The 126,355-nt window shown below is 39.9% G+C and overlaps 1 protein-coding gene across 3 annotated transcripts; it reads right to left on the reverse strand.

Annotated features, from left to right (window-relative positions):
* Positions 1 to 40,242: 40,242 nt before the first annotated feature.
* On the reverse strand, positions 40,243 to 116,769 carry NETO2 (neuropilin and tolloid like 2). 3 transcript variants are annotated; one of them, XM_036832128.1, is made up of 9 exons: positions 116,419 to 116,769; positions 105,372 to 105,428; positions 102,440 to 102,580; positions 101,530 to 101,778; positions 96,253 to 96,276; positions 96,021 to 96,148; positions 72,218 to 72,446; positions 43,518 to 43,631; positions 40,243 to 42,376 (listed from the first exon to the last, which is right to left on the reverse strand). In XM_036832128.1, exons 1-9 carry the CDS (start codon positions 116,450 to 116,452, stop codon positions 41,796 to 41,798), a joined length of 1,557 nt encoding a protein of 518 aa, XP_036688023.1. In that variant the 5' UTR covers positions 116,453 to 116,769; the 3' UTR covers positions 40,243 to 41,795. The 3 variants fall into 3 exon arrangements, with proteins under 3 accessions (XP_036688023.1, XP_036688021.1, XP_036688024.1); XM_036832126.1 differs by having other exon boundaries at positions 96,232 to 96,276; XM_036832129.1 differs by lacking the exon at positions 96,253 to 96,276.
* Between the last annotated feature and the right edge of the window lie 9,586 nt (positions 116,770 to 126,355).

Below are 126,355 nucleotides of genomic sequence, written 5' to 3' on the forward strand. Positions count from 1 at the left end.
GGCTTCTGATTCACTGAGCCACATTGCTTCTCTTGGGTCCCCCAAGCATGCAGTAATCACGCTTCATGCCTGTAGGCCCTCGATATCTTTAAGGTTCATTTGATTCTCACCATAACAAGTGGAGGGTAGACAGCAACTGGCTGGCTTAGGATCTTCTTGAGGTACAGACACCGAGGGAACTCAGAATAAACATGACCAGGCTTCCTGGATTGTCAGTTTTATTCAAATCCTGGAGGAAGCAGTGTTATTTTTTTTTTAATATAGATTTATTTATTTATTTATTTATTTTTGGCTGCGTTGGGTCTTTGTTGCTGTGCGTGGGCTTTCTCTAGTTGTAGCGAGCGGGGGTTACTCTTTGTTGCCATGCTCGGGCTTCTCATTGCAGTGGCTTCTCTTGTTGTGGAGCGCGGGCTCTAGGCGTGCAGGCTCAGTAGCTGTGGCACGTGGGCTCTAGAGCGCAGGCTCAGTAGTTGTGGCACACTGGCTTCATTGCTTTGTGGCATGTGGGATTGAACCCGTGTCCCCTGCATTGGCAGGCGGATTCTTAACCACTGTGCCACCAGGGAAGCCCAGCAGTGTTATATTTACAGTATCAATAGCTGGTGTTCTTTGAGTGTTTGCTTTGTGCCAGGCACTTTTATCCTAATAACAATCCTATGAGAAAACACTGTGTAGTAGGTACTAGTATCATCTTTGTTTTACAGATGAGGAAAAACTGAGAAACAGAGAGATTAAGTTGGGAGGGAGTAAGAGTATGAGAGAAGGCATTCCTGGCAGAGGGCACAACATGTGCAGCGGCCCTGAGGCCAAAAGGAGCACAGTGCATCTAAGGAAAAGAAAGACCATTATAGCTAATGTGCAGACAGCAAAAAAACAAGGGCCGCCAGCTCCTGCATAGGCCAGCTCCTGCATGGTCTCATGGGCCACCGTGATTCTGTCTGTTCTCATAATAGCTTTGGGAAGTGACTGAGACTTTGTTTTTAATTTAGCTTTTATTATAGAATTTTAAAAATATATGCAGAAGTAGAAAGAAAAAGATCACAGATCCCTACATACCATCACCCAACTTCAATAATTAACCCTTGAAATGTTTCAAGCAGGAAAGTGACATGATTATCTTTATATTCAAACCAACCAACCAACCAGCCCTCTGGCTACTGTGGAGAAGGAATTGGAGGGAACAAAGTGGACATGCAAATAACAGTTGGGAGACCACTGCAGTCGTCCAGGAGAGAGAGTGTCATGGTGAGGTGAGGGTAAACCAGGGGCAGTGGACAGGTTCTGGAGAAATGGATATGTTGGGGTCATGGGTCAGCTTCCCCCAGAAGCAGACCCTGAAACGAGGATTTGAGTTCAAGTAGTTTATTCGGGGTCAGGAAATACCAGCAGGCGAGTGGAGAAGAGAGACAGGGAAGGAAGGAGGGAAGGCAGCCAGTGTCTTCTCAAACCAGCTACCCCTTGGGCAGGACCAGCTGTGCAATTTGCAGGGTTGGTACAAAATGAAAATGTGAGGCCTTGTGCTTATAAATTATTGAGAAATTCAGAATGACAACAGCAGAGTATTCAGACAAGCACAGGGCCCTTTAAGCAATGGGGCCCCATGCAGCTGTACACATCGCAAGCCTATGTAGCCCATCTTGCCTTGGGCAAATGGAGCTTAATCCTGCAGGAAACTTGGTGAAATGAGATAACACACGCATCTCAGAGGAATGAGGGAGTCATCAGTCACTGGTCAAAGGCTGCTCCTGGAGAATTCTAGCTTCCTGGCATTTCCAGACTGCCTTGCCTAGAAGAACGGCTTCCCCTGACTTCTTCAGGCAGATCCTGGAGGTTGGAAGTATGCCAGTGCCACTGACGGACGTGGGTCAGACAAGGATAACTCCAAGGGGACACAGGTGCCTTCTAGGTTTCTGGCTTATGCATCGGAAGGTCAGAGTGCCCTTCCTGGAGACGGGAGCACTGGAACGGGAGTAGGTAGGGGAAGCACCGGAGTTTGGTTTGAATGTGTTGAGCTTGACTCACCCATGTGGAGATGTCAAGAAGGCAGTAGGAGTTTTGGCTCTTAGGCTCAGAGGAAATGTCTGGCTGTGGGTGGGGATGGAAGTACCAGGGAGGGAGACCAGAGGGCCCTAGGATGCCAGGCACCCACCCACTGCACAGCTGGGGCCAGGGCACAGGCCAGCACTGAGGGTGCTTAGCTAACTAAGGCAGAAAGCTGCTCCCTCAGCCCCCGCTCCTCAGAACCCGGCCTCTAGACCTGGGCAGTCAGGTGGACACCTGCCTCCAGGTTTGTGTTCTCTCTCTGGAGGGAAGCTGGAATCATTACCCTTCCCGGGCTCCTGTAAATGGCTTCCTGTCCCAGCCTTAGTAGAAGCAGAGAGCAGATGGCCTAAAACCATCAGTGTCTGATGGTCCCGTGCGCATCCCCCCAGCCAGGGCAGAGGCAGAAAGAGAGGGAGAGGGAAGTTCTAAAGTCACCTGCACAAACACTGAAGTAGTTTTCCCATCCTATCTTCAGTTTCTGTTTCATGGGTTTTCTCTGTGCAAATAAAACCCTAAGTTTACCAGTGGATATTAAAACAATGAATTCCCCACCCCCACCCCCACCCCCGCCGCCAGATGGAGACAGAAGTGGCTGGAGTTTTACAGAATCCAATTACCAAGAGCAGTTGAAATGTCCAAAACTTGGTCCGTGGGCATTCAGATGACACAGGTGTTCTTGCATATTTCAATGTCTATTTAAAGAAAGGGTTCCCAGGCTCCATTAGTGTCGAGAGAGCCTCCTGAAAGCCGCTTTATTTCTCGTCATTAAAGTCAATCCAAGTTTCCCAACAAAGAGGAGGATAAATGAATCAGACCTGCCAGGCCCAGGCAGCCCTGGGCTCCTCAGCCCAGTAATTGCTCCCTTATTGTTCTTTCTCATTAAAACGAGGGTCAGACAAGTCACATGGCACCTGCTGTTCTTGCTTTTAGAGAGAGACATCTTCCCAGGGGGCCCTGGAAACAGTGGGGGAGTCAGGAAAGCAGCAGTGGCTGTGGGTCAATCTTGCACTTTCATGGCCTTACTTCAGTTCTTCCTGAGCAGACTCTACTTTTCCCTTGCTTATAAAAATGTACATATATGAAACCATCTCCTAGGTGTTGGTGTGGGCAGGTTGCAGTGATCTGAAAAAAAGCCAGAGTATATATATCTACATGAAACCATTTAGATGGATTGTCTTCTATTTGTCATTGTGGAAAATTAAACATCTGGCCTGTTGATGAATTTTTTACTTTTTAATCCAGCTATTCTGGCATGACACAGTCACAGCTTGAGAGATTCTTATTTATTATAATTCCATGACTGTTCTACTCAGGAGTGACACTCAAACCCTGAACATCAGGTCTGGCATGAATGCCGGCACTGGTGTGTGCTGGCCTGAGCAGTCCTGGCTAGCCTTTTCACTCTGTGAGTGAAGCGAAGAGGAGGGCACGCTGAGGCAACACACTAGATGGTGTTTCCATTTGTCCTAGGATCTTGCTGCAAGCAGGAGGTGGAATGATGCCGGTGAAAAAGCTGAGTGTTAGGTGACCCAGCGTCCCCTGGGAATTCAGTTCCTAGGGCTGGTGCCAGTCTGGCTGTCCTCCTGATACCAGAGCAGGAGAACACAGATCCTAAGGACTTGGAATCCGAAGATGGATAATCTGTGATATCAAAAATGACATTCTAAATTGGTTCCAAACACAAGGATGCTTCGTGATGGTGCTGGCACTGATTGTCTCACGCAGCTTCACGCTTCAAATGTTTTTCAACCAAATAAAGAGGCCTAATAGCCATCAAACTCCTGTCCAGTGTAATTACCATAAATCATTATAAATGGGTTCCAGTATTGCTAGAAACATAGATGCACAGCTATCGTCACCGGGAAATGAGGCCAAGAGATAGTTTCTCTGAGGGAATGTGATATCACATCGCGCTCTCGACACCCACCTGAAAGCAAAGGAAATCTCCCCAAAATGTCTTGTGATTGTCAAGGGTGCCATCACACGTGGGAAAGAACTGGAATGCAATACCGTTCCAGGAGAAAAATCAGTGGCGACACGTCCCAGGAAGCAGTGTTTCAGCAGCTGTCACGAAGGAAAGCGCTGACATTCACAGAGCCCTGACACTGTTGCTAGGCCTCATTCTAGGGACTTTACACCAATTAACTACCTTGTAAGTTAGGCTTGGAGGCAGCCGCTCCCAAGTTAGACTTTTCCTCTTTATTTATTTATTTTTAAAGATTTTTTTTTTTTTTTTTTTTTTTTTGATGTGGGCCATCAAAAAGTCTGGGAAGTCCCAGACTTTCCCTCTTTAAATCCATTCGTTTCACACCAATTATTGATACCTTCTAGGTGCCTTGGGGGAAACATGGAGGAGGCCAACTTCCACCCTTAAGGGTGTGGTATATGCTGGTATGTCCTGCAGACTCAAGTTTGAAGACATTGGAGGGAGGGCCACGGGTAGGAGGGGACAGGAAGGAGGGGAAACACTTCTGGAAGAGAGAGGAATGGCGAGAGTGGTACCACGGCTTTCAAACGTGGTGTGTGACTTTACAGGCATTGTATAACTTGTTTTTAGGCCTCAGTTTCCACATCTGTAAAATGTATTTGTATTTAGCCTTGTAACAATGTTGCTAATGGATGTATGGTTGCAGCCCTAGGGAAGGGGGGGTGGGGGGGAGTTGGGTGGGGTGGGATCAGCATTTGAGCAGAGCCTTGAAGACAGGCAAGGTTCTCCTTGTTTTCACCCTCACCTCACCACCATGATGTGGATGTAAATTCCAGGTAAAAATGCTTTGAATTTTGCATTACTGTTCTCTTCTCTGTGGCCCCAAGCTGGATTTAGACCCAGACCCCCTGCCCTTCCCCAGCCTCTCTGGGGACCTGCCTGCCCAACCTCCCTCCAGCCCACCCCCACCTTGTCCAGATGGGCTCCTATGGCCATTACTCCACTCAGTAGGGTTGCCAGATTTAGCAAATAAAATACAGGACATCAGTTAAATTCAAATTTCAGAGAAACAACAAAAACATTTTTTAGCTTAAGTATGTATGCACCCTGCAGTATTTGGGACATACTTATACCAAAAAAAAAAGAAAATGTGTTTTTTCATTTATTGTATATCTGAAGTTAAAATTTAACTGGAACATCCTATGTTTCATCTGACAAACTAAGTCATACGCAGCCCCTGGGAGACCTCCCTCAGCACCCGCAGGCCCTCGGTCCAGGCCCTCCCCGTGATTCCGGGTTTATCTGGAATTCATTGATCCAGGCTTCAGAAATGGCCTGAGCGTCCCCCGTGAAGAGAGCCCTGTGCCAGACTCTCCGGGGGTGGGGTGACCTGGCAAAGTGTGCCCCGAGAACCCCCGGTCCCGGTTCCGGTTCCGTAGCGGAGCAACAGTGTTACAAGGTGGGAAGTGCCGAGTACCGCCGGCGACCTCGCGTTCAGGTGGGCTGGGGCGGAAGGTTGCAGGAGCAGGTGGTCTCGGAGGGGGACTCAGAGGGAGGGTTGCACCAGGTGGCCGGGAGAGCGAGGGGGCAGCGAGGGCCGAGCGACGCCGCGGGGGTCCCAGCCTCCCGAGCACGTCGGGGTAACGCAGACACGGCCGGTCCCCGACTCTGGCCGCCAGAGGGCGGACTGGCTTGTGAAATGATTTTCCTCCACCACCAGGAGGAAAACAACCCGCGTTTCCCTCCGGTTGGAGGTTCTCTTTCTTTGCTTTGAAACTAAATCAAAGAGGAGAGAAAGCCGAGGGCACATCCCCTCCTCTGTGACAGCGAGGGTCTTTCTGAAAGCCCCGTGAGAGCAAGGAGGTCAGAGGTGTGTCCCGAGCACCGAGAGGGAGGCCTGCTCAGACGGTGGGCAGGGAGTATGGGGGAGGGGGGAGGGAGGAAAGCAGGAAGGCCGGGTGGAGGAGAGAGGGGAGGCCGCCATCCTTGCTGGCCCGGGACCCACGGGACCCACACGGTGACCTCAGTGCATCCAGCCCAGGGCTTGACACACAAAAGACCCGACGAAATACTGGTTGAAAGAGAGAATGAATGGCCCCCAGGAAGGGAAGCCCTGAGAGGCTTTTCCTTCCAGACATTCAGGGTACTGATGGTTGGTCTAGAGGGGAATCTGGGAAGGAGAAGGGGTAGGAGGGCACAGGAAGGAAGGGAAACACTTCAGGAAGAGAGGGGGATGGTGCACGTGGTGGAGGAATATCACAGCTTTCACGCTTAGAGAGATTGTGTAACTTCCTTTTTAGGCCTCAGTTTCCACATCATGGATGTACTTCCTACCTTGTAACAGTGTTGCTCTGCTACGGGACCGGAACTGGGGGTTCTCCTGCCAGGTCATCTCACCCCCAGAGAGTCTGGCACAGGACTCTCTGCACGGGGCGGGTGGGACGGACGCTCAGGTCATTTCTGAAGCCTGGATCAATGAATTCCAGATAAACCAGGAACCAGGCGTCCCTGGGAGGGCCTGGGCCGAGGGCCTGCGGGTGCTGAGGGAGGTCTCCCAGGGACTGCGTATTAGGTTGCCAGACGAAACACAGGACGGCCTAGTTAAATTTGAATTTCAGTGATCAAAAGAGAAAACAGATGTGATCATGTGACAGCGCTTTGTAAACTGTCAGGTGTGTGCAAAAATGAGGAGCTGCCAAAGAAGATATACAGATTGCCAACAAACACATGAAAGGATGCTCAACATCATTAATCATTAGAGAAATGCAAATCAAAACTCCAATGAGATATCATCTCACACCGGTCAGAATGGCCATCATCAAAAAATCTACAAACAATGAATGCTGGAGAGGGTGTGGAGAAAAGGGAACCCTCTTGCACTGTCGGTGGGAATGTAAATTGATACAGTCACTGTGGAGAACAGTACGGAGGTTCCTTAAAAAACTAAAAATAGAACTACCATATGACCCAGCAATCCCACTACTGGGCATATACCCTGAGAAAACCATAATTCAAAAAGAGTCATGTACCAAAATGTCCATTGCAGCTCTATTTACAATAGCCAGGACATGGAAGCAGCCTAAGTGTCCATCAACAGATGAATGGATAAAGAAGATGTGCCACATATATACAATGGAATATTTATTACTCAGCCATAAAAAGAAACGAAATTGATTTATTTGTAGTGAGGTGGATGGACCTAGAGTCTGTCATACAGAGTGAAGTAAGTCAGAAAGAGAAAAACAAATACCGTATGCTAACGCATATATATGGAATCTAAGAAGAAAAAAAAAAGGTCATGAAGAACCTAGGGGCAAGATGGGAATAAAGACGCAGACCTACTAGAGAATGGACTTGAGGCCATGGGGAGGAGGAAGGGCAAGCTGGGACAAAGTGAGAGAGTGGCATGGACATATATACACTACCAAATGTAAAATAGATAGCTAGTGGGAAGCAGCTGCATAGCACAGGGAGATCAGCTCGGTGCTTTGTGACCACCTAGAGGGGTGGGAGAGGGAGGGTGGGAGGGAGGGAGATGCAAGAGGGAAGAGATATGGGAACATACGTATATGTATAACTGATTCACTGTGTTATAAAGCAGAAACTAACACACCATTGTAAAGCAATTGTACTCCAATAAAGATGTTTAAAAAAAAAAGAAATGAGGAGCTGTTGTCAGTGTCACTCTCTCCTCCCCCTAAAAAGTCAGGAGAGGGAATGAATGTGTATTGAATCAAAGGAAAAGGAAGGGAGGGAAGGAGAGAGAGGAGAGAAGACAGGAGACACACTCTGGGTGTGGTCAGCATTTCCTCTTCCCTCCTGTCCCCTTGCTGAGCATTCTAGGGACCCAGGGCTTTAATTTTCTTATTTCAGGTGAAAAGATTCATTCATTATCCAGCCAGCATTTACTGAGCCCATGTTTCCGCCCTCAAAGGAGGGAACCTTCTAGTGGGGCACCACCTGTACCCCACACAATTCCCTCGAGGGTCTACAGCACCTTGCTTTACAAAGCACTTCTACAGGAAGTTTCTCGTTTGTCCTCTAGGCAGCCGAGGGATGGGATTGATTTTTCTCCATTTTAGAGACAGGAGGCAGGTCCAGAGACCCCAGGCGTTGCTCCAGGTGACCACAGTGAGTGGTCAGACTAACGGCCTCTTTTCAGACTAAAACTGTATAAATGTAGTGATTTGATAAACAAAGCAGGAGAAAGTGGTCTTGTTTGTGGAATAAATGAGAGAAATGTGGAAAACTGAAGAGGCTCTGTGCCTCCAGCCCATGGGAGGCTGAATTCCTGCTCCCCTTGCTTGTCTGTTTTTGAGGTGATCATCGTGGCTTCCACAACTGTGGGCCCTTTGTGCTCTGCCAAGCCTCCCACACGGATGACCTCTTACTCCCCACAACAGCACGACAGGCAAGCGCTCAGGGAGGTTGAGACACCTCCCCAGGGCCACAAAGCTGGGGGGGGGGTGAGGGCTCTGAGGCAAGCGCTCAGGGAGGTTGAGACACCTCCCCAGGGCCACACAGCTGGGGGGGTGAGGGCTCTGGGCGCAGGTCTCTCTGACTCTTGCTCAGGCTGTGAACAGTGCTCAGTGCCTGTGGGTGTTCACGGTGTTTGTGGAAAGGCCGACAGGTTCTCACCCTGCCGGGTCCTGACTGGTTCTCTCCGGGCAGCCCTCCCAACTGCGAGGCAGCTCAGTGTGTACTGACCTGGCAAAATGCCCACGAGGCCTTGATGAGTGAGTGCAGAAGGAAGTCGTGGAACTCTGCAGACCAGTGCGCTAAGAACAAAATGTGTGGGCTCATATTTTTGTTCATATGAGGGATAACTCTGAGAGGATACCAACCACCAACTCCAGTGGTCACCTGCAGGGAGCAGAATTGGAGTAGGGGAGGTAGGGAGAATATCTATTATTCTATGATATTGGCTGCTGTCTGAGTTTCTTGTAACAAGCCTTATCCTTTAAAAACCTTGGAAATGTAATGTCCGTAACAGTAAAAATGTAGAAACAGCCCAAATGCCCCCCCCAACCCTGTAGGTCTTCCCAGTCCACCTAGTCAGGCTGCCCTCCAGCCCAGCCTGGGATGGGGCCGGAGGCTGAGGCACATCCAAGAATGGGAATCAGTCCAGAGCTGAGTCAAAGGAAAGAGAGCTGTGCGGCCGTGTCAGCGCCCCCAGTGGCTGCTGTGTGAGTGCGCGCGCACGCGTACCAGCCGTGTTACCTTCCTGCCCGACACACACACCCTCTAATCTGGCCGCTGCTCAGGGCTGGGGCTGCCCAGGTAGTCTCTGCCCCAGGCCCCGTCCCCAAGGACCCTCACTGCCAAGGCCTGACTTGCCTGACTTTGCCCCTCTGCCTCACCCTGCTGACAGGAATGGGCTAGGAGAGGGGACTCAGGATCGTCTGGGTCCTGGAAGTTCAAGGCCCTGGGCAGCCAGCAGTGGTCCTGGCCTCCTTCTCGTTCCTTTTCTCAAGGGGAAGAAAGTCTTCCTCCAGGCCCCCTCCACAGGCCTCCCTGTCTCTGGAGTAGCTGGGAAGCGTGAGCTTTGTCTACGTAGGATCCCAATTTGGTGGGAAGCGTGCTGATATGTGTGGACATGTGTGCGTATAAAACTCCGGGGATGTTGTTTACGGTGGTTATCTCTGGGTGGGGGACGGTGGGTGGGCCTCACTTGCTTGTTTCCTCACATTTGTGGTTCGTATTTGTTTAATTTGTTATTTAAAGTTTGTCCACAGCCCCTGAGATAAAATCATCAAGAGAGGAAGCAAGAGAAGGAAAGTAGGAGAGATACACGAACGACAAGAAGGAGGAAAGGAGAAGAAGCAATGAAGAGAGGATAGAGTACAGGGAGACAGAGAGGGTCCAGGGGAGCAGAGGTGAAGGAGGAGGAGGCAAAGGGCAGAGAGAGATGGAGGTGAGCCCTGTGGGGCCTGGGCTGAGGCCTTTGTGTGACCCCCAGGGTGGTAGCAGCTGGTGTCCTCAGAGCCCACAGCAAGGCCGGCCCAGATTGGCCCCGCCACTGCTCAGAGGCTGCCACCAGATGGCACCGCAGTCCCCCTACCAGGCCAGCCTCCCAGGCCCTCTTCAGCCCCAGCACCTCTGCTGGTGATGGAGGTGAGAGAGGCCACAGGTGGCCAGAGCCCAGTCTCCAGGCCGAGTAGCTGGATGTTAGGAGACGATCCTCTAGGGTCTCTCGCACTTTTGCACCTTTTGTGAGCAGAGGTACTGACTGCCTTTATTCCAGATGACCATTTCTAGGATGTTTGAATAGCAAACAACCTTAGAAGTGAGTGATAGCATTTCCTTCTGGAGTGAAGAACAGACGTGCCCACTGTACATTATAGAATGATGTTCTGTTCCCCTAAGTTCCAGGTTCCTCTTTTGGAGGTTTACATTGCAAAATACACACAACTTTCTATTGTATACTAGAGTCTTTGTTCTCAGAAACACAGGAAAGCTGTGTTGCCTAGTGGTTAGGAGGTCAGACTCTGAGCATAGGCTCAAATCCCAGCACTGCTGTGTAGCGTGTTCCATAGGCATGTGACTCGCAGAATGTGATCTGAGAGTAGACACTCAGAAGAGACAGTGGGAAGAAAAACATTTGGCAATTTCTATTTTAAATGAACACACAAATACCTTATGAACCAGCAATTTTACTCTGAGGTAGATACCCAACAGGAATACATCCATATGTGTGCTGAAAACATCTACTAGGATGTCCAAAGAAGTGGAAACTATCCAAATGTTCATCAACAGTAGATACTGCACACGATAGAGTTCTATGCAGCAATGGGGACACGCAATAATATGCATGAATCTCACAGACGTACGTGGGGAAGGAGCCAGACACATCAGAGTGTACATGGTAAGACTCTGTGCGCATAAAGGACAGAAGCAGGCACAGCCGATGTAGCTGGTGGAGGTCAGGATGGCTGGTGGTCACCCTTTGGGGGCAGTGACTGAAGGAAACGCAGGGGATGCTTCCGGAAGTTGGTCATGCTCTGCGTCTTGAGCTGAGGGCTGGTGATGCAGGTGTGAAAATTGATATGTCCTTCCCTATGTAAATTATTTTCCAATAAAAAGTTTTAAAACTGGGAAGGGAAAGTTAGAGATAGATTTGTTTAATGTCAGGGGACTGAGTTCCTTCTGAGCCTGAAAAGGACTGTTTCAGAAAAATTAATAGAATCTTATACAACAGCAGCAATGGGAAGAAATGGATGTCAGTAACATGAGCAAAGAGAAGCTTAGATACCTCCAAGGAAGCTTTGTGCACAATGGGTTACTTGTAGAAACAGGTAGATGACCCTTCATTTGTGGGCTGTATTTTGTGGTTTTCAAAGCACTTTCACATTTACCTGCTCTTCATGCATTGAATAGGAAAAAATTATTTTGATGGCTGGCACTGCTAAAGAGGGACATTAGGGAATTCCCTGGCAGTCCAGTGGTTAGGACTCCAGCTTCCAATGCAGGGGGCATGGGTTTGATCCCTGGTTGGGGAACTAGGGTCCTGCAAGCAACGTGGCACAGCCAAGAACAATTCAGAGGTGGAAGGTAATATCCTAGTTTGGAAGATGACAGTGAAGCAAAGAGGTCACCCAATTGCTCCACATAAGAAATGCAAGGAGACTTTGGGTGGGGCTGGGGCAGAGGAGAAGAGAGGAGGGGGGCGGGCAGTGCGGGGCAAGATGGCAGGAGGCTGATTTCTCTTTGTCTGTTTGTTTGTGATTGGCAGTGCAACCCTCCTCTCCCCCCGCCCCATTTTCAGTAAAGACTCTTCCACATAAATGTCTCCCAGGAGCCTCTAGGGAGGGCTGTGTTGCATGTTGGGATCAGCACTGAGCAGACGCCACAGCAGCCCCGGGGGTGAGACACAGGTGAGCTGGAGACACCAGCAGGGGCAGGAGGTGGCCCTGAGCGCAGCCATCCCCAGGGAGTCACAGAAATCTTGGGGGAAAATGTTGGATTTCCTGTTCACAAGGGATGGAGGTCCCAGCCAATTTAATTTAAATTTCAAAGAAGAGCATGACTGCAGCTGGCATCTGGGTTACACACACAGCAACTGTGAGAGATGGGGAGGAAGGCTCTGCGAGCCCCATTTCACAGAATAAATTAGCCCCGGAGAGATTCAGAAACTTGTCCAAGATCACACAGTGGGTTGGTACTGAGAGATTTGAACCACCTTGGCTTAGAACACCTGGAGAGGATTTGTGCCCCAAAAATACAGTTCCTGTCACCTGGGTCCCCGGGCTGCCCCAGCTCCTGCCCTTTCCAAGGCTGGAAAAGTTCACTCAGGTCTTTCTCTTCATCTGTGAACTGCCTACATGCTTCTGGTAAACTACCTTCTTTGGCCTAAATAAGTCCCTTAGCTTGCCGTGACTTACCCAATTAACAGATGGATATGAGGCCGGCCCTGTGCCCAGCTTCAGCCTGGCCCTGGGCATGCAGACCCAGCCCCTCTCCTGGAGGAGCTCCTTGCCAGGAGGGAAGCTTCAGCTGAGCTGCCCCAATGACCATCACCCTCAGGGAGCTGGGATGGCAGCAGTAGGGGCTGGGGGAGGAGGAAAACGTCCCTCATTTGCAGTGACGGGACTCAGATCTATAAATAGTCATCAGAAATAGAGCAGAGAAAGAGAAGTCATTCGTGGGCTTACATTTAATTCAAAGGTGTCCTTTTTCTTCCTTCTGAGATGAGCTATTTGATTTTCTTCAAACTGAAAAAATCAAAAACCATCTTGAATTAAGATTAATCAAAAACCAAAGAATCTATTCAGCCCCCTCAAGGCCTCTTGGGCTAGGGAGCCCCATCTTCGGAGGCCCTCATCTGGGGGTGTGCACAGGCGGACGGCTGCTGGGTATGGAAGAGGGCCAGTGAGTACCGGGCCCCTTCCCCACTTCTCCCTCCAACAATGCACCCCAAACTAATCAGCACCAGCAGCCAGAGGGGAGAGATTCATTAGCAGATCTGGTTTTGCATAATTTAGTAGTTGGCATTAGCAAATTAAGTCTGCTTGGCTTCCCTCGTTGTAATGGCCATTAGAGGAAACGTGAGGAAAACACAGGCTCATAATCCCAGCAGTTTTCTGGAGATGATAAGTAATAACAACAGCAATAAAGTGCTAAGAAGACTTTGCAGTTCTCTTCTTCTCACGTTTTCTTGCATGTTCCTCCCAACTGTAGCAAAGGATTATCGTCCATTTGAAACCGAGATGGGGGTGGGGTGGGGTGCAGCTAGGGAGGGAGCCCTTCCTCTCTGCTGCCTTGGCATGTTCATGGGCCAGTGAGCGACCTTAGGAGGACCAGGGCTCAGGCAGGACCAATAGCTGAGGCCCTGCTCCATCCACAGCCTTCTCAGTGGGAACCTCAGTCCTCACTTGGCTAAAGCAAATCTTATTAACAACAACAGCAACGATAATAAAGCTAATATTTGTGGATTACTTCCAGGCACCAAACGATTTACTTATGCACTGTCTCATCAATAACTCACAGCCACCCATGGATTGGTCACCAACATCAGCATCAATTCACTGGTGAGGAAATTGTCTCACAGAGGTGTAACAGACACCAACTGGATTGGCTTCCTGGCCCTCAGTGAGTCTCCTTCTCTGGGAATGATCTGGACACACAGGTGGCCAATGGCTCTGCCTTTGTCATGTTGCCCTGCCCCTTTGGCAAGCCTGACTGGGCTAGGAATGGGCTACTGACACAAGCTTGGCCAATCAAGGCCCCTCTCTGGGACTTGACAAGCTGGAAGTAAGGCAAGGGAGCAGTCCTCCTCCGGTGATGGCTGGAGCCATGGCAGCCCTGTTCTTCCCATGTGGAGGGAGTCAAGAAGGCAGATGTAGTGACAGGGCAGGGAGGGGTGGGCAGCACCCTGTGGTATTTGAGTCCTTTATTCTAGCTGTCCCTGAGGAACATGGGTGATGAGAAGGCCCAGTATCCTCCTGATAACCCCGTTTTTCTGGAGCTGGTTGGATTCAGGTTTCTGTCTCTTGAAACCACAAGTCCTAAGCTTGCCCAGGGTCCCCCAGGAAGCGTGTGTGTGGCAGGGACTGAAGTCACGTTCCCTCTGCACCAGAGTGTCCAGGGCCTCCTGGGCTTCTCCTCTCAGGACATGTCTAGGGGGATGGGGACAGCCCGGGCAGGCCACTAGTTCTTGGTGTCCCCCGGCAGTGGGGCTTGTGGGTCCCCTGCCTGCAGAGGAGCCCCAGGGAAGGGCTAGTGAGCTGAGGCTGAGTCCTCGGCTGAAGTCCCAAATCACTGCTCTAGGGTGGCACAGGGCTCATTCACACCAGCCCCGTGCTTGGGCAGCTGGCAGAGCTGGCCTTTTGGGGCTTTGAGATTTTGAGAGAGAGGAGGCCACGGCCATCTTGGGATGAGGGGTGTGGGAGGTGAAGTTGTCCATGAAGCAGCCTCTGTCTGGCCCTTGCTCTGGGCCCAGCCTGTGTTGCCTCTGAAAGCCCCTGGGGGCGCTCACTCCACCAATCAGCCTGGAGGGTCCTCTGCCTTCCCCTGCCCACTCCTGGGCCTCCCTGAATGAATCCAGCAAGTGCTTTTCAGGCTCTGTCCTCCCCATCCCCCAAGTCCCTTGTGAAAAGAAGGCCCTGGGCTCCTGCTGGGCTGAAGGATCCCCTTTCTGGCCTCCTGAGTGGGCAGCCCAGGGGTGTGGGAGTTGCACTTAGACTGCTCAAACCTTGGCTCTAACACCCGTTGGTCTTGTGCCCTGTAGGGCTGTCCTTTGACCTCTCCATGCCTCAGGTGTCTTAATTTGCAACAAAAAAAGAGGACAATGACAAAGTAAGTACCTGCCTTAAGGAATGAGTGTTAGGACTCAAAAACATTACAAATAAAGTGCATTTACAAGTAAAGCCCAGTGAATTCAATCAATGCTGATTAGTAAAGATGGGGAAACTGAGGTAAAGAGAGGCAAAGCAATTTGCCCAAGGTCGCATTGCAGCCAGGACAGGCTGGGACCAGAAGCCAGGCGCCTCTGACCAGCAGTTACCTCCTAGAAAGACCCAGAGACAATGCACTCACCTCCCACCCCCACCCCCATGGCCAGAGCCCTGCCATGCCCCTGAGAAATGGAATATTGCCTGCCATATCAGTAAACAAAGGATGTCACAGTCATCAGCGATTGTAGCCACCACAATCACAATGGTGAGCTGGTGAGCCCTGAGGGAACTCAGGAAGGAAACAAAGAATACCTGCCATTTAGCAGCCATCAGACCGCAGCCACTCCCCACGGTGAACCCTGGGGAAACTCAGGGTGTGAAAACACAGGATACCGGCCCCAGATAGCTGAGGTGCATATCAAAGGAATGATTTCAGTGAGCCCAGACTCTTGCATCTTCCCAGACACAGAAAAGCGCTAAATTCCTTAACTTGAGATGTCTGGTTTTCTTTAATTAACAGTAATCCTTTGTTCCTACTACCTGCCCTTTGTTGCAAAACTTCTATAAATCCTAGCTGCCCCCCTCGCCTCCTGGGAGGAGTTCTCTCATGATCACTTGAGATGCTGTGTGTAGGGCTTGAAGTCCTCAGTATGTCCCCCGAGTAAAACATAACTCTCAACTTTTAGGTTGTGCATATATTTTTTTAGTCAACACCCCCAACCGAGGTCTTATATTTGTCAACTGCCATGGGACGATAATGACACTGGGAAGGGGGTGATGCGCTTCTGAGGATTAGAGTTTATAAAGCGATTGAATCTATCCTGGTGAGTCAGACAGAGATTGGTTGGTGATTTACTGGCATTTCAGAAAAAGCTGTCAGCGCACCCCAGTCAGCAGCTCCCTCACAGGCACGGCACCAGGAGCCCCCCACCTACATCCCCCGGTGGAGGGGTGTGAACAGCAGCCTCAGGCGCCCAGCAAATGCCGGTCACCTTGCTGCCCAGAGATGACCAAGGGGGCTCAGAATTCCATGCTGAGGGGGTTGTGGTATGCTCTCCACCCCTCCCTTCCCCACCAACATCCGCTGAGTGTGCGTGTGCAAGGCGACTTCGGGGAGTGGGGCAGGATGGGGGTTTGGAGCAGAGGACGATTTATTGCAGGGCCCTGCAAGGAGGCAGCTGGCTCACGCCCTAAGAAGCCCCGAGCTCCCTGAAGGGTTGTGGCAAAGTATTTTTAAAAGCCAGGTGTGGGAGGCGGGTTGCAGTGTGTGTGATCAGCTCGTGCACAAGTCTGTGATTGGCTGTTGGTGAGGGAACAGGGTGGTGTCACAGGGGTTAACATTATCAGTCCTTAAGCTCCAGGAGGCCTGGGGCTATGTGCTCATGGTCATCAAATAGTTAACACCTTCCATTTGGTGAGGGGGTTTCACACCTGTAAAACAACTCAGGAAATATGCATCAAATACTATTATCTAGTTACTTCAGAGAGGGGCTAAAGCAGAGGATATGGGGGAAGACCTGTCCCAGGGAAGGCCCCATACAGTCCTGCTCTGTTACACTGGCCCACTAGGAGGCCAGGGCAGGGCCACAGGGGAGCCTTGGAGGAGGGCCAACATCTTCATGGCTCACAAAGCACTATTAGGTCCCATGTGTCACTGACCCACGCCTGCCAAGTGGGCAGAACAAGTATCACTACTACCCCCAATTTACAGGTATGAAAACCAAGGCCTGGAGGAGATGCCATGACTTTCCTAAGCTCACACAGCTGAGTAATGGCAGGGCCTTGACTGGGGCCCCCGTACTAGCCCATATGGCACTGAAGCTGAAGCCAGCCTCTGTACCCTGACACCAAACTAATTCTCAGAGTTTTCGGTGAAGCAGAAAAGAATAACGTAATTGCTTTGCCAGGCAAAGGGGGCCACAGCAGACTAATGCCCTCAAAACTGTGTGTCCCAGACTTCCCTGGTGGTCCAGTGGTTAAGACTCCACACTCCCAAGGCCGGGGGGGCTGGGTTCGATCCCTGGTCAGGGAACTAGATCCCGCATGCCACAACGAAGATCCCACATGCCACAACTAAGACCCAGCGCAGCCAAATAAATAAATTTTTTTTAAAAAAACAAAAAACCAACAAAACTGTGTGTCCCTACTTGGAGGGTGTAGTGAGGGGTTTCACAGTAATGGTTCAAAGAGGGCGTGGTCAGCTCGCGGACATTGTTCTGACTCTTTTGTGGTGAGGTGAGAGTCCGCACCATCAACCTTCTTATTCCAGCCGGTCTGGAGTCTACGTGCTTGTGGGCAACATACCCTTAACTTCTCCCACCTGGTAGGGGTTTCAGTATCTTCAAAACAGCTCAAAGATATTGTTAAGTGTATCCCTTGAGGCGGAACCAGGACCCTGCCCCAAGGCTGCACTATTGTTTCATTTGACTGTCCCTCCCTTGTCTTGGCAGCCCCGCCCTTCCCTGATTAGCAACTGTTTGAACCTGCTCTTTGGAGCCCAGGGAAGGTCCTGGAGGCTGAATGAAGCCTATTTCCTGTAATCAAGAAATGGCAGACACAGAAAGGCTTTTGTGCCCAGGAGCCCCACAGGGCCCTGCTCGGTATCAGCACCTCTGGGTGAACTCAGTCCTGTAGGCACACAGCTGGCAGCAGAACTCCATCTACCAGTTATCTTGGTGTACAAGTCATACAACTGTACTCACAGCCCTGGCTGGACTGGAACGATGGTCTCTGAACTCGAAAAGCCCACTTCCTTCCACCCCTAGAGCAGCCCAGGAACAATGAAGCGGCAGTGGGGAGGGTCAGAACATCATGATAAGCATGAAGGTGAACGTGGTTTGAGAAGTTTGATCTTCTGCCCTCTGGTCCTGGGGGTGCCTGGTTCTGCTCTGGGGGAGGTGCTGTCAGGTACACACTGAGCCCTGCCCTGGGGAGGAAACACTTCTCAGCTGTTTGCCCACCCTGACTGCTCAGCCAATGTCCAGAGCTTGGTGGAGACCTTTTTATGCTGTTTACTAAAACAAACAAACTCTAAAACACTCCCATCTCCTGTGTCACAAGCCACAGACGGCCCCAGAAGATGGCTGTCCATGGAATGTGGCACTGTCTTGAGGAACGGGTCCTGCATCCCACCCCCTCCTACTTTCTAGAGCTGGCAGGGGTGAGGAAGGGTCCCCCAGTGAGGAGGACAGGACCGCCTCCTCCACTGCATGAAGCTCACTGGCCCCATCCCTGCTGCTGGACTCCAGATCAAATGGTTAGCGGGAGCTTGGGCCAGGCACGCCTGGGAGAGGAAAGAACAAATATACAGCCAAAGAGATGTCCATCATGGGGAGCAAGGCTCAGCTCTCAAGGCCAGGAGATTAGGGTTAATCTTGCAGTAACTCTTCTGTTACCTGTGTGTCAATCTGTCCCTCTGTAACAGGGAAGAACAAAATCTGACTCCATGTCGGATCTGTTTCTTTTACTTTAACCTTAGCTCTCCATTACTTTTTGTTACTATAATCACTAAAAGGACGTTGTCTGTAGCTATTGACATATATAATGGCCTCCCTTGGGGAACCCTGCCTCTCTGCCTAAATGTTAAAGTGCCTTTGTTCAGCTCACAGGGAAGCATTCTGAACCTGCCCAACTGTGAACAGCTACAAGAAAAAAAGAAATTAACACATCCCCTCCCCAAGGCTGGCCAAACCAGGAGATGTTTTGCAGGACTTATGGCCTTTTTACTTTACTTCCTCACCTCCTCACCCTCTCTGCTCTATAAAAGAAACTAGCATCAAGACCCCGATAAGATGGTACTCTAGGAAATCTTCTCGGACACCTGGCTTTATGAATAAAGTTGCTATTCCTTGCCTCAACACCTCGTCTCCCGATTTACTGGCCTGTTGAGTGGCGAGCAGAGTGAGTGAGCTTGGACTCGGTCACACCTCATCCATCTAAAACCAAGTACCCACTTTGGGTAGAGAAAGTGCATGCAGATACTGGGAGACAGGCTGAATTCGTAAGGCAGTTCTTAGTCTGCACCTGGTCAGTATCTTCAAGCCCATGGGACTCAGGGAAGCCAACCCACACCTCCAAAGACATGGAAGACTGAGGCAGAATCATACATCCATTGGTGAATTGCCAGTGAGAATTCTAACTGCTGGGCAGAGGTTTGTGTGGCCTGACCAGTGCCTTCCCTCCTGATGGCCAGTCATGTGGCAGGCCTGGTTATCAGAAGGGGTCTTGGTGTAACCAAGCAGAACCCTATGGTGCCTTCCTGGGACAGGCCTTCCCCCATATCCTCTGCTTTAGCTCCTCTCTGAAGTACCTAGATAATAGTATTTGATGTACATTTCCTGAGCTGTTTGCAGATGTGAAAACCCTCCCACCAAATGCAATATGTTAACTACTTGATGACCATGAGCACATAATCCCAGGTCTCCTGGAGCCTAAGGACTGAAAATGTTCATTGTTGTGACACTGCCCTGTTACCTCACCATCAGCCAATCAGAGAACTGTGCATGAGCCGATCACATACCCTGCGACCCCGTCCCTCACCTGGCTTTTTAACATGCTTTGCTGAAATGCTTCGAGGAGCTCAGGGCATTTTAGGGCATGAGCCACCTCGTCTCCTTGCATGGCCTTGAAATAAACCTTTCTCTGCTCCAAACTCCGACATTTTGGTTTGTTTGGCCTCACTGTGCGTCAGGCACGTGAACTTGCGTTAACAATGGTGGGCACACAGTGATGATTTGTGCATTGGGAAATGGTGGTCTGAGGCAACTTCCATTCCTAATGTGGCCCTGTCTTCCTCCAAAAGGCATTTCTTTCTTTGATCAGCTGAAATGGGGCCACCATTTCCCTTGGACACTGCTCAGGAGGGCCTGGTCTGTCTGTTGGTGATTCCCCTTTCCTATGCTTTCAGAGCTGGCCAACCCCTGTGACAGAGACAGTCTGTCTTTAGACAGGTTATTAGTACTTGTAACCAGGCTATGGTTGGTCTTGTGGACTGAGGGTCCATCTATCTCTCTAGGGTGACAATGCATAGTTCTGCTTTGCTCTGAGCTAATTTCATAGTTTAAGTCTCAGAAAGTGACCTTCCTCCTTGCTTTCAGGTCTTTAGGGGCACCCTACTTCACCCACAGTTCACCCCCCTGCCCCACTTGGCGTAGAAACGAATAGCACGCGGTCCCTGCCTTCCTGCAGTTGGGAGGGAATGGGGAGCACACTTGTGACTGATGGGGTCTCTCCCTACTCCCTCCCTGTGCACAGCAGGCATATTGCTTGCTTGCAGGGATGCAGGCAGCCAGCTGAAGCTGTGACTGGGCCTGGTGGGGGAGACTCGGGCCATGCTGCTGGGAGACAGGTGAGGCCACAGCTATGGCATCCTGGGGTGTGGGGGCCTTTGGCTGGCCTTCCCTTTGGGAGCCCCACAGCCCTCCTTGATGTCCCTGTCTCAGGCTGCCCTCCTTAGGCAACATGAAGTCCAGGGATCATGTGTTGTTGAAACAGGAGGGAAGGGTGCAGAGCACAACTTTTGAAAGAATGACATAGCCCGAGGACATGGCATAAGCTGATTAGAACCAAATGGGTCCAATATGGCAGACAAATCAACTTCCACTAGACCTTGAGCCTCAGTATACGCTCACATCAGCAAGCTAAATGACACACCCACAGGCACCATGACAGTTCCCAGGCCGACCATAAGGATCAAAAAGTGGGCGGTGGCCCAATTCTTGGAAATCCCCGCCCCTTCCCAAAATAGCTGGATTACTCCTCCCACTCATTAACCTGTGAAATTACCCACCCCTATAAAAACTGAGAACCCCATACCCTGGTGCCTTTCTCACCTTCTGAGATGGCCCACACTCTGTGGAGTGTGTTTCTCTCTAAATAAATCCACTTCTTATCCATCACTTTGTCTCTCACTGAATTCTTCCTGCGATGAGACATCAAGAACCTGAGCTTCATTAAGTCCTGAAACCAGGTGTGTGATCTCAGTTAAAAGACCGTGGGTTCAAGTCCCAATCTGAGTTGCATGGTTTCATTTCTGCCTCTGTCTTTCTGTCCCTCTGTCTGTCTTTCATTCTCCCCCCTCCCTAACCCCGGCCATGGGAGCACAACTCTCCCTTCCTTCCAGAAAGTAAGTGCCTGCAAAGGGCTCTGGGAATCTCACTGTTTGTGCCACACTGGGATTGGTTTGAGCCCAGAGAAGTCTCCACTTTATTCTTTTAATTAACTGACATCTCTGCCTCCTGATGAGTTCTTATCAAGAAAATTGCTCTCAATCATTTATAGCTATTTTCCTTTTCAAGGAGTGCCTAATTCCCAGAATGCTGCCCTAATTTATTGCAGCTGCTGAGAAGTGATGATGGCAGGGGCTGGTGTGTATACTTGCATGCGTGTGTGTGCGTGTGTGCTTGCATGTGTGCGTGCATGCATGTGTGTGTGTGCGTCTTTGCTGACTGGGGTCCCAGGACTGGGAGTGGGGAGCTCTTGGTGACTCCTTCCGGGCCAGGCACAAGGCAGAGATGGGCCCTTCCTGTACCCTCACTCCACCTCAGCCTCTGTGCTGGGTCTGAAGTGGTGCCTGAGAGACCTGGCTGTCCTCCTGAGCCACATCAGCTGAGTCTTTGAGCTCAGGCCTGCCTGTCACTGAAGGGAGGGCGAGTTGGGCAGGGGTGGCAGAAGCAGACTGGTTGTGTGAACTTCTCTGAGAGTTGGCTTAATCTGGGCAGGGCAAGGAGTGTTGTATTTGTGTGTTCGGTAAGAGGAGAGGTCAAGGGGCATTACCTGAAGTCACACAGGAAGGTGAGGACAGAGTCAGGGTGGGAACACAGGCTCTGCCCCCAGTGCTGGCCTTGCTGCCCTCCTCCCTCATTCCCGCTCTGACGCTCCCCGCTGGGAGCACGGGTGTGACAGCACATCCACTTCTATAAGTACCTGAAGGAGGACAGGGAGCTGTGAAAACAGGAGAGGGGAGAGTGAGCACTGGCCACTCGGTGAGAGACCCATGTCTCAAGACTCAGAGTGCATATTGATCAGCTAATACACGTTCCACAAAGTATACATAACCACCTATGATGAATTATAGCCCAATGTGATTACCTGGAAGTCATCAAGTAGAGCACCCACACGAAAGCTGTCAGAGAGCTCAGAGCCCAGGGTCTGCAAGACAAGTGGTCTGGTCCCTCCACCAAGTTTACTCACGTGACAAGGATACTGTGTTAGATGGAAAGAGACCTAAGGAACGTAACTACCAGATGCAATTTGTGGTCCAGGATTGGACACTGATTGGATGAAGTGGCTGATCAGTTGGGAAATTTTGATTGTTGTTTGGGTATTACACAACATGAAATTTATTAAAATGGAAGGGAGACTATTGGCTGAACAAAGGAGGTTGGGAAACTCTGTATCAGACAAATCCAACTTGAAGGACATTCCACAAAACAACTGACTGGGCCATTCAAAGTGTTAATATCCTAAAGGACAAAAAAAAAGCAGGGGAAATATTACCATTTGAAGGACATTTAAGAGACATGACAACTTAGTGCATCCAGTGACCCTTGATTGGATCCAGAATTTGAAGGGCACTACAAGTCTATCTCCGGAAGATCAGGAGGCGTGCCTCGCAGACCCCCTAACCCTAACCCCTCATGCTGCGCAACCATAGAGAGTGGCCAGCAGCCAGTGCCTTCAGATCTGCCCCATCGAGAGAGCTGCCTCACCCCAGGTCAGGCCCTTCCCAGGGCAGCCCCGTGGAGTGACTGACCCAGGAGGGGCCGTGGAGCCATCTTGGCTTCATACAGGATACTCTGACGGGCAATTCTCCTTCCAGAGCTTCCCCACTGGGTAGACCAAGGCTTTGCCAGGCCTGTGTGGTTCAGCTTCTTCCTCTGCCCAATCCTGCTTCCACCTGCTCCCTTTTACAGGCGTAGATGCCTGATAAGCATCTTGCACCCCAAACTCCATGTTGATATGTGTTGGCTTCCAAAGAACACAACCTGAGACACTAACTATAAAGGTCAGTATTGGGCGATTAGGGAACTATGGGCTGTATATTAGTTAATAGCATTGTATCAGCGTTAAATTTTTTGAGTGTGGTAGTTGTATGGTGGTGGTATCCTTGTTCTTAGGAGAAATGCTAAGGAATTCAGGGGGGAAGGGCCATGCTATGTGCAACTTACTCCACATGCTTAACATGTATTTATATATCTATATTGCTATATTTATCTATATAGATATCTGGATATAGATATATACATATCTATATCTGGATAGAGATATATAGAAATTTATATATTTGGGGACAGAGGGAGACAGAGACAAAACAAATGTGACAAAATGGTACCAACTTATGATTCTAGGGAAAATGTTTATGGACACTCATTATACTAGTTCTTCAAGTTACTGTAGGTTTAAAGATTTTCAAAATAAAAGTTGAGAGAAAAAAAAAATCAATGTGCAATATGACTTCATTTTGGTAAAAACAATACATGTACAAATTTGTACATGGAAAAAATCTGGAAAGCTATATACTAAAGAGCTAGAATGGTAATCTCTGAGTGGTTGGAAATGTGTTCTTTTCATTTTTGCTTGTCAGGATTTTTTCATTTTCTAAAACTCACATGTTTGGCTTCTATAATAAAAGATTATTAAAACAATTCATAAAGGCCTATGGTAGAGGTAAAGGTGGGCCTCCCCCTGGTCCAGGAGGGCAGTGGCCTGGAGAAGGGGTCTAACTCTTCCACACCCCACCCCCAGCAAGTGAGATTAAAATCTCAATAGTGTCCCTTCCTCCACTGGCTGTTTCAGCCTCAGGCTGAAATGATATTGGCTTGAGAAATGAGATCATTTGATGGGAGATGACCAGTGGGTACCAGATGGGGCTGGCCTACTTGTGGATGTGCTGGCCTGGTTGCTGGTTCAGGGCAGCCAGAGTCTGTCTCTGGCCACCAGCCACATGCTATTTTCATTTTCCAGCGCTGTGTTGGCATGGGGGAAACTTACGAGTATTACTCTGAGTTACATCTCACATTGAAGTTTCCATTCCTCTTGAGTGTCATTGTGCAAATATCAGTTCTGATATTTTTGTAACCTTTAAAAAAAAAAAAAAACGTTTTCCCTCTCGTCACATTGCTTTTGGTCTGAACAAGTTTTCTCAGCAATACAAGTTTACAGGGAAGATTACATTTAAATGCTTCCCGTGGAAGACTTGACACTGCCTCAGAACCCCTCTCCTTGTGGCCCAAGGCTCTCCTGGAGGGCTCAGGTGAGCATGGAGGTGGCACCACCCTTAAGGGAAGGACTCGGGGAGAGCCTAGGGCTGGGTCTCTCTTCTAGGGAGCCAGGAGGATGCGGGATCAACATCCTTATAAAGAGAAAAGACTGGGCCCTGAGGGGAGAGGGGCGGAAAGAAACAGGAGACAAATTGGCTAATGGAAGTTAAAAGCAGGCCAGGGGAAGAGAGGGAGGTGGATGAACGTCTAAGCAGAGTTCACATGCCAGGGTGGCCCCTCGAGTTCCGCCTTCTCAGTCTGGGCATCTCACCCCTTTCTTTGACCCAGTGCTCCTTGAGGGCTGGCCGGCTCGGGTGAAGCCTGGCATAGTCAAGATACCGTCTATTTTTGTGGCCCAGCTCTAGGAACAATCATCAATCAACAAACATTTACCGCTCCCCCCCCACCCCCGCCTTCTTGTTTGCTAGGTGCTGGATGAAGCTTTCTTTGACAACTCATCTGACCCTTCTCTAACACCTTGAGGCACCACCAAGCAAAGCACGAGACTATCAGCCCCCAGGAAGCTTCTCTTGTTCCGCAGGGGCCACACTCACCTCTCCAGCTGGCTTGGGACATCCTGGATGATAGGCCTGAATGTGCCTGTTTCACATTCAAGGGAATGTAACGAGGACGGGCCCCTGGGGCTGGGGTTACGGGATCCTGGGCACTGGGTTGGGTCTGGCCGGGAGGGTGTTTGCACAGAGCAGCAGGAGCCCCCACGACCCAAAGTGCAAGATGCCATCCAGGTCCGCACCTCAACAGGTTATCCAAACAAAGAGAGTTGCATCTATTAGGGCTGTCTGGTGACAAGCGAGAGAAACTGACTTTGGCAAACTTAAGCAAACACTTAACTGAAGGAAAAGTGGAAGAAGCAATCTTGGGAATCAGCACAGCTCTGGGGATGCGACATCAGAAACAGGGAGGTGTCCCCACGAGGCAGCATGTGCTTCATCTGTCCTCAGTCCTTCTAGCACTCTGCTCAGGAGGGACAGGCCCCATCGAGACTGCATGCAGTGGGCAAAGGGTGGTTCCGCAGAGGAAAGGGTGCAGAGAGAGGGAAGGCAGTATCCACGGATGTTTGCCCTCTCAGCCTCAGCTGGGCTGAGTGCGAGCCTCTCCCGCACCGGCTGGGCTGTCTCACCTGGTCCCTGTCAGCCCTTCCTTCACACCAGCTGGTTACCCTTTCCCCGTGCCTTGGACTCCATGCCTGGAACTTTTGGGTTTCCTGGGCCACCCTGACCTGGTTCCTCTTTGTTTTGCATTTTGCATCCATGGGTCCAGGCTTCTCACCTAACTTAGTTCCAGAAACCGGTCCCCTTGCTTGCCTGGGAGGGGAGATCAGACAAGGATCTCAGGAAATCTGAGCTGTCAGCAGCCAGAGATATGATCTAGAACTCAGAGGCCCAGAGTGGGGGGGAAAGAAAGGTTGTTAGGGATGGGGAGTGAGTTAAGAGCAGATTCACAGCTATAGCCCAGGTTTCTCTGTTTTCTGTGCAAGGTATTTTTGTTTTTAATTATAGAAGTAATATACATTCATGAAAAGAAATCTAGAAAATATATGAAAGTAAAAAGCACTCACCCCAATACCCAACCCGTTTATAGTTTAAACCCCAGTCTTTTGACATCTAGTTCACCTGGGGAGGCAATACGGAAAACTGATTGAGAGAATGGGCTCTGGAATTCTTGCACGGCCAGTTAGGAGCTGTGTGACTTTTGAATATTGATTAACCTCTCTAAGCTTCAGTTATATCACCTGTAAAATAGAGGTGTTGTGAAGAAAAGGCAGAGCAAAGTTTATAATACAGTAAGTACTTAATAAATCTTAGTAAGTTCTCAATAAATATTAAAGTTTGTTAATATCTTATGCCCTTTCCATGCTGCCATCTGTCTGTCCCAACTCTTCCCCTGAATTCCTTAGGCAACTCCTCATCTCAATTCTGGGCTTCTGGGATACCATCCATTTATCATGGGAATAATTTTTTTACCCACTGCATGCCCTAAAAAGTAAATCAAACATCCAGGACGTTATATTGAGCAATTTGGGTGGGAAGTGTGGGGAGGATAAAAGACAAAACGCACGTAAGAGCAGATAGAGTGTCATGTTGGACCACAGCCACTCAGCTGTGTCTGCTCTCCTCTCCCAGTAATAGCACCCTCACCCCCTTTTCCTTTGGGAAAGACTTCTCCTACTCCAGGTGATTTAAATGGGGCTGTCCATCAAAGCCAAGGGGGAGGCAAGTGACCCAGGCCTAGCCCATCATAATATGCCAACCCACTGTCCTCAGGAAGTGGCATGGTAATCAGCCCATGTGATTTCTTCCTTGAATATTTTTGATCTTTGGAACAATGATGCTTGGAGAATGTAAGCATGTACTTGCCATGTGCAAGAAGCCTGCTTGCAGGGAGAGAGAATGAGTTCAACACTGAGAAGCAGATGTGTGCAGAGATGAACCTGGAAGTGTCATGTCCCAAGTTGCAGCCTCTGAAGCCCTGGTTCCTGCAGAACTTCTGTATTATGTGAGTTTTTCCAGTATTCTTCCCATCTATGTGAGCCATATGAATTTCCATTTTTCACTTAACTGAATTGTATTAGGCTGTTGTTATTTCCAAGTCAGAGTCCTGACTAATACAAACACTTTGTTTGTAAAGGTGGGAAGGTGGTTGTGTGATCATTCGTAACTTTGTCCACTCGGACTCTGATGAGAAGGAACGTTCTCCCCAAGTGGGTAGCATTCCCATCATACTGACCAAGATCATGGGAACCCCAATCTTTTGGGGCTAGGGCTCATTGATTTCCTATTCAAAGCGCTCTGGAGATATACTTGGTCTTACTGATTGCTGATGTGATCTGCAGCATTCACTCCATCAAGCAGAATTTGAGTCTCTCAAGTCTTTGGAGTTATTTGAAGAAATATAGAAATCTCTTCTGGTTTCTTTGGCGCTTGTTCTACTCCCTTTCATCTCCAGCTCAGCACTATGAAAAGGTGTGATAGTGTGCGATCCTGGACTCTGGATGTGTTTGAAAGTATACAGGCATATTCTGAGCAATCAGGATTAACAATGTGACACCCACACTCTACTCCCTTCATCATCATACAATTTTTTAAAAAAGCATGCCCGGGTGGGTGAAACCTTCCAGGGAGGCCCATGCAGTCCTCTCTGCCTGGTGGGGGTGCAAGAAGACAGCTGCTCACAGTTACTCAGACACACAACAGGCTCCCAGTTTACTGCCAGCTTCAGGAGTGCTCCTGCAATCTGAGTCTTCCCTTTGTTTGGGAAGTCTGCCCACCTTCTCATCAGGTTGTCCCTCTCCTCCTTCCGAAAAGTGCCAAGAACCCTTCAGGAGGTCTTCTGGCTTAATTCCTTTCAGTGCCAGTAAATCCAGCATTTGTTGTTTCTTACATGTGCCCTTTTATTTCTTTGAGTTCTCAGTATAGTACTTGGGGAAAAGAACAGTGTATGCTGAGATTTCCTTTAAGAACATCATAGAAAAAACAAGGAATAAGGGGCTCAAGGGCAGTTTAAAGATGCTGGGGCATGTCTAGCATTTCATCATCAAGTTGAGGAAATAGAACTGGAAGGAATATACTTTGTGGTGTGTACTTTCTAGGATAGAAAGACTGAGAGAGGGGTGACCAATTTAAGGTTTTTAGTTTCACAAAATTCATAAGAAGAAATAAAAGAGGATTTTTCCCTACTATTTCATTTACCTTTGCTCTAATCTTCATTATTAACTTCTTTCTGCTACCTTTGGGTTTCGTTTGTTCTTCTTTTTCTAGCTCCTTGAGGTATAAAGTTAGATAGTTGATTTGAGATCTTCTTTTTTAATGTAAGCTTTTATGGCTATAAACTTCCCTCTTAGCACCACTTCTGCTGCATCCCATAAGTTTTGGTAGGTTATATTCTCATTTTCATTTGTCTCAAGATATTTTATAATTTCTCCTGTGATTTCTTCTTTGACCCATTGGTTGTTTAACAGTGTATTATTTAATTTGCCTATTTCTGTGGATTTTCCAGTTTTCCTTCAGCTATTGATTTTTAGTTTCATTCTATTGCAGTTGGAAAAGATTGTATGATTTCAATCTTCTTAAATTTGTTAAGAATTGTTTTGTGGCCTAGCACGTGGTCTATCCTGGAGAGAGTTCTGTGTGCACTTGAGGAGATGTGTATCTGCTCTTGTTGGTGACAGAGGCTCCTTCCTCAACTAAACTTTACTCAGTCTCCTCTAAGATCTCTAGGCCCTGACCTTGGCATCTGTCCTTGTTGGGCCTGCATCACCCAGTTGTAGCAAGAATTGCTCTCAGCTAGTTTAGAGAGAATTCCTCCATCCTTGATATCTGATCACCCTCAATCTCTGATCAAATTCCTCACATCCCCACCATTCCCCAGGCGATGTCCGATCACCTTGCCCTGCCCTCACCAAGAATACTGTTTAAGTCTGTTGAATAGGACTTCCCCTTCCCCTTGATGTTTCCTTTTAGTAATTTTTCATCCACTGAACCCCAACCTGCTCCTTTGTTATAAATCTCCACTATTCCATGCTGTACTTGGAGTTGAGCCCAGTTCTACACTGAAGTCTCTTTTCCTCTATTGCAATAGTCCCTGAATAAAATGTGTGTTTACTGCTTTAACTATTGTCAGACTCTGTGTTTCTTTAACATTGGGCAGAGGATTTTTTTAATATTCACATAGATAAACAATAATGTGCAGGTGCCCACACAGACTTTTGGCTTGATTTGTTGGCATTTGCAAATGTAAATGATACTGTGACAACTTTACTACAGATGAGTCAATTAGTCATATTTAAACAGAAAAGTAACCAAGACTTCCAAATGATGCTCTGCTGGGCCTCTCTAGAGTTCCATGGGGTCAGCAGAGCTGGTGGACCCCACCAGAATGCAATGATAAAGTGATAAAGAGAAAAATCTTAAAAGCAGTCAGAAAAAGAGGCTCATTATATAACAGAAACAATGAATGACCACAGACTTCCTGTCAGAAACAATGCAAGCCAGAAGAAAATAATAATCCATCTTTAAAATGCTAAAAGACAAGGAAAATCTGTCAACTTGGAATTATTACATAGCCAGCAAACATGTTTTCCAAAAATACTTTTTTTAGACAAACAAATGCCATAAGACCTGTAGTACAAATGGCACAGGAAATTCTTCAGGCAGAAGGAAAATGATATCAAACAGACATTTGGATCTTTAAAAAGGAAGAAAGGGTGCAGGAAATAGTAAATATGTGGGTAAATATAAGAGATTTCCCTTCACTGAAAAATTTTTTAAAAGATAATTGATTTCTTAAAGTGAAAGTGATAACAATGTATTGTGGGCTTTATGGCCTAAGTAGAGTTAAAATGTATAACAATAATAGTAGACAAGATGAAACCTACTGGTGTAAGGTTCTAACATTACATCTGAAGTGAAATAAAATTATTTGAAGATAGACTGTATAAGTTAAGGATGTATATTGAAAACCTTAGAGCAAACCACTTAAAAAAGAAGCAAAGCTGTAATAGCTAATAAGCCATTAAATCAAGATAAAAATGGAATAATGGGGGAAAAAAGCCTAATACAGAAGAAGTCAGGAAAAGAGAAAAGTAATAAAGAGCATATGGGACAGATGGGCCGCACAGGAAACTAGCAAGATGGTAAATTAAAACCTAACCACAAAAATAACTACATTAAATGTAAATGGTCAACATTGTCAGGGTTACAATGTACAGGTCTATAGTGGTTATGCTGTCAGGCACAAAGTGGGTAGTTTTATAATGACTCAACAAGAAGACCATCTTAAATGAGTATGCTTACAACAGAACTTCAAACTACATGAAGCAAAAACCGACAGAAGTGAATGGAGAAATAGGTAAGTCTAAAGTTATAGTGTGAGATTTCAAAACACTTGTCTTATTAATTGACTGAAAAGCAATAGATATGTAGAAGATTTAAATAATGTAATGAAGATTATAACCATTTAATGATATTTGTTTAGAACATTACACATATATGTATAAAATCTGCCTCTTTTTCTGATTGTTTTTAAGATTTAAAATACTACACACAACTTCAGAACATATATTCTTTTAAATATCACATGAAATGTTTACCAAGAGAGACCATATGCTGGGTCATAAAATGAGTTTTAATAAATTAAAATGACAGAGATCATATAGGATGTGTTTTTTAACCACAGAAGAATTAAATTAGAAATCAGTGATAGAAACATTGCTAATAACAGAAAAGTCTAAAGCCAATGATAAAACTTCCACCTTAAGAAGCTAGAAAGATAACAATAAACCCAAATTAAGTAGAAAGAAGAAAACAAAACGACAGAAGTAGAAATCAATAAAATTTTTAAAATGGACAAATAATAGAGAAAATCAAATAAACCAAAGGCTGGACCTTGGTAAAGATCAGTAAAGTTGTAAATTTTAGCTGGACTGATTTTAAAAAAAGGAGAAAAGATGCAGATTACTATTATCAAGAATGAAGGTGGAGACATCACAGCAGATTCTACAGATATTTAAAGAATAATAAGAAAATATTATGCCAATAAAATCAACAACCTAGGGCTTCCCTGGTGGAGCAGTGGTTAAGAATCCACCTGCCAAAGCAGGGGACATGGCTTCAATCCCTGGTCCAGGAAGGTCCCACATGCCGCAGAGCCACTAAGCCCATGTGCCACAACTACTGAGCCCATGTGCCTAGAGCCCGTGCTCTGCAACGAGAGAAGCCACCAAAATGAGAAGCCTGTGCGCCACAATGAAGAGTAGCCCCCACTCGCCGCAACTAGAGAAAGCCCATGCACAGCAACGAAGACCCAATGCAGCCAAAAATTAAATAATTAATTAATTAATTAAATTTTAAAAAAATCAACAACCTAAATGAAGTGCCCAAATTCCTTGCATTCCAGAATGGACTCAAGAAGAAACAGAAAACTAAACAGCCTTATCTCAATTTTAAAAAATAAATTTCCCATTAAAAATCTTCAGACAAATAAGATATCAGGCTTAGATGGCTCCACTGGTGAATTCTATCAAACATTTAAGGATGAAATACCAATTCTATGCAAAATTAGGAAATTCAGGAGAAAGTAAATTACCTCCTAACTCATATCATGAGGCTTACAAACAAATATTCCTCATAAATGTAGATGCAAAAAACTCTTAGTGAGTATTAGAAATTAAATCTAGCAGTATATACAAAGTGTAATACATTGCAACCAAGTAAATTTATCCAGGGATGCAAGGTTGATTTAACATTTGAAAAATCAATCAATGTCATTTATCATATAAAAAAGAGGAAAACCATATGATTACGTCAATAGATGCTGAGAGAGTACTTGATAAAATTCAACACCTATACAAAAAAAAATCTCTTAGCAAACTAGGTATAACAGGGAATTTCCTCAACTTGATAAAAAGCATCTATGAAAAATGTGTACCTAAATAATACTAAATGGTGAAAGACTAAGTGTGTTCTCCCCTGAGATAAAAAACAATAAAATAACAATAAAAAAACAATAAACAATAAAAGGATATCCACTCTCACCATTTCTATTTAACATCATACTGACGGTCCTAGCCAGTGTAACAAGGCAAGAAAAAGAAATAAAATGCATACATAATGTAAAACTGCTTTTATTCACAGATGTTATGTTTGCATATATAAAAAATCTAGAGGAATCTATAAAATGCCACTAGAATAAGTGAGTTTAGCAAGCTTGTGTATAAAGTTAATACACAAAAATCAACTGCATTTACTTAGTTGCGGCAGCCAGTCTCCTTAGTTGTGGCTCGCTGGCTCTTTAGTTGCGGCAGGAGGGCTCCTTAGTTGCAGCATGTATGTGGGATCTAGTTCCCTGACCAGGGATCGAACCTGGGCCCCCTGCATTGGGAGTGTGGAGTCTTAACCACTGTGCCACCAGGGAAGTCCCTCTTTATTTTAAATTGAAGCACAGTGGATTTACAATATTATATTAGTTTCATGTGTACATAGTGATTCAAAATTTTTATAGATTATACTCCATTTAAAGTTATTATAAAATATTGGCTATATTCCCTATACTATACAATATATTCTTGTAGCTTATTTATTTTATACATAGTAGTTTGTACCTCTTAATCCCCTACCCCTGTTATGCCCCTCCCTCATCCCTCTCCCCACAGGTAACCACTAGTTTGCTCTCTATATCTGTGGTTCTGTTTCTGTTTTGTTATATTCAGTAGTTTTTATTTATTTATCTATTTTTGGCTGCGTTGGGTCTTCGTTGCTGTGCATGGGCTTTCTCTAATTGTGGCGAGCTGGGGTTACTCTTCGTTGGGGTGCACAAGCTTCTCATTGTGGTGGCTTCTCTTGTTGCAGAGCCTGGGCTCTAGGTGTGCAGGCTTCAGTAGTTGTGGCACATGGGCTCAGTAGTTGTGGCGCATGGGCTTAGTTGTTCCACGGCATGTGGGATCTTCCCAGACCAGGGATCAAACCCGTGTCCCCTGCATTGGCAGGCGGATTCCTAACCACTGTGCCACTAGGGAAGTCCCTATTCAGTAGTTTTATTTTTTAGATTCCACATATAAGTGATAACAGAGTATTTGTCTTTCTCTGTATGACTTATTTCACTAATCATAATACCTTCCAGGTCCATCTGTGTTATTGCAAATGGCAAAATTTAATATTTTTTATGGCTGAGTAGCTGAAGTATTTCTTTAAAATAGACTTCAACAGCTTTTGGTTGTTTTTTTTTTTTGAAACCCTTTAATCTCGTTATAGCAGTGGTTCTCACCTGGGCTGATTCTGGCCCCTCCCTCCAGGGGACATTTGGCCATATCTGGAGACACTGTTGGTTGTCATAAATGGGGGTGGTGCTGCTGGAGTCTAGGTCAGGGACACTGCTAAACATCCTACAATACACAAAGTTGTCTCCCTGTAACGAAGTATCATGCAGCCCAAAATGTTAACAGTGCTGAGTTTGAGAAATCCCATTCTTTAGGATAAGAAAATTCATTTTTTCAAAATTAGATTTTCTCACTCTCCCCTCTAATTAAAAGGAAATGGAACTCCATTTTGTAAGTCATGAGAAGCAGAAATGATGTTATCACATGGTGATGCCATTCACAATACTTCTGATGTCCATAATTATTTTCAGAAAGTAAAAGTGCTTGATAACATTTTCAGGAAAAACACAAACTTCATAAATAGGCAGTATAATTAACATTGTAAAGTATTAAAAATGAACTTACCTTTGGTTCATTGATAAAGTTCCCCGAACATAGCGACTACCATGGGTTGCTTTTGACTGGAGTTTCTTTATGAGATTGAAGTTTCCACCAAATTGTTAATTGCTATCAGCTTCCCCATCTCCAAGAAAGACAAAAAAGGTACCTGAGAAAGAAGCTGTTTCTGTTCTTGTTTTCTTGCTACTGGCACATTAGTATTCGACAGTGGTACTGTACTAAATTCTGGGGCTGCTACTGAAATGTCATTAAATTCCAACTTTACACATCTGGCATGCCGCCAAATGCAGCTCAGTGTGTTAAAGTGTAGATTACGGCCCAAAAAATCAATGCTCTAGAATTGTGCGTTTATGTAAACCTACAATTAAAAAGTGGGCAATCACTTTCTTTGCCTATCTGATGAGGGGAAGAGAAGCAAGCTGTTTTTCTAGGGTGGAGAGGTGAAAGTGTCAGCTTAAAACAGAAGCATTCCCTGGCACATCCTTTAAGACATGGCTTTTGATAAAGACAGTTTCTCTGTACACCTCTCAGCCTAGCACTGACCGCACCGGTCAGGGAAGGTCCCTCATTTTCACGGACAAACTTTGGGAGTTTCTTCAGAGAACCTGGTTTGGTGTTGTAGAATTTCCTTTAAAAATGTGTGAGCATTTGTGGGTAATGGGAAAACAAAACAAAACACTGGATCCTCATGAAAGAAGGTAGCAATAGCACGAGAGGACAGTTTTTGGACAGTGCATGTGTGGGTATGCTTATTTTAAATGACAGAGAGGATATCCACAAGGCTCCTAGTGGAAAGGCAGGTACTTCTCCCAATCCCGCAGAAAAACAACGTAAAGCTTCAAGCAGTACAGTCACTGCCTGCCATCTAGCAATTAAAAATGGCAGGATGGGGCTTCCCTGGTGGCGCAGTGGTTGAGAATCTGCCTGCCAATGCAGGAGACACGGGTTCGTGCCCTGGTCTGGGAGGATCCCACATGCCGCGGAGCGACTGGGCCCGTGAGCCGCAACTGCTGAGCCTGCGCGTCTGGAGCCTGTGCTCCGCAACAAGAGAGGCCGCGATAGTGAGAGGCCCGCGCACCGCGATGAAGAGTGGCCCCCGCTTGCCACAACTAGAGAAAGCCCTCGCACAGAAACGAAGACCCAACACAGCCATAAATAAAAATTATTTAAAAAAAAAAAAAAAAAAAAAATGGCAGGATGGGAAGACTAGAGATTCATTCGGCGCCTCTCTTGCAGAGATCAGGGTATAAGGTGGAGCTGCCAAAGCAACAGGTACTATCCTACTTCTAGAGGCTAAGGTTTGATGCATTCATATTAGAAAGGCATTTAGGACACAATTCTACCCACAGGGCAAAACAATGTCAGCAATAGCAGCTTCAGATTCAAAGGAAATATTTATACACAGATACAATGAAAGATACAGTTTATCCTTGTAGCAGGTAGCTGTGGCTGTCAGCCAGCTGTTGAAAACAATTTCAGAAAATAAAAACTTTGCAGAGTTGGTCTTTTGATCATTTTGACCAAAGCAAAGCAAAGCAAAGCAAGGCAAGGCAAAGCAAAGCAAAGCAAAACAAAACAAAACAAAACAAAACAAAAAGGAAAAAAGAGCATTCTCTTCCAGGAAATCTATTTATTTTTCATCACAACAGAAAAATCTCTGTATTGAAATGTTTTGGCTACATTTCTCATTTTGGGGGTAGAGTGGTTCTGGACATGAAAGATTTGTATTTCTCAGTGCAGTTCCCTCAACCTTTTGCGGGTGGGGGGGGTGCTCCATTGCTTTCTTAATCAGTTTTCCCAAGAATCACCTTTTCAAGTGGAGTAATGAAAGAGCTATAACTAGCTCTGCAGTCTAGGAAACTGAGTGTTAATGTGATTGGAAATATGAAAGATTTTGACTGAATTATGGGAATACTATATAGAATTTGAATAGAATTTTATCCTTTATTCATTTTAAGATAATTTCATCTTACTCAAAGGAGACTTGACGAGTGATTTAAAAGGGGCACTATTCGAGAGTTAGGATTTAATTGTAATCTTATTTACATTTCAAATGCAGAATCAAATTTCAGTATCTTTTGCCATACTTGAGAGAGAATGGATTTAGTTAAGTGTTTTTATTTGTGGCTGGGGAGGCTAAAATAGCTGACAGGTACTCATGTAAGGGGACGACCAGCTCTCCTCATTCCATGCTGCCAGGTTCAAGATGTGCCCACTGCACTGATAGTTCTGCAAACATAAAACATCATGTTAGATTCCGTCAATACTTTTACCCCAGGAGTGAAATTGGGACATGCCATTGTCTTTTCTAGCTCCGTATTATCTATGGCTGCGTAACAAATTACCCCTAAGTTTAGCAGCTTAATACAACATATACTATCTTGGGTTTCTGAGTCAGTAATCTGGGTGTGGCTCAAGGTCCCTCACAAGCTATAATCAAGGTGTTGTCTGTGGTCATCTCAAGGCTCCAGTTGGGGGAGGAACCTCTTCCAGAGCCAATCATGTGCTGCTGGCAGGATTCACTTCTTTGCAGGTGGTTGGACTGGGGCCCTCTGTGCTGTTGCCTGGAAACCCTGGTTTCCTGTCACATAGGCCTCTCCATAGGGCATCTCAGAACATGGCAACTGGCTTCCATCAGAGCAGGAAAGCACAAGAGTAATAGTGAGCAAGATAGAAGACAGAGTCTTTCTGTCACCTAATCTCAGGAGAGACGTGTCCTTTTTGCCATATTCTGTTCATTAGAAGCAGGTCACTAGGTCCAGCTCACATTCAAGGACAGGGGATGATAGAGGATTGTGAATACCGGGAGGTAGGAATTGCTGGGAGCTATCTTGGAAGCCTCCTACCACTTATTTAAAGCTTTATTATTTTTTTTATATTAAAAACTAATGACTGAGAAAGTAAGGTTACCTTCAGACTATGAATGTGAAAGGCAGAGGCCACATATTTGAGTCAGTTTCAGCAAGTTACTTGTGCACATTTTCAGAGCTAAATTGTCTTCTGAGGCGTTACACGTAACAGACTGATAGAGTTACTCAAAGGTAGAGAAAACTCCCCTACGATTCACATGACTATTTTTGGGTTCAAAATTTGTGAATGCTTCTCTGAAGCATTATTAAGTACCACTGTCGAATACTAATGTGCCTGAAGCAAGCTTAATACAAAGCTTAATACAAATCCTAGACAATGTCATCAATGGAAGAATAGAACAAGATTTGAAAAGCATGTTCAAAACCTAGATTTTTGGTGGAAATTCCAAATTCCTTCTAGCAATCAGCAGGTACTCAAAATGTTTCAGTAAAGAAGGTACCGGCTCAAGTGGCCTGCTAGCACCAGATGTTACAGAGTATGACAAAGCTTGGAGGGTGAGACCACTTTTAGATAAAAGCTGTTTCTTGATCCTAAATAACACAAAAAGTAAAATTGCTCTGTAACTATTTGCGGAGACAGACCAGTGGTAGCTACCTTTCTTCTCCTTTTGCTCCTTGATCTGTGTGACTGAAAGACTCAAGAGTTTTTGGCTTCCTTTGCTTTCTCCTCAGGGTACACCTTTCATGAGGTCTACTCACCCACCCTTACTAAGCTTGGCTGTGTACCTCAAAAGGACATGTTCTGACAGCCCACTCTGTGGAAGATCTCAGGGCCACTTCAGTGACCAGAGGCAGCGGCCTGGATACTGCAGGCAACTTAAGACCATCTTGTTCTTTTTTTTTTTTTTTAAGTTCCTCACTTGAAGATTTATTTGCAAACTTAAAATGGTGAAATAGCCTGAGGATGCTTTTATTTTTTATCGTAACTATGATTATTTTAGTTTGGAAGTGACCGGACAGGAAATGCCAACTTTGCCTGGGAAGGAATTTAGGATTCTTTGCGACTTCTAGAGACTTTGGAAATTGAGGCAAGCAAGGAAATCAAAACACAAGTTTTATTCCCAGTTCAAAGGTCAAATTCTTTACTGTGATGTATCAAATCGAGTATTAAGCATATGAGAAGTCTTATATGGTCTGGAAGTTCACCTCTAAAAGAAAAATCATTGCTTCAAAAGGATATACTCAAGACAGTACATACTAAACATGCACCCCAGTCATTAGCTTCCTGGGCTTTTGTAGTCATTAAACCAATCACAGAAATATATGGAAAAGTTGCTTTAAAAAAAGCAAATTCAGAATTATGAGTTTGTTATTAGTAGAGGTATATAAAACATGGACAACTGATTTTGCAGAAAGCTAAAAAAAGATATCCGAGGTCAACTTGTCATATTATTTAGCTCAGAACTCAAATCATTCTCCAAACTCAAGAGATACAGCACACACAAGTGTTTTAATTTCTAGAGTATACGTTTTTTCCTTTAGATTTAAAAAAGATCACAAAAGCAAAACACTGAAAGCTCTTTCTGTCCAATGTCAAGGATATAAATTGTTAACAAACATTGTTTATTAAGAATTCACAGTAATTGTCTTGTAGAGTTTGCAGGTGCCAAGAAATCATGGCAACAAAATTGTAGAATAACAAAGTGTTACATAAGGAAAAAAAAAAGTAAAATATAATGCTTTGAAAGAAATTGTTGTAGAATAAATTACATTTTAAATCAGAGTAATTGACAACCTTACATGAAACATCTGGGCTGCTTTTTAGAGTGGCTTTTAAAACATATAGTCAGCTAAAGCAGGGAGAGGGCAGAAAGCAAGGAAAGGGCGCTGGACTAGCTCTGAGATGTGGGCACTGCCTTCTATTCTCTGGGCTTCAGTCTTCTCATTAATAAAGTTGGAGCAGATAATCTTTCTTGGATCTTAAAAAAACCAAAATCTCAAGGTTCTTTCTGATCATGAACGATACAGCAGACACCATTTTGTAAGACAGCTTACTATTCTCTGATTGAGAATTATTCCTGTAGTCACAACTAGGCTTTCCCTATCCTGTTCATCAGTTGACACACCTCTGAAACAAGGAAGCATCCTCACCAGACAACAGCAGAACTATAAAATTGTTCAGGCATTTAGGAAGTTCTTTTAATGCTTAATAATCATATGAAACATGACAGACACTGACACAAGCTGTTAACAAGTCAAAATAAAAGGAGTGTTTCTTATCTCTTTTGTGCTTTGAAATGTGGAAAATCCTCTGCTTTTTGTTAAACCTTTGGGGTGAACATTTCCCCTCACAAAAGGTACATCATACTTTATTCCTACATACTTCAGATGTTGGGATTAGTAGGTTTCCTGAAATTTGAGGGCACTTGGGGATTGGATACCTTGTGTTAAATTTGGGATCAACGGTGTCACAAATGACAGTGCTGTACAAGTGCACCTAATGCTGCTTCTGAATTGAAGATATTCTCTCCTCCAGATTTGCCTTTTTTGTTCTATGTTTAACACTGGGTATTATATTCTCTCTGAAGGGTGTTAATAACTTCCACAAGATGGCTAAATTTCTTCTTAAATTACTAAAATTTATGGCTTTCACATTAGTAAACAATTTGCAAAGTTTTCTCATTGACCTCAAAGATGAAAGACTCTATATACAGCAATTAGCATTATTCTGGTAATAACGCCTAAAATTTATTAGTTTCATTCTCTTCTCTTCATATCATATACTGCCAAATGTTTGACTAAGAAATAAATGAGATCTAATACCCACCCATAGTTCAATGAATAATAATAAGCCAGTCTCACAGATGTAGAGAAGTAACGTATGGACACCAACGGGGAAAGTGGCGGGCGTGGTGGTGGTGGCGTGATGAATCAGGAGATTGGGATTGACATGTATACACTGATGTGCATAAAACAGATAACTGATAAGAACCTGCTGTATAAAAAAATAAAATAAAATTCAAAATAAAATAAAATAAAATAATAAGCCAGTCTCAGGCTAGCTTAGCTATTGATCGTCTGGTTCTTTAGTTCCTAGACCACACTGAGATGTGCCTTCACTGGGTTAAGATTTACCATTATGGCCTCTCTCTGTTTTTTGCATTTTCTTTAAATTATGAGGAAATGTCGTTCAATATGAAGACCCTCCTTTCTTTAGTTTAAGAGAAAACTAGCCTCTTGCAGATAAGTTTGAGTTTTCTACTATGAAAAACAAAGATATCATTTGTTTTAGCAGCAAGAAAATTTAGAATCAAATTTGTTGTCCAAGCTTTGCTGAGTTGCCTGAAATCATGTACTTCTGTGCTTTTTTAACGTTAAATGTCTTCTTTAAAGGCTTTGTATTTTGTAGGCCTCTTCATACCCTTTTAAGAGACAGCAAGGTACAAATTTCAAAAATAAAAATACAGTTACAAGTGACTAGTTAAGCATATTGTATTATTTTCTACTATAGATGTTAAAGACGATTTAATATTTTTTTAAATGGATATAATTTTACATAGAAAATATGATAATTTTCCTTTCATTATCATTAAGAATGAGATCACAGTTATTATTTTATTAAGGATTTACTAAATACTGTGTGGTGTGTTACCTACTAAAATGCCTATTCAAACAGCTACTGAAAGAATTTAGCTACCTAATCTGGCTCTGGTTCATTAGTTCATTGAATACTACATTCGTTAAGTCTTTTTACCTTCCCAAGTTATATTTTTAAAACAGGAAATTATGCTGACTTTAAAAAAACTTAAATCAAGACAATACTATTTGTAGGCTTTCCTATCTTCTGGATAGTATATACTTTTTAAAAAATAAAAAATGTGATATAATAAGCATTTTGAAGGAGTATTATACATGTATCATGTTTAAGGTCACAGTTTTCATTAATCTGAGAAAACATACAGATGTGATATTTTTAAAAAATCAATGAAATCCAGTGAAACTTTAATTTCTCATTTCATTGAGAATTTAACTACAAAAAATATCAAAAATGAGAATTTATCTTTTAGTTATAATTCAATAAATGGATTCCTTTCCATATATATCTTAAGATCGAAAATCTCAGTGCCATAAATAACATGATTGAAGAATCATGTAACAATGTATATTTTAATATCAGATTTGTGTAGTGATTTAGAACAATAAATATCACACAGTGAAAAATTTATCATAAACTAAATGCAATAACAAGAGGAAACAAACGCTTATGTACACATTACCAAGGTCTTTACAATAAATTATAGTGTACAGTTCCATCACAGCATATTTGTATACAAAGTCGCTAATGCAAACACTGAAAGAAATCTGTCATGTAGCTCTTTAATCTTGATTTAATAAAGTTTGTACAGTATCAAATAATATCAAAAGTCTAAAAAAACACAATGAGTTTTTATATCATGTTTATAAATTATTGTTTATACACCATTAAAAAAAATAAGGTCAAAAGTGCAGTTTAAAAAAAAGTGGAAATTGTTATTCTTGGTAAGAACTAGAAAAACGTATTGTCCCAAGTTAAGAAGCAATCTAAAGGCTTATACAGTTTCTTAGGCATTTTCCTTTAACTCTCATACAACCTTGGTTACCATATCCTACAAGATAAACCAATACAAAGGGAGTGAAATAATCTTTTTATAAAAATAATAAAAAACACAGATCTAGTAATGAGAAACAGTGGAAATAAATATAATGATAGGCCTCCCCCAAAATGCATTAAATGACTTTTTGCTCACAGGAATGAATGGGCTATCACTGAATGTGATAAAACTTGGGAAATTTCAAAGCATTTCTAAAAATTTTAATCTTTGTCAAGTTTTTAGGTATAACTGGCAATGGTGCATACATCCCAGGATTATGAAACTTTTTCATATAATATAACTAAGGCAAAATATGACTTAAAGGTGCTAAATCATATCACAGAAAATAAAGACTAAGGATCCAGTAATTAAAAGGCAGCAGTATAGAAACTAGTCAAGAAGAAACAGATGGACGAAACACAACTCTGTGTCTTAATTGGCACTTATCACAGTAACTAGTTATATTTTGACAAATTCTAGAACAAATGCCTATATTGAAATACGTGTGATACATGAACCATTTATATAAGGAACGGTAAAATTACTGGCTTATAAAACAAATTAAATTTAGAGAAAAGAAAAAAATAAAAGGAATGTGAAGAAAAATCTCACTTTTAAACTTATTGTGGGATCAAAACATTGACAGAGCTGTATCAATCCGGAGCAGTCTTCCTGCTGCTAAGACCGGCAGGCCCGCTGAGCCTGGTGCAACACCTTCATCTCTCCAAACGCTACTATGTAACTGGTGCTTTGTTTGTAGGACACTGAGCAATAGAGGCTTATTTTTTTGTTTTTTACTGAATGGAATAAGTTCCTAGGTTGGGTTAACATACATAGACTGCCTGAGATAATAAAAACTTCACCATTACATTGGGTTGACGGGAAATGAAGACCTTCCTGGCTCTGACAGGAGAAAAGGGTTGGCTGCTGAAAACAGGATGGGTGTTCTGTAGGCTACATACGTACATACTTAATAATTAACGTCACCTTCAGTAGAAGATTAAAAATCGATGGATATGGATGCTTGTGCAGAATCTTCCCGCCCTCTGACATAAATTTCACAGGGAATCTCTTCCATTACTCTGTCTTCTAGGGCCTGTTCAGGGCACTCATGTGCCTGCTTGAAAGTGTAGCTACTCTTTTTGAAGGTGCTGTTAAATGTTTTCATTGGCTGCGGTTGTGCAAAATCATTTCGGAAGGGAAGTTCCATGGAACTGAGGTTGGTCCTGCTTTGTTTGATGCTGGGCGCCTGCGATCCACAGTGATGGTCGTGGATGCACCGCGACGCCGTGGACGAGCACCGCGCCTTCTGGTAGCTGTCCAGTTCCTCCGACAGGTCGGCCAGGTCCGCAGACATCTCCTTGTCTCTCAGTGAAAACAGTTCGTAATGAGGAGGATCAAACACTTCTTGGAATCCAGTTTTATTAAAAGCAGTTTTGCAAGCCATGACCTTTTTTCGAGGCTGTTTCACTTGTACTAAAATAGAAATAATGAGAAGGACCAAGACAATCCCTGACGTAATGCCAATAATTGTTCCGTGAGTTTTAGTGATTTGTTCAAATAGTCCTGCTTTTTTCTTTTCTGCAGAAAAGAGAAAGAAAAACGATGAGGCTTTTAAAATTCGTTCACGAGTCCTGTCACAAATTGGTAAAGTATTTTTAAGTAAAGCAGAACACTTCTGTATTTTTTTTCAAATACAACACAGAAAATGCAATTTAAAATTAGGTTTTTAAACAAAATAATCCCATTACGACTTCTGGTTAAACTAACCAATCATAACGCAGCTAGACAGACTATGAAAAAGGAAAAGGACTTGTTTACTCAGAAGGTACGTGAATACATAGCTTGCAAATCAAAGTAATACATGAATACAGAAAACGCCAAAACAAAATACCCTTGTTCTATCAAGTTTAGCTTTCTGCTCTATGGTAGGTTTGAGTATACCCATAGTATTTCTACTGATGGTCATAAGCAAGAGAGAATGAAAATGATCTGACTAACCCACTCAGGTATGTTATCATGGTGTACTGTTTTTGAATGATTACCTGAAAATACTTTCTCTCAAGTACTTAAGATAGCCATATCAGATTACATTAACTTTCTATAGTAAGATATTTATTGAACTCTTGGGAGAATAAAAGGGAGATAAACTTTAGTACTGAAACAGTGATTTGATAACCAGTTTGTAGACATTCAACTAGTATTACCACAAGCCATATTTATCTTCCAGGGAGTATATACTGGAAATATAGCATAGGAAATTCATGGAATAAAAAAAGCAGTCCTTATAATGAGTCTGTTTTTACATTGTAAGACTGAATCCATCAGTTGATTTTTATTAAATAGTATTTCCATTTAATTTAAAAAGTAAGAATACTCTAGGTTACAATCTAAATTATTATGAGAATAAGGTATCTTTACAATAGAAATGACCAAGAAAATAAGGGGAGGAAATACCATGATTGACTTTTGAACAACTTTAAGGTAAAAAAACATAGTCTATAAAAAAAATGCTTTTGTTGAGAATAAATATTTTTCTTCACTTTTACCACATCCCAGAGGTCTATGATCCATTCAGGAGAACATTTATTTTATATGTGTTTATTCCAGCCGAAGCAGTTATGCCAAGCACAGTTGTAGAAAAGGACATTTTAATTTTTTCTTAATGAACGGCAATGGACACTCCTCTCTCAAAAAGGCTGGCCTCTGCCAGTAGACTCACCTTTACAGTGATTTTCGTCCCAAGGGTATGCACAGTTTTGAACCCCATTACAGACTAAAGAATTATTGATGCACATGTTGCTATGGCAAAAGAAAGTGCTGCCTGTGCAGGGAGCTGTGGGAAAAAAGGAGACTTTGTTGCTAAGAACTGAAAGCATACAGATTACAACTCATCCTGATTTATTTTACATTTACTCTTATAAAGTCAGTATCTTACCTCAAAGGCTTTTTTGTGAACACACTCTGTACTACACAAACAATAAGACAAAGGCCAATATTCTCTGTTGCTGACTCATGTAAACTTGCACTTAGGTTGGGCCCTAAAAGACTGTTTTTAGTGTAATGACGATATGAATATATGGTCATCCCTTGGTATCTGAGGGGGATTGGTTCCAGGACCCGCTGCAGACACCAAAACGTGCAGATGCTCGTGTCCCATAGTAGGCCTCTCCATAGCCAGTTCCTCATCTGTGGATTCAACCAACCACGGATCATGTAATACTGTAGTATTTGCTACTGAAAAAAATCCATGTATAAGTGGACCTGCACAGTTCTAACCTCTGTTACTCAGGGGTCAACTGTATTTCCCATGGTTCTTATGAAACTAGTATATAGCCTGGTATATATATATATTTTTGTGGCTGTGTTGGGTCTTTGTTGCTGTGCACGGGCTTTCTCTAGTTGCGGCGAGCGGGGGCTACTCTTCTTTGCGGTGTGCGGGCTTCTCATTGCGGTGGCTTCTCTTGTTGCATAGCACGGGCTCTAGGCACTCAGGCTTCAGTAGTTGCGGCACGTGGGCTCAGTAGTTGTGGCTTGCGGGCTCTAGAGCGCAGGCTCAGTAGTTGTGGCGCACGGGCTTAGTTGCTCCATGGCATGTGGGATCTTCCCGGACCAGGGCTCGAACCCATGTCCCCTGTACTGGCAGGTGGATTCTCAACCACTGGGCCATAGCCTGGTACATTTTTTCAAAATGTCAAAAGAAAATGTTAGCAAAGACGTGGAGACACTGAACCCTTGTGCATTGCTGGTAGAAATGTAAAATGGTGCAGCTGCTGTGGTAAATACTATGGCAGTTCCTCAAAAAATTCATATAGGTTACCATAAGCTCTAGCAATTCTCCTTTTAGGTATATACTCTTAAGAATTGAAGGCAGAGACTCGAACAGATACTTGCTGTTCATAGCAGCATTATGCACATGAGCCAAAAGGTGAAAGCAACCCAAATGTCTGTTGATGGATGAATGGATTACCACAGGCAAAAAGGGAAAAAAAGCACTCTTTGGAATTTCAAAAAAAATGTTTTAAACAGTAAAGATATATGGAATATATGCCATTGAATTTCATATTTGATATAATTCTTTAAAAAACCTTAATGGTCTCAAAGCTCATCATAAGGACAGTAAGTATTAGTTACATACATAAGCTGTTAGATTAAGGATAGAAAAGCCAATGAAGATGTATGGTGGTGTTTTATTCAAGCACAAAATTAGCTAGTGTACCCACTTCTGTTGTGTCATATTTATCATAAAATCATATTACACAAATGTGTGTACTTTAAAATATAACAAGTGTCCTAGAGAACATATAGCGTTTTTGAATTCCTCATTTCTAAAAACTGGAGTTTTCTGTTTTTTGTTTATATATCATACCATAATTCTATTATATACTATATCATATTACATGTTGAATTCTTATTTTACCTATTTTATCCAGTTCACAAATGCGGATACAGGGACGAGAAGCTATTTTCAAGACAGGGTGAGTGAAGTTATAAACAGCACTGTGGCTTCTAGGTATTCTGATTTTCTGAGTCAAACTATCATCAGCTTTTAAAGTTTATCAACAGAACATTATGTGACAGTACTTTGATGGCTCTTCATAGTTCCAAAAGTGTCAAAAAAGACAGGTTTTCTGCAGTGTTTCTTATTGATTGAACAGTGAATGGAAAATACCCTTAGTTTTTTATCATAGAGTTCTTTATAACTGTTCTCAACATTATTTAAAGCAATTAGAAAGCAGCACTGATATTGTCAGATTTCATTTTGTAGAAATGTGAAGTATATTTAAAATTACAAATGTATTAAGCTTTATGGATTTTCAAAGGACAAGCATAGCTGTTTATAATGAGAATCAAAGTATCAGTTATTGACATGGGTTGCTAATGACATGCTTCAGTTCAGAACTATATAAAATGGCTGAATTATAAGTCTTTATAAATAAGGGACAAAGATAACAGCAAAAATACTGCCAGTTATGAACTACTCTCTACTTACAGCCTGAGAACTTTCTCCTTTCCCCTTTACTCACTATGGGTCATGGTGTGGGAGAGAAGAGGGGGTTAGGATTTTAGCTTCCCTCTACTTCTGATGAGATGTGGCAATGATGGTGAAAGATGGTTCTCTCCTTCAGTTAAGCCTGCAGGGGACCCGTAGGGCAGTATGTCACTGAAAATCACACTATGGATTTATTCTAACAAAAATATCTTCTGCTGCTTTCACAGTTCTAGTCCTGGAAATTACTTTCCTAAAACCATTCCCTTTCTTAAAGAGTGAGGTACATATTAGTATTCAGTGCTTGGGAAGAAGTCAAACATATCCTGGTTGCTATTCTATATCACTCATTTTAGCCAAGTTATACTATTTTAGTCACATCTGCAATCTACAATGAGTAGAAATGAAGTGAATCTCTCACGCAGAATTAGTCCATTTATACAAACCTCCTCAGAAATATTTTCATGGATGGATTAATAATAATTACAAATCATTAACATTTTAGAGAAGAACAAAAGAGTTTAACAATTTGAATTAATGATAAGCATGTAAAAATGTACTGTTTGGAGCTCTCAAATGTGCTTACAAATGGACATTCTTAAACTGGGACTTCTGTTTTATAAAAATTCATAACATCCTTTATTTTGATCACACACTTTTTTTGGAGGGGAGGTTTTCTTTTTCTTCTTGGGTAATAAAGCTACATTTAGGATATGGAGCTAAGTCTACTGCAGCCTTCAATTAGTCTGACCTTTAGTGATTAGTGTAAAGATATCACTTGAAGGAGGCTTGTCACCTGTTTACTTATCAGATTTGTATTAAAGAGAAATCATTAGTGTTTATAGAGAAAACAGCTAAAACACGTTAGAGAAGAATTTTACATATAAGTTTAGACCACTGCCAAAATAAATATAATGTGAGTCAAGAATGTGAACAAGTAGCCATATTTAAAAGTCTTTAAAAATAAACTGGTGGAATTAATTCTACTGATAGTTTATTTAACCTAATATATCTGTGCAAAAAGTTAATGCAGCAGGACCAAGGCTGCTACCTTTAGAAGGGTCTGTGTGCAAGGTTGGCCCTTAGCTGGCATCTGGGAACTTGGCTTTCCTCCATTCCCTGACTGATAAGGTGGTTTACGGTGCCTAGAGTTTGTTAACAATGTCATCTATGCCAAATACTTGCTTTCCTTCTGTGAATCTAGAATTTCAGTATACGCAAGGCAGACAGTGCCTATGTGAACAGCTCCCAATATAAAACCTTGGGTGCTGAATCTCTAAACGGGCTTTTCTGGGCAGAAACATTGTACATATTACTGCATTTTCTGGTTGCTGGAGAAATGAACATACTCAGTGTGCCCCACTTGGGAAGGAGAGCATAATGAAGCCTGTGAAAGGACTTCTCCAGATTCAGACAATCTTTTTCCCTTACTGATCCTTTCACTGTAATAATCTTAGCTGTTAGGATGAATGTATGTTGGTCCTAGCAAATCACCTAACATGTGGGTGGTGTTGGGGAGCCCTGAAACAATATCCAAAATGTTATCATTTTAACATGTAATCAATATAAAACATTATTAATGAGATATTTTACATTCTTTATTTCATACCAAGTCTTTGAAATCTGGGATCTATTTTTGTAATTATAGCACATTTTAATGTAGACTGGCTGCATTGTAAGTGCTCACCAGCTACACGTGGCTGATGGACCCTGTACTGGACAGCATGGGTACAGATGTTGGGAGTAAATGTACTGAGGAAAAAGTAAGAAGGCTAAAAGGCTTTCTTGCTAACTGCATCTTTGTATCAAGCGTTGATTTGAATTATTTAAAAGAGTGAAACAGCCTTTGTACGGTTGTTTTTTATTTTTCAAGTTTGAAAAGTTTTCAAAATAAAACAGTTTTTAGAAACAAACTGAGGTTATATCTATAGATAGATAAAAAGCAACAGCATAGTCTACTTGTGGCAAATACCACTGCTGAACTCTTGACATTTCCCAATGCTTGAGGAATTCACTACACCCCAAATAACTCAACACTTTCTCCTTTTATCCATTCAGTTTTCATTTTCCAAGTCAGTCAGGCCCCAAAGAGTGACTCTGTCACTTTGCATCCTTGTGGAGTCTGTCTCCACAACTCTTCTTTCTCCTCACTGTCACTTCTTTGGTTCAGACCTTCCTGGTTTCCCACCTCAATCATGGAATTAACCTCCTAAGTAGTCTCCATGCCCCAATAAAAGTACAGCTCTGATTATATCCTTTTGTAGTATATATAACATGATTCAAAACTCCCCAATGCCTGTCTAAATAAAGCCTTTAGTTTAAAGGTCTTCAAGTTCTAGCTTTAATCTACCTTTCCTGGTTCATTTCTCTCTGTTCTCCTTTCCACTACTTCTTGTGGGCCAAATTAGCTCTGATTCTATACCTTTTTCATTATAGTACCTCTGTTGGAATAATAACCTCAATTAACATTTCTACCTTCTAAAATCTACGTACCCTCCAGGATAAACCCAAAGGACCTTCCTTCAAGGACTACTTGCTTCATAAACAATGCTGCCCACTAGAAGTAACTTTGATATTTAATAAGAAAGCACTTTGTTTTCTGTCTTAAATGGTCTTTGTCATCGTCAATCCTGTATTTACTTCATTTGCATATATGTCACTTCACTTAAGTGACTGTAAGATCCTTTAGGACAGGGACTGTATCATCCATTTTTGTATCTTCATAGCAAACACTTCATATTGTAAAAGTTAAATAAATGAATGGAAGGCAGGTAGGAAGACTGGTTGGCTAAAATTAACTTCATAACCCAACTGACCATCTGGCAATTCAAAAAGATCTTTAAAATTAAAAATAGAAGAGTTCAGCTACAATAAAGACTGTATATGGTCACACACAATCATGATTTTAATATAGAATCCAAGGAATAATACTATAATACTTTGAAATTATAAGTAAAGGGTAAAATTAGTAATTCCCAAATTTCTCAAGAAAAATATCTGATAATATCTTACTGTTATACTGAAATATTTACTAACTTTGGATTTGCAAAAATCATATAGCTTACCATTATACCATACTCATCAGTCAGGACATAAAAGCTAAAACATTTGTCTCATGAGGACAATAGATAATATATACCACTTATTTTTTAAAATATATGTGATGGGAACATACACATGCAAGTGTATCCAGGAAGTCTGGGTGAGTCTTTAAATGGTAGTTTTCTTCATATAGGAGATGACTGTGAGGAAAGGAACCCATTAAACAGGCTAATCAGCTCTGCCCAAATGTAGATTAAAGTTAAGGGCCATTCAAAACCAAGTCAAAAACATGATGGTGTAAAAGCAGTTTTTTGTCAAGCTAATGCAATATGATCTGCACTTACAATAAGCAAAATCAACAAAATAATTATTAGGAAATACTGATAAGTCACTTGTACTTTTATAGGAGATACAAAAGCAGCAAACCATTTTGCCTTGTGAGGATTTGTTCACTTGAATTACCAAGAGTTTAAGGGAAGAATTCTAAAATCTGTTCTCAAAGTTTCTCCACTTGTAAGCTGGGTCAGTGTATCTACACATGAGCTACAACATCCTTTAATATGAAAAAGTTCCCACATGCTCATAAAACAGTAAAGATACCTTTAAAGACTTAGGCAATCAGAAAAAGACAAAATCCCCATTGTAACCACAAGGAAGATGTCTAAAGGATATGCACAGAAGGAAATCTAAATGTGTCACTACAAAAATCAACCAAGCACAAAAGAAGGCTGTGATGAAGGAAATAAGGGATAACAAAGCTGTTAAGACATACAGAAATCAAACAGCAAAATCGCAGAAGTCCTTCCTTATTCGTAATTACTTTAAATGTAAATGGATTAAACTCTCCATTCAAAAGGCAGAGATTAGCAGAAAAGATTAAAAAAACCAAGATCCGAGGCTTTAAGAGCAAAGACAGGTTTCCTGGAGAAGGAATTCTACCTCAAGACTATAACACTGAGAGGATTAACCAAGATGGCGGAGTAGAAGGACGTGCTCTCACTCCCTCTTGCAAGAGCACCAGAATCACCACTGGCTGCTGGACAATCATTGACAGGAAGACCCTGGACTTCACCAAGGAGGATACCCCACATCCAAGGACAGAGGAGAAGCCACAGTGAGACGGTAGGAGGGGCGCAATCAGAGTAAAATCAAATCCCATAACTGCTGGGTGGGTGACTCACAGACTGGCGAACACTTATACCACAGAATTCCACCCACTGGAGTGAAGGTTCTGAGCCCCACGTCAGGCTTCCCAACCTGGGGGTCCGGCAACGGGAGGAGGAATTCCTAGAGAATCAGACTTTGAAGCCTAGTGGGAATTGATTGCAGGACTTTGACAGGACTGGGGGAAACAGAGACCCCACTCTTGGAGGGCACACACAAAGTAATGTGGGCATCGGGACCCAGGGGAAGGAGCAGTGACCCTGGGGGAGACTGAACCAGACCTACCTGCTGGTGTTTGGGGGTCTCCTGCAGAGGCGAGTAGTGGCTCTGTTTCACCGTGGGGATAAGGACACTGGCAGCAGAGGTTCTGGGAAGTTCTCCTTGGCGTGAGCCCTCCCAGAGTCTGCCATTAACCCCACCAAAGAGCACCGGTAGGCTCCAGTGTTGGGTTGCCTCAGGCAAAACAACCAACAGGGAGGGAACCCAGCCCCACCCATCAACAGTCAAGTGGATTAAGGTTTTACTGAGCTCTGACCGCCACAGCAACAGGGAGGGAACCCAGCCCCACCCATCAACAGTCAAGTGGATTAAGGTTTTACTGAGCTCTGACCGCCACAGCAACAGTCAGCTCTACCCACCACCAGAGCCTCCCATCAAGCCTCTTAGATAGCCTCAACCACCAGAGGGCAGACAACAGAAGCAAGAAAAACTACGATCCTGCAGCCTGTGGACCAAAAACCACAGTTACAGAAAGATAGAGAAGATGAAAAGGCAGAGGGCTATGTACCAGATGAAGGAACAAGAAAAAACCCCAGAAAAACAACTAAATGAAGTGGAGATAGGCAACCTTCCAGAAAAAGAATTCAGAATAATGATAGTGAAGATGATCCAGGACCTCGGAATAAGAATGGAGGCAAAGATTGAGAAGATGCAAGAAATGATTAACAAAGACCTAGAAGAATTAAAGAACAAACAAACAGAGATCACCAATACAATAACTGAAATGAAAACTACACTAGAAGGAATCAATAGCAGAATAACTGAGGCAGAAGAACGGATAAGTGACCTGGAAGACAGAATGGTGGAATTCACTGCTGCAGAACAGACTAAAGAAAAAAGAATGAAAAGAAATGAAGACAGCCTAAGAGACCTCTGGGACAACATTAAACGCAACAACATTCGCATTATAGGGGTCCCAGAAGGAGAAGAGAGAGAGACAGGACCAGAGAAAATATTTGAAGAGATTATAGTTGAAAACTTCCCTAACATGGGAAAGGAAATAGCCACCCAAGTCCAGGAAGCGCAGAGAGTCCCATACAGAATAAACCCAAGGAGAAACACGCCGAGACACATAGTAATCAAAGTGGCAAAAATTAAAGACAAAGAAAAATTATTGAAAGCAGCAAGGGAAAAACGACAAATAACATACAAGGGAACTCCCATAAGGTTAACAGCTGATTTCTCAGCAGAAACTCTGCAAGCCAGAAGGGAGTGGCATGATATACTTAAAGTGATGAAAGGGAAGAACCTACAACCAAGATTACTCTACCCAGCAAGGATCTCATTTAGATTTGATGGAGAAATCAAAAGCTTTGCAGACAAGCAAAAGCTAAGAGAATTCAGCACCACCAAACCAGCTCTACAACAAATGCTAAAGGAACTTCTCTAAGTGGGAAACACAAGAGAAGAAAAGGACCTACAAAAACAAACCCAAAACAATTAAGAAAATGGTCATAGGAACATACATATCGATAATTACCTTAAACGTGAATGGATTAAATGCCCCAACCAAAAGACATAGACTGGCTGAATGGATACAAAAACAAGACCCATATATATGCTGTCTACAAGAGACCCACTTTAGACCTAGGGACACATACAGACTGAAAGTGAGGGGATGGAAAAAGATATTCCATGCAAATGGAAATCAAAAGAAAGCTGGAGTAGCTATACTCATATCAGATAAAATAGACTTTAAAATAAAGAAGGTTACAAGAGACAAGGAAGGACACTACATAATGATCCAGGGATCAATCCAAGAAGAAGATATAACAATTATAAATATATATGCACCCAACATAGGAGCACCTCAATACATAAGGCAACTGCTAACAGCTATAAAAGAGGAAATCGACAGTAACACAATAATAGTGGGGGACTTTAACACCTCACTTACACCAATGGACAGATCATCCAAAATGAAAATAAATAAGGAAACAGAAGCTTTAAATGACACAATAGACCAGATAGATTTAATTGATATATATAGGACATTCCATCCAAAAACAGCAGATTACACGTTCTTCTCAAGTGCGCACGGAACATTCTCCAGGATAGATCACATCTTGGGTCACAAATCAAGCCTCAGTAAATTTAAGAAAATTGAAATCATATCAAGCATCTTTTCTGACCACAACGCTATGAGATTAGAAATGAATTACAGGGAAAAAAACGTAAAAAGGACAAACACATGGAGGCTAAACAATACGTTACTAAATAACCAAGAGATCACTGAAGAAATCAAAGAGGAAATCAAAAAATACCTAGAGACAAATGACAATGAAAACACCACGATCCAAAACCTATGGGATGCAGCAAAAGCGGTTCTAAGAGGGAAGTTTATAGCTATACAAGCCTACCTAAAGAAACAAGAAAAATCTCAAGTAAACAATCTAACCTTACACCTAAAGAAACTAGAGAAAGAAGAACAAACAAAACCCAAAGTTAGCAGAAGGAAAGAAATCATAAAGATCAGAGCAGAAATAAATGAAATAGAAACAAAGAAAACAATAGCAAAGATCAATAAAACTAAAAGTTGGTTCTTTGAGAAGATAAACAAAATTGATAAGCCATTAGCCAGACTCATCAAGAAAAAGAGGGAGAGGACTCAAATCAATAAAATCAGAAATGAAAAAGGAGAAGTTATAACAGACACCGCAGAAATACAAAGCATCCTAAGAGACTACTACAAGCAACTTTATGCCAATAAAATGGACAACCTGGAAGAAATGGACAAATTCTTAGAAAGGTATAACCTTCCCAGACTGAATCAGGAAGAAACAGAAAATATGAACAGACCAATCACAAGTAATGAAATTGAAACTGTGATTAAAAATCTTCCAACAAACAAAAGTCCAGGACCAGATGGCTTCACAGGTGAATTCTATCAAACATTTAGAGAAGAGCTAACACCCATCCTTCTCAAACTCTTCCAAAAAATTGCAGAGGAAGGAACACTCCCAAACTCATTCTATGAGGCCACCATCACCCTGATACCAAAACCAGACAAAGACACTACAAAAAAAGAAAATTACAGACCAATATCACTGATGAATATAGATGCAAAAATCCTCAACAAAATACTAGCAAACAGAATCCAGCAACACATTAAAAGGATCATACACCACGATCAAGTGGGATTTATCCCAGGGATGCAAGGATTCTTCAATATACGCAAATCAATCAATGTGATACACCATATTAACAAATCGAAGAATAAAAACCATATGATCATCTCAATAGATGCAGAAAAAGCTTTTGACAAAATTCAACACCCATTTCTGATAAAAACTCTCCAGAAAGTGGGCATAGAGGGAACCTACCTCAACATAATAAAGGCCATATATGACAAACCCACAGCAAACATCATTCTCAATGGTGAAAAACTGAAAGCATTTCCTCTAAGATCAGGAACGAGACAAGGATGTCCACTCTCACCACTATTATTCAACATAGTTCTGGAAGTCCTAGCCACGGCAATCAGAGAAGAAAAAGAAATAAAAGGAATACAAATTGGAAAAGAAGAAGTAAAACTGTCACTGTTTGCGGATGACATGATACTATACATAGAGAATCCTAAAACTGCCACCAGAAAACTGCTAGAGCTAATTAATGAATATGGTAAAGTTGCAGGATACAAAATTAATGCACAGAAATCTCTTGCATTCCTATACACTAATGATGAAAAATCTGAAAGAGAAATTATGGAAACACTCCCATTTACCATTGCAACAAAAAGAATAAAATACCTAGGAATAAACCTACCTAGGGAGACGAAAGACCTGTATGCAGAAAACTATGAGACACTGATGAAAGAAATTAAAGATGATACCAACAGATGGAGAGATATACCATGTTCTTGGATTGGAAGAATCAACATTGTGAAAATGAGTATACTACCCAAAGCAATCTACAGATTCAATGCAATCCCTATCAAATTACCAATGGCATTTTTTACGGAGCTAGAACAAATCATCTTAAAATTTGTATGGAGACACAAAAGACCCCGAATAGCCAAAGCAGTCTTGAGGGAAAAAAATGGAGCTGGAGGAATCAGACTCCCTGACTTCAGACTATACTACAAAGCTACAGTAATCAAGACAGTATGGTACTGGCACAAAAACAGAAACATAGATCAATGGAACAAGATAGAAAGCCCAGAGATTAACCCACGCACCTATGGTCAACTAATCTATGACAAAGGAGGCAAAGATATACAATGGAGAAAAGACAGTCTCTTCAATAAGTGGTGCTGGGAAAACTGGACAGCTACACGTAAAAGAATGAAATTAGAATACTCCCTAACACCATACACAAAAATAAACTCAAAATGGATTAGAGACCTAAATATAAGACTGGACACTATAAAACTCTTAGAGGAAAACATAGGAAGAACACTCTTTGACATAAATCACAGCAAGATCTTTTTTGATCCACCTCCTAGAGTAATGGAAATAAAAACAAAAATAAACAAGTGGGACCTAATGAAACTTCAAAGCTTTTGCACAGCAAAGGAAACCATAAACAAGACGAAAAGACAACCCTCAGAATGGGAGAAAATATTTGCAAATGAATCAACGGACAAAGGATTAATCTCCAAAATATATAAACAGCTCATTCAGCTCAATATCAAAGAAACAAACACCCCAATCCAAAAATGGGCAGAAGACCTAAATAGACATTTCTCCAAAGAAGACATACAGACGGCCACGAAGCACATGAAAAGATGCTCAACATCACTAATTATTAGAGAAATGCAAATCAAAACTACAATGAGGTATCACCTCACTCCTGTTAGAATGGGCATCATCAGAAAATCTACAAACAACAAATGCTGGAGAGGGTGTGGAGAAAAGGGAACCCTCTTGCACTGTTGGTGGGAATGTAAATTGATACAGCCACTATGGAGAACAATATGGAGGTTCCTTAAAAAACTAAAAATAGAATTACCATATGACCCAGCAATCCCACTACTGGGCATATACCCAGAGAAAACCGTAACTCAAAAAGACACATGCACCCGAATGTTCATTGCAGCACTATTTACAATAGCCAGGTCATGGAAGCAACCTAAATGCCCATCAACAGACGAATGGATAAAGAAGATGTGGTACATATATACAATGGAATATTACTCAGCCATAAAAAGGAACGAAATTGAGTCATTTGTTGAGACATGGATGGATCTAGAGACTGTCATACAGAGTGAAGTAAGTCAGAAAGAGAAAAACAAATATCGTATATTAATGCATGTATGCGGAACCTAGAAAAATGGTACAGATGAGCCAGTTTGCAGGGCAGAAGTTGAGATACAAATGTAGAGAATGGTCATATGGACACCAAGGGGGGAAAACTGCGGTGAGGTGGGGATGGTGGTGTGCTGAATTGGGCAATTGGGATTGACATGTATACACTGATGTGTATAAAACTGATGCCTAATAAGAACCTGCAGTATAAAAAAACAAACAAAACAACTAATACTAAACTTTCATTGGGTTATTTGTATGGAAATATGTTAATATAAATGTTTCAGACATTACATGAAATTTCTAAAAATCTTATATTTGTATTTGTATGGAAATATGTATGGAAATATGTTAATATAAATGTTTCAGACATTACATGAAATTTCTAAAAATCTTATATTTGTATTTGTATGGAAATATGTATGGAAATATGTTAATATAAATGTTTCAGACATTACATGAAATTTCTAAAAATCTTATATTTGTATTTGTATGGAAATATGTATGGAAATATGTTAATATAAATGTTTCAGACATTAAAAAAAAAAAAAAAAAAAAAAAAACCAAGATCCAACTATATGATATTCTATAAGAGATTCACTTTAGATCCAGAGACATAATTAAGTTGAAAGTAAAGGGATGGAGAAAGATATTCCATACATATAGTTACCAAAAGAGAGCTGGCCTGGTGATACAAATACAGGCACATGTTGGAGATATTGCTGGTTTGGTTACAGGCTACTACAATGAAGCAGGTATTGAAGTACTCACATGAATTTTTTGGTTTCCCAGTGCATATAAAAGTTACATTTACATTTTACTGTAGTCTGTTAAGTGCACAAGTAGCATTATATCTAAAAAACACAATGTACATACCTTAATTAAAAAACACTTTATTGCTAAAAAATGCTAACCACCATCTGAGCAAGTCTTTTTGCAATAGTAACATCAAAGATCACTGATGACCATAACAAATGTAATAATAATGAAAATGTTTGAAATATTGTGAGAAGTATCAAAACGTGACAGAGAGAAACAAAGTGAGCAAATGTTAGAAAAATGGTGCCAATAGACTTGTTTAACTCAGGGTTGCCACAAACCTTTGATTTGTGAAAAATGCAGTACCTATAAAGCACAATAAAGTGCAGTGCAATAAAACAAGGTATGCCTATATCAGACAAAAACAGACTTTAAGTCAAAACTGTTACAAGTGACAGAGGACACTGTACATTGATAAAAGGGTCAATTCACCAAGATATAATAATTATAAATGTATATGGACCAAAAATCAGAGCCCCAAAATATAAGAAGCAAACATTGTTAGAATTTAAGGGAAAATTAGACAGTTCTATGATAACAGTTGGAGACATCAATACTCCACTTTCAATAATGAATAAAACCACATAGGAGATCAATAAGGAGGGAATTCCCTGGTGGTCCAGTGGTTAGGACTCCACACTCTCACTGCCAAGGGCCTGGGTTCAATCCCTGGTCGGGGAACTAAGATCACACAAGCCGAGCAGGATGGCAAAAAAAAAAGACCAGTAAGGAAATAAAGGACTTGAACAATACTATAAACCAATTGGACCTAACAGACATGTATAGAAAACCCCACCCAACAACAACAGAATATATTTTTCTCAAGTGTGCATCGAACATTCTCCAGGACAGACCATATGTTAGGCCAAAAAAAAATCTTAATTTTAAAAGATGGACATAATACAAAATATCTTTTCCAATCACAATGAAATGAAACTAGAAATCAATAACAGAAGGAAAACTGGAAAATTCACAAATATGTGGAAAATAAACTACACCCTCTTAACCAACCAATAGGTCAAAGAATATATCACAAGGGAAATTAGAAAACACCTTGAGACAAATGAAAATGAAAACACAACATACCAAAACTTACGGGAAGCAGTGAAAGCAGTGCTAAGAAGGAAATTTATAGCTATAAATGCCTACGTTAAAAAAAGAAGACAAAAAAGGGAGAAAGATCTCAAATCAATAACTTAAAGAACTAGAAAAAGAAGAGCAAACTAAACTAAAAGTTCCATGCCTTTGTCAGAAGCATTAAAATAATAAAGATTAGAGCAGAGATAAATAAAACAGAGGAAAAAAGAAACTACAGAAAATAAAAACCACCAAACTTGGTTCTTTGAAAAGATCAACAAAATAGGCAGATACAATGACTAAGAAAAAGAGAAAAAGAGATTAAAAAGACTCAAATTACTAAAATCAGAAATGTAAGTTGGGACATTAGTGTACATTTTACACATATACAAAGGATTAGAAAAGAATACTAAGAACAATTTGTATACCAAAAAAAAGGCTAACCTAGATGAAACAGACAAATTCCTAGAAACACAAAAACTACCAAAACTGAACAAAAAGAAAAAAATCTCAATAGATCTCTAACTAGCAAGGAGACTGAATCAGTAATCAAAAACCTTTCAACAAAGAAAAGCCCTGGACCAGATGGCTTCTCTGGTGAATTCTAACAAACACATAAGAAAAATTAACACCAATCCTCAAACTCTTCCAAAAAGTTGAAGAGGAGAGATCACTTCTTACTCATTTATTGGCCAGCATTACTCTGATATCAAAGCCAGACAAAGATACTAGAAGAAAATAAAACTATAGACCAATATCCCTTATGAATACCAATGCAGAAATACTCAACAAAATACTGGCACTGAATTCAGCAACATTTTAATATGATAACCAACTGGGACATAAAGATGGTTCAACATACAAAAATCAATCAATGTAATACACCGCAATAACAGAATGAAGGGGAAAAATCCACATGATCATCTCAAGTGAAACAGAAAAAGCATTTGACAAAACTGAACACCATTTCATGATAAAAACACTCAATAAAGTAGGAGTAGAAGAACACTTCTTCAACATGATAAAGGCTATATATGAAAACCCTACAGCTAGTATCATACTCAATGGTGAAAGGTTGAAAGCTTTCTCCCTAAGATTAGGAACAAGACAAAAATGTCCACTTTCACTTCTATTCAATATAGTGTACTAGAAGTGCTAGCCAGAACAATTAGGCAAGAAAAGGAAATAAAAAGCATCCAAATTGGAAGGGAAATGATGAAGTTATCTCCATTTGCAGATGATATGATCTTACAAGTAGAAAACCCTAAAAGACCACACACACACACACACACACACATACACACACACAGATTCAGAGCACATAAACTAATTTAGCAAAGTTGTAGGATACAAAATCAATAAAAATTAGTTACATCTCTACACACTAACAAGGAACAAATGGAACATTTACAACACATTGAAAAGAAGAAAATTCTTAGGAATAAATCTAACCAGGGAGATATAAGATGTACAATGAAAAGTACAAAATGTTGCTAAAAGAAATTAAAGAAGACAAATAAATGGGAAGACATCCTGGGTTCATGGATTGAAGACTTAACATTGTTAAGATGACAGTACTACTCAAAGCAATCCACAGATTTATTGTGATTCCCATCAAAATTCCAAAAGTATTTTTTGCAGAATAGAAAAACTTATTCTAAGATTCATGGAATCTCAAGGGACCCTGAATAGTCAAAACAATCTTGAAAAAGAAGAACAAAGTTGGAAGACTCTTCCTAATTTCAAAACTTACTACAAAGCTACAGTAATCAAAAGAGGTGGTATTGGCATTAGAATAGACAAATAGACCAATGGAATAGAGTAAAGAGCCCCTCAAATAAACCCTCACATATATACAGTCAATTGATTTTTGACAAGGATAACAAGACTATTAAAGAGGAAAGAACAGTCTTTTCAAGAAATGGTCCTGGGAAAACTGTATATTCACATGCAAAAGAATGAAGCTGGGCCCTTATCTTATACCATATTAAAAAATTAACATGAAATGGATCAAAGTCCTAAATGTAAGAGTGAAAACTATAAAGCTTTTAAAAGAAAACAGAGAAAAGGAGTGATGTCAGCAAGATGATGGTGCCAAGTGCTACCTTTGTCTCTCCCTTTCAGTCTACAACCAGTAAAACATCCATAACTCAACTCTGCCCAACAGACCAGGATGCTGGAGAATTGCAGACATCTGTATATCTAAAGGTGGGTGGACTGGAACACAAATAGAAGGCAGCACTCAGGGAACAGCAGAGTCACTGCCTGTGCTCTCTGCCACTTTGCTTCTATGGCTGAGCCTGCAACCCCAGAGAACCTGGTAGCAGCAGGGGAGGTGGCCATACAACACCAGCTTCCTGGCTGCAGTGGCACCTGCAGCCACAGGGAACCAACGTTACTGGAACCTGCAACCCCAGCTACCCTCTTCCCCTCCCCCTACTCCCATGGTAGCAGAGCCTGCAACTCAGTAGACCCTGGACATGGTGGAGGTGCCTGCAATCCCAGTGCCCCAGGTGGCAATGCCAACAGCAGCAAGGCACCAACAACCCTGGAGGCACAAGCGATGACAATAAAGAAGATGACAATGAACAAAGTGCCGATCCTCAAATGTTATATAACCAGAGGCAGCTCCAATAAGAGAAACCAAAAACTCGTGCTATAGTGCCACCTACTGGAAAACTAAAGAAAGGCCTCAAATTACTAACCTGTTGAATCCTTAGAATCAAGTGGTGGTGGGGGGCGGGGTCCAGTGGGTAAGGCTCCGTGCTCTCAATGTAGGAGGCCCGGGTTTGATCCCTGGTCAGGGAGCTGGATCCTGCATGCACGCTGCAACTTGGAGTCCGCATGCCTCAACTAAGAAGCCCACAAGAAAGCCTGCATGCCGCAACTAAAAGATCCCGCACGCAGCAACGAGGGTCCTGCATGCTGCAACTAAGACCCGGTGCAGCCTAAATAAATAAATATTATGCAGGGGACACGGGTTCGAGCCCTGGTCTGGGAAGATCCCACATGCCGCGGAGCAACTAAGCCCGTGCACCACAACTACTGAGCCTGTGCGTCTGGAGCCTGTGCCCCACAACGAGAGGCCGTGACAGTGAAAGGCCCGTGCACCGCGATGAAGAGTGGCCCCCGCTTGCCGCAACTAGAGAAAGCCCTCGCACAGAAACAAAGACCCAACACAGCCAAAATAAATAATAAATAAATAATTTTTTAAAAAAAAGAATCAAGTTGGGGGGAAAAAAGCTTTGCTACTTCAAATGTGTGATCAGAGGAACAACTCATCAAGCACAATGAGGAACCACGGTAACACCGTATCACAAAAAGAAAATGAAAGTCCTCCAGAAACCAAACTTAAAGTATCAAAATAATGTGATCTGACAGAGGATCCAAATTAGCCGTCACAAAGAAACTCAACCAGCTACAAGAAAACTCAGAAAGGCAGCTCAATGTACTCAGGAATAAACTTAATGAACAGAGGTAATACTGTATCAAAGTGACTGAAACTCTAAAAAAAACCAAACAGAAATTCTGGAGCTGAAGAACTTAATAAATCAGATGAAGAAAGCACTGGAAAGAGAGCAGACCATATGGAAGCTCAAAGATAGAAATCTAGAAATGAAACAGGTAGAAAAGGAGAGAATTAAGACCAAAAAATGAGGAAATTCTATGAGAACTATCTAACTCTATTAGGAAGGGCAACGTTAAGATAATGGGTATCCCAGAAGGAGAAGAGAGGGAGAAGGGGTCAGAGAGTTTATTTAAAGAAATAATAGCTGAGAACTTCCCAAACCTGGGGAAGGAACTGTACATACAAGTCCATGAAGCTAGAAGAACATCTTATTACCTCAATACAGAAAGATCTTCTCCAAGACACATTATATTAAAACTGTTGAAACTCAGTGACAAAGAAAGAATTTTAAAGGCATCCAAGGAGAAAAAAAGATGGTAACCTACAAAGGAACCCCCATTAAGCAAGCTATCAGCAGATTTCTCAGTAGAAACTCTACAGGCCAGGAGGGTGTTATGACCCACTCAAAATATTGAAAGACAAAAACTGTCAGTCAAGAATACTCTTTCCAGGGCTTCCCTGGTGGCACAGTGGTTGAGAATCTGCCTGCCGATGCAGGGGACACGGGTTCGAGCCCTGGTCTGGGAAGATCCCACATGCCACGGAGCAGCTGGGCCCGTGAGTCACAATTACTGAGCCTGTGCGTCTGGAGCCTGTGCTCCGCAACAGGAGAGGCCGTGATAGTGAGAGGCCCATGCACTGCGATGAAGAGTGGCCCCCGCTTGCCACAACTAGAGAAAGCCCTTGCACAGAAACGAAGACCCGACACAGCCATAAATAAATAAATAAATAAATAAATTAATTAATTTAAAAAAAAAGAATACTCTTTCCAACAAAATTATCATTCAGATATGAAGGAGAAATATAGGCTTTTCCCCAGACAAACAAAACCTAAGGGAGTTGATCAACACTAGACCTGCTTTACAAAAATGTTGGAAGGAGCTCTTCTACCTGAAATGAAAAGGCAAAAGTATACAAAACTTTGAGTAAGGTGATAGATAGACAGAATCAGAAAATTGCAACTCTATATCAGAATAGGTTGTTAAACACTTGATCATAGCATAAGGCTTAAAGGAAAAAAAATGTAAAAAAAACTATAGCTACTTCAATTTGGTAACAAACTCACAACATAAAAAGGAATAATTGGGACATCTAAAACACAAAAGGGGAGAAGGAAAAGGTCAGGACTCATATAGACAAATGAAAACAAGATGTTATCAACAGAAAAAAAGAGTATTTTAACTATGAGATGTTTTATACAAACCTTATGGGAACAACAAAACATAAAAACAGAGGAAACTGAGAAAACATACTACAAAATCACCAAACTAAAATGGCAGACAGAAACACAAGGAAAAAACCACAATGGAGATATAGACCAACCAGAAAACACAACATAAAATGGCAGTACTATGTCCTCATTTATCAATAATCACCCTAAATGTAAATGGACTGAATTCACCAATCAAAAGGCACAGAGTGGCTGGACGAATTAAAAAGCAAGACCCATCTATATGCTGCCTCCAGAAGACTCACTCAGCATTAAAGACAAACATAGGCTCAAGGTGAAGGGATAGAAGATGATACTCCAAGCAAATGACAGCCATGGAAATCAGGTGTAGCCATACTCATATCAGATAAAACAGACTTCAAACCAAAAAAGGTAACAAGAGACAAAAATGGACATTATATAATGATAAAGGGGACAATTCATCAAGAAGATGTAAGTTATTCATATATATGCTAACATAGGAGCACCAAATTATATAAAGCAATTATTAACAGACCTAAAGGGAGAAATTGACAGCAACACCAAAATAGGGGATTTTAACACCCCACATACATCAAAGGATAGATCATCCAGACAAAAAGTCAACAAGGAAAAGTACACTTAAATGAAAAGTTAGACCAGAAGGACTTGATAGATTTGTAAAAAACATTCTATCCAAATGCATTCTTCTCAAGTGCACATGAAATACTCTCAAGGATAGACCATATGTTGGGACACAAACAAATCTCAGCAAGTTTAAGAATGAAATCATATCAAGTATCTTTTCTGAGCACAACACTATGAAATTAGATATCAACTACAAGAAGAAAGCTGGAAAAATCACAAATTTGTGAAGACTAAACAAATGCTACTGAACAAGAATTAGATCAGCAAAAAAAATCAAAGGAAAAATTTAAAAATACCTGAAAATAAATGAAAATGAAAATATGACATACCAAATCTATGGGGATGCAGCAAAAGCAATACTAAGAGGGAAGGTTATAGTGATACAGGCCTACCCTGAGAAACATGAAAAATCTCAAATAAATCTAAACTTACATCTAAAGGAATTAGAAAAAGAAGAATGACCGAAGCCCAAAGTCAGTAGAAGGAAAGAACTAATGAAGATCAAAGCAGAAATAAGTGAAAGAGACCAAAAAGACAATAGAAAAGATCAATGAAACTAAGAGCTTTTCCCTTGAAAAGATAAAATTGACAAACTGTTTGCTAGACTACGAAAAAAAGAGAGAAGGCTCTGATAAAAGGAGAAATAACAAGGATACCACAGAAATATAAAGGATTATAAGAGAATATTATGAATAGCTGTATGACAACAAGTTGGACAACCTAGAAGAAATGGACAAATTCTTAGACTATCCAACCTTCCAAGACTGAACCATAAAGAAATAGAAAATTTTAAGAGACTCATCTCTAGTGAAGTGGTTGAAACAGTAAACAAAAATTCCCCCCAAATCAGAAGTCCAGGACCAGACAGCTTTACAATGTGAATTCTACCAGTCATTCAAAGATTTAATACCTATCTCTCAATTTCTTCTAACAAATTAAAGAAGAGGGAATACTTCCTACTCATTCTACTAGGTCAGCATTACCCTGATATCAAAACCAGGCAAGGACACCACAAAAAAATTATAGGTTCATCTCTGATGAAAAAATACTCAATAAAATATTAGCAAGCCATACATTAAAAGGATCATATACCATGATATATATATACCATGATCAAGTGGGATTTACCCTAGGGATGCAAGGGTGGTTCAACATCCATAAATTAATAAATGTGATACACCTCATGAACAAAATGAAGGATAAAAACCATATGATTATCTCAATAGGTGAAGAAGCACCTGACAAGATTTAATACCCATTTATGACAAAAAACTCTCAATAAAATAGGTATAGAAGGAATGTACTGAAAACATAATAAAGGCCATATATGACAAACGCACATCTAACATCATACTCAACGATGAAAACTTAAAGCTATTCCTCTAATATCAGGAACAAGGCAAGGATGCCCAATCTCGCTACTCTTATTCAACATAGTATTGGAAGTCCTAGCCAGAGCAATTAGTCAAGAAAAAAATAAAAGGTATCCATATTGGAAAAGAAGAGGTAAAACTGTAACTATTTGTGGATGACATGATTTTATATATAGAATACTCTAAAAAATTCACCAGGGACTTCCCTGGTGGCACAGTGGTTAAGAATCCACCTGCCAATGCAGGGGACATGGGTTCGAGCCCTGGTCTGGGAAGATCCCACATGCCGTGGAGCAACTAAGCCCGTGCACCACAACTACTGAGCCTGCACTCTAGAGCCCACAAGCCACAACTACTGAGCCCACGCACCACAACTACTGAAACCCGTGTGCCCTAGAGCCCACGCACTGCAACAACTGAGGCCCATGCACTCTAGAGCCCATAAGTCACAACTACTGAGCCTGTGTGCCACAACTACTGAAGGCCGCATGCCCTAGAGCCCGCACACCACAACTACTGAAGCCCACACACTCTAGGGCCCATGTGCCACAACTACTGAGCCCACGTGCTGCAACTACTGAAGCCTGCATGCCTAGAGTCCATGCTCCGCAACAAGGGAAGCCACCGCAATAAGTCCACATACCTCAACGAAGAGTAGCCCCCGCTCACCACAACTAGAGAAAGCCCGCATACAGCAATGAAGACCCAATGCAGCCAAATAAATAAATAAATAAAAATAAATAAAATTCAGGGACTTCCCTGGTGGCACAGGGGTTAAGACTCTGCACTCCCAAGCATGGGGCCTGGGTTCAATCCCTGGTCAGGGAACTAGATCCCACATGCATGCTGCAACTAAGGAGCCGGCAAGCCACAACTAAGACCCAGTGCAGCCAAATAAATAAATAAGTATTTTTTAAAAAATTCACCAAAAAACTTTTTGAAATAATAAATGAATATAGTAAAGTTGCAGGGTATAAAATTAATATTCAACAATCTGGTGCATTTCTATACACTAATAACAAACTAACAGAAAGAGCAGTTAAGAAAAGAATCCCATTTACAATCACAACAAAAAGAATATAATACTTAAGCGTAAACTTAACTCAGGAGGTGTAAGACCTCTACACTGAAAACCATGAGACTTGTTGAAAGAAACTGAAGACACAAATTAATGGAAATATATTCTGTGTTCATGGACTGGAAGAATTAATATTGTTAAAATGCCCATATTACATAAAGTGAACTACAGATTCAATGCAATCCCTATCAAATGTCCCAAGGACATTTTCACAGAAACAGAACAAAAAATTCTAAAATTTATATGGAAACATAGAAGACCCCAAATAGTCAAAGCTATGCTGAGAAATAAGAACAAAGCTGGAGGTATCACACTCCCTGATTTCAAATTATATTACAAAGCTACAGTATTCAAAATAGCATGTTATTTGTAGAAAACAGACACAGAGATTAATGGAACAGAACTGAGAGCACAGAAATAAACCCACACATATATGAACAAGTAATTTATAACAAAGAAGCAAAGAACACACAATGGAGAAAGAATAGTCTCTTCAATAAATGGCACCAGGAAAACTGGACTGCTACATGCAAAAGAATGAAACTAGACCACTAACTCACACCACACACACAAATCAACTTCAACTGGATTAAATACTTGAATGTAAGACCTGAAACCATAAAACTCCTTGACAAAAATAAGCAGTACACTCTTTGATCTTGGTCTTAGCAACATTTTTCTGGATATGTCTCCTCAGGCAAGGGAAATAAAAGCAAAAATATAAAGTGAGACTAAATCAAACTAAAAAGCTTTTGTACAGGAGAGAAAACCATTAACAACATGAAAATACAACCTACTGAATAGAAGATATTTGCAAATCATATATCCAAGAAGGGGTTAATATCCAAAATAATAGAAATAACTCATACAACTCAACAACAAAAAACAAACAACTGGATTAAAAAAATGGGCAGAGGTATTAAACAGACATTTTCCCAAAGAAGATATACAAATGGCCAACAGGCACATGAAAAAATGCTCAGCATTACTAATTATTAGGGAAATGCAAATCAAAACAATGAGATATCACCTCACACCAATCAGAATGGCTATTATCAAAAAGACAAGAGATAATAAATGTTAGAGAGGATGTGAAGAAAAGGGAACCCTCATACAGTGTTGAAAGAAATGTAAATTGTTGCAGCCATTATGGAAAATAGTACGGAGATTTGTCAAAAAATTAAGAACCAGAACTACCATATGATCCAGCTATCCCACTTCTGGGTATTTATCCAAAGAATAAGACTAATTTGAAAAGATTTATGCACCTGTGTTCATCAAGTCATTATTTACAATAGCCAAGATATGGAAAGAACCAAAGCCCTACTGATGGATGAATGGATAAAGAAGATGTGGCATATATATATATATATATATATATGTATATATTCAATTGAATACTACTCAACCATAAGAAAAGATGAAATCTTACCATTTGCAACAACATGGATAGATCTTGAGGGTATTACGCTAAGTGAAATAAGTCAGATGAAGAAAGACAAATACAAATATGATTTCACTCATATGTGGATTATAAACAAAGAAACAAACAAACAAACAAAGAACAGATCAAACCAAACCATACCAAAACCACAGATACAGAGAACAGGTTAGTAGTTATGGGGGGTGGGGAGGGCAAATGGGTAAAGGGGGTCAACTGTATGGTGACAGATGGAAACTAAACTTTGGTGGTGAGCATGTTGTAGGGTATACAGAAATCAAAATATAACACTGTACACATGAAACATATGTTATAAATCAATAAAAAAACTTGTTACCAAATTAAAAAACATAGAGGAAAAGCTTCGTAACGTTGTCTTTGGCAATGATTTCTGGATTATGACACCCAAAGCACAGACAAAAAAAAGAAAAAATAGACAAATTGAACTACATCAAACTTTTGTATCTCAAAGTACACAATCAAGACAGTGAAAAGATAATGCAAAGAATGTGAAAAAATACTTGCTAATCATGTATCTGATGAGAGATTAATATTCAGAATACATAAAGAACTTCTACAACTTAACAAAAAACCAACAACCAAGTCAAAAACTGAGTAAAGCACTAAATACAGGCATACCACACTTCCAGACCACCACAATAAAGCAAATATTGCAATAAAGCAAGTTATATAAAGTTTTTGGTTTCCCACTGCATATAAAAGTTATTTTTACACTATGCTGTATTATATTAAGTATGTAATAGCATTATGTCTAAGAAAACAATGTACATACCTTAATGAGAAATATTTTATTGCTAAAAAATGCTAACCACCATCTGAGCCTTTAGCAAGTCATAACCTTTTTGCAACAGTAACATCAAAGATCACTGATCACAGATCACCATAATAAACATAATAATGAAAAAGTTTGTAATGTTATGAGAATTACTAAAATGTTAACACAGAAACATGAAGTGAGAAAATGCTGTTGAAAAAATGGCGTTGATAGACTTGCTCAACGCAGGGTAGCCACAAACCTTCAACGTGTAGAAAACGCAGTATCTGTGAAGTGCAATTAAGTGAAGTGCAAAATGAGGTATGCCTTTAGACATTTCACCAAAGAAGGTATACAAATGGCCAAGAAGCATGAAAAGATGCTCAACATCACTCATCATTAGGGAAATACAAATCGGAATCACAATGAAAAAAAAATCACACTTTATAGCCATTAGGATGGCTATTAACAAAAAAACAAAAAATAAGAAGTTTTGGTGAGGATGGGGACCAACCCTGCTGCATTGCTGGAGGGAATGTAAAATGGCACAGCTGTGAAAACAGTTGGTGGTCCTTAAAAATTTAAACATAGAATATCCATATGATCTAGCAATTCTACTTCTAGGCATAGTATATACTGCAAAGAACTGAAAGCAGAGACTCAAAGAGATAACTGTATACTAACGTTCATAGCAGCTTTATTCATAATAGCCTAAAAGTAGAAACAACTCAATTGTTCATCAACAGATGAAAGGATAAATAAAAATGTGGTATTATATGCATATGGAATATTATTCAGCCTTAAAAAGGATTGAAATTCTTAGAAACGTTATGCTAAGTAAAATAACTCAGATACAAAAGGACAAATATTCCATTTATATGAGGTACCTAGAACAGGGAAATTCATGGAGATAGAAAGCAGAATAGAGGTTACCTGGGGTTGGGGGAATAGGGGCATGGGAATTATTATTTAATGGGTATGGAGTTTCAATTTGGGATATTACATAAGTTCCAGAAATGGATAGTGGTGATGGTTGTACAATGTTGTGAATGTACTTAGTGCCACTGAATTGTACACTTAAAAATGGCTGAGGGTGCATTTTATCATAATTTAAAAAAATATACAACCATTCTGGAAGGGTATTTGGCAAACTATGAAAGATTTACATCCTTTTACATCAGTAATCCCACTTCTAGGAATCTATCCAGAGGATATACCTCCAAGAATATGAAAATACATGTGCATAACATTATTCATTGTTAACAGTATGCTTGTAATTGCAAAATACTGTAAATAACCCATATGCCCATAAACTGAATGACTGAATAAAGTATGTACACACAGTGTACTACTGGGTTGGCAAAAAGGTTCATTTTTTTCTGTAAGATGGCTCTAGTAGCACTTAGTTGTCTTTAACTTCATTTGAAACAATTTTGTTAGACTGTGACAGCTGTCATATCAGTGTGCATTTAAAAAAAGACTTAACAAAATTGGTGAATTTTTGTGTAGCCATTTTAATATTGAAGATGAAAGAAAAAAAGCAACATTTTCGGCATATTATGCTTTATTATTTCAAGAAAGGTAAAAACGCAACTGAAATGCAAAAAAAGATTTGTGCCAGTGTATGGAGAAGGTGCTGTGACTGATCGAACATGTCAAAAGCAGTTTGTGAAGTTTTGTGCTGGAGCTTTCTCGCTGGACAATGCTCCACAGTCGGTAGACCAGTTGCAGTGATCAAATTGAGAGATTAATTGAGAACAATCAATGTTATACAACGCGGGAGATAGCCAACATACTCAAAATATCCAAATCAAGCACTGAAAATCATTTGCACCAGCCTGGTTATGTTAATCACTTTGACATTTGGGTTCCACATAAGCTAAGCGAAAAAAACCTTCTTGACTGTATTTCCACATGTGATTCTGTACTTGAACGTAATGAAAACGTTCCGTTTTTAAAACAAATTGTGATGGGCGATGAAAAGTGGATACTGTACAATAATGTGGAAGAGAAGAGATCGTGGGGCAAGCGAAATGAACCACTACCAACCACAGCAAAGGCTGGTCTTCATCCAAAGAAGGTGGTGTTGTGTATACGGTAGGATTGGAAGGGAGTCCTCTATTATGAGCTCCTTCCAGAAAACCAAACGATTAATTCCAACAAGTACTGCTCCCAATTAGACCAAATGAAAGTGGCACTCGACGAAAAGCATCCAGAATTAGTCAACAGAAAATGCATAATCTTCCATCAGGATAACGCCAAGACCGCGTGTTTCTTTGATGACCAGGCAAAAACTGTTACAGCCTGGCTGGGAAGTTCTGATTCATCCACCGCATTCATCAGACATTGCACCTTCGGATTTCCATTTATTTAGGTCTTTACAAAATTCTCCGAATAGAAAAACTTTCAATTCCCTGGAAGACTGTAAAAGGCACCAGGAACAGTTCTTTGCTCAAAAAGATAAAAAGTTTTGGGAAGATGGAATTATGAAGTTGCCTGAAAAATGGCAGAAGGTAGTGGAACAAAAGGATGAATATGTTGTTCAATAAAGCTCTTGGTGAAAATGAAAAATGTGTCTTTTATTTTTACTTAAAAAGCAAAGGCACTTTTTGGCCAACCCAATAACTATGGAGTTGTAAATAATAAAGATGATCTCTATGAACTGATATGGAGTGATTTCCAGGATATACTGTTAAGTGAAAGAAGCAAAGTGCAAAGAGTATAATATGCTTCTCCTCATGTAAGAAAAAAGAAGCTATGAGAAAATACACATGTATCAGCTCTTTTGTGTAAAAAGAAATGCATGATGGATACACCAGGGACTAATGTGATTAGTTACCAGCAGAGAGTTGGTAGGAATGGAGTGCAGAGAATTGGGGGGTGGGACTGGCACAGGAGAGGTGAGAAAGGAACAATATTTGAGTGTATCTTTTTGTAGAGCTCTCTTTGAATAATGGCAATATTCTAGGTACTCTGAAAATAAAAACAATTTAAAGTAACCATGATGAGGGCGGGGGGACACAAAACAAAATATAAACAGTCACAACAGTCACAAATGAACCTAAGTGTACTACAGATGAACCACACGGAAAGGAGAGAGGAAGACAACCAACGTAAGTAAATGAAACACCATATTTTGACAGCATGGCTCAAGATAAAAAGAACTGCACATAAATAGTGAACTCTGTTAGGAAATTTCTAACAGGGATATGGGTTAGCAATCCTAAAATTACTTTATGTGTATCCTAGGATTGAACAAATAAATACACCATGGATAATTAGAGCCAGATTTCTCACTAGAAGAGAAGGAAAGGGCTTTTTGGAAACATGGTTGGTTCTAAGGCTCGGGCAAGGAAAACACAAGTTGAGCCTGGTTCAGCCTGCGGAACAGAAAGTAAGGAAGTGATTTAAAAAAATAATGGGCTTATCCAACGAGTACAGGAGGCAACCTGAAGGAGCTCCCAATGGCCAAAGCTGGGACTGAGCAATAAAGTAACTTTTATTATAGAGTAACATATATATATATTATATATAAAATAATAGAGTAAAATAAATGTTCATGAGCTCATACTGACACAAATAACTGAATAAATCAATGAAGGAAAAAGAACAGCTCTTCTTCACAGAATTATAATTAAGTGTAGAAGGAATGATGGAAACAGAAAACCACCATTAGGTAAATACTGCAGCAATAACTATTACAGGCAGAAACCATTAACAGATGCTAAAATTAGTGAGCAAAAGGATATTTGCATAGTCTCAAAGAAACTTATTAATTAGAAAGGAAAAATTATTGTTTATAGCAGAGAAATGTGGCAGACAGTATCTTAAGGAAGTGATCCAAGTTAGTGTAAGGCAAACCATATTACGTACCCTACCTCACTGGTATGATGTACTGAGACAGGTGGAATGTGATTTCTATGGTATTCTTGACAGAAATACATAACCTCAATTGAATCCATGAGAGAACATCGGACAAATCTAAATCAATGGGCATTCTACTAAGTAGCTGGCCAGTGCTCTTCAAATGCATCCAGGTCATTGAAGACTGAGGAAGTGTCACAAATGGAAGAGACTAAAGGAGACATGACAATTAAAGGCAATGTGGGATCCTGGATCAGAAAAGGACATTAATGGAAAACTACTGATTTCTCAGTAAGGTCTCTATATCGGTTAATAATATTCCATCAGTGTTAATATTCAGTTTTACTACGGTTTTGTAAGATGTTAACATTAAGGGAATCTGAGTGAAGGGCACAGGAGAACTCTACTATTTTTACAACTTTCTATAAGCTTAAAATTACTTTAAAAGTTTTAAAAAAAACAGTCAATCTAAATCTTTGGGGAACATGGTTTGGTGGATTCACAATTATTCACCAAGCTGAATTCATACTACTGATAATTATTTTTAATTTTGAAAATCTTGAGAGAAGTCTCTATTTTTTGCACTCCCTATCATATGTTTATATCTTTATAATAGGTAGTGTTTCAACTTATGCATTACCATGTCTTTTTTCACACATGACAGTCAGTTCCTTAAGAATACATACTAAGACCTAGTTACTTCTACATTCTATGACTAGCAGTCTTTGTCTAAAGGAAATGCTCCATAATTGTATTCTGAATAAATGATTAAGTAAAAGATCTCAAGGCTATAGGAATTATTTACTTACGCTCCACAAAGGAAGTAAAGAGCATTCTGAACCTGCTAAGCCGACTACCTTCATCAGCCCACATCCGTATCACCCCAACTCCTGTTTTAAGCATTACATCATTGGCCACAGTGCTGCAAAACTTGGCCTTCAGATTTTCAATAGAACTGCTCCCATCGTAGACTGCAACGAAGTTTCTCTTGCATTCATTTGAGTGCTCCATTTGATAATCTAGGAACCTCAAATAAATCTGTAACATTAAAACAAAGAAAAACAGTGTTTTTAAAAAGATACATTAAATTTTCTAGTTCTATTATCCAATTAATATGTAAGTTAAGACTGCATTGAGTTATAACACCTGACAGAAAAACAGTAGCTAAAAGGATGATGCCTAAGTAGGTAAAAGAACTAAGACTAATGGTCTGTTTCTTTGGTTGTCTTAATAATGAAACCAAGCATTAAGGAACCTAAAGTTTGTGTTTTGTCTGTAAAGAGAAGAAATTTTTTGCTCCACAAAAGCATGACTATCTTACATATTTTCTTTGTTATAAAAGCAAACTCGTGGTACTGACAAACTGGGAAAATAAAAGAACCATAATTCTATTACTCTAACAATTATCATGATAAACTTTTTTCAGTTTTTCTTCACATTTTAAAAAAAATTTATTTTATTTATTTATTTATTTTTGGCTGTGTTGGGTCTTCGTTGCTGCGTGCACAGGCTACTCTCGTTGCAGGGCCCGTGCTTCTCATTGTGGTGGCTTCTCTTGTTGCGGAGCATGGGCTCTAGGCGTGCGGGCTTCAGTAGTTGTGATGCACGGGCTTAGTTGCTCCACAGCATGTGGGATCTTCCCAGATCAGGGATCGAACCCATGTCCCCTGCATTGGCAGGTGGATTCTTAACCACTGCACCACCAGGGAAGTCGCTCTTCACATTTTCAAAACCTAAGTATAATTGTAAGATACACACATCCTGCTTTTGCTGTAACACATCAAAACTTATCTGTACTCTTCATAACTGTAATCATTCCCATGATGTCTTGTCATTTATTTACCCACTATCTCACTGTTGCACATTTAAGTGGTTTTAAGATTTTACTCCATAAATTAACAATTTCTACATTTTCAGTCAGAATGATTTAAACTGGAGTTCCAAAATAAGCACTATTATAGTTTTCTATTTTGCTTAGTATCCCCCTGCCTCAAATTTTATAGGCAGCTTGCTGCCTGGCACTAAGTTATTCTTAAAATGTGCCTGACCCATTCTCATTTGAAGAGTTCCATTAGATTGTAGGCTTAGAAAGACCTTGAGTATAATCTCCAAAAGAACAGAATGAAATAGGTATTATTCTTTATGGGCTGGGAGGAAATTAAGGCTCACAGGGATTACGGAACTTGCCCAAGGTTACTTAGGGCGAGGATTTGAACCTAGGTTGCTCTGACTCTTAAAGTGTATGTTCTTCCCATTCCCTGGGATGCCTTCTATGTGTGCACACACACACACACACATACTCTCTCATACACAGTTCACCTTTTGGCTCTAGTTGTTCACAGGTGACTCTACAATTAAAATAATATTTTAGTGAATGAAGAATAAAGACTTCTTTGATTGCCATTGGAGACATCTAGTGGGTATTCACCTGCTGGTTGCTATCTCGGAGGTAGCAGTATGATGCCACACCCATTCTTTATTGTAAAGGGCTTCATAAAACAAAAATGTCAGATATTTTCCCCCCTAAAATACCTTGATGACATAAAACTAAGAACAAAAACTCAAAAATACAGCTCAGAGTTAAGTTTTGACTAGTAACTTTGGCTTATTTGAAATGACCAATTAGCCACTTTCAAGAGACTGGTGGAAAATCACCGGTAATGGATTTCCATTTCAAAATTTCATAAAACCTCCAAAAATATATTTTAACACAGAAGCAATATGTTTGCTTAAAATATATCATTTGTTTTCAATACTTTCTTCATCATTCATATAACCAAAACATACTGCCCATGGTTCTCTGGCAGTATCACTACTACTGTAATTATTTGTCTTCTCCATTAGATTGTACCGTCTTCTAATGAGCGTATCACATGCTAATTCTATCCAGTACAATTCTTGATGAGAGCAATTAATGAAAAAGTGACTAGTGACTATAAAACCTAGTTTGGTAGAGCTAAATACCAGGAAAATAATCAAGAAGTCTGAAGTATTTACTTTTTTTTTTTTAGACTGAAGAAACATGGTACTTGTATAAGGCCATACTAAATGCTCTTTAAATATATAACTTTTAAAAGTCAAGGTTTTAAGGCAAGTCATATGACAAGAATGACATTCTTTTCTATTGTGAATACAGTTAAATACTGAAGTTAATAGTTTAATTCAACTAATCTTCAGAAAATATTTCTAACAATATGAGGCTGACAAATTGCAATGGGTGGAGGGGGACACAAACCACTCTTCTCACCTAGATTGCAGAAGACGAGATCTTTTACTAAACATAAATACTCCTGGCCTCTTACCCACTCCTATACCCTCCCCAGGGAAGTGGAGAGAGTCACTTGGATGGGGGGGAATTTGGTCCCTTTTTCCTTCCCTCTTTCCCTGGACCAGCGAGTACGAGAAACAGTGACCTGGGTAAGTGGGTCTCTTCTGCAGATGCACTTTCCCTGGATGGGACGGTCCAGTCTAGACTGAGGTAGGAGGTGGACCTAGTGGGTAGGGAATTAGCAAGTCTAGTTTGATTCTCTCACTAAGCTGTTTCCCCTAGCATTTAGTGTAATAAAGGGGCTAGTCTGAATCTCCATGTTCTCAACTGGTTCATAACTCCAGTGGGGAAAAAAATGCTTTTTATTAGAGCCTCCAAAGGCCCCAAAAGAAATCCTCAGAAAGCTGTTTTTATGGAAAGGCCACTGATAAAAATAGACTAAAACACTGCTTACATACTCAAACACCAATGACTTCATTGGTATATATAAGTGAATATTTCTTCAACATCACCCATTAACTAGTTTACCCCATTTTGAGTACTCAAGGGTTATGGTGGTCTTTCATATTTTTTCTTTTAAAGTACTTAAAATCATCTGCTTACTTTCTTATTTAACACAATTTAAAAAATTTGACCCACTTTTTACAAAATAAATTTATTTTTGGCTGCATTGGGTCTTCGTTGCGGCACATGGGCATTCTCTAGTTGCAGTGAACGGGGGCTACTCTTCGTTGTGGTGCGAGGGCTTCTCACTGCAGTGGCTTCTCTTGTTGCAGAGCACAGGCTCTAGGCGTGTGGACTTCAGTAGTTATGGCACGCAGCCTCAGCAGTTGTGGCTCACGGGCCCTAGAGCATGCGGCCTCAGTAGTTGTGGCTTGTGGGCTCTAGAGCGCAGGCTCAGTAGTTGTGGCACACGGGCTTAGTTGCTCCATGGCATGTGGGATCTTCCCAGACCAGGGCTTGAACCTGTGTCCGCTGCACTGGCAGGCAGATTCTTAACCACTGCGCCACCGGGGAAGTACCTTGATCCACTTTCCATGTCAACTGTGAACAGTATTTTTTATGTTAACTTTAAAAAATCGACTTACTTTTATTAATAAAAAGTAACATTCTTCACTATTCAACATCCTAGGTCACACTCCTAAAAAATTTATGAATATAGAATCATTTCTTCACGAAGTATTTCAAGAAAGAGCAAGATCTAAAGTATTAATTTCACTTAAGCATTTAAATACTTAACTATTATATATGGTCAAAAAACCCCACCTCTGTACATTCATCCCTCAGTATCCATGGGGAACTGGTCCTAGAAAGGACCAGATCTGGATACCAAAATCTGCAGATGCTCAAGTCCCATATTCAGCCCTCTGTATTTGTGCTTCTGCATCTATAGATCCAACCTACTGCAGATTGTGTAGTACTGTAATATTTATTGAAAAAATCTCTATATAAGTGAACCTGTGCCGTTCAATTCTGTGTACAATTGACCCTTGAACAATGTGGGTTTGAATTGTGCAAGTCCACTTATATGGGTTTTATTCAATAAATATATACTACAGTACTACACAGTCTGTAGTTGGTTAAATCTGAGGATGCGGAACCTCAGATACAGAGGGCTGACTATAAAGTTATACTCAGAATTTCAACTGCAAGCAGGTTGGTAGCCCTATCCCGTGTTGTTCAAGTGTCAACTGTACAGCTAAAGCCTTCTATGTTCCCATTATCTTTCCTACACATCCCATCCTAAGTATAATTTTTATAATTCCTATGTACATTTTTAGATTTTTTAATTTATGTATCTAAAAATATATAGTATTTTTTGTATACTTTATTTACTTTTTTTGTATATTTTAAAATCTTGGATCAACTGTAGAAATGAGTCACTATCCATTTTCCTTTTGGACATTTAGCTTGCTTCCACTTTTTAAAATATTAAATACTGCTGTAAACATTCTTGTACTCTTGTTATGCTCTCATACGATGAGTATCTGGGTATTTATCTAGAAGCAGGGTTGCTGTATTGTAGGACATAACAATTTTCAGCTTTACCAGAGCATGCCAAATGACTTTCCAAAGTGGCTGTAGCAATTTATTCTTCCAAAGTAAGTTAAGAGAATTTCAGTTCCTCAATCCTTGCTGACACTTGGTCACAACAAGACATTCAGTCACGTCTCAAGTAATATATAATAAAATCCTCTGACAAATGCAAGTCAAGCGACAGCCACCATAATCAAGAAGTTCCATCACCCCCCAAATTCTCTCCTGCTGCTCCTCAGCAGTCGAAATCCATCTCCAATCTTGTTTCCTGGTGACCAATGGCCTTTTGCTGTCGTTCCACCTTTCCCATATAAATAAAATTTTTGGGGGGCTGTGCTGGGTCTTCATTGCTGCACATGGGCTTTTCTCTAGTTGCGGTGAGCAGGGGCTACTCTTCGTTGCGATGCATGGGCTTCTCATTGCGATGGCTTCTCTTGTTGCGGACCCCAGAGTGCACAGGCTTCAGTAGTTGTGGCGCGTGGGCTCAGTAGTTGCGGCTCATGGGCTCTAGAGCACAGGCTCAGTAGTTGTGGCACACGGGCTTAGTTGCCCTGCGGCATGTGGGATCTTCCTGGACCAGGGATTGAACCCATGTCCCCTGCATTGGCAGGCGGATTCTTAACCACTGGACCACCAGGGAAGTCCTAAGTAAAAATTTTATACAAATAAAATCACAGTATTCTGAGTCTGGATTCTTTGATTAGCACAATGCATTTGAGATTCTTCCATGCTACTGCATCACCAATAGTTCGTCTCTTTTTATTCCTGAATACTTTTCACTACATAGATGTACCAAACTTTATTAACAACTGAGGAACACTTAAACTGTTCCCAGTTTTTGTTCATTATGGATAAAGCTACCATGAACATTCACATCCATGTTCTTTGTGTGTAAACATATTTTTCTTTCTCCTGGGTACCCAGCCAGGAGACTGCTGAATCACATGGTAACTTTATAAGAAACCATCAAGCTGTTTTCCAAAATGGCTATATTATTTTGCATTCCTACCAGGAGTGTTATTAGATTCTCAGTTGCTCTACATAGTTCCCAGCACCTGGTATTGTCGTTTTTAAAAATTAGTTATTTTAATAGAGGTATAGAGCTATCCCATTGTTGTTTTAATTTGCAGTTTTGAAATGTCTAAATCTTCTTTGATGAGGTGTCTGTTCCAATCTTCTGCCCATTTTTAAATTGGGTACTTTTCTTATTGTTGCGTTTTGAGTTCTGGGTTAAAGAAGTCTTTTGACAAACGATTTACAAATATTTCCTCTTAGTGCCTTTTCTTTTCACTCAACAATGTCTTTCACAGAGAAAAAGCTTTAATTTTAATGAAGTCCAATTTATAAGATTTTCTTTTATGGATTCTCCTTTGATGTCATATCGAAGAACTCTTTCTCTAACCCAAAGTCAGAGATTTTGCCTATGTTTTCTTCTAAAAGTTTTGCAATATAGTTGTTTTTATATAAGATATTAAGATATAGGTATAGGTCAAATTTTTTTTCTTTTTGAAATATGGGTAATCCAATTGTTCTAGCACCATTTGTTAAAGACTAGACTATGCTTTCTCCATTGAACTGACTTTGTATCTCTGTAAAAAACATCAATTAACTGTATTTGAATGAATCCTTTTCTGGGCTCTATTCTGTTCCACTGATCTATGTGTCTGTCCTTTTGTTAGTACCACACTGTCTTGATTACTGAAGATTTAAAGTCCCGAAATCAGGTAGTGAGTCTTCCATCTTTGTACTTTTTCAAAATTGTTCTGGCTCTTGTAATTCCTTGCCTTTTCATTATACTCTAGAAACAGTCTGTCGACATTTGCAAAAATATAGTGGGGGTTTTAATTTCAACTGTGTTCATTTACATAGATCTATTTTAGAAGAACTGATGTTAACAGTACTGAGTCCATCAACAGGTATACATAGTATATATCTCCATTTATTTAGGTCTTCTTTGAATTCTTTCATCAGGGTTCTGCAGGTTTTCAGTTTACAGATGCTGTGCCTATTTTTGGGGGAGGGGAAGTGCTACTTTAAATGGTACTGCTGCTTTCTTAATTTTGAACTCCAATTGTTCATTCTTCAAATGTTGAACTAGATAGTATAGTTGACCCTTGAACAACATGGGAGTTAGGGGCACTGACCCTCCTTGCAGTCAAAAATCCATGCATAACTTTATAGTCAGCCCACCATATCCTTGGTTTTGCACCTGTGGATTCAACCAACCATGGATGGTGTAGTAGTAGGTATTTACCCTAAAAAAAAAAATCCATGTATCAGTGGATCTGTGCACTTCAAACTCGTGTTGTTCAAGGATCAACTGTATATATAAAAAATATAATTGATATTTGTCTGTTGGTCTTTTATCCTACAACCTTGCTAAACCGATTTGTTCCAGGAGTTTTTTGAGAGTATATTTCCTGTTAATTTCTTTACATAATCATGTCATCTGCAAAAATAGTTTTCAATCTGTATGCCATTATGCACTGTCTACAACTTCCAATATGGTGTTAAATGAGAGTTACCTTGTTGCTGATTTTGAGGGAGAAAGCATTCAGCTTTTCACCATTAAGTATGGTGTCATCTGTAGATTTTGGTAGACACCCTTTATCAGGTTACAGAAGTTCCACTCTATTTTTATTTCTGATTTTTTTTTATCATGAATGAGTGTTGATTTTTTAACAGATTGAGATAATCGTGTAGCTTTCCTTCTTAATTTATATAATGAATTACATTGATTTTTCAAATGTTGAATTGGCCTTGCATTCCTGGGATAAACCACACTTGGCTGTGATTACTTAAGTGTATTATACTTTTTATATATTGCTGGATTAGATTGGCTAATACTTTAAGGATTTTTGCATCTATTTTCTTTTTTTAATCAAAAATTTTTTTTGACGTGGACCATTTTAAAAGTCTTTATTGGATTTGTTACAATACTGCTTCTGCTTTAAGATTTGTTTTTTTGGCTGCAAGGCACACGGGATCTTAGCTCTCTGACCAGGGATCAAACCCACACCCCCTGCATTGGAAGGCAAAGTCTTAACCACTGGACCACCAGGGAAGTTCCCTGCATCTATTTTCTGGAATAACAATTATGATACCAATTCCAACATGTGGGTCTTTTTTTCCCCCCACACCACCAGCAATTCTCAAACATCACCTGGGTGTCCTACAATTCAACTCAATTATGACACCATCTACCCAGAGACAGCATCCGATTCTGAAGGTTGAGGGCTTACTCCCAGGGGACTGGCCTCCACTTCAGACGCCAAACACGAGTCCAGGTTGTCACATGATTCTGACTGACTGGATATAAATCTGAGGTTCCTAAGATCTCATTCTTGGGTTCCTTTAATTTGCTAGGGTGGCTTACAGGACTCAGAAAACCAGTTTACTTACTAGATTATTTGTTACCCTGGTAATAAGCCTCCATCTTTTGGGGATTTCCAGAAGTCACCTCATTAACATAAACTCACTTGTGGTTGAAAGGGCTTGTTATGAATAACAAGACATCCATTTCAACTTTATGGCTCTGAAACATTTTCAGGAACTGGGGACAAGAGACCAAATATTGTAACAATAGATGCTCTCATCGCTCTTATCACTCGGGAAATTCCAAGGGTTTTGTGAGCTCTGAGCCAGAAATGTGCATGAAGACCAAATACATATATTCCTTATTACGGAGCAAAACCTCACAGGGGGAATATTGATCAGTAGTTTCCTTATAATGTCTTTGGTGGTATCAGGGTGATGCTTGTCTTGAGTTTAGAAGTGTTCCTCCCTTTGTACTTCCTGGAAGAGATTGCAAAGAACTGGCATTATTTCCCCTTTAAATGTTTATAATTTGTCAGTGTATCCATTTAGGAGCTTTCTTTGTAAGGTTTTTAACTATGAATTCAATTTATTTCATAAATATATGGCCATTCAGGTTACATATTTCTTCTTAGATGTGTTTGGGCAGCTTGTGGTTTTTAAGGAACCTGTCCATTTCGTTTAAGTCATCTGATTTGGGGGCACAGAAAGGTCCATTGTTTTATTGGAGGATCTATAGCGAAGTCCTCTCTTTTGTTCCTGATGTTGTAAAATGGTTTATATTCATCCAGATATTTACCATTTCTGTACCCTTTCATGAAATTCCAAGATTCTTTCTAGTGCCATTTCTCTTTTATCTAAAGAACTTCCTTTAGCACTTCTTTTATAGCAGGTCTGCAGGCAATGAATTCTTTAAGTTTGTCTTCATTAGGGTATGTACTTACTTTGTGCTCATTCCTGAAAGGATATTTTTGCTGGATATAAAATTCTTAAGTTCACAGTTCCTTTTTTCAGCACTTAAAGGTTTTGACGCTTGGCTTTGATGATTTCTGAAGAGAAATCCAGTCATTCAAATTGTCGTTCCTTTATACAAAATACATCATTTTTCTGCATCACATTTCAAAGCTTTCAATCTTAGGTTTCAAGTAGCTTGATTTGATATGAGTAAGCTTTGTTTTACGTTTGTTTTTATCCTGTTTGGTGTTTGCTATGCTTCTTGAATCTGTAAATTTGTCTTTCACCAATTTTTTTGCAGTTATTTCTTCAAATATTTTTTCTACAACAATCTTTTCTCTTTCTGGTACTTAAGTGACATAAATTTTAGGCCTTTTGAAACTGTTCCACAGGTCCCTGAGGCTTTAGTATAATTTGTTTGCAATCTTTTTTTCTCAGTACTTCAGATTAGGTAGTTTCTACTGAGTCACCTTCAAGTTTACTGACTTTCCTCTATAATCTCCACTCTCCTATTGGCCAATACAGTGAATATTTTTTAGAAGTTTAAGATATACTTTTTCCATTCTTAAATTTTCACTTGGTTCTTTTTTATAGTTTCTATTTCTCTGCTAAGATCTATCTTTTCACTCATTTCAGGAATGTTTACCTTTACCTCATGGAACATGGTTATATTGTTGCTTTAAAATCTACAATTCATCTGAGTCCTGTTAGGGTTGGGATCTGCTGCTTTCTCCTTTCAGAATTAATCACATTTCCCTGGTTCTTTACATTGTGAGTAATTTTTAAATTATATCCTGCACATTTTGGATGTAACACTGAAACTCTGGGTCCTCTTAAAAATCTGTGGAAAATGTTGAGTTCTGTTGCTTGTTTTATCAGGCAACCTACCCAGAAACATTCAGATTGCATGTACTGCCTCTTTTTGTGGGTGTTGGTTCTGTTTTCAAGGCCTTTGCTGTGCTATGTAGACTTGCCCAGGGCATGCCCTACTCAGGCACTTGGACAGTGTTTATAATGTAATTTGGTCCTCAACACCTTTGCCATGTTTCTGTGGGCCTGTTCCATGCATATGCAGCTCAGGAGTAAGCCAGAATTAGCGCCTGTCTCTCTAGCTCCCTGTTCTCCAAGAATTCTCATTCTCTGGGTAATACGATTTCCTCTTCTCAGTTCCTCTGGTGGCCAGAAAGATAAGTTTTCCTCACAGTTTTTAGTCTCCTAACCTGTTATGAGTTCTGAGTGACTAAGAACAAAGAGAAAAAAAAAACAATGGGGATTCCCTCCATAACTCTGCAGACATCACCATATCCTTTTCCAAGTTCCACTGGTTAAGGAGATCAGGTTTCAGTTGCTGCTGTAGCTGCTGTGACTGGTGCTGACCTTGGGCAGAGCTAGTAAAGGGGAAAAAACAAACCAGGGACGCCCCTCCACCTTCAGTTTGTAAGGGCCCCTTTCTCAGTCTTCTGGCTAGAGCACTTTCTTCTGTCTGTACCTGCTTTCAGTTCCACAAACCAGCCCAAAAGACAAAGGAGAAAGAAAAAAACCTGTGATTCTTACCCTTCTGGGGTCATTATTCAAGTTTTCACTTCCTTCCCAAACCCACCTTCTAATGGTTACTTTTCAGAATCCTTATGCAGTTGCTTTTTGTATTCTATCCAGAGATCTCAGATATAATAAGTTAAGAGCAATAAGCTGCAGTGGGCTTACTCTATCTTAGCTGGTTCTGGAAGTCATTTATTTTAATGTAGTATAATTGATAAATTTTATCTTTATGGTTTGTACTTTGTGTCTTCTTTGTTTTTAATAAAATGCTTCCTAACCAAAGGTTATATTTAGAACTATACTCCTGTATTTTCTTCTAAAAGTTTTGGTTTTAACATTTAGGAATGAATTTTATGTCAAGTACAAGACAGGGATCTCACATCAATAGTCAACTGTTGTAACATCAATTATCAAGTGTCTCCTTTTGATCTGGCGTGCTATACATTATATACCAAGCTTCCATACATGTGTAGTCCTACTTTTAGAAACTTTACTCGGTTTTATCAGTTTGCATACCCCAGTGATAAATGCATTCTGTCCAACTACCCCAACTTTATCTCAAAGGGTAAGTACTCCACTTTGTTTTTATTCAAAATTGTCATGGTTCTTCTGGACCCTTTCCTCTTCTATGTGAATTTTAGAATTAGCTTGCCAAGTTCCCCAGAAAGCCGTGCTGGGATCTGGATTGGAATTTTAAACTGATAGATTAATTAGGGAACAATAAACATTTCCATCTTCCCATCCATGAAAATGGTGCATGTCTCTCTCTTCCCCCATTTCTGTAGGCCTTCTTCTGTGTATTTCAATATAATTTAAAAATTTACTTCCTGGTACCTTATGATTTGTTCTTTTCAAAGTTTTTTTTTTAAAGTTTTACTTTCAAACTGCTTTTGGCTGTAGTACAGAAAACCAATTTATTTTTATAATTCATGAACATTTTTTCTTTCTCTCATCTTGTTGCATTGATCACCACCAATAAAATACTAGCAAGAGACATAAGTTTAAAGAAAATGATTTTAAGGTTTCACCATCAATTATGATGTTTGCTTTAAGGATTTTAGTAGATATTCTTCAACATGCTGAAGATACATCCTATGTTGGAATTACATATGTGGTAAACTACATCATTTGATTTTCTCATATTAAACTGTCCAAAAATTTCTAAGATAAGCCCATCTTTGGTTATGATTTCTAAAAAAAAATGTTAGGTTTAGTTTGTTACTGTTTAGTCTTTGGGGTCTTATTTTTTCCCTCCTTCATTTTACAAATAATTCTCTGCCTTAAAATTCTCTCATGCTATTTATTTAGTTTTGATAAAACAGGCTGGGGAAAGTTCTTTCTTCTTCAGTTTTCTAAAACAGTTTCTACAACATGTTCCTTGAGTATTTGGTAAAATCTAATTTGGCCAGTTTTTCTGTTAACATACTTCAAGTACAAAATCAATTTCATCAATTTGGTAAGAGTTTATTTAGGTTTTCTATTTCTTTGATTTAATTTTGATAAATTGTATATATGTATATATATATACACATACATTATATATTTCAGGAAATTGTCCACTTAGACTGTTTACAAATATATTAACAAAGAACAGTCTGAAGCACTTTGATTATGGAAAATTTCAAACATGCATAAGCAGACAAAAGAGTATCATAAACCCACTTCCCATCCCCTAACTTTAGCTTTATCTATACCTCTCCCCACTTCTGCCTCTCATGTATTATTTTGAGACAAATTCCAGAGATATCATTTCACATGTAAATAGTTCCATATGTATTATTAAAGACGACTTTAAAAAATAACCTATTATCACACCAAACAAATGAATAATTTCCTAACATAAAATACCAGTGTTCACACTTCTAATTGTCTCTTAATGTTCCCACCCGTTTGTAGTTTGAGTCCAAACTCACTCATTTGACTTAACATTTTTTAATCTGTAGGTTCCCCTGCTGGTTTTCTTTTTCCCTTTGTAATTTATTTTTTGAGGAAATGCTCATTTTTTTTTCTTTTGTTCAGTAGGTCTTCTTCATAGTTTGTCTTATAATGGTTTCTAATCTCAGCTGTAGTTGATTTATGACCTTTTCCACTTCTAACATAATTTATGTCTTTTTTTTCTAGGTCGATCTTGCCAGAGGTATGTCTATTGTTATTATTTTTTTTAAACAAAGGGCCAGTTTTTGCTTTTGTTGACACTTTTTGTGAATTTTTAATTTCCCTTATTTCTGCTCTTTTATTATTACCCGTTCTTTGGATTTTTTGGTCATTCTTTTAGCTTCTTGAGTTGAATTTTAGCTCATTAAGTTTAAATCTTCTTCTTCTCCTAAAAGAAGCATTTATGATCATAAATTCCCTAAAGTACTTTTAGGAGTATCCCACAAGTTTTGATATGTAGTATTCTCACTATTGCTAAGTTTTTTATAAATGTGTACAAATTTCCATCCTGATTTTTTTCTGTGACCTATAAATTACAAGGTGGTATATTATTAAATTTCTAAACATATGGGTTTTTTAAAGTTGAAGTTTAGTTGATTTATAATGTTAATTTCTGCTGTAGAGCAAAGTGATTCAGTTATATGTGTGTGTGTATACACATACACACACACACATTTAAAAATATTCTTTTCCAGTGGTTCTGAAGAACCTAGGGGCAGGACAGGAATAAAGACGCAGAAGTAGAGAATGGACGTGAGGACATGGGATAGGGGAGGGTAAGCTGGGACGAAGTGAGAAAGTGGCATGGACATATATACACTACCGAATGTAAAGTAGCTAGCTAGCGGGAAGCAGCTGCATAACACAGGGAGATCACCTTGGTGCTTTGTGTCCACCTAGAGGGGTGGGATAAGGAGGGTGGGAGGGAGATGCAAGAGGGAGGAGATATGGGGATATATATATATGTGTAGCTGATTCACTTTGTTATACAGCAGAAACTAACACACCATTGTAAAGCAGTTATACTCCAATAAAGATGTTAAAAAATCTTTTTAAAATAAAAAATAAAATGTTTAAAACGGTTTTAAATTGTAAAATATTTAGATATCAACAACAATGAAGACACTACATATCAAAACTCATGAAACATCTAAGGAAATACTTAGTAGCATACTGATAGCCCTAAATAACTGTTACGAGAAAGAAGAACATTTGAAAATTAATTACCAAAGAATTCAACACAAGAAGCTGCAAAAAGAATCACAAGGTAAATCCGAAGAAAGCAAAGAAATAAAAGCACAAACTGAGAAAATGGGAAGCAAAGAAACTACAGTTGATTTTTTAAAAAAACAGTTCTTGAAAACAAACCTTTGGCAAACTGATAAAGAAAAAGAAAAGAGCAAAGGCACAAATTTAAAATGGCAAATAGAATTGAGGTTTTAAAAATTGTAAAAGAATACCATGTAAAGTATTATACCAATAAATGTGGAACCAGAAAGCATGAGCAATATTCTAGAAAAATAACTTTAAACTCAAAGAGACTGAAAATCTAAAAAAACCTAAAATATTAAATAAAGAAAAATATATTCTTTTCCATTATGGTTTATCTCAGGACATTGAATATAGTTCCCTGTGCTATAGAGTAGGACCTTGTTGTTTATCCATTCTATATGTAATAGTTTGCATCTGCTAATCCCAAACTCCCAATCCATCCCTCCCCCACCCTACATCCCCCTTGGCAACCACAAGTCTTTCTCTATGTCTGTGAGTCTGTTTGTTTCATAGATAGGTTTATTGTGTCATATTTTAGATTCCACATAAAAGTGATATCATATGGCACTTGTCTTTTTCTGACTTACTTCCCTTAGTATGATAATCTCTAGTTCCATTCATGTTGCTGCAAATGGCATTATCCTGTTCTTTTTTATGGCTGAGTAGTAGTCCATTGTATATATGTACCACATATTCTTTAACCATTCATCTGTCGATTGACATTTAGGTTATTTCCATGTCTTGGCTATTGTAAGTAGTGCTGCTATGAACATAGGAGTGCATGTATCTTTTTGGACTACAGCTTTGCCTCAATATATGCCCAGGAGTGGGGCTGCTGGATCATATGGTAATTCTTAGTTTTTTGAGGAATCTCCATACTGTTCTCCATAGTGGCTGCACCAACTTACATTCCCACCAACAGTGTAGGAGGGTTCCATTTCCTCCACACCCTATTCAGCATTTGTTATTTGTAGACTTTTTGTTGGCCATTCTGACCAGTGTGAAGTGGTACCTCATTGTAGTTTTGATTGACATTTCTCCAATAATTAGCAATGTTGAGCATCTTTTCATATGCCTATTGGCCATCTGTATTTTTTCTTTGGAGAAATGTCTATTTAGGTGTTCTGCCCATTTTTCAATTGGGTTGTTTTTTTGTTGAGTTGTAAGAGCTGTTTGTATATTTTGGAAATTAAGCCCTTGTCAGTTGCTTCGTTTGCACATATTTTCTCCCATTCTGTAGGTTGTCTTTTCATTTTGTTTATGGTTTCCTTTGCTATGCAAAAGCTCGTAAGCTTGATTAGGTCCCATTTGTTTTTATTTCTATTGCCTTGGGAGACTGACCTAAGAACACATTGATATGATTTATGTCAGACAACGTTTTGTCTATGATCTCTTCTAGCAGTTTCATAGTGTCATGTCTTATGTTTAAGTCTTTAGGCCATTTTGAGTTTTTTTGTGTGTATGTATGGTGTGAGGGTGTGTTCTAACTTCACTGATTTACAAGCAGCTGTCCGACTTTCCTAGCACCATATGGGGTTTTAAAGTTATTGTTTGGTTGCTGGTTCCTAATTTAATTGCATTTTTGTCAGAGGATGCTCTGCATGATACCAAGCACTGGTATGTACGGCAGACTTCCTTTTCCATCCAGTGTATGGATCAGTTTCCATAAATGTTTCAGGCATGCTTGTAGAGAATGAAAATTCTCTGGATGCTGCAAGTCAAGATATCATGTTCCATCAGGCAAACTGTGTTGTTTAAATCTTCTAAGCCTTGACTTTTTTTTTGCATGCTTAATTACTGAGAGGCAAAAAAAATTACATGCTGTAATTGTGGATTTGTCAGTTTTCCTCAGAAACTATCAATTCATGTTTTGTATATTTTGAGGTTATATTAATACATAAAATTTAAAATATATCTTCCTTATGAATTCGTGACCATCTTCATTTCAATTTTAATAGCTGTATCAGCTCTTTTAGTATCTATTTCATTCCTGTTTGTGTATTTTCAAAATTTCCTTTAGTTAACCTAAAACAGGATATACTTGGATTTTTTTTTTTAATAAATTTATTTTATTTTATTTTATTTTTGGCTGCATTGGGTCTTCATTGCTGCACGCGGGCTCTTCTCCAGTTGCAGTGAGCAGGGGCCACCCCTCGTCACGGTGCGCAGTCCTCTCATTGAGGTGGCCTCTCCCGTTGCGGAGCACAGGCTCTAGGTGCGCGGGCTTCAGTAGTTGTGGCATGCAGGCCCAGCAGTTGTGGCTCATGGGCTCCAGAGCGCAGGCTCAGTAGTTGTGGCGCATGGGCCTAGCCGCTCCGCGGCATGTGGGATCCTCCCAGACCAGGGATCGAACCCGTGACCCCTGCATTGGCAGGCAGATTGCCAACCACCGCGCCACCAGGGAAGCCTTATACTTGGATTTTAAATATAGCACTTGGTCCAATTATTATTTTTGCCCCAAAATACCTTAATTTTGCACTCACTGTTTTTTTTTTTATTCACACACTGTTTCCAGTTTTTATTTCAATTTTACCATTTGAAACATTTTGGAATAAATTATGTTCTATGGTTATATTAATGCTTTTCTGTGAGGCAATCATAATTCCTCGAATTTTAACATAATTTTGTGATACATATTTGGATTTATGTAAATGACCTTTTGAATGTTACACTGCCATTGTTGAAGCATTTTAGTTTAGTTTTTTTTTGAATTTTTGAATTTTATTTTATTCATTGTGTTTGAATTTTATTTTTTTTTACAGCAGGTTCTTCTTAGTCATCCATTTTATACATATTGGTGTACATATGTCAATCCCAATCTCCCAATTCATCACACCACCCCCCTCCACCCCACTTTCCCCCCTTGGTGTCCATACGTTTGTTCTCTACATCTGTGTCTCAATTTCTGTCCTGCAAACTGGTTCATCTGTGTCATTTTTCTAGGTTCCACATATATGCGTTAATATACAATATTTGTTTTTCTCTTTCTGCCTTACTTCACTCTGTATGACAGTCTCTAGATACATCCACGTCTCTACAAATGACCCAATTTCGTTCCTTTTTCTGCCTGAGGAATATTCCATCGTATATATGTACCACAACTTCTCTATCCATTCCTCTGTTGATGGACATTTAGGTTGCTTCCATGTCCTGGCTGTTGTAAATAGTGCTGCAATGAACATTGGGGTATATGTGTCTTTTTGAATTATGGTTTTCTCAGGGTATATGCCCAGTAGTGGGATTGCTGGGTCGTATGGTACTTCTCTTTTTAGTTTTTTAAGGAACCTCCAAACTGTTCTCCATAGTGGCTGTATCAGCTTACATTCCCACCAACAGTGAAAGAGGGTTCCCTTTTCTCCACACCCTCTCCAGCATTTGTTGTTTGTAGATTTTCTGATGATGCCCATTCTAACTGGTGTGAGGTGATACCTCATTGTAGTTTTGATTTGCATTTCTCTAATAATTAGTGATGTTGAGCATCTTTTCATGTGCTTCTTGGCCATCTGTATGTCTTCTTTGGAGAAATGTCTGTTTAGGCCTTCTGCCCATTTTTTGATTGGCTTGTTTGTTTTTGTAATATTGAGCTGCATGAGCTGTTTATATATTTTGGAGATTAATCATTTGTCCATTGATTCACTTGCAAATATTTTCTCCCATTCTGAGGGTTGTCTTTTCGTCTTGCTTGTAGTTTCCTTTGCTGTGCAAAAGCTTTCAAGTTTCATTAGGTCCCATTTCTTTATTTTTTTGTTTTTATTTCCATTAGTCTAAGAGGTCGGTCAAAAAAGATCTTGCTGTGATTTATGTCAAAGAGTGTTCTTCCTATGTTTTCTTCTAAGAGTTTTATAGTGTCCAGTCTTACATTTAGGTCACTAATCAATTTGAGTTTATTTTTGTGTGTGGTGTTAGGGAGTGTTCTAATTTCATTCTTTTACATGTAGCTTTCCAGTTTTCCCAGCACCACTTACTGAAGAGACTGTCTTTTCTCCATTGTATATCCTTGTGTCCTTTGTCATAGATTAGATGACCACAGGTGCATGGGTTTATCTCTGGGCTTTCTATCCTGTTCCATTGATCTATATTTCTGTTTTTGTGCCAGTACCATTTGGCTTGATTACTGTAGCTTTGTAGTGTAGTCTGAAGTCAGGGAATCTGATTCCTCCAGCTCCATTTTTTTCCCTCAAGACTGCTTTGGCTATTCGGGGTCTTTTGTCTCTCCACACAAATTTTAAGATTTTTTGTTCTAGTTCTGTAAAAAATGCCGTTGGTAATTTGATAGGGATTGCACTGAATCTGTAAATTGTTTTGGGTAGTACAGTCATTTTCACAATACTGATTCTTCCAAGCCAAGAACATGGTACATTGCTCCATCTGTTTGTATCATCTTTAATTTCTTTCATCAGTGTCTTATAGTTTTCTGCATACAGGTCTTTTGTCTCCCTAGGTAGGTTTATTCCTAGGTACTTTATTCTTTTTGTTGCAATAGTAAATGGGAGTGTTTCCTTAATTTCTCTTTCAGATTTTTCATCATTAGTGTATAGGAATGCAAGAGATTTCTGTGCATTAATTTTGTACCTTGCAACTTTACCAAATTCATTGATTAGCTCTAGTAGTTTTCTGGTGGCATCTTTAGGATTCTCTATGTATAGTATCATGTCATCTGCAAACAGTGACAGCTTTACTTCTTCTCCAATTTGTATTCCTTTTATTTGTTTTTCTTCTCTGATTGCCACAGCTAAGACTTCCAAAACTATGTTGAATAATAGTGGCGAGAGTGGACATCCTTGTCTTGTTCCTGATCTTAGAGGAAATGCTTTCAGTTTTTCACCATTGAGAATGATGTTTGCTGTGGGTTTGTCATATATGGCCTTTATTATGTTGAGGTAGGTTCCCTCTATGCCCACTTTCTGGAGAGTTTTTGTCATAAATGGGTGTTGAATTTTGTGAAAAGCTTTTTCTGCATCTATTGAGATGATCATATGGTTTTTATTCTTCAATTTGTTGATGTGGTGTATCACAATGATTGATACGCGTATATTGAAGAATCCTTGCATCCCTGGGATAAATCCCACTTGACCGTGGTGTATGATCCTTTTAATGTGTTGTTGGATTCTGATTGCCAGTATTTTGTTGAGGATTTTTGCATCTATATTCATCAGTGATATTGGTCTGTAATTTTCTTTTTTTGTAGTGTCTTTGTCTGGTTTTGGTATCAGGGTGATGGTGGCCTCATAGAATGAGTTTGGGAGTGTTCCTTCCTCTGCAATTTTTTGGAAGAGTTTGAGAAGGATGGGTGTTAGCTCTTCTCTAAATGTTTGATAGAGTTCACCTGTGAAGCCATTGGGTTCTGGACTTTTGTTTGTTGCAAGATTTTTAATCACAGTTTCAATTTCATTACTTGTGATTGGTCTGTTCATATATTCTGTTTCTTCCTGGTTCAGTCTTGGAAGGTTATACCTTTCTAAGAATTTGTCCATTTCTTCCAGGTTGTCCGTTTTATTGGCATAGAGTTGCTTGTAGTAGTCTCTTAGGATGTTTTGTATTTCTGCGGTGTCTGTTGTAACTTCTCCTTTTTCATTTCTAATTTTATTGATTTGAGTCCTCTCCCTCTTTTTCTTGATGAGTCTGGCTAATGGCTTATCAATTTTGTTTATCTTCTCAAAGAACCAGCTTTTAGTTTTATTGATCTTTGCTATTGTTTTCTTTGTTTCTATTTCATTTATTTCAGCTCTGACCTTTATGATTTCTTTCCTTCTGCTAACTTTGGGTTTTGTTTGTTCTTCTTTCTCTAGTTCCTTTAGGTGTAAGGTTAGATTGTTTACTTGAGATTTTTCTTGTTTCTTGAGGTAGGCTTGTATAGCTATAAACTTCCCTCTTAGAACTGCTTTTGCTGCATCCCATAGGTTTTGTATCGTCATGTGTTCATTGTCATTTGTCTCTAGGTATTTTTTGATTTCCTCTGATTTTTTCAGTGATCTCTTGGTTATTTAGTAACGTATTGTTTAGCCTCCATGTGTTTGTATTTTATACTTTTTTTCCCTGTAATTGATCTCTAATCTCATACCGTTGTGGTCAGAAAAGATGCTTGATATGATTTCGATTTTCTTAAATTTACTGAGGCTTGATTTGTGACCCAAGATGTGATCTATCTTGGTTAATGTTCCGTGCGCACTTGAGAAGAAAGTGTAATCTGTTGTTTTTGGATGGAATGTCCTATAAATATCAACTAAATCTATCTGGTCTATTGTGTCATTTAAAGCTTGTGTTTCCTTATTAATTTTCATTTTGGATGATCTGTCCATTGGTGTAAGTGAGGAGTTAAAGTCCCCCACTATTATTGTGTTACTGTTGATTTCCTCTTTTATAGCTGTTAGCAGTTGCCTTATGTATTGAGGTGCTCCTATGTTGGGTGCATATATATTTATAATTGTTATATCTTCTTCTTGGATTGATCCCTTGATCATTATGTAGTGTCCTTCCTTGTCTCTTGTAACATTCTGTATTTTAAAGTCTATTTTATCTGATATGAGTATAGCTACTCCAGCTTTCTTTTGATTTCCATTTGCATGGAATATCTTTTTCCATCCCCTCACTTTCAGTCTGTATGTGTCCCTAGGTCTGAAGTGGGTCTCTTGTAGATAGCATATATATGGGTCTTGTTTTTGTATCCATTCAGCGAGTCTGTGTCTTTACATTGGATCATTTAATCCATTCACGTTTAAGGTAATTATCGATATATATGTTCCTATGACCATTTTCTTGTTATGGGTTTGTTTTTGTAGGTCATTTTCTTCTCTTGTGTTTCCCACTTAGAGAAGTTCCTTTAGCATTTGTTGTAGAGCTGGGTTGGTGGTGCTGAATTCTCTTAGCTTTTGCTTGTCTGTAAAGCTTCTGATTCCTCCATCGAATCTGAATGAGATCCTTGCCGGGTAATCTTGGTTGTAGGTTCTTCCCTTTCATTGCTTTAAATATGTCATGCTACTCCCTTCTAGCTTGTAGAGTTTCTGCTGAGAAATCAGCTGTTAACCTTATGGGAGTTCCCTTGTATGTTATTTGTCGTTTTTCCCTTGCTGCTTTCAATAATTTTTCTTTGTCTTTAATTTTTGCCAATTTGATTACTATTTGTCTCAGCGTGTTTTTCCTTGGGTTTATCCTGCCTGGGACTCTCTGCGTTTTGTGAACTTGGGTGGCTATTTCCTTTCCCATGTTAGGGAAGTTTTCAACTATAATCTCTTCAAATACTTTATCAGGTCCTTCCCCTCTGTCTTCTCCTTCTGGGACCCCTATGATGCGAATGTTGTTGCATTTAATGTTGTCCCAAAGGTCTCTTAGGCTGTCTTCATTTTTTTTTCATTCTTTTTTCTTTATTTTGTTCTGCAGCAGTGAATTCCACCATTCTGTCTTCCAGGTCACTTATCCGTTCTTCTGCCTCAGTTATTCTGCTATTGATTCCTTCTAGTGTAGTTTTCATTTCAGTTATTGTATTGTTCATCTCTGTTGGTTTGTTCTTTAATTCTCCTAGGTCTTTGTTATACATTTCTTGCATCTTCTCGATCTTTGCCTCCATTGTTTTTCCGAGGTCCTGGATCATCTTCACTATCATTATTCTGAATTCTTTTTCTGGAAGGTTGCCTATCTCCACTTAATTTAGTTGTTTTTCTGGGGTTTTACTCTGTTCCTTCATCTGGTACATAGCCCTCTGCCTTTTCATCTTGTCTGTCTTTCTGTGAATGTGGTTTTTGTTCCACAGACTGCGGCATTGTAGTTCTTGCTTCTGCTATCTGCCATCTGGTAGATGAGACTATCTAAGAGGCTTGTGCAAGTTTCCTGATGGGAGGGACTAGTGGTGGGTAGAGCTGGCTGTTGCTCTGGTGGGCACAGCTCAGTAAAACTTTAACCCACTTGTCTGCTGATGGTTGGGTCTGGGTTCTTTCCCTGTTGGTTGTTTGGCCTGAGGCAACCCAACACTGGAGCCTACCCAGGCTCTTTGGTGGGGCTAATGGTGGACTCTGGGAGGGCTTACGCTATGGAATACTTCCCGGAACTTCTGCTGCCACGTGTCCCTGTCCTCATGGTGAGACACAGCTACCCCCCACCTCTGCAGGAGACCCCCCAACACTAGCAGGTAGGTGTGGTTCAGTCTCCTGTGGGGTCACTGATCCTTCCCCGGGGTTCGACGTGCACACTACTTTGTGTGTGCCCTCCAAGAATGGAGTCTCTGTTTCCCCCAGTCCTGTCGAAGTCCTGCAATCAAATCCTGCTAGCCTTCAAAGTCTGATTCTCTAGGAATTCCTCCTCCCATTGCCGGACCCCCAGGTTGGGAAGCCTGACATGGGGCTCAGAACCTTCACTCCAGTGGGTGGACTTCTGTGGTATAAGTGTTCTCCAGTTTCTGAGTCCCCCACCCAGCAGTTATGGGATTTGATTTTATTGTGATTGCGCTCCTCCTACTGTCTCAGTGCAGCTTCTCCTTTGTCTTTGGATGTGGGGCATCTTTTTTGGTGAGGTCCAGTGTCTTCCTGTCAATGATTGTTCAGCAGTTAGTTGTGATTCTGGTGCTCTCACAAGAGGGAGTGAGAGCACATCCTTCTACTCCGTCATCTTGAACCCTTGTCCTCATTCTTGAATGACAGATTAGTTGGACATGGAATTTTCAAATTTTAGATTGCCAGTTAATTTTTTTTCCTTAGCACTTTGAAAACATTATTCTATTGTCATTTCTTCCAAGTTTCTTAATAAAATGCCACTGTCTCCCATCCTCAAGCTACTTTCTGGGTAATTTTCTCAAATCTGTCTTTCAATACTATACTTTTTACTTGAGCAAGTTCTATTTGGTTATTTTTAAAGCATACTTGGTACTTTCTTTCTCATTTTTTTGATTACTACTTGTAGGATATTTAAGACACTTCAGTTCTTGGGTATGTCTGTTAACTCACTCATGGTGGGTTGTTCACCTATGTTTTCTAATTTTGGGCTGTAAGCTTACTTCAGCAGTGTTTTAGCTATGGCAATCCTGTAGCCTATATGGTTATTTTGTATTTATCTTTTTCAGGTGCCTCAAAAGGTTTAATAAGCCCAGGACCATTTTGTTCATTTGGGGGCTAAGTGGTCCCTGGGCTGAGCATGGAATGTAAATTCACATCCCAAACTGTAATAAAGATAGGTTTCTAGGTATAAACGGTTAGGGGAGACCTCAGCCTCACCTGCATCTTAAGACTGAGCTCAGGATAAGCTTCTTTGTTACCAATTTGCACTAGTGGAAGAGTTTTTCTAAACTACCATTTCATGGCAATCATCTCCCTTTGAGGGTTTCAGCTTCATGTGGCAGTCGTCTCAAAGTCCACACGAACCCTAGGCCTTTTATTTGTCTCAGTGTGGGTGATGCCAAGCTCCTGGCATATCTACCCTTGAGTAGTCATAGGTTACTAAAAACAGCAAGAGGCATTTGTACCATCAATTTCAGTTTTCAGTTTACTGCTCTGATTTATAGCACTTTCATTTCTAGTTCATAAGAATTATCTTCTTTTTTGGAGCTTTTCTATGGTTTTAAAAGGACGTCTGTTATATTTTATCCAATGTTTCTAAGTGTTTTGTAATAGGTAGGTTTTCAGGTTATCTCATCCATCATATTACCAGCAACTTTAAATTTGATTTTCGTAATTCTTTAAATTCTCCTACCCTCACTCTTTCTTTTCTGTTTACATATATAAACAATAAATATAATTTTAACTGTTACTATTTCTAGAAGTACAAATTAAAAGCAAAAAGCAGAAGTAGTTAGCAACCAGTCTCAATCTGTCAAGAGTTATTTAAAAACATCCTTCCCTGTAGTACTTTCCAATAAAAACTCTACATTAGCAGAGGACAGCATGGTAAGAACACAGAACTAAGATGATACATTTGTGTTTTGGTTTTGACACTGTTATAACCAACTCTGAGACCTTTGACAAGATACTTTAACATCTTATGGCATATTTTACCTCCTCATAAAGGTGTTTATGAATCTATGATCACACTGATCAATACCTATACTCTCCAATTAGGAACACACAGATTTTAAGAATCTTAAAACAAGAATATTAATGTATGTGTGACATTCCTGAAGTTTACATTGTAGTTTATTTAACTACAACAATGCTGAGATGCTAGGTGTTCAATAACATGACTGAAATAAAATTTTTAAAAAGTTGTAACGTCAGTTTAAATAATAAGTATCTGCATGAACCAAAATAATACGTTATACAAATCACATCTTATTATGTTCTTCTCAGAAGTGACTGCATACTTAATACTACCTTAGCTTTTGGAGTAGCTTTAATCGTCCAGATGCAATCAACTGCTTGGCCGGGTTTTGTTTTTTCCTCTTGTTCTACCTGACTAGAACGTATTATTCCATCAGCTCCTGACAGCTCAAACTGGCAATCTAGAAAGAACAGATGAATGATGTTCAAAGGAAAATAAGACTGATCCTAGATGCCATGAGGAAAAAGAGGTAATATACTAAACCTGGGATGGGATTTAAAATACCTCCTAGGTAAGTAAAGTCTGGATCTGTAACAGAGAAAAGAAGAAAGTCATTGGCATTGAGGTATTTTAGAGTTACTTTAAGGCTTAATGTCTTACATTATGTCTAATGCTACACTTAATAACAAAGCAAGAGAAAGCTTTCATTTGTGTAAACTACAGACCACTGGTTATTTATGAGCATATTGAGGTGCTCACTTATAGGATCAATATTTTTTAAATGATAACGTTTATACTTTTGATCCAACTATGAACTAAAAACTTATTTATGCTACCTGAAAACTCACAACTCTATGTCAACTGCAGTAGCTAGTCCATTGATGGATGAATGAGTAAACAAAATGTAGTATAAATAATACAATGGAATATTATTCAACCTTAAAAAGGAATGAAATTCTGACACATGCTACAACATGGATGAGTCTGGAAACAATATGCTAAGTAAAATAAGCCAGACAGTTAAGGACACTATATGATTCCCTTTATTGAGGTCCCTAGATTCGTCGAATTTAGAGACTGTTTTCACAGGGCTGTAGGGAGGGAGGGATAGGGAGTTAAGTGTTTAATGGGGACAAAGTTTCAGCTTGGGATGACAAAAAAGTTCTGGATATGCACGGTGTGATGGTTGCACAACATTGTAAGTGTACTTAATGCCACTGACTTGTACAGTTAAAAGGTTTAAGATAGTGAATTTTATGTTACATATAATTTATCCCACCACAGTAGCAGCTAGTAAGTTGTTTTTTTCACAATGGCAGGAAAAAGAGAGATGACTAGATGATATATAGGATATTCTGCCCTATGAAATAGTTCATAGAAAATTGACAACCAATAGTTTATATCAAAATAACTGATTTAATTAAATTGTCCAGGTATTTGATTTTTATGAACTAAATCAATTAACTGAATTGACACTTTAGTATCAAAAGACATTACAAAGTCTTATATAGAGTCAGATTTTTGCAAATAAGTTTAGACTGCCTGAAAGAAAAAACAAACATCTTAATCATTTGAATAATGCTTTTAAAAATATTAAAAAACAAAGTCAGGCAGCTTTATATGTAAAGATTCTTTGAAGAAAGGCAGTTCTTTTTCTTCTATTAGTTTTATGTATCATGAGAGCAACTTCATATGGCTTATGGTTAAAATATAGATAAATTATAAATTATAATAAAATGCTTAGGATTTCTAGACTATATTACTTTACATTTGTATTTTATAGTACTTCAGAGTTTCTACAGACCTTATGTTTAATATTATGCTAATGACAATATCAAGAAGATCATGTACTATTCTGTTTTATAGATGAGGAAACTGAATCAGAGAGATTATGGCTTTTTAAGACCATATAATGGCAATGTCAGGACTAGATTCTAATTCTCTAGACAGTTTTTCTTACTGTAACATTTTTCTTTCTTACTCTTTCTTGCCGTTATAGTGTGGGTGATGATACCACAATTTTACCACTAAAAGAAAAAAAAAACAATGTCAAAATAAATAGACAATTCATAAATAGCTAAATCATGGCTGTCTAGTTATTTAAAGTCATATAAAGTAAATTTTGTCTAGGGATGTAAATATGGATGAAACTTACTAACGATGATGAGAAATTAGTATCTTTTTAAAAAAAATAATTAATTAATTTATTTATTTTTGGCTATGTTGGGTCTTCATTTCTGTGTGAGGGCTTTCTCTAGTTGCGGCAAGCGGGGGCCACTCTTCATCGCGGTGCGCGAGCCTCTCACTATCGTGGCCTCTCTTGTTGCGGAGCACAGGTTCCAGACGCGCAGGCTCAGTAGTTGTGGCTCATGGGCCTAGTTGCTCCGCAGCATGTGGGATCTTCCCAGACCAGGGCTCAAACCCATGTCCCCAGCATTAGCAGGCAGATTCTCAACCACTGCGCCACCAGGGAAGCCCGAGAAATTAGTATCTTTTAAATAAATGAAATTCTCTGAGCTACTGGTGATATTTGTTGAGGCAGAGGCTCTTAATGGATTGCTACTTCCTGGAAGTAACTGGGATAATTCTGGAAATTTTAGTGCAATAGTGACAATGTCCTAGAATTCTTTCCTCCATGTGAAGAAATTCTGATTCACTTGCCAGATAGTTGCTATGACTTTCTACTCTAATGCTGTTTAAATTTAGATTTCTCTTTGACATTTCTCTGCAAAATTGCTGAAGTGTCGTCACTCCCTTTTATTTAGGGAGGTTGGGTTTAGATTATTAAGTTAAAAAAGAACAGTCTCTGTGATGTATGCTAGATTAAGCTAAAAATTTTCCTCTTACTTTTTTTCAACATGTACTTTGATAACCATGCCGAAAGTCAGTGGTTAAGATTCCACGCTTCCACTGCAGGGGACACAGGTTCGATCCCTGGTTGGGAAGATCCCGCATGCCACATGGTGTGGCCAAAACAACAACAACAAAAAAAACAATTTTAACAAGAATTGAGCAACCAGTTACATACAATAAACTGTGAATTAAAATAGGTTTAAACAGGCTAATTAAAAATTCTGAGATCTTTTAGACTAACAATTTTTTCATTCTGGTGTGTTGATATATATGTCTTCTATCTGAATTTTCAAATTAAGCTTTTTTAGACACCTGTTTGTAATTTTTTTAATTTATTTTTATTGTAGTAAAATATATAACATAATATGTATCCTTTTACTTATTTTTAAATGTACAATTCATTGGCATTAAGTACATTCACAATTTTGTGCTACCACCACCACAATCCATTTAAGCAAAAACTAAAGACAAATTTTAATATGATACAGCAATTGCACTCCATGGTACTTAGCCAAATGAGTTAAAAACTTGTCCACACAAATACCTGCATATGGATGTCTACAGCAGGTTTATCTGTGGTTGCTAAAACCTGGAAGCAGCCAAGATATCCTTCAACAGAATGGATAAACAAACTGTGGTACATCCAAACAATGAAATATTATTCTGCACTAAAAAGAAACAAGCTACCAAGCCATAAAAAAACATGGAGGAACCTTAAATAAATATTACTAAGTGAAAGAAGCTAATCTGAAAAGCTTACATACTGTATGATTCCAACCGTATGACGTTCTGGAAAGGGCAAAACTATGGAGACAGTAAAAAGATCAGTGGTTGTCAGGGGTTGGGGTGGGAGGGATGAATAGGTGGAGCCCACAGGATTTTTAGGGCAGTGGGAACACTCTGTATGATACTGTAATGGCAGACATATGTCACTATACATCTGTCCAAACCCATACAATGTACGACACTAAGAGTGAACCCTAGAGAACAGAGGTATGGATACCAAGTGGGGAGGGTGGTGGGATGAATTGGGAGATGGGATTGACATATATATATTATTGATACTATGTGTAAAACATAAATAATGAGAGCCTGCTGTATAGTACAGGGAACTCTACTCAGTGCTCTGTGGTGACCCAAATGGGAAGGAAATCCAAAAAGGAGGGGATATATGTATACGGATGGCTGATTCACTTTACTGTACACTAGAAACTAGCACAACATTGTAAGGCAACTATATTCCAATTAAAAAAAAAACCCAAAAAACAGAGTGAACCCTAATGTAAAATATGTACTTTGGTGATGATGTGTCAATGCAGGTTCATCAGTTGTAACAAATGTACCCCTGGTGCAGGATGTTCATTTTAGGTTTTGGAGGTAGCTGTGTGTGTCGGGGGGTGGTTAGGAGGTATATGGTAACTCTGTACTTTCTGCTCAGTTTTGCTGTGAGCCTAAAAACTGTTCTAAAAAAAATAAATAAATTTTACTTTTTGAAAATGTTATCATTTTGACATTGAGAACATAAATACTGAAGTAACACTTAAAAATACCATTAACACATTTACTAACAGGGAAAAAAAAGTTGACTACGTTGTTCAGGCAAAAAAGCTGGTAATCTAGCTGAAAGAATAGCATGATCTCTGTTATATAAAATAAACAAAATAAACAGATATAGAAAAACATCTGAAGGGATACACACCATATTGTTAATACTGGTTTCTTATTTATAGGGTGATAAGGTTATGGATATTTTCATTTGGATATGATTTAATTTTTTTAAGTTAGCAAATTTCTTGCACGAAAACATAAATAAAAGCAAAAAAATTATATAACTATAATTATATAATCTTTACATAAATAAAAGCAAAAAGATTATATAATTTTATAATTATAATTGTTACATTAAGTTACTTTTTTATCTTATTAAGTTTGTAAACTCTTGGAAGACAGGAGCAATAACTACTGTATCTTTGTGCTGCCACATTAGGGATATGCATATTTCTACAGTAGACAGGCTTTGAGGACTATAAAGTGTTCCCACATAACCGTGTGGTAGGTAAGATAGAGTATGCTGATAGGTGGGTGTGCTCTCCCACCACCCAAATATATGTCCACATCCTAATCATCATAACCTATGAATACTACCTTATAAGGTTAAAAAAAGTGAATATTACATTTTAAGGCAAAGGATGTGATTAAGCTAAGGATTCTGAGAAGACAGGGGACGTGAAGATGGAGGCAGAGATTGGAGTGATGAGGCCACACGTCCAGGAATGCTGGGGCAGCCACAAGAAGCTGGAAGAGGCTAGGAATGGATTCTCCCCTGGAGTTCCCACAGGGAACATGACCCTGCTGGATTCTGGCCTCCAGAACTCTGAGAAAATAAACTACTGTTGTCTTTAGCTACCAAGTTTCTGGGAATTAGTTATGGTGGCCTCAGGAAGATATTCCTGTCTTAGCAACAGCAACTCTTAGGCACAGCTCTGTGCTTAATAGTAAATTTTATAGCTAGTAGGTGGCAGAAAAAGGATTCACACCCAGATCTTTTGCCTCCAAGTGCAGAGCGCTATCCTTTCTATTGCTCAGTATTTTCTAGAGACTGTTTATTCAAATGAGTAATTGAATCATTCCAATGGAAAAAACCTGCCAAAATAATTTTTGGTATAGATCATGAAAATAAGGCAATTTGTTGAAATATTTTTTAAATGTATTTATTGTGATGTCTTTGGCATTTGATATATGCTATAAAACATATAGAAATCTAAGAAATAATGTGATGCCATCTATGATATGCTTCAAAATTCAAGTGATATAGTTTTATTTCTAATTCTTTGTTAAGTTTTTATTTATTCATGGACTGATTTCCCTTTGAGCTTGCTAACTTCTTTAAAGCCTTGATTTGATTACCTTGACTGAATTATCTCTTTTCTAGCCTTAAGATTCTAAAACCAGAGTGAGACCTAGCCACTGAAACAATAAGTTCTTTACCTGGAATAAACGAGTATTTTGCTCGAAATCCCAGTCCTTCAAGTTCTTCATCAGAACTGAACTTAATCCACATGAATCTCCCTGTTGATCTAATTAATGGAGGGCTTTTCACACCACAGTAACGATCTACAAGTGGAGAGAAACCAAACGGCCCATCTCGAACTTCCAAGTGATCAAACCGACATTCAAATGATGGTTCTATATAATAATGTTCATCAAAGGTCAACTCTATTCTTTGACGTGGAGCAGCTAGAAAATAAGAGTAAGCAAATCAGGGCAACGCAAACAAGAAAAAGTAAAAATGGCCTGACGCAAGTGAGAAAAGCACAACAACTGCTCTGTTACTGTTTCATAGATGAGGAGCATAATGAGAACTGTTATATATAAAATTCATGATAAATGTTACATTGTGTATTAATAATATAATAATAATGCTACTCTGTAGAACTATAGTAATCTTTCCCTTTGGCATATGTTATTTATTAAATTGAATGTACTTAATTGATTAAAATTAGAGTTGAGAAGCTAATGCTTAGTTCATGAGATACAATGTACCATGATGAATAGAAAAACAGAAGAAATGAAAGAAACATATAATGTAACTATGGACATAAATTTGCAGAAAGCCTAATAAGAGATGCCAGTAAGGTTAGGTTTCTTATCAGAGAAGTTTCTCATATATACTGATGCATCTAGTTAAATTATATTTTAGGAGATCCAAAATTCCTATAAAATTTCAACCATTATTTTTTTAATGTCAGTATTAAGAAATATTTATAATGACTATAGTTTAATTAAAATACATATTTAAATTTTGTTCAAACTGGTTTAACCAGGGCATTTAACCAATATATTTAGTTTAACAATAAGTAAAAATTCATCCACTGAAAGACAGAAATTGGTCAAATACCTTCCAAAATGTAGATACATTCCTTGTTTGGTGGATATGAGTCAGGATAATTTGGTGAAGCAAAATGACCTCCATTGCTCGTTCGAACCCAAATGCCACACTGGGTTGCAGGAATGTGCTTGATTCCAATATTTTGTCCATCTTAGGGAAAAATGTAAAACATCACTTATAGTTCCCCCCACAACTTCCCCAAACAACTGCCCACTCTGTTACACACACATATATATAATTTTTAAGAACCACTGACAAATTCAGCATAACAAATTGAATATAGCAGAAGTGAAATGAAGGTGAAGATGGTATGCTGTGCTGGCTAGAAGCATTTGCTCTAGAGGACAAGTTTGCCATGTATAAGAATGGGGAAATAAAATGCGTAGATTTTACAAGGGCAAAACCATGTGGGAGAATCTGATAAATCAATAAAGCGCTATAAAATTCATTTCTGACATAAAAATAAAAGGACCCCAGGAATTTATCTGTGGTGTGGTACCTCTATATTTAGTTTAACACAAAGTCAAATAAGATTCAAAGATTACAAAGGGATTTTATTTTAGTTAAAGGTTGTAGGTTGAACACATGCATTTAGCTCTGCTCCTTCTTCAAAGTCCACTTAAACGACAGTAAACAATTTTTTTAAGGGTGTAAACCCATAAGTACAAAGAGGTGGATGCAATAGTAACAACTGGCAGCACTAGGTATCTCTGGCAGTGGGGGAAGAGGTGGTGAAGTTGGGCTTTTTAAAAACATGAGGCTTGGTTAAAAGTCTCTTTGGAATCAATTTGATTTCTAATACCCTCCCCTACTCCACAAATCTAGGTAGCTGCTGCTCTATCACCATATCAGAAAATGAGACTATCTCTTTGGAGAAGGTACAACAGGGTTGCTGGACCAGGGGACACCAGGCACAGCTGAGGGTAAAAATACCAACCTGAAAACAGGGAGATGAGGTGAATGTTAACATGCTGAACCACACCTCCCGTCTCTTCCCCCACTCAACTTCCCAAAGGCCTCAGATGTAGAGCCTCTAAGGAGGAAATGGAATCTTAATCTTTTCTGGGGAATCTAATGAGCCCAAAGAAAAAGACTCAAGGATGTGGACTTGGTCACTCACCAGGGAGGGTGGCAGTAAAGAAGCCCTGTCTACACTTGCAGACAGCTAACGAGCAGATCTGCATGCTCCTCTCATAACTATGAAAGGCATTCAAGGAGCACCAGACATTTGAGGAAAGCCTCTAATATGAAAAACAGATTAAAAACAAACAAAAAAGCCACTCTGAGGATACAAACATTATAGAATATTAAAAAAAAAAAAACACTAAACAAAACGATCATTTAATCTCCTCAGAGAACAAGAGAGTACAGTTGACCCTTGAACAACATGGGATTGAACCGCGTGGGTGCGCTCACTACTTGGTCTGCGGTCAGCTGAATGTGAGGATGCGGAACCGCGAATACAGAGGCAGGTTTTGACTACGTGGGGATCAGCACTGCTCACCCCTGCATTGTTCCAGGGTCAAATGTATATCGATAAGACAAGAACAAGGCATACTCTTAAAAAAAAGAATATTTAGAAAACAAATGAAAGTTTCTAAAAATAGAAGAAATGAAAAAAATAGCAAGTTTGGAGCAGAGGTCCATAAACTATGGCCCTGGACCAAATCTGGCCTGCAGCCTGTTATTGTAAATCAAGTTCACTGGAATATATCCATGCCCATCCATGTGTGTACTGTACTGTCTATGGCTGTTTTCACCCTGCAACTGCAGATCTGAATAGGTGCTCCTTCAACTACAAAGGCCTTCAAAGCCTTAAACGATTACTATCTGGCCCTTTATAGAAAAAAGTTTTCCAATTCTTGGTTTAGCAGATAAAGTTGAGGAAGTCTCAGTGTAGACTACTGAGAAGAAAACAGTTAAAAGAGAAATGGAAAACAGAAAAGATTTTTTTAAGAAGTAACCTAATAATAAGAGTTCCTTGAAGACAGAAAAGAGAAAAATGGAGAAAAGGGAACTTTAAAAATTAAACAAGAAAAAAGGGAAAGAAAAATTTCCTACACCCAAAGACAAAATTTTCATATTGAAAAAGCCCAACGGGTGACTTGACGTAAACCCTGAAGAGATGTAACCAGAATTATAACAATACTGATGTGGGTGCTGTGGCGCAAAGTTAAAAGAACACTTTTACGTGGTAGGTGGTGAAGAGGAGGTGCATGAAACAGCTCAATTCTCATCCTGCACGGTGGGAAAATCATTTTCTACTACCTGAAACTGAAATAACCAAGAAGAGCTGTATAGTATGTTATTTAGAAATATGCAGGAAAATACCAAAAGAATCAGCTAAGAGCGGCTATCTCCATGGAGAAATGGGGTAAGGTAGGCTGAGGGACTGATTTTTCCTAATTAACTTTTTAGAATGCTTTGACTTTTGTCATGTGTATGTATAACTTTGATGAAAATAAAAATAAGTCAGGTTATTTAGGAAATGTACTAAACTCTGACATGAATATCTGGCTCAAAACTCACACTAGCTAATCCTCTTTCATAAACAAGGACAATTAGAACAGGTCCCCAGGGCTTTGAATAAGCTGTTGATGAAAACGTTTCATTTGTCTACACTGGAAAAAGGGATTTTTATTTTTGCTTAGTGATAAAGCATGAATCTCATTTGATTTTTCGACATAATACATAGTGTTCTAGGAGTCACTAGTTATGCCAATTTTTAAAATTTATCAGTGCAAGACTTTATGTTAACAATTTACTCTAGTTAACTGTAGCTGAACCCAGCCGAACTGAGGCTGACAGGTTGACGGAAAGCCTTAGGTCACTGGAACACCCCAGAGGGATTATGGAAATAGTACTCAAAAGTTGAAATCCTTCCAAATAAGCCATCCCACTGTCCTGAACATGCAGTAAATTAGCACTGTAAGTTCTTTACCTTGGGTCTTTTGGGCCACAGCAATCCCTTCCACTACAAGTATTGTTATTAACAACACTAGAGAAATAAAAGAGAAGAGAAGTTAAAAAGTTGAATCTACATTAGATTTTACCAAGTTTATAAGAAAAATCAGGTGACAAAAAAAAGATGAACTAAAACTCCCTATTTCTTACTAACATTCACTCTCAAGATTTTTAAGTGTTAAATGTTGAGTTACTATTTGACACTTAACCCAAGAAAAAATGTAATTGATATTATACTCATTCATACAAGCACTAATAGTACTTTTTCAATTTATGATGGATTAAAAAACACATACTTTTTTTTTAACAAACTGAGCTGACCCCAATTATCCTGTATTTATTTTACTCCATCTCCTCAAAGACTTTACATGCATAATGGCTAGCTTTGCAATGTATTATGCCAGTAAAAGTTCAATCAGATTATTTGACTTGTGAGAACATTCATAATAAAGACAGAAGTAAGGGGGCAGCAGTTTCCTAGAAATCAATTTAAGACACTCTATAGCTGTGCGGTACGACGCTGTGTCCTGCATTACGAAAGCTAGCATTATTTAGAAAATGGAGCTTCTCCCCACCCCCCGCCCCCAAGTTTAACATTTCTGATACCCAATGAACAATATATTGTTTTGTATATGTTTGTGTTTTGAAGATAACATGTTATTTTTAAGAATGATGCACTGATATCTTTCATTCTCCCTTTCAATGGAAACCACACTATCAGCCTCCTGTGTAAACTGGAGTTTTTATTATTCATTCGGTCAGCAAGCACATACAGAGTACCTACTGGATACCAGGCACTGAGGATACACAGATTGAGGTAGGGGAGAAATACAGCAAAACAGTTAAAAGAGAATGGACTTCAGGAGTTAGGTGGATCCAGGTGGGGGTTCAAGTTTTGCTCTGTACCAGCTGTGAGGCCTTTTCAGCTCAGTTTACTTATTTGTAAAATGGGGATGTTGTGCTAATAACACCAACATCACAAGGTTGTTGCAAAGATTAAATGAGGTGACGCACATTGCACAAAGCCCTTTATATGTGCCAAGCATTCTGCTAAATAAATGATAGATTTTTAGGACAAACTGCCGTCCTTAAGGAGTCAACCTATTGTCAAAGACAATCTACAATACAAGGTAAAAGGAGTTTAACAGGGGTCATAACAGAAAGCACAATTGAAGCAGAAAAGGGAACCATTCATTCAGCTGGGGGTTAAGGGGAATAGAGGAAAGCTTTAGAAAAAAAAGGTATATTCTAGTGGGACTGGAGAGAACTTCTACCCAGGAGAGGGAGAAAGAAACAGCTTAGACAAAAACATGGAGCCATGAGCACTTATCTATAGGCGGTGTTAGTGAAATTCTGAGTACGATAGTACAGTTAGCATGTGGAGGGGAAAGTGGTACATCAGGTTAGAAATAGTAGGATGAGATCCGACTGTAAAAAGCCTTGAATGCCATGCTAAAGAGTCTGGACCTTTGACTACAAGGAGAAATCACTGTGAGTTTTTAAACTAGAGAGTGACATTATCACATCTGTGTTTCAGACCACTAATCTTGATGGTTGTGTGGAGTCTAAATTTTTAGAAAGAGAGGTCATTTAGGAAGCAAAGATGATATGGTCTTGAAGCAGAGCAGTGGTAGTGTAAATGGGAAGGAGGAGATATTTATGACATGATTCAGATATAGAGTCAACTGCAATTGGTGACTTAAAGGATGTCTAGGGGTGAGGGAGATGGAGGCACTGAAGAGATTGCTAGTTAAGTGAGTGGTAGATGGTCAAGCCATTGTTCACTCAGTAGCATGTACCCAGCATGTACTACCCAAAGTCACCAATGTACAAAGAGTTCTTGTCATCTTACGCTGTTTACATCTTATAATCTAATCATACATCTTCATCTTTGGTTTCCTGTATCCTTGTTGACCTTTGTTTCCTCTGTCTTCTCTCAACAACTTTAATTTCCCCTCCCTTTCTTTGGTTGCTAGCAGTGTTGAAGATCTCATGCTATGTAGGCACAATTCTTCCTTCAAACTCTTAACATCCTGGCACTGGATCAGAGTTAGAGGAATGAATTTTGAACCGTTTTTAAAAAACAAAAAACCCAGAAGATTTCTGATCAAAAAGAAAAACTAGGGACTTCTCTGGTGGCACAGTGGTTGGGAATCCACCTGCCAGTACAGGGGACACGGGTTCAAGCCCTGGTCCAGGAAGATCCCACATGACGTGGAGCAACTAAGCCCGTGTGCCACAACTACTGAGCCTGCGCTCTAGAGCCTGCGAGCCACAACTACTGAGCCTGCGAGCCACAACTACTGAAGCCCGCGTGCCTAGAGCCCATGCTCTGCAACAAGAGAAGCCACGGCAATGAGGAGGAGCCCGCGCACCGCAAGAAAGAGTAGCCTCCGCCCGTCGCAACTAGAGAAAGCCTGCCCGCAGCAATGAAGACCCAACACAGCCAAAAATAAAAATAAATAAAATACATTAAAAAAAAAAAAAGAAAAAAGAAAAACTAGGGAATTCCCTGGCAGTCCAATGGTTAGGACTCTGTGCTTTCACTGCCGAGGGCCTGGGTTCAATCCCTGGTTGGGGAACTAAGATCCTGCAAGCCGCGAGGCACAGCCAAAAAAAACCAACCAAACAAACAAACTGCGGTAACGTTAGATATTTGACAATTCAGCAAATATCACAACCATCTGTACCAACGTACCTTGATAGAGGACACTATTTCCCAAGGCATATCATCCCAGTCAGATGATACACAACTGGTCAAAATTTTGTGATTATACCTTGCCTCCTGATTCACAGGCGTAACAATTTACCAGTTTTTAAATTTATAATTCACAGTATTTAAGCAAGTAATACAAAACCAGGCAGAAAGGGAAAGTAAGAAATCAACAAACTAAAACCAGGAGAGCAACAGTAAAACTATGGTAAAAAGATGAATTGTGCCTGGAAAATTATTCTACATAATGACTAATAAAAATTTGGCTTTGTAAAACACTTGATTTATGGAATTTGCACAGAATATACAATTGAGGTAGAAAAATCACATTAAAATAAAATTACACGACCAAATAACCCTATTAATCTTTTCTACTTTATTTAGGGTGTTGCTCACAATTCCCCCCTGCCAAATGTTTAAAAAATCTATTCACAACTCTTATCAACCAAATGAACTGTGCCACTGAATTTAAAAAAATGATATATAAATAAGGCAAATGTGCACAACAATTAGGGACAGAAATATTTAGTGATAGCTGTGGTGATATAGTTTTGACTATTAATCATTCTAAATTCGGTATCATAAGAAACAGTTTTCGCTTAGTTGTATAATAGGATCTTTGTAAGTTGCTTGCTATAATCAGGCTGAGACAGTAAAACAAACTCTACTGATGCCAAACATTGGAATTATCTAGTACATGAAGCAGTGCTGTCGTGCTCTGTTCTGTCCTTAGTCCCAATCTATGTGCCACTTGTTCCCTTCTTTCTCTTACCAAAAGGGTCAATAATTTCTCAAATCCAGAAATACCTCACACTTTGAATTCAAAGACAATGTACCCAGGAAGGCACTAATTCTTTAAGGCAGAAATCCATGCCAAAATAAAAATTCTAAACTCCACAACCACAGAGTTTGGTTATGCAGAGAACTGCTTGTGATCTGATGCTTGAAAAAGGTACTGTCCACCACTTATGTCCTCACCTCTGGTTCTGGAGTTTAATGTAGTGTAGTTTAATAACCAGTGTACAGATCTGACTTAAAAATGAAGGCTTAAATGATAAAGACAGGTGCCATTCAAGGTATTAAATACAAATCCTCCAAGCTACTCCTTTTAACACTGAATCACTGTTATCAGAGTTCTCTACCGCAATCCTGTCCCCAGACCTTCCAGTTTAAGGCTGTACTTTCCAATCAACTAAAAATCAAGGTCAGGTTTATTCTTTCCACTGTTACTTAATAGTGGCAACTCTGGCCAATGCAATAAATACTGGAAAGGAGACAAAATTATTATTTATAGACAATGTTATTTTAAAACCTAGAAGTCCCAAGAGAATTACTTGGAAAATGATTACACCTATTAAAGGAAGAGAATAAGACCAAAATAAATTAAACAAACAAGTAAATAAATTTAATACAATGGAGAAGTAATATGTTTTAGATAATAGAACAATGTGAAAGTAACATTTCTTCCCAGTAAGTCATACAATATTTAATGATGTTTTAATAAAAATCTCAGTGTGTTTTTTTGGTACTTAAAATGCTTCTGATGGTCATCTTAAGTACTTTTTTATATTGGCCAAGGAAAATATAAAAATAAAAGACTAAAATACATAAAAATAATATACTTACTATAAAGCTACAGTAATTATAAAATGTAGCCACGGTAGAGGAAGAAACAGATGATCTGTCAACAAACATTACTAGCATCCACTGTATTACAGGCAGTGAGTCAGTCCCTAGAACTACAATGAACCAAAGAAGACATGGTCAAAAAAAAAAAAGAAGACATGGTCCTTATTCTCAAGGGGCCTTTAGATAAGAAAATGGAAGAAGAGGAAAAGCTCAGAAACAGACATATATATCCCAGAATTTATTAAAATATATGTGATATTTGAAACACTTGGTGACAAGACAGTTTTAATAAATGGTTCTGGGATAACTTGTTAATTATTCGGAAAAAAAAGTAGGTCCCTACTTCAAGCTATCAATAAGTAGGAAAATAAATAGCAGACTGAAAAAAAGATGAATTATATTTATACTTTTGGGAGAACACCTTCATTTACAAAAGACAGGAACATAAATAAAAACTACAAACAGATGGGATAGAAGATTATGCCACCAGGAAAATGTGCCCAAAAAATGCAGAAATTCTGCCTTACTAATATTAAAAAAAAACGTAGATTCTAGTGTTGGTCAGGATATAGGAAACTGACTTATTCTGCCACTGGATTGTAAACTGGCACAGCTTTTGGGAGGTTAACCTGGTAATATATATCAAGGCTTAGAAATGTACAAATTCTACCCAGCAGTTCTTCCAGATTTGAGAAATGAATCATTGGGACGGTAGTTCTCAAACTTTAGTGTGCATCATATTCATCTGGAGGGCTTATTAAAACAGACTTGGAGGGGGGGTTACTTCCAGAGATTTTGATCCAGTAGGTCTGGGGTGGGGCTTGAAAACTTGCATTTTTAACAAATTCCCTAGTGATGCTGAAGCTGTTGGCCCTGGCAGCACACTTGTTTTCTCCTTTGGTGACAGCAGGAGCAAGTGTGGGCCAAGATGGATGGGGCGGGGCAGAGGGTGGGCACAAAGGAGTTGATGAGTTGATTTTGGAAATGTTGGTGAATGCTCTACTACATATATGTATGTATATGTGTGTGTATTCTCATAATGTCCCTACAAATACCTCTTGTTTCTGAACATCTGCACTTGCCACGGACCTCCCTCTGCTTCTACAAAATAACGTTCACACTGTTAAAAACCTGCTTTTTCTAGGAACTCTCTCAAGATTAATTTTATTAGACAGCATTCATACTTTTCACTTCTGTAGCTATTCACTAGCTCTCTATCTCTGTCTGGTTTTGTTTCTTTCACTGATTTTGCACACTCCTATTATGTTAGCATAAGGTCTGGCATGAGTAATAAAAAACCCAAGCTAGTAGTTTAAACAAGATAAGAGTATATTTCTCTGTCAAGTAAACAAACTGTGCAGGTAAGTAGTCAAGGGCTAGAGTGAAGGCTATACCATTACTAGGGACCTAAGCTCCTTCTGTCTTATTGCTCAGTTGTGCATGACTTTCATTTCCAGGGTCACCTTATGGTCCAATATAGATGCTAGAGTGCCAGGTTCCATATCTTCTTTACAGCTACCATGTCTGCATTACAGTCAGCAAGAATGAAGAAATGACACAGGGCAGTCCTCCTTCCTTTAAAAACTTTTGCCCAGAATCTACAATGATCTCAAAATAAAAATTTTAACTGAACAACAGATACACCACCACTTCCCCAAAGTTGAACCCACATCTAACTGGTCAGACTTATTTAGTCACATGGCCACACTTAATCCTAAGGAAAGCTGGAAAATCTAGTATTTATTTTGGGTGATTGTGTGCTTGGTTAAAATTCAGAGAATCACTGAAAGGTAAAATGGATACTGGAAGAAAACTGGCTATTTCTGCCATAGTCCCCTATAGCCTACTCTGTCCCCGGCAGCCAGAGATCCTTTCAAAACATAAATCAGATCACATCACAGCCTTTCATAAAATCTTCCAACAGAGTCCCATTACATCTAGAATAAATCCATACTCCTTATTCTGACTTCAGAGGTCCTATGTGATGTGGCACCTGACCATCTATGGCTACACAGGTCTTCTTCCCACTTAAACACACCAAGCTAATTCTAGCCGTAGGGACTAGTTATTCCTTCTGCCTAGACTCTCTCTGCATGGCTGGTTCCTTCCTGTTATTCAGGTCTTGTGAGGCCTCTCCAACTGCTAAAGAAGCTCTACATTTTCTTCTTCATCCTGTTTTATGATACAAATACTATTTTAATTATTACTTATATTACCTGCTATTTTCTTGCTTATTATCTGTCTCTTCCTACTAGAAAGAGGGACTTGTCTCTCTGATCCACTGATGCATCTCTAGCGACTAGAAGACTGGCTGGCCCATAACAGCACTCAACAAAAATTAGATGAATACATCAAGTGACTAAGCAGAATCCTGATTATATTTTCTTTGCAACTATAATATATAGTACAGAGCCCCACTAACAAATTAACAAGCACACTTCTTGGTTAACAGCAGGCACAGAGATGACCCAGCTTATCTGAGCATAAATCAGGGGACAGAAAAAGAAATGATTTTTCTTTCCTTTTCAGATATGCTACTGCTCTTACTTTTCTCAAGCTGACTCAATTTACCTTTGTTAGTAATTAAATGTACCTCTTCCTAAGCCTTCCTATTTTTAGCATCTAAGCGGTAAACATAAGGTTTGGTAAACCTATCATGAGACTCCATAATTTAAGAACCGCCTAACTGGTCTCCCTGCTCCTGTTTTCTATAATGAAAGCAAAATGGAGTTCAATTAGAGTCCATATACTACTTGAGGTAGTAGTAACTTGTTTTCCATCAGCTATGTTCCAAAGAACAGAAAAGTACCCTAATTTAATCAAACTCAATTTTACTTTGTAGTTAAGAAAGAAGATGGATTTTGGTGAACTTTGGGATCACTCCACCCTCCACATGCTAATCACATTGCCAATCACTTATAAGAAAGAGTAACTGCAGAAGTGCTTTCTCTTTCCTGCAGAATGTGACAACCTTCTTGTTTGTCAAATGCTCTTGAGATGGCAGTTTTGTATGCTCTAATTATACAGGAATCCTCAGACATCCACAACAACTACCATCAGACTTTAACACGACAAGGTCACATTTTGAAGAGTATTTGGTATCTTCTCACCCACTAAGGCTATAATTTCCAATATAATACACTAGGCATATTTAAACCAACATGTTTTAATGTCATTTTGACTAGGATGAATTGAACTTTCAGATTAGTACACCCTGTAATTTTGTGAACAAAGATGCTAAAAAGCGTTAGTTCTTCGGGGGCCACTCTGATGAGCGACTGAGAGGGTGAGGGCCCTCAGCAATCAGAGCAACCTTGTTCTTATCTGTTCTTTGTTTAGTTTTTAAGTACCCACTCATAAGAGTTCCCCTGAGGGAGTTCTGTTAAGGAAAGTTTGGAAACCCACTGGATTAGATCACCTTTTAGGATTCCCCTAACTCAAACACCACAATAACTGGGATCTCAAAGGGCCCCAGGGACACATAAAAAAAAACAAAACCAACAGGGACTTCCCTGGAGGTACAGTGGTTAAGACTCCACGCTCCCAATGCAGGGGGCATGGGTTCGATCCCTGGTTGGGGAACTAAGATCCTGCATGCTGCAGGCAAATAAATAAATAAATAAATAAATAAATTACTCTGCAGGATCATAAATTTTAAAATGACAGGAGATTGTGCTGAATGGGTAGTAACCAAGAGCAGAACTTGGATTATTTTTTAGAATTTTAGATATGAACTTTATTTATAGTTTATCTTTTTTCTATCTTATTCCTAAAAGGACTGAAAATGGCTTTGATTTGAACTTGTTTTGTAATGCACATGTACGTGTATTAAAGGGCTGCATGTTTTTCCTAAAAGGTGAGTTTGGTTTCAAAACACAGATAACTTTTCAACTGTCAGTATTAAAATATTTTCTCCAACTCGGGGGAAAAAGTCAAAAAGTTAATTTTTCCCAAGGCTATGTTTAAAAACTTCCCTATTAAAGGGATAACTTTTCATTATGGTACTTATTTCTGTATGGTTTAATTTCTTGTAAGAGGCTTAAGGATGAAGGACAGGAGTTAATATTTGTCACAGTCTCAGATAAGATTTTTAAAATACAGTGCCAAGGGATAGTTATGCACTGTAACACCATAAATTTAACCACAGTTTATACAGATTTAAATGTTAACTGCGTCTAATAGGATTCTCCTGAAGCAAGTGTGCGGAATGAATATGAACAGTGAAAAACTGGTTTATAAAACTAATATAATATTTTCATGTGACTATTATACTTACTTAACTTTGATAGAAGGCAAATCAAATTTTATAAGACCTGGAGTGACCATAAACAGTTAAAAGTGAATTACTCAGATTTAACAATACATGAAAGGTTTAAAAGCCCAGCAGAGTTATCCTTTTGTTCTCACTGCTGGAAGTAAAACAAAGAATCAATGGCATCTCAAAGTTACCTTCTACTTAAAATTTCACACAGTCATTATGGCTGATTTGTTTTAGTAGAAACTGACCATAATATTCCAAAGAAGGCTTTTGGTAGGTAATATCCATAATTATGTAAATGTTAAATAACTGCTTCTGGTAAGAACCTCTTCAATGTTGAAACAATTTACACCTTACAGTATACTTAAGGGCTGCTTTTTCAGGCATTGGTGCACACAATGAATGGTAGCACTGGGAAACGCCAATATTTTTTAAAAGGTAATTTTTAAAAATTAAAAATACCAATGTTTGTATAGGTAACAAATGCATTTGGTTAAAAAAAAAATCAAGTGATACAAATGGGTGTGCAGTGAAACAGAAGTCTTCCCTTTACTCTTGTTTCTCAGTCTCCCAGATCCCTTTCTCAGAATCAACTTTTGTTAATTTCTTGAATCTTTCCAGACCAATTCCCCATATTTATAAGCACATATACATAAACTTTAGAAGACTTAAAAATAGCTGGCTTTCTCTCTACTAAGCCTAACAACAAGAAGTTAGCTTGAGCTTTAAAAATACACCAGCATGTAAAAATAGTGTAGGTTGGGTAAAATTAAAAAAAGAAAAGCCTGATACTACATTGTTTTCACTGTAGCTCTGCCATCAACCACAGAATCCTTTCCTGAAAGGTGCAACAACTAAATGCTTCACCACGGTGGCCAGAGAGGGCAGTGTGTACCAACGACAAAGGCAAAGGCAGAAAAGCTGCAAAACCCTTCACCATTCCAGGAGTATCAGAGATTCCGTCCTATCCAGCTCAGTTTCAAGTTCTGCATGTAAAGCTGTATAATAGATCTACGTGATTTCTCCCCAGAGGGGGCTACTCAGATGGAATGTCATTATTACTGAACACCCTAAGGCAAAGAGGACAACGAAGCAATTCAGATAAAGAGCACTATCAGAAACCCTACTATGCATAGAATTTATTCTGAAAAAGTAAAACAAAATCTTCATTTCCAAGGAATGGTGATATAAATTGAGAGTTACAGAAAGACTACAGAAATTGATTTTAGAGATATACAATTTTAATACAATGAGGAAATCATTAATAATTTATGGGGTGACTGCGAAACAATCACCAGATAGAAAGTCTTAGGTTACCTTAGTACAAACTGTACCTATAAGTATACAGTGGGTAGTTAAATTGCTGAAATCTCAATTATGAATTTAGGAATATCTGAACAGTAGATAATTTGTGCAATTAAAATTTTAAGCAAAATTATACAGAATTTTCCAGTAAAACAAATTTGAAAAGTGTTAACATGGAGTGGGAAAAAACCCAACATTTTTCACTGTACAAATATCAAGATACAATGAAGAGCGCTAATCAATGCCTTAACTCCTTACCCAATATTTAAAAACGGGAATATTTCATAACATTACAAATACACAGCTATTCAGTTTTCAATCTAAGTCAGTAGCGGAAAAGGGAAGCCCTTTATTGGTGGTGGTGATTTCCCTCCGAGGACCGAAAACAGGATTTATTCAGTCCGATTTTCAGAAACAACTTTGTATCACCATCTTAATTATCTATGTATATAAATTTTAATCTAAAATAACACCTCCTGGAAAATGCAAAGCAGCTGTAGTATGTTTTGGAGCTTTGTGTACTTGGCAAGCTGACTGTTTTAATTCCCGGTACAACAAATCATAAAGAACCAGACACCGGCGGCAGGGTATCCTGAGGTCCCGCGAAGCGCCAAAGCGCAGCCCGGAGCAGCGGCGCCCGCAATGGTGCCGCAGCCTCCGCGGCCGCAGCAGGTGGGACCCGGCCGGCGGGCAGGCCGTTCCGCCGCCCGCCACCGCGGGGCTTTTCAAGAACAGCTCCGCGACGCCTCAGCTGGGGTTTTTATTGTTTGCTCGGAATGACTTTGTTACTAATGCTGAAAAAGAGCGGCCTACGCTCCACTCACACAAACCCCACAACTTTGCAAAGCGATGTGCGGAATTCCGAGGAAGAGGCACGAGGGCACAGCTCGGAGGGCCGGCCGAGCCGCCGCGTCCCGATGCGCTCCCCGGTTCCCCTGCCACGGCACGCAGAAGGCTGGGGAGAAGCGCTCGGGGAGCGAGTCGATCCCGGCGGGAGCGGGGGCTCCGCGATCCGCTCGCGCCAGACAAAGAGGCGCGTCGGACGCCCGGCGCCGGGCAGGGACGCGAAGACGCCGGCTTCGCCCGCAGGGGGCGCCGTCCGCAGCTCTGGGCGCTTACCTTTGAGGACCGAGTAGAGCTGCTCCAGGGCCATGTTCCCGAGCTGCCCGGCGCTTCGCGAGGGGCCGAGGAGGCGACGAAGAAGCGGCGGCGGAAGCGCGGCGCTCACGGCTCAGCGCGGCGGCAGCCCCGCTCCGTCCCCATCGCCCGCCACCAGGTTGCTGCCCGCGGGGTAGGACTCAGGTCCTGCAGCCCGCCATGCCCGAGCCTCCTGACGGGCTCTCGCGCTGCCCCAGCCCCCCGACGGGCGCCGCCTCCTGCTCCGCGGCGCTCCGTCCCATCGACCGCCTCGCTGCCGGGGAGCGCGGATGCGAGGGACGGGACCTGCGCGGGCCAGCCCGCCTTCGGCCGCGGCGCAAACCCCGCTGAAGTGGCGGGCGCGGCGAGCCCACGCTCATTTAAGCAGGGAGCGCGAGCGCCGCGTGCCGGCCGCACCGCCTTCGCGCATGTGCCCGCCCCCCGCCCCCGCCCGCGTGCCCCTCGCAACCCTCCCGGCCAATCGCCTGGCGAGCCCGCCCGCGGCCTCGCACCCTGGGTGGGCGGTGCTCCCCGCTGGCGACCATTGTGTTGGGGGCGGGGCGAGAAGATTCGGGGCGCCGCCCTCTCGCCCGCTCTCCGAGAGGCCGGCGCAGAGGGAGAGCCCGGCCTACGTCCCGCAGCCCCGGGCCGCGGGGTGAGCGGGTCCGAGCCCTCTAGGCCTGCCGCCTGAGGGAGGGCTGGGGCCCGCCGCCCACCCGGTTCGGCGGCCCTCGTCCGCCTGCCCACCTCCGTCCGCCCTCGCAGACGGAAGGGGGGCACCGACCCCATGGCCTCTTAAGACCTAAATTCAAGGTCAAAACTCTGCCCTGCTCAGCCCTGCTCTACTACCTGCCTCGGCAGGGGGCGCGGATCTGGGCGGGGCTCAGGACAGAGCGGGTCTGTTTAGCGCCAAGGGAGTTAACCTGACCAACGGTAGTGATTACTAACATTTACGGACCGCTTCCCAGATTGCCAGGCACAGCACCAAACACTTTACATATCAATTCTGTAATCCTCGATTCACTTCCTGCGGGATAGGTACTGTTGGAGGATGGGAAAAAGGAGGCCAGGAAGGTTAAGTCATTTGTCCAGAGCCACACAGTGAAAGAGGGAGGCAGGGCTGTAAACCCAAGAAATCTGCCTCCAGAGACTGCCCTCTTTACCACCAAGCCATGCTGATGGGGTCGCTCGACTCCGCTGATAGCAAATCAACAAATTTGCAAACAACTGCTTAGTATGTGGTATTCTGTTTTATTTTCTCCATAGTGATTATCACGCTCTGAAATTACCTTGCCTATCTACTTGTTTATTTGTTCATCACCTGTATCTCATTTACCCCCACTCTATTAAAATATAAGTTGCTTGAGGGCAAGGAGGCTACATTCATATATCCCCTCAACACATACTTATTGAGCATTAATTATGTGCAGAAAACAGTGATAGGTGCTGGGGAAATATCCGTGATTAAGGCCCTATCATAACAGAATATTTATGCCTGTATCTGACACATAGTAGGAACTCCACAAATATTTGTCTAACAAAGTTAAGGACAATTTGCAGCAACTGAAAATATCTCTTTCCTTCTATCCCTCCAAAAGTAAGGATTAACAAGGTTTGCAAGTGAAAACATATTTAACATCAAATAATATTAAGGTATTTAGCCCTTTACCATGTGCTGTGGAAGGTATACGAGATGTGTATGAGGAAAATCACCTACAGTTAAATTGAGATTGCACACAAGAACCAACTAGTAAATAAAACATTTAAGAGGCTTTTCCACAAATATAATAAAGTGACTTATTGGGAGACCAGGACAGTATTACTATTATTAAATCTAAGTCACAGACAATGGTGGACAAAAAGAATTGGGAGGAAGGAGCCCTCTCAGCTTCTGGAATAATGGTTCTTTTTTTTTTTTTTTTTTTTTTCACACACACACACTGTATTTTATTTTTACAAGAGATAAATAGACTGACACCAAGCATTGTACATGGATGACCACAACAAAAGCAACAATGATTGCAATTACCAAACATGAAACACACTCATACTATGTCATAATATTGACATTCAGTCCAGTAATCCTCCACTGTAACAGCTCCTTTACTTTGCAGTGAAAATTGATTTGTATTGGAATAATGGTTCTTAATGCATAATTGTTGACTGAAGGAAGAATCCATGTGTGTATGAGGTCATCAGAGAATGCTTCATGAAGGAGGTGACACGCAAAGAATGAAAAGGCTGTGGATGCCAAGTGGAGAGGAGAGAGAGCAGAAGAGCTTTCACATCAGGCAAGGAGCAGGGGTGAGCATCACATTTGGGGCAAGTGTTGTGACTGGTAGTGAAGATAAAGTTGAATATGGTGGGTTTTGACTATGGAGATTCTTGCTTGATTGCTAGGCGAAGGAGTTCGTGCTTGACTCAGGAGGCTAGAGGCAGTTTTTAATAGTGGAGCAATGGAGTTCTGGAAACATTAATCTGGCACTTGAGTTCGTACAATAAAAGGGGAGAGATTAGAACAACCGTATTCACAAAGTATATACACAGCACTGTTTCATTTAGCCTAGTACCTCTTATGGTAGTACCATTTTGGTGAAACCTAAGAAGTCTTTTCTCTAGTATGTTGGCTGGGGAGTAGATTCCCAAGGAGTGGATTGGGACTGTTCATTCTGTGGCTCCCTTTTACGACACCTATCTTTTGGATGTACTAGAGTAATTGTCTGTAGCTGATTTTCCAAGGAATGTGGTAAAGCACAGATAATAGCTGAGACTACTGTGTGGCCATATGCTGACTAAATCAAAAGAAAAGCAGTTTGCATCTCTCTCAGCTGGGGAGTTCTGTATTTGAAATATTATTTCCCTGGAAGACCACCCAGTAGTATCCAGTCTGTTCCCAGATTACCTGCCAGTGCCCAGGTGATTGAGGACTGCTTTCTTTGTTCCCTGCCTGATCTTCCAGGCATAGGTATAGCCTCTCCAACTCCTCACAGATCATTCCTGTAGTTTACATTTCGTTTTCTCTGACCAAGTCTTCTGTAGCACTTGAATGGTGTTGTGGAGCATTGACTTACTTAAAAAATGCTGAATTTTATCTCAGTGTTTATGTACCAAACAGATTTTTGTTGTCTCTCTTTTTTGCTGGAGTTTGGGAGCTCTAACATTTTATTAAATGATAGCCTAGAAAGGCAGGTTATGTTTAGAGATTGTTACGGACTGAATGTTTCCCTCAAAATTCATGTGTTGAAATTTTAACCCCTAGTGTGCCGGTATTGGAGATGAGGCCTCTAAAGTTAAATGAAGTCATAAGGGTGGGACCCTGACCTGATAGGATTAGTTTCTTATAAGAAGAGACAGCAGAAAGCACAAGCATGGAGGAAACGCCGTGTGAGGACCTGATGAGAAGGCACCTGCCTGCAAGCTAAGAAGAGTGCTCTCACCAGAAACCAAATTGGCTGGCGCCTTAATCAGGGACTTCCAGCCTCCAGAACTGTGAGAAAATAAATGTTGCTTCAGTCACCCAGTCCATGACATTTTGTTATGGCAGCCTGAGCAGACTAATACAGAGACATAACATAACTAAGGAAAATATAGGAATTGACACATGACCAAACTGATATTAGAAAATCTATTTGTAGTAAAAAAATAGGGGTCTCATACTGCTTTTCTTACAGTGTGCAGATATGGCTACAATGATGGCGAAGTTTAGTGAAAAGCAAAATCATACAGGATCTCAGTGTATGAAGATTTCAGTGTCATACAACTGTGGGGATTTTTTTAGGGAAGGAAAAGAGGAAACTTTAAAATTTTTTATTAGTTCATTGAATTAGTTGGCCTGGGCTCTCATAACTAGATACCACAGACTGGATGGCTTAAACAATAGAAATTTATTTTCTCACAGTTCTGGAGTCTAGAAGTCCAAAATCAGGGTGCCAATAGGATTGGTTTCTGGTGAGACCTCTCTTCCTGGCTTGCAGACGGCAAGCTTCTTGCTGTGTCTTCACATGGCCCTTCCTCTGTGCACCAAAAACTCCTCATGTCTCTTCCTCTTCTTATAAGGACACCAGTCAGATTGTATTAAAGTCCTACTCTTATAACCTCATTTAAACTTAATTACATCCTTAAAGGCCCTATCTCCAAATACAGTCACATTGTGGGTTAGAGCTTCAACGTATGGATTTTGGCGGGGGGGGGGGGCACATTTCAATCCATACACTCATGAACCAAAATTATCCCTGTGCTAATGATATTGAAGAAGACTTGTCTCCAGGGAGTCAAAACTGGTTCTTTCAGTAACAATGTCACCTAAACTTGTTTCCAAATTTCTGCCTTGTATAATTCCAAAGCAAGAAAATTTTTAAGAAATATTACCTACTATCAGTACTTAAGTATTTCAACTTTATCAGGAAAATTTCTAGTCATCCAATTACTTTCATTTCCTTGTGAAAAACTGAGAAAGGTCCTAATTATATATTTTAGAGTAACGTTGCTAACATATATGGTATCTTTCTCTTAAAAGCCAAAATCCCATTTTGAAAGATCTGTTTATGTTTAAACCTGTTTACTAAAACCGAAACAAATGCAAGTTTATTGGAACAGTAATAGGTGTGTAGTGTTATCTTTTCATGGTTTTAATATTCATTTCCCTAATGCCAAATGATGTTGAGTACTTTTCATGAGCTTAGTTGCCATTCATGTATCTTCTTTAGTGAAGTGTCCAAGTTCTTGCTCGCTTTTAAATTGGGTTATTGTTTAGTTCTGAGAGTTCTTTATACATTCTGGATATAAGTCCGTTGTTGAATATGTGATTTGCAAATATTTCCATCACATATGTAGCTTGTCTGTTCATTCTCTTGAAAGTGTTTTTGGCAAAGAACATGTCTTTAAATTTAGATTTTTTTCTTTTATCTAAAATCTTTTTTAGACTTTTTTGTATTATTTCTAAGAACTCTTTGCCTTACCCCAGTTCATGAGTATATTCTCTTATGTTTCCTTCTAAAAATTTGATAGTTTTATGTTTTACATTTAAGGTTATGATCCATTTTGAATTAATTATTGTATGAGGTGTGAGGTTTAGGTCAAGGTTCTTTTTTTTCTTTGCATAGGGATGACCAAATAGTTTAACACTATTTATTTCAAAGACCACCTTCCACTGAATCACTTTTACACTTTGGTCAAAGATCAAATAGCTATATTTGTGTGGGATTATTTTTGGACTTTCTATTTTGTTCCATTGATCTATGTGTCTGTCTTTTTCCAGTACCACATTACCCTGATTATTATAGCTTTATAATAAGTCTTAAAATCAGGTAGTTTGACCTCCAACTTTGCCACCTTTTCCAAAATTATTTTAAGCTATTCTAGTTCCTTTACTCTTTCATATGAATTTTCTAATAATCTTGTCTATGTCCACAAAAAATACTGCTGGGATTTTGATAGGGATGTTATTAAATCTATAGGTCATTTTGGGGAGTGTTGACATCTTTACTAGGTTGGATCTTCCAATCCATGAACACAGTGTCTTTAAGTCTTCCTTTATTTCTTTCATCACTATTTTATAGTTTTTGGCATACAGATCCTATGCATGCTTTGTTGTATTTATACATAAGAATTTCATTTTTGGGGTCTATTTTAAGTGGTATTTAAAAAAATTTCAATTTCCAATTGCTCATTGCATTTATATAGGAATATGATTGATTTTTTTGTGTTCACCTTGTATCCTGCTGAACTTGCTGAATTCACTTAGTTCTAGGAAGTTTTGTGTGTGTGTACAGATTTTTTAGACTATTATGTCATGTACTAATAGGGACAGTTTTATTTCTTCCTTTCCAATCTGTATGCCTTTTATTTCCTTTTCTTGGCTTATTATTTTAATTAAGATTTCCAGCACAACATTGTAAATCAACTGTATTTCAATAAAAAATAAAAAGGGATTTTCCTGGTGGCGCAGTGGTTAAGAATCCGCCTGCCAATGCAGGGGACATGGGTTTGATCCCCGGTCCAGGAAGATCCCACATGCTGCAGAGCAACTAAGCCTGTGCACCACAGCTACTGAACCTGCGCTCTAGAGCCCGTGAGCCACAACTACTGAGCCCACATGCTGCAACTACTGAAACCCATGCGCCTAGAGCCTGTGCTCTGCCACAAGAGAAACCACTGCAATGAGAAGCCTGCACACTGCAATGAAGAGTAGCCCCTGCTTGCTGCAACTAGAGAAAGCTTGCGTGCAGCAATGAAGACCAATGCAGCCAAAATAAATTTTAAAAATTTTTAAAAATTACAAAAAGATACTATATTAAAACAGATGTAGGGGCTTCCCTGGTGGTGCAGTGGTTAAGAATCCGCCTGTCCTGAATGCAGGGGACACGGGTTTGAGCCCTGGGCCGGGAAGATCCCACATGCCACAGAGCAACGAAGCCCATGCGCCACAACTACTGAGCCTGCACTCCAGAGCCCGTGAGCCACAACTACTGAAGTTCCTGTGCCTAGAGCCCATGCTCCACAAGAAGAGAAGCCACTGCAATGAGAAGCCCGTGCACCACAACGAAGAGTAGCCCCTGCTTGCCGCAACTATAGAGAAAGCCCGCGTGCAGCAACGAAGACCCAATGCAGCCAAAATTAATCAATCAATTAATTAATTAAAAAACAGATCTGAAAAATATTTTCCAGTACTATGTTGAAAATTATCAGTGGGGGAAAGCATTCAGTCTCTCATCATTAAGTATGTATCAATATTAGCTGTATTTTTTTTTTATTAATGCCCTTTATTAGGTTAAGGAAGTTCTATTCATAGTTTGCTTAGTTCTTTTTTGTTGTTGTTGTTTTAAAATTAGGAGCAGATGTTAGATTTCATCAGATTATCTTTCTGTGTCTATTGAAAGGATAAGATGGTTTTTCTGACTTAATAGTATGATAAATTATATTGGTTTTTTTCCCCCTCAAATAGTGAACTAGTTTTGCATTCTAGGATGAAACACATTTGGTAATGATATATTATCTTTTTATATATTTCTGCATACAATTTGCTAATGTTTTGTTGAGGATTTTTGGATCTGTGTTATGAGGGATATTGGCCTGTAGTTTTATTTTCTTGCAATGTCTTTGACTGTTTTTGGCATTAGGGAAATATTGACCTTATAAAAGGAGTTGTGAGATATTCCTTCCTCTTCCTTTTCTTCAAGATACTGTGTAGAATAGGTATTATTTCTTAGATATTTGTAAAATTTGCCAGTGAAACCATGTGTTCCACTGAGTTTTCTTTTGTGGAAGGTTTGTTTTTTAATATAAAAATTTAACTTTTAAAAATAGATATGGTGTTTATTGATTTCTGCTTGGGTGTGTTTTGGTAGTTTATATCTTTTAAGGAATTGATCCATTTAATCTACTTTATTGAATTCATGGGCATAGCTAGTTCCTAGTATTTTTTTATTATTATTATGCCTTTAATGTCTGTGGGATCAGTAGTGATGTCTTATCTTTCGTTCATTATATTGGTTATTTATGTCTAATCCTTTTTTCTCCTGGTCAGAGGTCTAGCAATATTATTGATCTTTTCAAACAACCACCTTTTTATTTCATTGATTTCTGCTCTAATCATTTCCTTCTATCTTCTGTTTGGTTTAGATTTAATCTTTTTTTTTTCTAGTTTATTAAGGTGGAAACTTAGGTTACTGATTTTAGATTTTTTTTCTTTGTTAATATATGCATTTAATGCTATACATTTCCCTTTAAGCACTGCTTTCTCTGTCTCCTACAAATTTTATGTTGTATTTTATTTGTATTTGGTTAAAAATTTTTTAAGTTTCCTTTGAGACTACCTCATTGACTCCATGGTTATTTTAAAGTGAATTAATTTCCAAATATTTTGGTATTTTCCAGGTATGTTTCTAGTTTAGTTCAATCTTAGTCTGAAGACTTACATTGTATTTTTATTTTTATTTGGTTAAAAGTATTTTAAAATTTCCTTTGAGACTTCCTCATTAGTCCCATGGTTATTTTAAAGTGCATTAATTTCTAGATATTTGGGTATTTTCTCTAGTTCAGTTCAATTTTAGTCTGAGGATCTTTGTATAATTTCTATTCTTTTAAATTTGGTGAGGTTTGTTTTATAGCCCAGATAAATGTCTCTTTTAGTGAATGTTCCATGTGCACTTAAGACGACTCTGTGTTTTGCGGTTGTTGGTTGAAGTGTTTTATAAGTATCCATTAGGTTAAGTTGATTGGTAGTACTTTTCAGGTCATCTCTAAGTTTTCTGATTTTCTACTTTTTCTATCAATCACTGTAGAAGAGTGTTGACATTTCCAACCTAAATCATGGTGTGTCTCTTTCTCCTTACATGTCTGTTTTGCTTTATGTATTTAGTTTATACACATTTAGGATTTTTATGTCAAGAGGAGTGGAATGAACTTAGTTGAGTCTGCTCTCTTTAGCTGAGGCAGTCCCCAAAGGGGGCTGACAGCCAACTATTGAAGGCACTCCCAGAAATTAGGATAATAAATCCTTTAATTTTGAAGGAGGATCTGGACGTTATAGCATCTACCAGAGAAGTAATTAGGTTTTCTGTTTGATTCTGTTTTAGTGATGTCTTCATAGGAATTGGTCTATTTTGTTAAACTTTCAAATTCCTTGGTATAAAATTGTTCTTAACATCTTCCTATTTTTGTTTTAATATATACTTTATCTGTAGTTTTATCTCCTTTTTCACTTCTGATACTGGTTATTTGTGCCTGTTTTGTTTTTCTTGATAGAGGCTCTTGGGGCAGCCTATAGCCAATAACTGATGAAGTGGGGGTGTAAAGGCCCAGCCTTCTTACCCTAACTTAGGACAGGTTAGGAGATAGAAGAGGTCATCCTATCTCAAAACTCACTGTACGGTTGTAAGAGGCATTCTACTAAGAATGCATCACAACTTGATTTCTGTCTCTGCCCAGTCTTGCTTCCTTCCTTTCTTCTGTACAGGTGTTGATCAAGAGTACCCCCTAATCTATTATCTATTTTATTAGTCTTTTAAAATAACTGGCTAGGTGATGTAAAGCTAGGCTGCAAGTCATCACAAGGGCTGGTTAACTTTAGTTCACTTTAATACTGAGGAGTTGGCCTTAAGTATCCTAGCTTAATCCTCAGTAAGGTCTCTTGGACACCGTTCAAATTTTTGAGTTTCTTAAGTAGTTAGTTCTAGCTATTTGTAAAGATTAATATTTCCTGACTTTTATCCTTTCCTAGAGATTTTCTAAAAAACAAAAGTAAAATTATTTATTTTTTAAAATTAAAAAAAAATTATTTATTTATTTATGGCTGCATTGGGATCTTTGTTGCTGCGCCGGCTTTCCCTAGTTGCAGCAAGTGGGGGCTACTCTTCGTCATGGTGCGTGGGCTTCTCATTGTGGTGGCTTCTCTTGCTGCGGAGCACGGGCTCTAGGTGCGTGGGCTTCAGTAGTTGTGGCACACAGGCTCAGTAGTTGCAGCTTGTGGGCTCTAGAGCGCAGGCTCAGTAGTTGTGGCACACGGGCTTAGTTGCTCCGTGGCATATGTGATCTTCCCGGACCAGGGCTCGAACCAGTGTCCCCTGCATTGGCAGGCGGATTCTTAACCACTGTGGCACCAGGGAAGTCCAGGAAAATTATTTTTTAAAACATGGAATAAAGCTCATTTTTTTGCAATTACCATATGAATTCATTGGACCCTTGTATAAATCTAAGATATCTTAATTTACCTTGGTGATCTTATTTTTAGTAATAACTAAAATTTATTTTAGTTTTTATAAGATTACTTAATCTTAGTAATCCTGGTGATCTTATTTTTCCTGTATCTCGAAACATTTTGCTATAGGATTTCTCTGCTTGAAAAGGCTGTATCTATGATGCCAAGATTGTTTTTACCTTTGATGGTTTAGTAACCACCGCCTTTAGTAGAGAAGCACTT

The sequence above is a fragment of the Balaenoptera musculus genome, chromosome 19, assembly GCF_009873245.2.
Source record: "Balaenoptera musculus isolate JJ_BM4_2016_0621 chromosome 19, mBalMus1.pri.v3, whole genome shotgun sequence".
Lineage (NCBI taxonomy): Eukaryota > Metazoa > Chordata > Mammalia > Artiodactyla > Balaenopteridae > Balaenoptera > Balaenoptera musculus.

Bases quoted from the DNA above. Each gene is read 5' to 3' on its own strand.
- NETO2 (XM_036832126.1), bottom strand. From the start codon at position 116,452: ATGGCCCTGGAGCAGCTCTACTCGGTCCTCAAAG. The intron at 102,581-105,371 runs GTAAAGAACTTA...TTTTTCCCTAAG, and splicing joins TGTGGCCCAAAAGACCCAAG to ATGGACAAAATATTGGAATC. The intron at 72,447-96,020 runs GTAGTATTAAGT...TTAATGTTACAG, and splicing joins AAGCTACTCCAAAAGCTAAG to ATTTATTTGAGGTTCCTAGA.